At 41.3% G+C, this 144,179-nt stretch overlaps 3 protein-coding genes, 1 long non-coding RNA gene and 4 pseudogenes across 4 annotated transcripts; 5 read left to right on the top strand and 3 right to left on the bottom strand.

Annotated features, from left to right (window-relative positions):
* Positions 1–23,623: 23,623 nt before the first annotated feature.
* Positions 23,624–25,540, bottom strand: ETDA (embryonic testis differentiation homolog A). Its single transcript, XM_054545120.1, has 2 exons — positions 25,110–25,540; positions 23,624–23,994 (listed from the first exon to the last, which is right to left on the bottom strand). The coding sequence occupies exons 1-2, from the start codon at positions 25,232–25,234 to the stop codon at positions 23,766–23,768; spliced, it is 354 nt and encodes a 117-aa protein (XP_054401095.1). The 5' UTR covers positions 25,235–25,540; the 3' UTR covers positions 23,624–23,765.
* On the top strand, positions 23,868–28,266 carry LOC129053070 (uncharacterized). Its single transcript, XR_008518191.1, has 2 exons — positions 23,868–25,342; positions 27,909–28,266. It is a non-coding gene; the product is annotated as an uncharacterized LOC129053070 (long non-coding RNA).
* A 37,721-nt stretch (positions 28,267–65,987) lies between these two features.
* On the bottom strand, positions 65,988–85,606 carry LOC100456705 (cancer/testis antigen 55-like; annotated as a pseudogene).
* LOC112131244 (small nucleolar RNA U3) lies at positions 69,036–69,131 on the bottom strand (annotated as a pseudogene).
* A 1,303-nt stretch (positions 85,607–86,909) lies between the features above and the next one.
* Positions 86,910–88,772, top strand: LOC100453686 (cancer/testis antigen 55). Its single transcript, XM_054544196.1, has 2 exons — positions 86,910–87,168; positions 88,444–88,772. Exons 1-2 carry the CDS (start codon positions 86,910–86,912, stop codon positions 88,641–88,643), a joined length of 459 nt encoding a protein of 152 aa, XP_054400171.1. The 3' UTR covers positions 88,644–88,772.
* Positions 88,773–98,202: 9,430 nt separating this feature from the next.
* LOC112131240 (small nucleolar RNA U3) lies at positions 98,203–98,283 on the top strand (annotated as a pseudogene).
* Positions 98,284–110,671: 12,388 nt separating this feature from the next.
* On the top strand, positions 110,672–126,014 carry CT55 (cancer/testis antigen 55). The gene is made up of 6 exons (XM_002832141.3): positions 110,672–110,995; positions 112,341–112,525; positions 121,600–121,744; positions 124,232–124,344; positions 125,040–125,227; positions 125,515–126,014. The coding sequence occupies exons 1-6, from the start codon at positions 110,902–110,904 to the stop codon at positions 125,582–125,584; spliced, it is 795 nt and encodes a 264-aa protein (XP_002832187.1). The 5' UTR covers positions 110,672–110,901; the 3' UTR covers positions 125,585–126,014.
* Positions 122,063–122,157, top strand: LOC112131243 (small nucleolar RNA U3; annotated as a pseudogene).
* Positions 126,015–144,179: the final 18,165 nt, after the last annotated feature.

The raw sequence follows: 144,179 nt of genomic DNA, 5'->3' as shown, positions 1-144,179 counted from the left end.
AGTATAATTTCAAAAGAAAGAAATATAACTAATCATATGATCCAGCAGTCCCACTACTGGGTATTTGTTCAAAGGAAATGAAATCAATATGTCAAAGAGGTAGCTTTGCTCTTATATTTGCTGCTGCACTATTCTCGATAGCCATGATATGAAATCAACCTAAGCGTTCATGAGTAGATGAATAAAGAAAATGTGGTATATAAAAAAAGTATGATTTTATTTCTGGGCTCTCAATTTTGTTCTATTTGTCTATATGCCTACCCTTATGCCAGTACAACACTGTTTTTAATTATTATAGGTTTGCAGTAATTTCAAAATAAGGAAGTGGGAGTCCTCCAATATTGTTCCTCTTTTTCAAGATTGTTTTGGCTATTGGATGTGTCTTGTAATTCCATTCATTTAACCAATTTGCACACACAGAGAGAGAAGCCAGAGTCTGAATGGTAAGAAATTTTTACCCTTTTGCTGTCTTGCCAGATTTTTGGGTTCCCTCTCCCTGAGCAGCCCTAGTGACCCTGCTTGACTGTATGCAAACCATTGCCATGAATTAGGAGTATTTTCAAATAGCTTACAAATTTTTGAGAAATCAGGCAGAGAGAGAAATATGACTCAAATTCTGTTTACGAAAGTATACTCAACACATTTAAAGTATCAGGAAGCCTAAAATCCCAAAAGTTAGTGTAAGGTTAAAAAGCTGGTGTGTTCTATCAATTCCTGTGGTCCCAGCAAAGTTAGCCTAGGAATTTCAGATAAATGGAACAAAAGATGACTTGCTAGAAATGCATAGGAAACAAAATATCGATTCACAGAACCAAATAAAAGCCTTCCACTAGAAACTAATAAATACATTATATATATATATAAAATATATATATGGTTTTATATGTGCATACACAAGCAACGCCAGAGGAAAATAAACAGCAAATGAATAAAAATTAGAAACAAAAACAAATAAACAGGAAACCAGCCCTAAATTTTTTCTACTCAATCTACCTTGGAGGCTACAGTGTTATGCAGAGCCCCCAAAAAACCACACAATGAATGTTTTATTCCTGATACACAAAATAATAACTTTAAGTTCACCAATATCATCATACATCCTGTGCAATCAAGAGATTTACTCTAGGTGAACAACCAATAAGTACTCCAGTGCCAGCACTATACATGCAAAACAGTAAACATAGTGTGAAGCAATTGAAAGCATGCATGTGATAAATTTGGCTCCACACTAAATCCAGCTTCATGCTTAACTATATTTTAAAAATTTGCCAAACTGCTGATGCCTTTCTTTACAATACTTATTTTGCATTAATCAAGACTAAGAGCTTTAACTATGAAAATGTTAATTCTCCAATTCTCTATCAGGTTTTAAAGAATATTTTATTATCTAAACTTTTTCTACATCTATTTACTGGTTCCTTACTACATTGTTTCATAGATAACCTTTTCAAATCTGTAATTTGAACTAACTTTTAGGTAACTTATGAATTAGACAAAATTACTTTTTTCTCACTACTAGCACAACACTTTCTGGCACATTTTGTATGCAGAATTATGTGTTAACTAGAATTCTTATCCTTGGTAACCTAAAACTGTAGTGAAACCCTAAAAAGCAAGAAACCCTGAACTATCAGATATGGGCATTTATAGATAAGAACAATACATGATTTTAGAAACATATTTCACCATATTACAGCCCTTTCTTTATTAGAAATGACCCAGATATTAAGTGAGCATCAAAAATAATTTTAAGATTTTAATTTACACACGTTTGCCTAAAACATTTATCCCATTCACTGTACACAATTCTTCCACTTTTAACAGTTTATCTAGATTACTTCTGTATACTGAGATATTAGACACTATCTTTTAAAGTGAGCTATTTCCTTGTTAACCATATTTTTAATAAACAGTGAGCATCATTTAGGTGCTCATGTAAACCTAAGTAAGAGCCTCAAAGTTAAATACATGGTATTTTTGCCAATAACTCAGAAGATTTGGCTAACATTAAATTACTCTCATTTTTCATAAAAAAAGGCATGCTAACCAAGAACATTTTGCTTTGGCTGGGTTTATAGTTTTATTACCTTCTATGCCAAACCCTGACACCTCAAAATATCTAGCAGAGACAAATATAAAATCCAGACAAAAATGTATGCTGACAATTCTGAAGACATTTCAATTTTTATTTTACCAATAATTTTAAAACCAGCATGTTTAGTAAAGTTACACTTAAGTCACGTGAACTTGAAAATTGTTTAGATTTAGTTACTTAATTTCTGAGTGCTCTTTTACTTACAAGCCAATTTGGTGGACACAACATATAGCTATAAGTGTACATACAAATAAACATATTGAGACATGCATATACACACACAAAGAAAGATTCAATAGCTTTTACCTTGGAACCCTAGCCGCGAGATAGCAATACAAGCTCACCGGTTTTACTTTGTTTGCCTCAATAGGTAATCCAATGAAGGCTGTGAACCAAAATTTTGGGTAAAGCAGTTTCCATGGCAGTTTGATTTTTAAAGGCCAACCTTCTTCAGACTCCAAAGAACACTGGTGCCAAACAGCACCAAAGGAGAATATCACATCCTAATTAGGCCTGACCCTGTTTAGAAGAGCAGCACCAAAGCCTGGATACATCCAATTCCATTCCATTTTCCCATTCAACAGCAAACTCCAGATTCCAAACAATATGGGGGCCAAACAGTATTGCAACTGCAAGAGAAAATTCTAAGGAGGGCTTAGTACTAGGCCCCAGAGCCTTTGCCCAGGGGATCCCTCTTGGAGAGGCTGAGGTCCAGAAGGTCCCCTGGGGCATTCTTTTTTGGGGTCCACTCTTAGAGTGTCAGACATCTTTGACCTTAGGTGGGCACTGGTGCTGCTTTGCATGTCTTCCCTCCAGAGGCAATGGCCTACTATTAGCTTTCCTTTGGTTCCTGTATGTAATCCCCGACTTTTAGCATCCTTATGATTTGATAAGGCCATGCTTTCCCATGCTTTCTGTTCCACTAGAGTGATAACCATGAACTGTAATAATAGGAACTGGAGGCTGGGTGGGCTTCTTTTGTCCTAAGTCAGTTGAGTAGGATTAGGGAAGAATTTAGCATAAGAAAAGAAGGTTTAGGTTACCTGAAACATGTGTGAGTTCGCCCTGAGCTGCGAGTTTGCCCTGAGCTGTTCCACAATTAGGGATCAGAGACCACAACCAAAAAAGATAGAAAAGAGTCCTTCAGAGTGGCCCCAGCCAGAAACCGGCAGTTGCCTCCATGTTTAGGTGCTGCCCATCAAGGGTCCTGAGTTGGAAAGGAAAAGAGAGAGAGAGGGAGATATTCCCCTGTATGGAGCAGAAAAGAAAAGGTGAAAAATAAATCCCAAACTTTAGGCTTACCTCCTGGCTGGCTCACCAAAATATGTTATAATGGAGGGTGTCCAGGTTCTTGGCATCTTGAACGAAGAATTGGACAGAACACACAAACAAAGCAAGGAAAGAATGAAGCATCAAAAGCAGAGATGTATTGAAAATGAAAGTACACTCCACAGGGTGGGAGTGGGCCTGAGGATAGGGGCTCAAGAGCCAGATTACAACATTTTCTGGGGTTTAAATACCTTCTAGAGGTTTCCATTGGTTACTTGGTATACACCCTATATAAATGAAGAGAATAAAGTAAAGTTACAAAGTCATTTACTAGGTGTACGCCCTATGTAAATGGAGAGGATATTTCCTGTCATAGCTGAAGTGTTTCCATTTGATGTAGTTCTAGGAAGTCAGCGTGAATTGGCCTTATGTTCTCTTCCTCCAGACTCTATTCTCCTGCCTCACTTCTCTAGTGCTTTTACTACCTTTACCTGCAGTTCTTTCCCCAAATTTATTATGTTCTGCACTTTGAATTTTTAAATAAATCTAATTTACACTTGAGGCATTTTCATCCCATAACTGAGATAAGCCTAAAATGCTGTTCTGGGTTACTGTTCAGTCTCTGCTTTGTATATTTGAAAGTAATGAGAACACAACTAATAAAACTCAAATGACTTCAACACACAGTGTTTTCCCCCACTAAAAACATGGTTGCATACAGTTGAAATTATGGTAGCTAAATATTCTTGTCCTTGAAACTCCTCTACTGACTCTGTTAGAGTATGCAGATAGCTGGATATGAGCAGGAGGGGGAGACCCTGAGATAAAAAGGAGATCTGGAAAATCTCACACTCCAGAGACCACCAGAAACTGACATGCTAGATAGGAGCAGAGAAGAGGGGAAATACCTATGCAGGAAGTAATGCCCCTTAAGACACCCAGTAATCACTCACTCTGCAGTTAGCAGGTCAGAATGTAGCTAGTTACATGCTGGTAAGAAGAGAAAGAGGGCAAAGGAGAAATTCTTAATAGATATGCAGGTGCACTAAGTACAGATTTAGTTTTATACAACATTCTGGATGTGGTGGTAATAAGGAATGCAGCCATTCAGCTTGTTCCCATGTCAGCCAGATCAGCTGCACTTCCTCTGGTCCTCAACCAAATGAGATTCAGTTCTCTGCCAGACTGAAGCGATTAAAAACAAAACAACAACAAGCAATGCAGACAGGAGGAATAAGTTCAAGATCTCAATTATTTAACATGGTAACTACAGCTGGTAACTACATTGTATTCTTGAAAATTGCTAGGAGGATAGACTTTAAGTGTTCTCATCACACACAAAAATGATAAGTATGTGATGTAATGAGTATGTTAATTAGCTTGATTTAGCCATTTCACAATGTATACACATTTCAAAACATAATGTTGTATATGATATAGACAATCTTTATTTGTCAGTGAAAAATGAATTAAGATATCAGGCTATTTTCCACCATGTCTGAGAGTCTATGCCCAACTCTCCTTTCTGACTGCCTTACTGCTGTCACCCAAAGCACTGGGATTATAGGCGTGAGCCACCTTGCCTGGCCTTGCCTTACTGCTGTCAATTGCTGAGTGCACCCTCAGGGTCTCAGTGTTCTTCACCATACTTTGCTGGCTCATTCCTCTTCTCAGTTCATTCACTCTCCTTGGCGATTTCGTCTACTGCTGTGTATCGCAAGGCCTGAAATTCCATGTGTTGCCTTGGCATCATTGAGCTCCACAGGGCCTCAAAGGCCTAGCCAGGATTTCCCCTGCTCTCATCAGATATGCTCCTTACACATTGGGAAAGTCTCCTCATTCAGCTTGTTCCCATGTCAGCCAGATCAGCTGCACTTCCTCTGGTCCTCAACCAAATGAGATTCAGTTCTCTGCCAGACTGAAGCGATTAAAAACAAAACAACAACAAAAAACAATCATGTCTTTCCATAGGAACAAGAAGGTAGGCATACCATCACCATGTGAGCAAAAAGTGTACCTCCCATAGGACTTGCTGGTTCACTTTGCTCCTAAGTGCAACCCAGTTGTGGTCTTGTGTGTTGTGCTATGTCCTCCTCCCAGGGTGGTGAGTATATGAGACCAACAAACTGCTGCCAATCTGATCTCTTCAGTGATGGGTAATATGTGTTCAGCCATCTGGAGTTATTTAGAGTATGGAATCCTTCCTTCAACAATGGGGTAAATAGGAGGTGACCAGAACATGCTGTGACTCCCATTTTGTCTTTCGTGCAAGAATGCTGAGATCATTATATCTAGCATTCATCTTTGCGGAGTCACTGGCTTTGCAAGACATTAATAGAAGTCACTTCTGGTTCAGGAGACTAGGAAGAGAGGGCATTGGCTTACTTTCATTCATTTCTAGAAGTCTGCAAATGAGAGGCACTATTTTAATACCTCCTTAATATTTATCAAACACCCATTATGTGTCTAGCATGCATTCATCATGAATGGCTTTTTAAATTTCCCACAAAAGAGTACACATATATTCACGACATAGATTTGCCTTCATCCATGTTAGTCATGCTATGAGAGCCACAATTCTTGCACTTACAAACAAGCTCCCTAATACCGTTGTTTCTTCAAAACATTACTTTTGTCCAGTAACTCTTTTTATGGCAACTGAAGATGGTACATGAGCTCAGGTCTGTGAAATCTACCAGTCTTACCATGACCCAGAAACACCTGGCCTCATACAGTGCTAGAGCGGCCTGGTGAACACTCAGTTGTAGCATTATAGAGGAAACAGAAGCCTGCAAGATTGAAGGGCTGTTCTATAGGATATAACTCAAGTTCTGTACTCACAAGCAACCTATGGTGCCATTCTGCAAAGCCAGGATGGGATAGAGAGTGACCTCTCCCACTCTTATACCCAAAAAATGATTCACAGATTTTCTCTTTTCCTTCTCCCCAAAATAGGAATTGGATTGTTTGGAGATTAAAATATTCGAGACAAGATGCTTCTCCCATGGAACATATTCACGGTTCCATTATCTTGGAAACCGACATTGACTTCTTGTCCCCTGCCCATTTTCAGGTCTTTGGGTAACAAGAGTGGGAGTTGAGAAGGGGTCACTGTCCTGAATGGGTGAGGGATCCAGATGACCATGGGGAGTTTGGCTTGTTGCTTCCTAATGTGGGGAAGAGAACTAGTTCTGGACCTGAGGGGATTCAGTACGGAACCACCTAGCACTCCCATGTCCAGCTGTAATATTCCATGAAAAACTGATGCAATTCCATAATGGTATCACTTCTGAGGATTCATATCTTTCAGCAACAAATTCTTAGGTTATTTCACCAGGTACACATCCACCAACATTTCCAGGTGCTGGCAGAGTATAAGGAAATGGTTTTACAGGGAGGGAGGTAAGATAAATATTTTTTATTTTTATTTTTAATTTTTGTGGGTACATAATATATATGTATATATGTATGTGTAAATATGTATATATGTATATATATATATGAGATATTTTGGTAGAGGCCTGCAATGTATAATAATTACATCATGAACAATTGGGTATCCATCTCCTCAAGAATTTATTATTTGTGTTATAAACAATCCAGTTATACTATTTTAGTTATTTTAAAATGTACAATTAAATTATTATCAACTATGATCCCCTTGTTGTGCTATCAAATACTAGGTCTTATTCATGCTTTCTATTTTTTTTGTACCCATTAACCATCCCCACCTCCCTCACTGCTCCCCCACTGTATTTCCTAGCCTCTGGCAACCATCCTTCTATTCTCTATATCCATGAGTTCAATTGTTTTGATTTTTAGGCCATATACATAAATGAGAACATGTGATGTTCATCTTTTTGTGCCTGGCTTACTTTGCTTAACATAATGACCTCTGCTTTTATCCAGGTTGTTGCAAATGAAAGAATCCCATTCTTTTTATGACTGAATAGTAATCCATTGTGTTTATGTACCACATTTTCTTTATCCATTCTTGTGTTGATGGACACTTAGGTTGCTTCCAAATCTTGGTTATTGTGACCAGTGCTGCAATAAACATGGGAGTGCCAATATCTCTTTGATATACTAATTTTATTTGCTGTATATACTCAGCAGTGGAATTGTTGGATCCTTTGGTAGCTCTATTTTTAGTATTTTGAGTATCCTTCAAACTATGTTCTATGGCAGTCGTAGTAATTTATATTACCACCAAAGACGTGGAAGTGTTCCCTCTTCTCCAGATCTTCACCAGCATTTGTTATTGCCTCACTTTTGGAAAAATAACACGTTAGCTGTGGTGAGATGATATCCAAATGTAGTTTTGATTTGCATTTTACTGATGATCAGTGATGTTGAGGACCTTTTCATATGTCTCTTTGTCATTTGTATGTTTTAAGAAATGTCTGTTCAGATCTTTTGCCCATTATTAACTGGATTATTTGATTTTTTCCTGTAGAGATTTTTGTGCTCCTTATATGTTCTGGTTAATTCATCCTTTGCCAGATGGGTACTTTGCAAAAATTTTGTCCTACTCTGTGAATTGTCTCTTCCCTTTGTTGGTTGTTTCTTTTGCTGTGAAGAAGGTTTTTCACTTGATATGATCCCATTTGTCCGTTTTTGCTTTGGTTGTCTGTGCTTGTGGGGTGTTACTCAAGACATTTTTGCCCAGACCACTGTCCTGGAGATTTCCCCCAATGTTTTCTTGTTTGTAGTTTCAAGTGTGAGGTCTTAAGTTTAAGTCTTTAATTCATTTTTATTTTACTTTTGTATACGGTGAGAGATAGGGAGTCTAGTTTCATTCTTCAGTTTATGGATATCCAGGTTTCTGAGCACCATTTATTGAACAGACTGTCTTTTCCCCAGTGTATGTTCTTGGCACCTTTGTCAAAAATGAGTTCACTGTAGGTGTTGTGGATTTTCTTCTGTGTTCCCTGTTCTGTTACATTGGTCTATGTGTCTGTGTTTATGCCAGTACCATGCTGTTTTGATTCCTATAGCTCTGTAATATAGTCTGAAGTCAGGTAATGTGATTCCTGTAGTTTTCTTCTTTTTGCTCAGGACAGCTTTGGCTCTTCTGGGTCTTTTGTGGTTCCATAAACATTTTAGGATTTTTTTTTCTATTTTTGTGAAGAATGTCATTGGTGTTTTAATAGGGATTGCATTGAATCTGTAGTCTGCCTTGGGTAGTATGGACATTTTAATGATATTATTCTTCTAATCCATGAACATGGAATATCTTTCTATTATTTTGTGTTGTCTTCAATTGCTTTCATCACTGTGTTATACTTTTCATAATAGACATGTTTCACTTATTTGGTTAATTCTTAGGTATTTAATTTTATTTCTGAGTATTGTAAATGGGACTAATTTATTGACTTCTTCATATTGTTCACTGTTGGCATATAGAAAGGCTACTGATTTTTGAATATTGATTTTGTATTCTGCAGCTTTCATAAATTTATCAGTCCTAATACTTATTTGGTGGAGTTTTTAGTTTTTTCCAAATATAAGATCATATTATCTGCAAACAAGTATGATTTGACTTCTTCCCTTGCAATTTTAATGCCCTTTATTTCTTTCTCTTGTCTGACTGCCCTAGGTAAGACTTTCATTATTATGTTGAGTAACAGTGGTGACATTGGGCATCCTTGTCATGTTTCAGATTTTAGAGGAAAGGCTTTCAATTTTTCCCCATTCAGCATACTAGATGTGGGTTTGTCCTACATGGCTTTTATTATGCTGAAGTACGTTCCTTCTATATCCAGCTTTTGAGGATTTTTACCATGAAGAAATATGGACTTTATGAAATGCACTTTCAACATCAATCAAAAGGATCATATGTTTTTGTTCTTCATTCTGTTGATGTGATGTATCATGTTGATTGATTTGTATATGTTGAATCATCCTTGCATCCCTGGGATAAATCCCACTTGTTCATGATGAGTGATCTTTTTAATGTATTGTTGAATTCTGATTGCTAGTAGTTGGTTGAGGATTTCTGCGTTAATACTCATCAGAGATGTTGGTCTGTAGGTTTTTTTTTTTTTTTTGGTGTATCTTTGTCTAGTTTTGGTATCAGGGTAATACTGGCCTTGTAGAATGAGTTTGGATGTGTTCCCTTCTTCACTACTTTTCAGAACAGTTTGAGTAGAAGAGATATTAATTCTTCTTTAAATGTTTGATAGAATTCAGCAGTGAAACACTGTGTCCTGGATTTTTCTTTGCTGGGACACTTTTCCTGACAGCTTTTTGTTCCTTACTTGTTGTTGATCTGCTCAGGTTTTGGATTTCTTCCTTGTTTAATCTTTGTAGGTTGGATATGTCTAGCAATTTATTCATTTCTTCTAGATTTTTCAATGTATTGGCAAATAGTTGTTCATAGTAGCCATTAATGATTTTTTGAATTTCTGTGGTATCAGTTGTAATCTCTCCCTTTTCATCTCTGATTTTATTTATTTGGGTCTTCTCCATTTTTTTCTTAGCCATTCTGGCTAAAGGTTTGCCAATTTTGTTTATCTTTTCAAAAAACTGAGCTTTTGTTTCATTGGTCTTTTGTATTGTTTTCTTTACTTTTCACATTCATTTATTTATGCTCTGCTTTTTATTATTTCTGTTATTATAATTTTGGGTTCAGTTTGCTCTTGCTTTTCTAGTTCTTTAAGATGCATCATTAGGTTACTTATTTGAAGTTTTTCTTCTTTTTTGGTATAGGCACTTATAGCTATAAACTTCCCTCTTGGTACTGATTTTGCTGTATCCCATATGTTTTGGTATGTTGGGCTTCCATTATCATTTTTTCAAGAAATTTTTCAATTTCCTTCTTTATTCTTTCATTGACCCACTGGTCATTCAGGGGTATGCTGTTTAATTTCCATGTGTTGGTATAATTTCAAAAAATCACCTTCTTGTTGATTTCTAGTTTTATTCCATTGTGGTCAGAAAAGATGCTTGATATTTTCTCAATGTTTATGATTGTTTTAAGACTCGTTTTGTGACCTACTCTTGAGAATGATCCATGTGTCGAGGAAAAGACTGTATTATGCAGCCATTGGATGAAATGTTCTGTAAATATCTATTAAGTCCATTTGTTCTATAGTGCAGATTAACTTCAATGTTTCTTTGTTGATTTTCAGTCTGGGAGATCTGTCCAATGCTGAAGTTGGGATGTTGAAGTCTCCAGCTATAATTGTATTGGGGTCTATATATTTTTTTATCTCTAATAATATTTGCCTTACATATCTGGGTGCTCCCGTGTTGGGTGCATATATATTTACAATCCTTATATGTGCTTGCTGAATTGACCCCTTTATCATTACATAAGGACCTTCCTTGTCTCTTTTTATAGGGTTTTCTCTGAAACCTCTTTTGTCCAATACAAGTGTGGCTACTCTTGTTCTTTCTGGGCTTCAATTGGCGTGGAATATCTTTTTACATCTTTTTATTTTCAGTCTGTGTGTATATTTATGAGTGAAGTATGTTTCTTGCAGGCAACAGATGATTGGGTCTTGTTTTTTCATTCATTCAGCTACTCTATGTCTTTTGATTGAAGAGTTTAGCCAATTTACATTCATTGTTATTATTGATAAATAGGAACTTACTTCTGCAATTTTGTTATTTGTTTTCTGGTTGTTTTGTCATCTTCTCTTCCTTCTTTCTTTCCTTCCTGTCTTCCTCTTAGTGAAGGTGATTTTCTCTGGTGTATGTTTTAATTTCTTGCTTTTTATTTTTGTGTATGTGTTATATGTTTTTTGATTTGAGGTTACCATAAGGCTCAAAAATACTACCTTATAACCCATTATTTTGAACTGATGAGAACTTAATACTGATTGCATAAACAAACAAGCAAGCATGCAAAAAGAAAACTAATAATAATTCAACACTTTAACTTCATCCATCTGCTTTTTAAGTTTTTATTGTTTCTTGTTATGTCTTATTCTACTGTCCCTGTCTTGAAAATTTGTTGCAGTTATTATTTTCTTTCATTCATCATTTAGTCTTTCTACTTATGTCAACTGTAGTTTACATACCACAATTATGGTGCTATACTATTCTGTGTTTTTCTGTGAGCTTACTAATACCAGTGAGTTTTGTACCTGCTGATGTTTTCTTCTTGCTCATTACCATCATTTTCTTTCAGATTGAAGAACTCTCTTTAGTATTTCCTGTAGTAGAGGTCTGGTGTTTATGAAGTCTCTCAGCTTTTGTTTGTCTGGGAAGGTCTTTATTTCTTCTTCATGCTTAAAGGACAGTTTTGCCTTATGTGCTTTTATTCTAGGGTAAAACTTTATTTCCTTTACCACTTTAAATATGTCATGCCACTGTCTCCTGGCCTATAAGGTTTCCATCGAAAAGTCTGCTTCCAGATGTATTGGAGCGCCATTGTACGTTATTTGTTTCTTTTCTCTTGCTGTGTATAGGATCCCTTCTTTATCTTTGACCTCTGAGAGTTTGATTATTAAATGCTTTGAGGTAGTCTTCTTTAGGTTAAACCTTCTTGGTGTTCTATAGCCTTCTTGTACTTGGATGTCGACATTCTTCTCTACCTTTGAGAAATTATCTGATATTACCCCCTTGAATAAACTTTTTACCTCTGTCTCTCTTTCTACATCCTCTTTAAGGCCAATAACTCTTTTTTTTTTGAGACAGAGTTTCACTCTTGTTGCCCATTCTAGAGTGTAATGGCGCGATCTCAGTTCACTGCAACCTCTGCCTCCCAGGTTCAAGCGATTCCTCTGCCTCAGCCTCCCGAGTAGCTAGGACTACAGGCACATGCCACCACACCTGGCTAATTTTTGTATTTTTAGTAGAGATGAGGTTTCACCATTTTCACCAGGCTGGTCTCGAACTTCTGACCCCATGATCTGCCCGCCTTGGCCTCCCAAAGTGCTGGGATTACAGGCGTGAAACACTGCTCCCAGCCTAGGGCCAATAACTCTTAGATTTGTTCTTTTGAGGTTATTTTCTAGATCCTGTAGGCATCCTTCACTGTTTTTTATTATTTTTTCTTTTGTCTCCTCTGATTATGTATTTTCAAACATCCTGTCTTTAGGTTCACTAATTATTTCTTCTGCTTGATAAATTCTGCTATTAAGAGACTGATGCATTCTTCATGATGTCATTTGCATTTTTCAACTCTAGAATTTCTGCTTCATTCTTTTTTAATTATTTCAATCTTTTGTGAAATTTATCTGCCTAAATTCTGAATTCCTTCTCTGTGTTATCTTGAATTTCTTTTTCTCAAAACAGCTAATGTTTAATTCTTTGTCTGAAATGCCACATGTCTCTGTTTCTCATGAATTGGTCCCTGCTGCCTTATTTAGTTCATTTGTTTAGGTCTTGTTTTTCTGGATGGTGTTGATGCTTGTAGATGTTCATCTGTGTCTAGGCATTGCAAAGTCAGGTATTCATTGTAGTCTATGCAGACTGGGCTTGTTTGTGCTTGTCCTTCTGGGGAAGGCATTTATTATGGTTTGGCTCTGTGGCCCCACTCACATGTCATGTTGAATTGTAATAGCCACATGTTAAAGGAGGGGCCTTGTGGGAGGTGATTGGATCAGGGGGCCGGATTTTGCCCCTGCTCTTCTCGTGATAGTGAGTTCTCATGAGATCTGATGGTTTAAATATGTGTGGCACTCCCTCCTTCGCTGTCTGTCTCTCCTGCTCCACCATGTGATTGCTTCCCCTTCCGCTATGAGTGTAAGTTTCCTGAGGCCTCGAAGTCACGTTTGCAGTTAAGTCTGAAGAACTGTGAGTCAATTAATCCTCTTTTCTTCATAAATTGCCCAGTCTCAGGTAGCTCTTTATAGCTGTGTGAAAATGAACTAACACACCATTCTAAGGAACTTGAAGGGATGAAGACTCATAGAGGCACCACCTTGGTGGTCTTAGATAAGATCTCTGAGGGGGCGTTCCAAGATGGCCAAATAGGAACAGCTTGGGTCTGCAGCTCCCAGCGTGATCGACTCAGAAGAGGCGTGATTTCTACATTTCCAACTGAGGTACCTGTTTTATCTCACTGGGACTGGTTGGACAGTGGGTACAGCCCACAGAGGGCGAGCTGAAGCAGAGTGGGGTGTCGCCTCACCCAGGAAGCACAAGGGGTCAGGGGATTTCCTTTTCCTAGCCAAGGGAAGCTGTGACAGACTACCTGGAAAAACGGGACACTCCCTGCCCAAATACTGTACTTTTCCCAAGGTCTTAGCAACTGGCAGACAAGGTGATTCTCTCCCGTGCCTGGCTTGGCAGGTCCCACACCCACGGAGCCTTGCTCACTGCTAGCCCAGCAGTCTGAGTTTGATCTGCGAAACAGCAACCTGGCTAGGGGAAGGGCGTCCGCCATTGCTGAGGCTTGAGTAGGTAAACAAAGTGGCAGGGGCAGCTCAAACTGGGAGGAGCTCACTGCAGCTCAACAAGGCCTACTACCTCTAGACTCCACCTCTGTGGGCAGGGCTTAGCTGAACAAAAGCAGCAGACAACTTCTGCAGACTTAAACATCCCTGTCTGACAGCTCTGAGGAGAGCAGTGGTTCTCCCAGCACAATGTTTGAGCTCTGAGAATGGACAGACTACATCCTCAAGTGGGTCCCTGACCCCCGTGTAGCCCAACTGGGAGACACCTCCCAGTAGGGGCTGACAGACACCTCGTGTAGGCATCTACCCGTCTGGGATGAAGCTTCCAAAGGAAGGATCAGGCAGCAATATTTGCCGTTCTGAAATATTTGCTGTTCTGCAGCCTCTGCTGGTGATACCCAGGCAAACAGCGTCTGGAGTGGAACTCCAGCAAACTCCAACAGACCTGCAGCTGAGGGACCTGACTGTTAGAAGGAAAACTAACAAACAGAAAGGAAAAGCAACAACATTAACAAAAAGGTCATCTACACCAAAATCCCATCAGTAGGTCACCAACATCAAAGACCAAATGTAGATAAAACCACAAAGATGGGGAGAAAGCAGAGCAGAAAAGTTGAAAATTCTAAAAATCAGAGCACCTCTTCTCCTCCAAAGGATCGCAGCTCCTCACCAACAACAGAACAAAGCTGGATGGAGAATGATTTGATGAGTTGACAAAGGTAGGCTTCAGAAGGTCAGTAATAACAAACTTCTCCAAGCTAAAGGAGGATGTTTGAGTCCATCTCAAGGAAGCTAAAAACGTTGAAAAAAGATTAGATGAATGGATAACTAGAATAAACAGTGTAGAGAAGAGCTTAAACGACCTGATGGAGCTGAAAACCATGGCATGAGAACTTCGTGATGTATGCACAAGCTTCAATACCAGTTCGATCAAGTGGAAGAAAGGGTATCAGTGATTGAAGAAGAAATTAATGAAATAAAGCAAGAAGACAAGGTTAGAGAAAAAAGAGTAAAAAGAAATGAACAAATCCTCCAAGAAATATGGGACTATGTGAAAAGACCAAATCTACGTTTGATTGGTGTACCTGAAAGTGATGGGGAGAATGGAACCAAGTTGGAAAACACTCTTCAGGATATTATCAAGGAGAACTTCCTCAACCCAGCAAGGCAGGCCAACATTCAAATTCAGGAAATACAGAGAACACCACAAGATACTCCAGGAGAAGAGCAACCCGAAGACACATAATTGTCAGATTAACCAAGGTTGAAATGAAGGAGAAAATGTTAAGGGCGCCAGAGAGAAAGGTCAAGTTACCCACAAAGGGAAGCCCTTCAGACTAACAGCAGATCTCTCGGAAGAAACCCTACAAGCCAGAAGAGAGTGGGGGCCAACATTCGACATTCCTAAAGAAAAGAATTTTCAATCCAGAATATCATATCCAGCCAAACTAAGCTTCATAAGTGAAGGAGAAATAAAATCCTTTCCAGACAAGCAAATACTGAGAGATTTTGTCACCACCAGGCCTGCCTTACAAGACCTCCTGAAGGAAGCACTATACATGAAAACAAACAACCAGTACCAGACACTGCAAAAACATGCCAAATTGTAAAGACCATCAATGTTATGAAGAAACTGCATCAATTAATGGGCAAAATAACCAGCGAGCATCATAATGACAGGATCAAATTCACACTTAACAATATGAACCTTAAATGTAAATAAGCTAAATGCCCCAATTAAAAGACACAGACTGGTAAACAGGATAAAGAGTCAAGACCCATCAGTGTGCTGTATTCAGGAGACCCATCTCACATGCAGAGACGCACATAGGCTCAAACTAAAGGGATGGAGAAAGATCTACCAAGCAAATGGAAAAGAAAAAAAAGCAGGGGTTGCAACCCTAGTCTCTGATAAAACAGACTATAAACCAACAAAGACCAAAAGAGACAAAAAAGGCCATTACATAATGGTAAAGGGATCAATTCAACAAGAAGAGCTAACTATCCTAAATATGTATGAACCCAATACTGGAGCACCCAGATTCATCAAGCAAGTCCTTAGAGACCTGCAAAGAGACTTAGCTCCCACACGATAATAATGGGAGACTTTAACACCTCACTGTCAATATTAGACAGATCAACAAGACAGAAGGTTAACGAGGATATCTAGGACCTGAACTCAGCTCTGCAACAAGCAAACCTGATAGACACCTACAGAACTCTCCACCCTAAATCAACAGAATATACATTCTTCTCAGCACCACATCACACTTATTCTAAAATTGACCACATAATTGGAAGTAAAGCACTCCTCAGCAAATATAAAAGAACAGAAATCACAACAAACTGTCTCTCAGACCACAGTGCAATCAAATTAGAACTCAGAATTAAGAAACTCACTCAAAACCACACAACTACATGGAAACTGAACAACTTGCTCCTGAATGACTACTGAGTAAATAACGAAGTGAAGGCAGAAATAAAGATGTTCTTTGAATCCAATGAGAACAAAGACACACCATACCAGAATCTCTGGGACACATTTAAAGCAGTACATAGAGGGAAATTTATAGCACTAAATGCCCACAAGAGAAAGCAGAAAAGATAAAATTGACACCCTAACATCACAATTAAAAGAACTAGAGAAGCAACAGCAAACAAATTCAAATGCTAGCAGAAGGCAAGAAATAACTAAGATCAGAGCAGAACTGAAGGAGATAGAGACACAAAAAAACCCTTCAAAAAAATCATTGAATCCAGGAGCTGGTTTTTTGAAAAGATCAACAAAATTGATAGACTGCTAGCAAGACTAATAAAGAAGAAAAGAGAGAAGAATCAAATAGACACAATAAAATATAATGATAAAAGGGATATCACCACCGATCCCACAGAAATACAAACTACTATCAGAGAATACTGTAAACAGCTCTATGCAAATAAACTAGAAAATCTGGAAGACATGGATATATTCCTGGACACATACACCCTCCCAAGACCAAACCAGGAAGAAGTTGAGTCTCTGAATAGACCAATAACAGGCTCTGAAATTGAGACAATAATTAATAGCCTACCAACCAAAAAAAGGCCAGGACCAGACGGATTCACAGCCGAATTCTACCAGAAGTACAAAGAGGAGCTGGTACCATTCCTTCTGAAACTATTCCAATCAATAGAAAAAGAGGAAATCCTCCCTCATTCATTTTATGAGGCCAACATCACCCTGATACCAAAGCCTGGCAGAGAGACAACAAAAAAAGAAAATTTTAGACCAATATCCCTGATGAACATCTATGTGAGAATCCTCAATAAAATACTGGCAAACCGAATCCAGCAGCACATCAAAAAGCTTATCCGTCATGATCAAGTCGGCTTCATCCCTGGGATGCAAGGCTGATTCAACATACACAAATCAATAAATGTAATCCATCACATAAACTGAACCAACAACAAAAAGCACATGATTATCTCAATAGATGCAGAAAAGGCCTTTGACAAAATTCAATAGCCCTTCATGCTAAAAACTCTCAATAAACTAGGTATTGATGGAACATATCTCAAAATAATAAGAGCTATTTATGACAAACCCACAGTCAATATCATACTGAATGGGCAAAAACTGGAAGCATTCCCTTTGAAAACCGGCACAAGACAAGTCACCACTCCTATTCAACGTAGTGTTGGAAGTTCTGGCCGGGACAATCAGGCAAGAGAAAGAAATAAAGGGTATTCAATTAGGAAAAGAGGAAGTCAAATTCTCCCTGTTTGCAGATGACATGATTGTATATTTAGAAAACCCCATTATCTCAGCCCAAAATCTCCTTAAGCTGATAAGCAACTTCAGCAAAATCTTAGGATACAAAATCAATGTGCAAAACTCACAAGCATTCCTATACACCATTAACAGACAAACAGAGAGCCAAATCATGAGTGAACCCCCATTCACAATTGCTACAAAGAGAATAAAATGCCTAGAAATACAACTTACAAGGGATGTGAAGGACCTCTTCAAGGAGAACTAGAAACCACTGGTCAAGGAAATAAAAGAGGACACAAACAAATGGAAGAATATTCCATGCTCATGGATAGGAAGAATCAATATCGTGAAAATGGTCATACTGCCCAAAGTAATTTATAGATTCGATGCCATCCCCATCAAGCTACCAGTGACTTTCTTCACAGAATTGGAAAAAACTACTTTAAAGTTCATATGGAAGCAAAAAAGAGCCTGCATTGCCGAGACAATCCTAAGCAAAAAGAACAAAGTTGGAGGCATCACACTACCTGACTTCAAAGTGTACTACAGGGCTACAGTACCCAAAACAGCATGGTACTGGTACAAAAACAGAGATACAGACCAATGGAACAGAACAGAGCCCTCAGAAATAACACCACACATCTACAGCCATCTGATCTTTGACAAACCCGACAAGGAGAAGAAATGGGGAAAGGATTCCCTATTTCATAAATGGTGCTGGGAAAACTGGCTAGCCATATGTAGAAAGCTGAAACTGGATCCCTTCCTTACACCTTATACAAAAATTATTTCAAGATGGGTTAAAGCCTTAAATATTAGACCTAAAACCGTAAAAACCCTTGAAGGAAACCTAGGCGATACCATTCAGGACATAGGCATGGGCAAGGACTTCATGACTAAAACACCAAAAGCAATGGCAACAAAAGCCAAAATAGACAAATGGGATTTAATTAAACTAAAAAGCTTCTGCACAGCAAAGAAACTGCCATCAGCGTGAACAGGCAACCTACAGAATGGGAGAAAAATTTTGCAAACTACTCATCTGACAAAGGGCTAATATCCAGAATCTACAAAGAACTCAAGGAAATTTCAAGAAAAAAACAAACAACCCCATCAAAAAGTGGGCAAAGGATATGAATAGACACTTCTCAAAAGAAGACATCTATGCAGCCAACAGAGACATGAAAAAAAGCTCATCATCATTGGTCATCAGAGAAATGCAAATCAAAACCACCATGAGATACCATCTCATGACAGTTAGAATGGCGATCATTAAAAAGTCAGGAAACAACAGATGCTGGAGAGGATGTGGAGAAATAGGAACACTTTTACATGTTGATGGGAGTGTAAATTGGTTCAACCACTGTGGAAGACAGTGTGGCGATTCCTCAAGGATCTAGAACTAGAATTACCATTTGACCCAGCAATCACATTACTGGGTATATACCCAAAGGATTATAAATCATGCTGCTATAAAGACACATGCACACGTATGTTTATTGCAGCACTATTCACAATAGCAAAGACTTGGAACCAATCCAAATGTCCATCAATGATAGACTGGATTATACACCATGGAATACTATGCAGTCATAAAAAAGGATGAGTTCACGTCCTTTGCAGGGACATGGATGAAGCTGGAAACCATCATTCTCAGCAAAATATCACAAGGACAGAAAACCAAACACTGCACATTCTCACTCATAGGTGGTAATTGAACAATGAGATCACTTGGACACAGGGCAGGGAACATCACACACCAGGGCCTGTTGGGTGGTGGGGGGCGCGGGGAGGACTAGCATTAGGAGAAATACCTAATGTGAATGATGAGTTGATGGGTGCAGCAAACTAACATGGCACATGTATACCTATGTATCAAACCTGCATGTTGTGCACATGTATTCTAGAATTTAAAGTATAATAATAATAATGATAATAATAATAATAATCATAAAAGATCTCTAAGAATTCCTTGGATTGCCATGCGGAGACCTCCCCTCCTCCAGAAACAGATGCCATGCAAATGGAGTATGGTGCTCTGTGCTGAACACCTGGCACTGGCTTGTGGTGATGCAAGTCCTCTATGGCTACCACCACTGGGACTGTACTGGGCCTGACCTGAAGCCATCACAGCAGTGGGCCTTGCCCAAGGTCATTCCCTTCAAGGCAGGGAGTTCCCCCAGGTCCTGGGTGTGTCCAGAGATGCAGTCTGGGAGCCAGGGATTAGAGTAAAATACCTTCGCAATTTACCTTTTGTTTTGTTCGACTGCAGCTAAGCTGGCACTCCAACTACAATATAGTTTTCCCACTCTTCCCTCCCCTTTGCACAAGCATGGGAGTCTCTCCCTGTGGCCACCATCACCACTGGTCCATGGGGAGTTCTGTCAGGCCATCACTGATGTTCACTTAAAGCTCAAGGGCTCTTCCATCAGCCTGTAGTGAATGCTGCCAGGTCTGGGGCTCACTCTGCAGGGCAGTGGGCTCCCATATGGCCCAGAGCAAGTCCAGAAATGCTGTCTAAGAGCTGAGGCCTGGACTCGAGGACCCCAACGGCCTGCTTGTTGCTCTACTGCACTGGCTGAGCTGGTACTTAGGGTCTAATACAAAGTCCCCTTTACTTTTCTCTGTTCTTGTTTCAAATGGAAGGAGGCCTTCACCATAGCTGGGAGGATGCTGGGTCGTCCCTGAAGTCAGCACGCCTCAGAGCCCAAGGCCCATGGCTTACTCCCTGCATCTCGCTGGGAGTTATTCAGTGCCCAAGGGCTCTTTAGTCAGCAGGCGATAGGTCCTGCCAGGACTGGGTCCTTTCCTTCAAGGCAATGGGCTCCCTTCTGGCCTAGTGTGCATCTAGAAATGTCGCCCAGGAGCTAGGGCCTGGAAAAGGAGCCTTACAACTCTGCCCAGTGCCCTATTCTACTGTGATTCAGCTGGTATCAAAGATGCAACATAATGTCCCCTTTAATGTGTTAGTCCATTTTTATACTGCTATAAAGGACTACCTTTATTCACTCTCCTCTCCTTAAGCAGAAGTAAGGGGACGTTTTAATTGCTGTGAGTTGCACTACCAGGGGTTGGAGGAGGGATGGCACAAGGGCTCCGCTAGTCATGTCAGCTGCTGTCTCCCTAGGTCACATGCCACCTGAGTTCACTGGTTGTAAGCCCAGCCCAGCACTAGGAGTTCCTTAGAAACTGCGGTCCTTGTGTCCTAGAGTGCCTTTCAAGTTACATAGGACTCTAGAGCGCTTTTGCCCACAGTGGCGAGGCTTGAGAAGAAGCTCAAGTTTCAACTGATGGGAAGGGTGATTCTCCTGGCGAGGGCTGGTCCAAATGCACCCCCCCCACACACCTGTGTGTGGGCACTGGCTGCACCCTGCATGGATTTGTTTTCAGCTGTGATAGGGCAGCATTGAGTTCAAGGTAAAGTCCCCCACTTGCTGCACTTTCCCTCCCCAAAGTGCACAGACTCCACGCTGGTGGATGGAGGAGGGGTAGCACTGGTGGTTCCAGACTACCTCTCTTGCCCTGTGCAATGCCTCTTTCAGTGATATGAAGTTAAAACCAGGTGATGTGATTGCTCACCTAATTCTTGGTTCTTGTGGCAGTGTTTTTTGTGTGCAGATAGTTGTTAAAATCTGGTGTTCCAGTGAAGGGAGATGGGATGAGTGGTGTAGGTTTCTATTCTGTCATCTTCATCTATCCCCTGCCAAGGTGACTTTCCCTTCACCCAGTCAATGTGAATGTGTAGGAAACCTTCTTGTAACCCTTAAAGTTACAACTTAGGTTCCACATGGTATTATAATTAAATTGACCTCATCTGTTATGATAAGATGGCTCACAACACTGTGTACGCTACCATGTGTTGGGCAAGGGTTTTATTCCTCTGATTAAAGCAACAGTGGTGGAACAGTAACGGAAGTAGAAAAAAGTGGTGAATTGATTTGATTCTTCTCCGTTTGTCCAACTAGATATATGCTTCTCTGCAGGGCTGTGTGTTCCAGAAGGCTGATACCATGGACGACATCACCTTGGCTTCCTGGCTGTCTGGTTAGTGATTTGAGCAATGAGAGGCAGCAGCTAGAAATGAAAGAGTAGAAGAAGAGAGTGTCTCCTGACACTGTGTGCGCGGTCTCCACTCAGCCTCTGATTCCTGTGAGTCAGCTGCATCCAGATTCCCACCCCCTTCCCCGTCCTGAGAAGGTTACATTTGGCCGCCACTAAGATCTTCTGAGAAAAATCTCTTCAGACGAATTTTGGCCAAATCTCCTCTCCCTCTCCTACAGCCACGTTCCTCCTGAATTTCTTACTTATGAGTGTCACTTCTGGAAACAAAAGTCAAGTTCTCTAGGTGAACACTGAGCAGCCCCAACCTTCCAGTAAATTTGAAGTGTAGGAAGTTTCCCTCGTTTAAACTCAGTACAGCCTCCAATCCCTGGGAAGCATGCCTCTCTGGTCTCCAACCCACCCAGACTTCCAGTGTGAGTAGACACCTGCAGGTGGGTGAGTGGTCAGAGGTCACATGATTGTGATTGCCTTCTTTACCAGGCCTCCATTGTTAGGCAACTCCTTGCAAGATGGGAAATAGTTGGTACCAATTGTTTTGGGGCACTAGTCAAGTCGGAAAGTGAACAGAGTTCCACTTGAATGTGCTGCTGCTCTAATTTGGATAACTTTACTGTCTATGTATATATCCAAGTACTGCTTGGCACAGTTGAGTTTCTCTTTGGTACATAATTCTATGCTACTTGTTTTCTCACTCAGTATGATGGTGAGATTTATCCACACAAAACTCTGTACCCTAAATTCTGTCTCTTCTGTTGTGTGGCCATGGAGTGTAGGAGGTTGGCTGTTATCGGCCTCTGCTCTTGTGGGTTTGGCTCCTTCTTGCCCTACTTGCTGCCCTTTCAGCCTCCATTCCCCACCTATTCTCCACCTCACAGCCACTGTTTGATGCTGGACTGCAGGTAAATAGTCACCGACATAGCAGTGTCCAGGCAGCGTTCCTCCCAACAGTGCACCCAGGAGGCCCCTCTACCTGGCAGCCTCTAGCCCCTCCTCTCCATCCTACAGCCAGCTGCATCCTCTGAGGAGAGGCTGATGGCTCTTTTTTGGCAATGCTGCATCAGTGCAAGGACAGAGAAGGGGACAGGGACAAAGAGGACGGTGAAAAGGACATAGAGCAGTTTAACTTTGTACCACATAAAAAATCTGGAAGAGACCTGGCTAAGGGGAGAGAGTAACAGCCCCTTAGATGTAGGTGGGGGAGGGGACACAGGAAGGGGCCTTGGGGAATGCTGGACGGGTTGTGAGAACACAGGGTATTGGGGAGGAGAGGAAGAGGGGACAGAGGACTGCTTGCAGGCTTATTTTGCAGCTCACGTGAAAGGACAAGAGAAATGCTTGGAATTTGTGATGGCTTTAATGGTTCACCTTACGTAAATTTCATCTTACTCCTCACTTAGGCTTGCCCATGTTTGCCACGGCTCTGGCCTCTTTGCTCTCCCTGTCCCCTCTTCAGCTTTAACTCTCACTTGTCAGTGACCAATTGCCCACATAGTTCCCATTTCAGGTTTCTCAGAATGAGTATCTGACTTGCTCAGCACATTCCTTGGGGACAGAGCTTCTTCAATGGGAGCCATCTCATGTGTGTTGTTGTCCTATCAGGGGGCTTCACTTCAGTCAAATGAATTATCTTTGGCTGTGGCCTGAGCAGGTTTGTTTGACATGACACAAAAAAGTGACCAGAGCATTCTATACTTTCCTGGGGACAAAGGGCAGAGCGGTTGCCTCTGGAAGGCTCTGTGGATATGACATTGGCAGCATTAAAACATATCCCAAACCCCCAGGCCAACTGTTGGTCTGCTCTTAAACAATGTCTTTTCACTAGGACAAGCACTGGGCTTTAGAGGGGAACACCAGGGCAGTCTCTTCAAAATGGCTAGGGAGAAGAGTCTTTGGTCCTTGAATGCCAAGTACTACATCACTTTGACTTTGCAGTGTTTTTCAGATTGATGGTGGGAGAGATCTGGTGTGCAGCATGATCTCACCCTCTCCCCTGGGTCTAAGCACCCCTGCCCAGCGTGTTAGGATGAACAGAAGCCCCTTCCAGTGTAACCCAAGAACACCCTGTCAGCAAACACACATCCAACCTAAAGGAGTAAAATGACAGACTGTTTTAATGACTCAAGCATGGGAGGAGTTTATTGTTCTAATTATGTTTAATTTCTCAAAAATCTGGGTAGGCTTCAGCATGTAAGCCACATGACTTTTTGTCCAAGGCCATGTCCACCCTGGAGTTGCTTTATGACAGCATCCATATCCATCTTGACAGGTCGATGTCACTTCTGTGCCTGCCCAGTTGTCTGTTGATTAAAAAGATCAGCACATTTTCGGTGGGCTTCTTGCGTTTGAAAGATTTGTCTGACTTCTTGATGTTCAGTGCGGGCTCCCTGGGACTGCCTTTAGGGAGTTCTTTATCCATGACGTGTTGACTCCACCCAACCTCAGTAAAACAGCACGACTGAGGAAGCCTGAAAAAGATGATGTATTCTAGGTAACCAAGTGTACCCAGCATCCTCTTCCTCACTGGCACAAAACCACACACACACACACACACACACACACACACACTGCTACCAGCAGTGGTCACAGAAGGTTGCTTTGGGTCATCATCTGATTTGAAGCACCAACCATATTGTTTCTTCTATCTGTCTTACACATGGGGCTGTGCAGCAGCCTGATGGGACCCGGCACATTAAGGACACACTATTGCATCACTCTAATCATTACCTGACACACACAGGCTTGTTAGATTGTACTCAAAACACTACCTCATAGCTCAAGTGTCATTGTAATTCTTATATCCACACTAATTTTAACTCAGTTCTATGTTGCTCTTTTTCAGAGCTGCCTTCTTCTCACCTCTGAGTTTTCCCTGTACCTGGGATATGGGCTTCCTTCTGAACTCCATTATTCATGTTATGCAGAGTAATTTTCTTTGGTAAATCTATCCATAACAAAGTTCAGTACTTTACATTTGCATTTCTTCATTCTACAACTTACAGGCTGCTATAATTTGTTTCCTCATTCCAAATCTCTTTATGTGACTTTAGCTTCAAATAGGATTTGCCTCCTTTGAAAATCACTGGTGAAGCAGGTATGAATCTTACTCCAAACCCCTGTGTAAGAAATAACTGGACATTCTCAAGTACTACCTAGTTTCTGTTTCTAAGGTCCATCCTGCTGATTTTCCATCCTGGGAACGTAATCACAGTGGCTTAAAGATTGTACTCACCTCTGATGCCTGGCCCTGCCTCATCCCCAAAAACCCAGTTCTGCATTTCATTTGAATCCAGCACAGTGCCAAGGCTAGGGGTGGATGCCCACTGTGTTCTCTATTTTGACCTCCCAAGAGAGACTAAAAGACTTGCCCAAGTAACAGGGAGGTGAGATTGGAACTGAGAAAGCCTGTATCTGAAGCTCCTGCTTTTACCCACTGCTCTATAGTGTCTCTGTATCAATTTGAACAAATGACTCTCTGATAACCTCCCCCCACTACCAAACAGGGTTGGAGTTTATCAGGTAGGTTAGTTAGTTAATGGCGCAAAAGGATGCTCTACGATCTTGGTATATCAGGATATTTTACCTGTGAGACCACTCAGGTTTCTTCTGAAGAAAGATCTGGACCAGAGGGTAAACAGTAACAGCTTGGCACTCCCTCTCTTTCCTTGAGTCCCAGGGCCTGATTGGCTCAGCACCAAGTGAAGTCATAATTACTATGGTGACTCACAATTGTCCTCAGAACCTAGTGCCAACAGTCTGCAAGATTCAAACACTGGCCACCATCCCTGGCTTCCTTCTGGTTCAAGCCTGAATAAGGTGAGTGGAAGTTGCTGGGAGAGGAGGTGGGTATATCCTGTGGCTGGGTGCCATCTGCGTGTCTCCTTCCTAGACAGAACCCTCAACTACCGTGGCCTCAGAGCTTGTTCCTGGCTCGTATAAAATCCATTAAAATTTCTCCTTTGTGTAAATAAACAGCACCCATTGCATCTTGCCTTGTCCCCTGGGTAGTGATGAGCAAGTTTGTCCGCTATGTTCCAATCCAGTAGTTAGTTCCAGGTCGAACTTTCTACTTGCTTCTCAATCTTGCATCCATCTTTGGTCATGACTCTGCAAGTACTCCTTCTATAATACACAATTCATGTAAATGGAGTGTTTAGTTGCAGAAATTGAACACTGCAATTAAACATTGCTGTGTCTCCCACACTTATCTAAACCCTCCCAAAGCTCAGTGCAGTGGAGCCCCTCCCAAAGCTCAATGCAGTGCAGCTTCACACCTTTATTCTGTGGACCTGGGATGCAGGTGGGCTTTTAATGCTTTGGAAAATCTTGTGCTAAAACTGGACCAGTTCCTTGAGACATACTCATATGTCTCAAGCCATATTCCCTTCCAAGTCTCTGATATGGAATAACTACATTGTTGCCATTAAAGTGTGACCCATGTGGGTATTGTCTAGATGCTGGACATGGATTTTCCAGGCTGTCAGAGGGATAACGGTGAGGACAGCGCTTTGTGTTTTTTGTAGTGTGGTTCTCATGAGGAACTAAAATGACTATTATGAGATGTGGCTTGCCTCCACACTGGCTGCCCACTCAGTCTTATGTAAGAACTGAGGAAATTGACGTTAGTATAAAGTGACCCAGGTCGCACACTCCCTTTCTTGAGTGGCAGGGAAGAAAGGCTCACTCCTCCAGGTTTTCTCCTAGCCCCCGTAGAACCATATAAAGACCCTGAGGCCATGTTCAGTGTTCTAAACAATTTGGAGAGGGAAGAGAACAACATATTGATGTATTTTATTAACAAAGAAAGTGGAAAACTGTCTTTCTTTTAAGGAATTGACATCCTAGAAATCCAAGTCAGTCACCTAGGAAATAGACCAGGAGAGGCTGATTGAGAGAAGTTAAATGCATAAAAACTTTGCATACTAGGTCAGGCACAGTGGCTCTCACCTATAATCCCAGCACTTTGGAAGGCTGAGGGGAGTGGATCCCTTGAGCCCAGGAGTTCAAGACCTCCAGTTGGCCTTGGGTCATATCCAGCATGCTCCAACTGTAAGACAAAAAGCCCCTAAGGCAGAGAGTCATGGTGATTGCCATAAGCAGCCCTGTAGATGCAAAGATGAGATGTAGCTCTGCAGGGCCAGAGTCTAAATACATAAGTCAGTGTCAGAATCTTTTTGGCACTGTCTGTTCCTTAAATAGGTCAGTACTCACCGTTTGTGAAAATTTTCATTGAACTGGAGCTACGTTTCCTTTCTATAGATAGCATGTTTTAATTTTTTTTTAAAGTGACCCAGGTCACACACTCCCTTTCTTGAGTGGCAGGGAAGGAAGGCTCAGTCCTCCAGGTTTTCTCCTGGCCACATAGAACCGTGTAAAGACCCTGAGGCCATATTCATTGTCCTAAATAATTTGGAGAGGGAAGATAACTTATTGGTGTATTTTATTAACAAAGAAAGTGGAAAACTATCTTTCTCTTAAGGAACTGACATCCTAGAAATCCAAGGCAATCACCTAGGAAACAGGTCAGGAGAGGCTGATTGATAGAAGTTAAATGCGTAAAAACTTTGCATACTAGGTGAGGCACAGTGGCTCTCGCCTATAATCCCAGCACTTTGGAAGGCTGAGGAGGGTGGAGCGCTTGAGCCCAGGAGTTCAAGACCAGCCTGGGCAACATAAGGAGACCCCCATCTCTACAATAAAAATAAATGAATACATAAATAAATTAAAAATTTGCACAGTCTTCCAATAAATAGGGAATATCATAGATTTAAGCTATCCTATTTACATCGGTTGCAAACGTTATGAAACACCTAGAAAAATAATGAAGATAAAAATAAGGAAAACACACATGCCACTTTTTATGAGCCTTCAGTTTGAATAGTCACATAATATTTTAAAATACTACATTTTTCTTAAGAGGAAGATCAATTTTTGCAATGGCATCAATTCGCTTCTAAATAAATCAGTATATCTAGTACAATCCTAATCATCATTTCCAGCAGAATTTTGAGTGTGTGGGTAACTGCAAGATCAGATGAAATTATATTCCAAAAAAATGTGAAAGATTATGCAAGAGGGGTAGCTTGTCATTCTGGACTCAAAACTTACTCTGTAGTATTGGTGAATGAGACAAGAATTGATAGACATGTCCATGGACCAACGAAGAGATTCTAGAAATGTACTCATGCATATGTGGAACTCAAAGAAATTTAAAAATCACAAGTTGCCACAAAGCTGACTTTTATGATCGTGTGTGTGTGTGTGTGTGTGTGTGTGCGTGCACATGCACGCATGTGTGTTAGGGAGGAGAAGTGCAGGGAGGCTTCCGGGGCTACTTGATGCTTCTCCTTCAGGTAATTCTAGATTCCATCAACTTTCACAGATCTCTTTTCTGTGCTGTCTTCCTGAAGCCATCTGTGGAGTCAAGCAGTCATGGCTCAGGGACACTCTGAAGTAGGTCCCAGCACATCTGCACGGAACATCAGAAGGAAGGTGGATGAATACTTAAGACCCAGCCTGGCCTCTAAATCCGTGCTGAGCGTTTTACTCAGTAGACAGCTTGGGAATCATAGAAATGATGCGGATCTGACAGAGTGGCTGTGGACACTGACGCAAGCCATACCAGGGTGGACCTGGCCTTTGCCAACACGCCACACAATCAACCCACCTCTGCTCCCTGGGGAGCATGGAAAATCCAAGAAAATGGTGTGGATCAATAAATCCTTCCCCTGATGCAACCATTACAAGTGGAAGCTGTGTTCTCACTGCTTTTGGCTGGACATGGTCTTTGATCACCTGGTTTCTTGACTTCTGACCCGTCTCTGTGTAACCCGAGGCCACAGCAGATGAACTTTACCTACTCCCCCCCGAGAAGGTGTTTACTAACGTTGTAGAGTCTGGGGATGTTGGAGACACGAGGGGCCCTGTTTAGAGAAGCTGGAAGGGCAGCTGAGTGGACACGTGGAGAGGCCCTGCAACCCTAAATTTCTAGGGGGAGGGGCCTATAAGGAGCCCACTTAGAGGTCTTGATTTGCCTCCCTTGAAGTTTGGGGGAGAGCATGGGTAGAAATTGAAATCAAATAAATTTAAAATGAGAGTGGCTTGCAGAGTGGGGAGGGAATTCTCGCAAGAGATATACTTCTTCAATTGAGAAAAAAAGAAAGGGAGCTAAAGAGGTAACCAGAAATGCCCAGGAAATAAAGAATGGTCTTTCAAGTGTTGGTGCAAAATAACTTTGAGCCTACAATTCTACTTCTAGCCAGACATTCAAGTTCGAGGATAAATTAGCATACAAGGTGTTCAAGTGTGGATTCCCTGGAAATAGACCCTGAGGCACACTTGTGAGTAGAAAACACTTACTTGGCAGGGAGTCCCAGATAGCACAGGTAAGGGTGTGGGGAGGTGAGACATACAAGGGATGCAGCCAATTTAAGTGGGAGGAATAAGCTAGCAGGTTTCCACTGTGGGCGATTGGAGCTAATTCCCAGGGGGACCCTATGGGAGACTTTGTAGAACACTCACCTCACATTCATCCCAGGTGCAGAATGAGATGGCTTGGGGGTATTTAGCCACCAAATACCCAACCATTCTTGTTAAAGTACTTCCCCCATGGGAGATATAAATCCCTGTCACCTTCAGTTGGCCTTGGGTCATATCCAGCATGCTCTAAGGGTGAGACAAAAAGCCCCCAACGCAGAGCGTCATGGCGATTGCCATAAGCAGCCCTACAGATGGAAAGGTGAGACCTAGCTCTGTAGGGCCAGTGTCTAGATATATAAGTCAGTGTCAGAATCTTTTTGGCACTGTCTGTTCCTTAAATAGTTCAATACTCACCGTTTGTGAAAATTTTCATTGAACTGGAGCTACATTTCCTGTCTATAGACAGCATGTTTTAAGTGTTTTGCCAATTATCAATTTTAATTGGAAACTGATTGCAGGACCTCTGTCCCAGAGAATTGTGAGATACATGTTTAGCCATCGAAGGAGCATTATAGACATCAAAATCTTCCCCTTGGGGAAAAGAAAGCAGGATTTTTGTAGTGTGTCCTGCCTGCAGATGTGCCATGCCGGGTGTTAGGCACAGATCTCTGCCTGGGATTTCATGGAGATCTTGGGCTGCATTTGTCAGAAACTCTATTCTTGCCATTCAGCCTAGTGGAATCCAAGCTGCAGCGTCTCACCTCTTACTGAGGGGTTCCTCAGCACGTGGAATTCCAAGAGCCTCCTCCTCTCCAGGTCTCCCATAGCAGCTGGAAATTTATTCATGTCCCTATCATTACTTTCTCTATGGAACGGGATGAGTTGCTGGTTAGGTTGCCCCCACCCACCTATGCCTATCCAGGCCCACGCTCAGTACACTGTCCCCATAGTGGGTGCCCCTATCCCCAGGGATTCTTGGAAATGCTGTTCTGGGTGGTGACTCCATTTCAGCACTGACATAGCCACTGGCAGCAACAGATGGCCTTCTCAAGCTTGTGTTGGGAGTCTAGTAATGAATCCTTTTTGTCGCAGTTCAGATGGGACTCGCAATGCCCAGCTCCACTGGTGTTGCTTTTCACCTTTCTTCTGTCTCCAGTCTTACGAGTCATTGATTATTGAAGAAATGCCAAGAAGCTGCAACAACTTCCAGCTGCCCTCTCTGAGCACAGTGTTAGGTGACTGGGGTCTCCTGTTCAGTTGAAGGGCTCCAGTTGAATGTCTTCTGGATTAGCTTTAAAAGAGTCGAATTAGACCAGGCATAGTCCCCATTAACAGCAATGCAAGCTATGGCAGCTTGGAAAGAGGCTATACTTAAGCGGGATCCAATTCGCAGAGAGAAAACCAAGAGGGAGATTCAGAGCATGACCAGGGCAGTGTCAGTCAAAGCAAATTTGAGAAGGGAAAGGATCTTTGGAGTCTCACTGCCCATCCTTTATGTCAAATACCCCTTTTCACCACATTACATTATTCAATTATATTTCTGAAACTGTTTCATGGAATACTAGATCTATGAGATGTTGATAACTGTCCTGTAAACAATGTACTCTCTTGGCCAGTATGTTTGGGCAACTGTTCTGTGCTATATCTCCCAATGGGTGCTATACGAAGTCCATCAGTGTTGAAGACTCCAAGAAGCCCTCGTGCACTCCTTTATCACTCCTCCTACTCTTCCCCTTACTCTGTCTATTCATCTTCCTCTCCTCCTTCCCCAGCCTCTCTTCCTCTCCCTCCTCTTTTGTCTCTTCTTCTTCCTCAGGAGGCTATCTGGATACAGAGAGAGCTTAAATAAGATGACTGCACAAGAAGGATGGACCTGCCTCTTGACTCTCTCATTTCCCTTGACCTTTGGATGTTGGCCATTGTCTGCCCTACACCTGTGGTGGATATAATTGATTCTGCCTGGCCCTAGGCATACACTGGCGTCTGAGGCTGGTGTCTGCCGTTGCTGTTGTGGCTTGCAATTAGGAGAGTTGCACGCTTTGGGTCTTCCTCTTTTCTGTCCCTGGCCTCATTTTGTTGATCTGTTCTCTCAACTCTTCTGTGGAGTCTCTTTCTGGACCTGCAGCTATAACTCATCTATGCTACAAACGACTCATGGGGGACCCCAGGGCACCATGTCAGAACCTTGCTTTCCTAAGTGCCAGGATGTCATTTCTGAGCTCCTGTTGCCTCCTCCTGTTGGAGTGGAGTGCTGAGAGCAGGTCTCCTTCCCAGGATGTGGGGCCAGGTGCTTTTCTGCTCTGGGTTTCCCCTGTCTTGAATCTCAGTTCACGTTTCCTGTTCCAATATGCTTCCCTTTCTTTGCAAGCCTCTCAATACTTCACCATTTCCTTCCAGTGTCACTGCGTACAGTTATGCATACAGATGTGTGTGTGTGTTGCATACAGGGGTGTGTGTGTGTGTGTGTGTGTGTGTGTGTGTGTGTCTGTGTGTGTCTGGGTAGAAACTTCTGTAAGAGCCCAGTGGTTGAGTTGAGACGGTTATGGGAGCTACAGACACCAGGTGCTCTGGGGCTGGCCAGGGGCTTGGGTGGGGAAGTGCAGTGATGGGAGTGGGGCTGGGGTCAAGCAGGTGTAAAACCCTGCGAAGCCCCTCTTGGTGAGTCTGTCAGGGGAAGAGGACAGGCATCCAGTGGGAAGGAGTGGGACAGGAGTAAGGGCAGCATCTACAGTGCTGAGCTTTCCAGGAAGAAAGAAGCAAATTCTCTAAGCATGCAAAATATTTCAAAATTTAAAAGTTGAAGGGTAAGTTAAAAATAAAAATAAAAGTCAGGGATTAGGCCAACGTCAAAACATTGCACTGAGGTTCATAAGTTCTCCTGGGGGTGTATAGAAGAACATTTCTAAGATTGCTTGAATGGGTACTGGGTTAGACAAATAAGTTAATGGATGTGTGATGGTAGAAGCCAGATTTCTCACTCTTGGTGAGGAAAGTTAGTGAAGCAAATGGGACAGCTACAATGACTCATGTGATAAGGGATTAGAGTTGGAGAGATTGGTATGAATTCATGCTTATGTTAATATAGATAAAGAAGGGTAGATGTAGAAACATTTATAGGTATGTGTGTACACAAGATGTATTAGTGTCCTATTGCTGCTGTAACAAATTTCCACAAGTGTAGCGGCTTTAAACAAACAAAAATTTACCTTAGAGTCTGGAGTTCAGAGGTCTAACATCAGGTTGCTGGTTAGGGCTATGCTCTTTCTGGAGACTTTAGGGCAGAGTTCAATTCCTTGCTTTTTTCAGCTTCTAGGATCGGCCTGGCTTCCTTGTTTCATTATTCCTTGCTGGCATCACTCCAACTTCTTTCCATAGTAGTATCTCCTACTATGCACTCTGATCCCTCTGCCTCCCTCTTAAAAGTCTCTGTGGTTCATGTATTTGGGGATTAAAGAAGGAAGAGAAGGGACTGTGAAAGACAGTCACACAGAAGCTATACTGGGACCGTGCTTGGACAGGGTTGTATGAGAGGCAAAGTCTCTGCAAGACACCTTCCAGAGACAGCAGCGTGGGGCCACCACCCAGAAGGGGATGAGGGTAAGGGGATTTCTGAGAAAGAGGAGGAAACCAGAGAGGGGGCTTACATGAGTAGGTGATGTCATCAGCAGCAAGGTGGGGAGTTCTCTGGGTCACAGAGCTTTGAAGGGCAGCAGTGGTTGGGGGGTCTTTTATAGCTATTGTGTTTGTCTTTTCTATGGTTAGTGGATATTGGGAGCAGTTTTGTGAGAGATGGAAAATAGGTACGTTCTAAAGGACTTAAAACTACGTTTTCAGATAAAGAGACTGAATATATGAGAATGTGAGTTTGGCACCAGTGGGCTTTGAGGCAATAGTCCTAGCCTGCTGTGAAGAAGTAAACTACATGGGGATCATTTTAGGCCGATAGACAGGGTGCATTTCTGGCTCATTTATAGAACATGATGCTTGTGATTATATGAGGCCCACTCCCATAATCTGGGATAATCTCCTCGTGTCACGATCTTTAACTTAATCATATTTGAAACGTTCTTTTTTCGTGTAAGGTAACATATTCACAGGTTATGGGGATTGTGAAGTAGACATCACTGGGGGATCACTACTTACCTACCACACATGAGTCAGCTGGCACACGCATGATTTCTTGCTCTGTCAGCTGAGAGAGCCAAGAGGCAATGACACCCAAGTAGTAATGAGCACACCTAGAGCCCAAACCTTGGTTTCTAATGTCATCCAACAATAAAAGGAACCAGGGCTCTTTGGCTAAATGACTGATTCCAAGGCTGAGCCTGGGATGGTACAATATGAGCCTGGAGAATCTTGTAATACCAGTAAGCACACACACAAACACACACACAATGATGGGAGTATGGCAAAGAGACACAGGAGCCTGCTGAAAGTGCTCCCAATGGCTAAAGCTGGAGCAAGCTGAGCAACAGAACAGATACAGTGCTTTTGGATTATAACTTAAAATACAAAATAAATATTCTTGGGTCTATACTGATATAAATAAATAGGGTGAAGAGACAAATCTCCTTTGCAGAATAATTCCAATTTTTCGCAGATATTTTACCCGAGATGAGGTAGAAAAGAACTCTCCCCTCCTTCAGCATATGCCGTGCATAGTAACCTCCTTCCAAAGAGTAGAATATGGAAAGGCAGAAAAACATACCTTTACTGCTGAGAAACCTGAGACACACGACCTCAGCCAGGTGACCAAGGTTGAACTTAACTGTCATGTCGTGTGGATTGTATGCTCTCTTGACAGGGGGTGATGAGAATGACACTTACTTTCTTGGTCTTCCTCTCGAAAACCTGTAACCCCAGTGTCATCATGAGAAAATCACCTGGCAAATCCCGGTTGAAAGACATTCTACAAAATACCTGGCCAGTAGTCATCAAAGCTGTCAAGAGTCATCAGAAACAAGGGAAGTCTGAGAAACTATCACAACCAAGAGCACCCTAAGACGGCATGATTATGAAATATAATGTAGCATCCTGTATGTGAGGCTGAAACAGAAAAAGGACATTTGATTAAAATGGAGGAAATCTGAATAAAGTGAGGGCTTTGGGTCATAATAGTGTATTAGGATCGGTTCACTAACCGTAAGAAATGCTAATGACACTTTAGTGCAAGATGCATAGGGGAAACTGGGTGAGGGATATGAGGGACCTCTCTGTACTATCTTCACAACTTTTACATAAATATAAATCTCTTTTAAGGTAAAATGTCTAGATAAAACAAGCAACAACAAGAAGGCCACTGCCAAATCTAGTCTGAAGACAACAAAACCAGAACATTGCCCAAGTCACAAAAGGCGCCAAACACCTGCCATCCTGGCTGATGCGAGTACTACTTCTGTGCCAACAATAGCTTTTTTCAAATCTTCGTTCCTCTAGGATAAGCTTTACAAATATACCCAGTCACAAAATTACCCCCCACTTCCTGACAGCATCCAATCCAGAGCCAAACCCTGCTTCAGGAAACCTTCCTCTAAGTCACCTAGCTGAAGCCCAGATCTTATTTCTTTCTAACACTCTCTTCCTGAGAGTCTCCATGGTTCCCTCATGCCTTGCAGTCTCCTTTTGTTCTTTGAGTAATGAACTCAACTTGTTCATCAAGCAATAAACTGTACTCAGAAAGTTGAGCTTGTTTAACTACTGGTGTATTCCTGGTGGTCTTTGACTGCAGAGTGGTGACAAGGTTAAGAAAGTGCCTCTAGCTTCTTGAAAAACCATTTTACCTCCCTGGAGACATCTTTACCTTTCAAAGTTTCCCCATACTCATGTGGCCTGTTCAACCCTAGTTTTGGACCTTTCCCCCGGCTGCCTTTATTCCTTTGGCATCAACCTTGCTCTCATCTTTAACTTTGCGTTTTTGAAAAACTCTCTTCAAAAATTGTCCAGCATCTGATCCAACCACACATGTTCTGCTCCACTAAATGGCTCTCTGCTGTCCTTGGCTGTACATGCTCACAGGAACCTAGGAGGATTTCCTATGCATGGGCAGTCTCCACTGGGAAAACAGTTGACCAAGCCAGTGGTTGGAGAAGGCATAGCGGTGTTGACTCACCACTGTGGGCATGTAATTACATGGCTGTATTTCCACCTGCCTGCCATCTTCCTGGATCATTTACCTTCAGGCCACACTGGGCAATTACTTATAAAATATGAACACCTTAAATGTCTATCAGGAGGTGCCTGTCTGAATAGATTTTGGTGAATCCATTCAGTGGATTACCTTGTAGCCATTAAAAAACATGTGGTGGATTTCTGTATGGTAATGCATAAAGATGGCCACACACATCATTACAAGAAGAAAGCAAGCAAGTTGGAAGTGCATACACTGCACACCCTGTGACCCCAGTTCTACAAACAATGGTAAGCTTTTTTAGTGTTTAAATATTTGGATGGATACATAATAAATAACATGCGGCCACAATGGAGTGTAACTGGAGAGAGAGACAATGTGATTTTTCCTCTGGGGGCTGTACATTTGATTGGTTTTCTATGAGCACTGAAATGCTTCCTGTCACATTACATATAATCGATGCATAGAATCCAGGGTAAAATTATATGGAACAACAGAAAATATGACCAGCTAAGTGTTAGAGGGGGCCTTTGATCTTTTTCCTCATAACTGGTATAAACAAAAATTGTTAAAATCCCACCCACCAAGTGAGATATCTATCTGTATTCCCACTTTGAACTTTCCATTTGTAAGGGGGTTATCCATCAAGATGCTTGCCCTGTTTGCTTTCCCCAAGTAAACATATATCCAGACTGTGTTCGACAATGGATCCATGGCCGTGTGAGGTAGCAATTTTGTACTCAGATCCTTGTCATTGCCTTGCCACATTCACCCACCTGTCCCCCTTGCCAGGGTGTTATCAGTTGGGATCAACTCACATGTCTATCATCAGGGGCCTGTCTGAATGAACTCTGGTGAATCCGTTCTGTGGATGACACAATATTCATTGAAAGCAATGTGATGGATTTTTGTGTGCTAATGTGCAATGAAGCCCATGTACATTCTAAAATGAAAAAAGCAAGTTTACAGGACAATGTATGTAATATGAAATTATTTTTGAAATGCCAGAGAAAACTTCTATAGCAAAATATCTGAAAGGAATCACGGAAATATCGTGACTGCCTCTAGACTTTAGAACTGGACAAGAGAGAAGTTATGCTTTTCACTCGGTGTCCTGTATTTTGATATTTTTCAGTGAGCATTTAAACATGTTTTGTCCCCACAAATATATTCTGTAAATGTATATTTTCAGCATGAAGCAATATGGTAAAACAGAAAATGTAGCAAATTTAATGTGAAAGGGGGCCTTTTATGTTCCTCCATAACATGTACAGCTAGAAAGTGTTAAAATCTCACGCTGTGAGGTGTTTGTTTCACTCAAGTACAGAGGATTCAGAAAGTGATTTTTAAAAGCAGATTGTGATCATAGAGAAACAAATCTGTGAGGTTTTCCAACTGGGACGTGTTAATGACACAAGGCAAATGAGGAATCTTTAGCCAATATGGAAGTAAACACAGCACAGAACTCTCTTCAAAGGAAGCATAAACACACACATGCATACACAGGGCAAGCTTCAAACTAACACAGACACAGACCTTTAACTGGTGCTCAACGTCTGTCCCCTTTATCCCTAGAGAACAAAATGGAAGCAGCGCTGTCTTCTAGGACCTCGCCTCAGAATCCACACAGCTTCACTTGTGCTGTACTCTGTTAAAGCTGGCTCAACCTGTCAAGATTCAAGGACAGGGGGCATAGACCCCCGTCTTGATGATAGGTATAGGAGCTTCCTACTGCTGTGTAACAAATGACCACAAATTTAGTGGCTTAAAACAGCACAAATTTATTTTAGTACAGTCCTGGAAGACAGAAGTCTAAAATCAAGGTGCCAGCTGAGCCGAGTTCCTTCTGGAGGCTTTTCTGGACAAACTATTTCCTCGCCTTTTTCAGCTTCCAGAGGACACCTGCGTTGCTTGGCTCAGGGTCCCTTCCCGGCATCACTCCAAACTTTAGCTCCTGTCCGCATATGTCCTAGTACTCACTCTGACCCTCCTGCCTCCCTCTTGCAAGGTCTCTTGTAATTACATTGGATTGACCTGGATAATACTGCATAATGTCCCTAACTGAAGCCCCTTGACATGATCACATATGCACACTTCCTTTTGTGATGGAAGGTACCATATTAATCTGTTCTGGGGAACAGGTCTTGGACATCTTGAAGGGCATTTTTTCTGCCTGCCATAGATTGTTAGGACATCATTTACAGCCATCTTTAGCACAACCACAACAAAGAAAGTAACAAAGACCTGGAGACTTGTCAAGGCGCTTCAGTTGGTAAACATTTGGGAGATTTCTCATTGCTAATTATGTCATCTCTCATAATGAAGGGGAAGAATTGTAGCAAGAACCACAGATGTCCTTCACCCTTCTTTCCTGCCTTGGTGTGTTGGAGGGCTCTTTAGCATGCGGGAAATTGCCCTGAGAGTAACATCTTAGGAGGAGGAACTTCACCCTGCCCAGGATAGACCGAAGAGGGTCAGCAGGTGGAGCAGTGGAGGTCTTGCCTCTCATACTGCAGACTAGGATGAGAGGCCTCCTGTCTTTCACTGCCTGCCTTTCATACTCTCTCCTTCTTAGTGAGGGAATCTAGTTGGGAAGAGATGTCTGAAGAAGAATTTTTGTAAAATGTAATGCTGATAAGACTCAAGAGACCACTCTCAGACCTGATGATACCATCTGACTCTTTTTAAAAGGCCTCACATTTTAGTTCTTGAAGTCATCTTCAATAATTTATACATTCCTATTCTTGTGTTCAGTATTAGAGATGCCAATTGAAAATAATTGTCTAAAATATATCGATATGTTTGTAACATTTTAATACTCAAGATCCTTAACAATGTGAAACCAACCCTTGCTAGACCTCCAAGAAGTCCTGTCTGAACATGCAAACTGTAAACAACTGGATGGGAGAAAGGAACCCACCAACATCCCCAAACCCAACTGTTAACAACCAAGAAGTGGGGGCTGAGTGAGCTTAATATAAATGCAAAAGAGAGCCAGAGGGATGAGCTCTGGATGCATTCTACTTCACATCTGTTACAGAGGACTGGAGGACAAGAAGTAGAGGGCTGGCCCGGGTTTAAGGGTGAGCTTTGTTTATATATGGCAGTTTTCAGCCCATATCACCGGGCTAGAAATGAGAAAGTGTTGCAAGAAGAAAGCCCGTGCAGTTTCCTGGAGGTGCCCATGACTGTTTCTGCTCGGGACAGCCTGTGTGCTGCAGGGGCAAGTGGACAAAGTGTAATGTCTCTCCTCCCTTACCTGATGCTGAGCCACCTGGGGGCTGATTCTCCTGTGTATTCCTTACTTTCCTGGATTTTAGCCTAGACAACATACTTGGCATACTATGAAACCATCCCTGCTGACTCCGGGGCGGGGGGTGGGGGGAAGGGGGGAGGTCAAGTTTGCAAAAACTTTAGAGGGACCCCTACAGGTTCTCTCTATGTTCAGGAGGGAAGACAAGTAAGGGATTCTGGAGGAGACTGTTGTCAGCCTGATTTAGAGAGGCTTGGTCTTTCCTAGGTTTTCAATTTAACCTCCCTTTTCTATTGCTACCTTCATACCTAGGCAACTGTTAAGCACTACTCCGTAACAGAGAACTTCTCTATAGCAAAATCGCTCTATGACAAAAGTTTACAAATTGCTCTATAACAGCAAATTCTTAAGAAGGAATGGAGAGTACAAAAATGCAGGCATTCAGAATGGGGAGCAAGGCCATCTACTCTGTGTCCTGATGAAATGAAAGCAACTGTGAGTCCCTAGACTGCATGCTACAAGTGCACTCTAAAAATCAAATCCTTATTTTCTTATGGTCTTTAGGATATAAGCCTTCAAGAACATCTAAATAAACTTCAAAGGAGAAATGGAAATAATCCCAAATATTATTATTATTATTATTATTAATTTTTTTATTATTATGCTTTAAGTTTTAGGGTACATGTGCACAATGTGCAGGTTAGTTACATATGTATACATGTGCCATGCTGGTGTGCTGCACCCATTAACTCATCATTTAGCATTAGGTGTATCTCCTAAAGCTATCCCTCCCCCTCCCCCCACCAGAACCCCAATTATTAATCAAAGTGCAATATAACAAAAAATTGACTGGTACATGTCCACATTGTCCAGTTCTTGAGGCAAGGAGGAAATGAAATAGAAACTGAAAAAAGAAACGTGCAAAATCAGAAGTAAGAACATTGTCTATAACTTATGGAATGTGACCAAAGCTAGACTTAAAGTACAAGTCACAGCCTTAAATGCATTTATCATTTCAAACAACATAGAAGGAAAGTGCAATAGGCTGATATTTTTGGAAAGCTCACTGTGAATAGTGCCTGCACACCAATATTTCATCTTCCTGGTATGTATGTGTTGGCCAGTGTTTACTGTCCCTCGTAGTGCTTATGAGTTGCCATTATTTCTTCGAAATAGTCTGTACTTCAAAGGTGGACTGTGTTGAAGGCTCAAAGGATGCACAAACAGAACACTGTGGTTGTACCGAAGAAAGTGATCCTGGCACGTGCTGGGGGCAGGGGTCAAGAGAGATACTTTTCGCCACCGTTCAGGGAAGCATCTCCAAGAAGCATCTCCAACCTCAATTGCTCAGACAATGTGGTAATGAGACTGAAATAGGAAGAGCATATGCCTGTCCACTTGATTAAAATATTGCATAGATAAAGATCAGTCGGGCACCTCATGCTTCCTGCTGTATGGTCCTGAGTTCTGAAAGGAATGCCACTGCTTACATACTCCTTACCCCTATGATGTGGTTGGCATGGGACAAAGACATTTTTATCGAAATGATGAAGCAAGATCTGCCTAGGCAGCAAAATATGCAATGTAGGGCAGTGGCAAGGGTAGGTGAACATTTAATAGCAAAATGCAAAGCTATTCTCTTAAATGAGGTCGATGAAAGCTCTACTTCCAAGACAGCCTACTGCAAGCAAAGGCCTTTATGAGTAACTGTTCATTTCTGTAGGACCTGTTTCCCTCAAGATATTCTTAGAGAACTCTCAAAAGTGTGCAGCTTGATGCGTCATACGGTCTGCTCTCTTTATGAAGCTTTTAGAGCAACGCCTACATTTGTATGGTTTCTCCCATGTATAGATTCTTTTTTTTTTTTTCTTTTTTCCTTTTATTATTATTATTATTATTATTATTATTATTATACTTTAGGTTTTATGGTACATGTGCGCAATGTGCAGGTAAGTTACATATGTATACATGTGCCGTGCTGGTGCGCTGCACCCACCAACTCGTCATCTAGCATTAGGTATATCTCTCAGTGCTATCCCTCCCCCCTCCCCCCACCCCACAACAGTCCCCGAAGTGTGATATTCCCCTTCCTGTGTCCATGTGTTCTCATTGTTCAATTCCCACCTATGAGTGAGAATATGCGGTGTTTGGTTTTTTGTTCTTGTGATAGTTTACTGAGAATGATGATTTCCAATTTCATCCATGTCCCTACAAAGGACATGAACTCATCATTTTTTATGGCTGCATAGTATTCCATGGTGTATATGTGCCACATTTTCTTAATCCAGTCTATCATTGTTGGACATTTGGGTTGGTTCCAAGTCTTTGCTATTGTGAATAATGCTGCAATAAACATACGTGTGCATGTGTCTTTATAGCAGCATGATTTATAGTCCTTTGGGTATATACCCAGTAATGGGATGGCTGGGTCAAATGGAATTTCTAGTTCTAGATCCCTGAGGAATCGCCACACTGACTTCCACAAGGGTTGAACTAGTTTACAATCCCACCAACAGTCTAAAAGTGTTCCTATTTCTCCACATCCTCTCCAGCACCTGTTGTTTCCTGACTTTTTAATGATTGCCATTCTAACTGGTGTGAGATGGTATCTCATTGTGGTTTTGATTTGCATTTCTCTGATGGCCAGTGATGGTGAGCATTTTTTCATGTGTTTTTTGGCTGCATAAATGTCTTCTTTTGAGAAGCATCTGTTCATGTCCTTCGCCCACTTTTTGATGGGGTTGTTTGTTTTTTTCTTGTAAATTTGTTGGAGTTCATTGTAGATTCTGGATATTAGCCCTTTGTCAGATGAGTAGGTTGCGAAAATTTTCTCCCATTTTGTAGGTTGCCTGTTCACTCTGATGGTAGTTTCTTTTGCTGTGCAGAAGCTCTTGAGTTTAATTAGATCCCATTTGTCAATTTTGGCTTTTGTTGCCATTGCTTTTGGTGTTTTAGACATGAAGTCCTTGCCCATGCCTATGTCCTGAATGGTAATGCCTAGGTTTTCTTCTAGGGTTTTTATGGTTTTAGGTCTAACATTTAAGTCTTTAATCCATCTTGAATTGATTTTTGTATAAGGTGTAAGGAAGGGATCCAGTTTCAACTTTCTACATATGGCTAGCCAGTTTTCCCAGCACCATTTATTAAATAGGGAATCCTTTCCCCATTTCTTGTTTTTGTCAGGTTTGTCAAAGATCAGATACTTGTAGATATGTGGCATTATTTCTGACGGCTCTGTTCTGTTCCATTGATCTATATCTCTGTTTTGGTACCAGTACCATGCTGTTTTGGTTACTGTAGCCTTGTAGTATAGTTTGAAGTCAGGTAGTGTGATGCCTCCAGCTTTGTTCTTTTGGCTTAGGATTGACTTGGCGGTGCGGGCTCTTTTTTGGTTCCATATGAACTTTAAAGTAGTTTTTTCCAATTCTGTGAAGAAAGTCACTGGTAGCTTGATGGGGATGGCATTGAATCTGTAAATTACCTTGGGAAGGATGGCCATTTTCATGATATTGATTCTTCCTACCCATGAGCATGGAATGTTCTTCCATTTGTTTGTATCCTCTTTTATTTCCTTGAGCAGTGGTTTGTAGTTCTCCTTGAAGAGGTCTTTCACATCCCTTGTAAGTTGGATTCCTAGGTATTTTATTCTCTTTGAAGCAATTGTGAATGGGAGTTCACTCATGATTTGGCTCTCTGTCTGTCTGTTATTGATGTATAAGAATGCTTGTGATTTTTGCACATTGATTTTGTATCCTGAGACTTTGCTGAAGTTGCTTATCAGCTTAAGGAGATTTTGGGCTGAGACAATGAGGTTTTCTAGATATACTATCATGTCATCTGCAAACAGGGACAATTTGACTTCCTCTTTTCCTAATTGAATACCCTTGATTTCCTTCTCCTGCCTAATTGCCCTGGCCAGAACTTCCAACACTACGTTGAATAGAAGTGGTGAGAGAGGGCATCCCTGTCTTGTGCCAGTTTTCAAAGGGAATGCTTCCAGTTTTTGCCCATTCAGTATGATATTGGCTGTGGGTTTGTCATAAATAGCTCTTATTATTTTGAGATACGTCCCATCAATTCCTAATTTATTGAGAGTTTTTAGCATGAAGGGTTGTTGAATTTTGTCAAAGGCCTTTTCTGCATCTATTGAGATAATCATGTGTTTTTTGTCTTTGGTTCTGTTTATATGCTGGATTACATTTATTGATTTGGGTATATTGAACCAGCCTTACATCCCAGGGATGAAGCCCACTTGATCATGGTGGATAAGCTTTTTGATGTGCTGCTGGATTCTGTTTGCCAGTATTTTATTGAGGATTTTTGCATCAATGTTCATCAAGGATACTGGTCTAAAATTCTCTTTTTTTGTTGTGTCTCTGCCAGGCTTTGGTATCAGGATGATGCTGGCCTCATAAAATGAGTTAGGGAGGATTCCCTCTTTTTCTATTGATTGGAATAGTTTCAGAAGGAATGGTACCAGCTCCTCCTTGTACCTCTGGTAGAATTCGGCTGTGAACCCATCTGGTCCTGGACTTTTTTTGGTTGGTAAGCTATTGATTATTGCCACAATTTCAGCTCCTGTTATTGGTCTATTCAGAGATTCAACTTCTTCCTGGTTTAGTCTTGGGAGGGTGTATGTGTTGAGGAATTTATCCATTTCTTCTAGATTTTCTAGTTTATTTGCATAGAGGTGTTTGTAATATTCTCTGATGGTAGTTTGTATTTCTGTGGGATCGGTGGTGATATCCCCTTTATCATTTTTTATTGCATCTATTTGATTCTTCTCTCTTTTTTTCTTTATTAATCTTGCTAGCGGTCTATCAATTTTGTTGATCCTTTCAAAAAACCAGCTCCTGGATTCATTGATTTTTTGAACGGTTTTTTGTGTCTCTATTTCCTTCAGTTCTGCTCTGATTTTAGTTATTTCTTGCCTTCTGCTAGCTTTTGAATGTGTTTGCTCTTGCTTTTCTAGTTCTTTTAATTGTGATGTTAGGGTGTCAATTTTGGATCTTTCCTGCTTTCTCTTGTGGGCATTTAGTGCTATAAATTTCCCTCTACACACTGCTTTGAATGCATCCCAGAGATTCTGGTATGTTGTGTCTTGGTTCTCGTTGGTTTCAAAGAACATCTTTATTTCTGTCTTCATTTCGTTATGTACCCAGTAGTCATTCAGGAGCAGGTTGTTCAGTTTCCACGTAGTTGAGCAGTTTTGAGTGAGATTCTTAATCCTGAGTTCTAGCTTGATTGCACTGTGATCTGAGAGACAGTTTGTTACAATTTCTGTTCTTTTACATTTATTGAGGAGAGCTTTACTTCCAAGTATATGGTCAATTTTGGAATAGGTGTGGTGTGGTGCTGAAAAAAAGGTATATTCTGTTGATTTGGGGTGGAGAGTTCTGTAGATGTCTATTAGGTCCGCTTGGTGCAGAGCTGAGTTCAATTCCTGGGTATCCTTGTTGACTTTCTGTCTCGTTGATCTGTCTAATGTTGACAGTGGGGTGTTAAAGTCTCCCATTATTAATGTGTGGGAGTCTAAGTCTCTTTGTAGGTCACTCAGGACTTGCTTTATGAATCTGGGTGCTCCTGTATTGGGTGCATATATATTTAGGATAGTTAGCTCTTCTTGTTGAATTAATCCCTTTACCATTATGTAATGGCCTTCTTTGTCTCTTTTGATCTTTGTTGGTTTAAAGTCTGTTTTATCAGAGACTAGGATTGCAACCCCTTCCTTTTTTTGTTTTCCATTTGCTTGGTAGATCTTCCTCCATCCTTTTATTTTGAGCCTATGTGTGTCTCTGCACGTGAGATGGGTTTCCTGAATACAGCACACTGATGGGTCTTGAGTCTTTATCCAATTTGCCAGTCTGTGTCTTTTAATTGGAGCATTTAGTCCATTTACATTTAAAGTTAATATTGTTATGTGTGAATTTGATCCTGTCATTATGATGTTAGCTGGATATTTTGCTCGTTAGTTGATGCAGTCTCTTCCTAGTCTCGATGGTCTTTACATTTCGGTATGATCCCATGTATAGATTCTTAAGCGAATAACAAGACTTGATCTCCGTCTGTAGCTTGTCCCGCAAGTATCACATACAAATGGTATCCCCTCAGCATGTGTTCTCGGGTGCAAAAAAGAGCTGTCGACTGACTAAAGCTTTCCCCGCAACTGTGACAACCTTGAGGTTTTTCACCTGGGAAAGCATTCGGGTGTCCTGTCAGACTTGATCTAGGAGAAACACTTTTCCTGCACTCAAGGCACTCATACGTTTCCTTATCACAACGTCTTCACAGGTGCTGTGAGGTGCGACTTATTATTCCCTTGTTATGCACTGTGCATTCACAGGGGTCTCCCACACGTGAACTGGCTGGTGCCGATAACGGTTGGACCTATGAGGGAATCCTTTCCCGCATTCAGGGCACTTGTGAGGCAGCTCTCGTGAATGAATGTTGAGGTGCCTAGAAAGTAGCTTCTCTCAAGCAAAACATTGTCTGCACTGAGAACTGCAGGATTCAAAGGGCGTGATTCAGTTACCTGACCCCAAGAGAGGTGGGCAAGTGTTCACTGAACGCCCGGGTAGAAAAAAAAAGAAAAATGCAGCCTTAATCACGGTAAAGAGGTTTAGGATGTCACTTGGGAGCTTCTACCTTTCCACTAGGCATCGAGGATGGCTCTTCTTCTTCCCCATCTGTCTGTTCTCCTTGGAGCAGGGTGACATCTGCAATTCCTACCTCTTCTCTCGGGTTTGATATTGGCAAAGAAAATGAAGAAAAAATGTCAGAGCAGAAAAAAAAAAACCGGAGAGCGTGTGTTCATTTTTTGTTTCTTTAGACAGGAATGCACTTCATGGTCGCAATTTACAAAAAGACTGTGAATGGCCCGGGCATCACCCCGCGCCCCCCAAGCCCCAAACAGCAGCTACTGGGTGACGCGACGTCTGTGGACTGTCAGAGTCCCTGTCTAGCAGAGACAGCGGACAGCTCAAACCCAGAGGTGCCTCCCAAGCCCAGAACCCACAAGCAAGAGTCCCGCAGAGAAACCTCCTCGTTGTTCTCAGAGTTCAATTGTTTTAATTTTTAGCCCCCACAAATGAGTAAGGAGATGCAAAATGTGTCAAAATGTGTCTTCCTGTGCCAAGCTTATTTCCCTTAACATAATGTCCTCCAGTTTCTATTTATTCCTGATTCTCTGTTGGTAGCTTATACGTATCTAGGAATTTTCCCATTATTTCTAGGTCTTCCAATTCGTTGGCATATAATTTTTGATAGTAATCTTTTATGATCCTTTGTATTTCTGTGGTACCAATTGTAATGTCTCCTCTTTTATTTCTGGTTTTCTTTATGTTGCCTTCTTTCTGTTTTTCTTAGTCTAGCTAACAAAGACGAATTTGTTTATCTTTTAAAAAATCCAACTCTTGATTTCACTGCATTTTTTCTACTGCTTTTATAGTCTCTTTTTCATTTATTTTTGCTCTGATTTTTGTCATGTTCTCCCTTGTGCTAATTTGTTCTTAGTGTGTTTGTCTTTCTCTAGTTCCTTGAGGTGTAATGTTAGCTTTTTTATTTAAGATATTTTTGCTCTCTTGATACAGGCATTTGCTGCTATGAATTTCTCACTTGGAAAGGCTTTTACTTCATCCCATACGTTTTGGTATGTTGTATTACCATTTTTGTTTGTGTCAAGGTATTTTTTATCTCACTTTTGAGTTCCTCTTTGGCCCATTTGTTGTTCGGTGGCTCGTGCATCAATTTCCACATATTTATGAATTTCCTGATTGCCCCAATTATTGGTTTCTAGATTCATGTCATTGTGATCAGAAAAGATACTTGATATGATTTCAGTCCTCACAATCAATTGTTTTGACGTGTCTTGTGGCCAAACATAGGACCAACCTATCCTGGAGAACGTTCTGTGTGCACTGGAGAAAAACGTGTATTTCTGTTACTCTCTGATGGAATGTTCTGTAGAAGTCTGTTAGGTCCATTTGGTCTAAAGTGTAGTTTAAGTTCAATGTTCCTTTTGTCTGGATGATCTTTCCATCATTGAAAGTGGGTATTAAACTCCCCTACTATTATTGTATTGTGGTTCATCTTTCCCTTCAGATCTACTAATATTTCCTTTATGCATGTTGGTGGTCTCATATTGGGTGTACTTATACTTACAATTGTTAAATTATCTTGAGTAATGGATGTCTTTATTATTATAGAATGACTTTCTTTGTCTCCTTTGCTCTCTTTTGACTTACAGTTATTTCATCTGATATGGGTAAAGATACCCTTGCTCTCTTTTTGGTTTCTGTTTTCATAGAATATATTTTTCAATCCCTTCACTTTCAGTCTATGTGCTTCTTTAATGTGACGTGAGTCTCTTGTAGGAGCATAGAGTTTGGTAAGACTGAAAGCTTTTCCCCTGAGATCAGGAACAAGATAAGGATGCCAGCTTTACCACGTCTATTCAGTATTGCACTGGACGTTCGAGCCAAATCAATACAGAAAAAAAGAAAAGAAAGAAGGAGTTTTTGAAGTGGAAGGTTAAAAGCCATCTCTATTAAAAAATGACATGATATTAAATATGCAAAATATAGAGAGAATGTCATGAGAGGTAATAAAGTTTTGGTCTCTGTGGGGCCTTGTAGGGCCCTGAAAGTGTTTTGGACATTAGTGTACATGATATTTGAAATCCCTGAAAGGTTTGGAGCTTTCTAGTGATCCCTCGGGCTGTGTGGTTATGAACAGGCTGGAAGGAGCCAAAACATGAAGTAGGGTGACCAGTTAGGATGGGTCTTCTGTAATTCCTTGGCACTGTGACTGTAATCTGTTTGTCTTTCCTCTCCTGTAGAGAAAACAGGCATGATCACTGCAAAAGATGATCACACTGAGGGAGGGGGAAAGTGAGGGTCTTAAGAACCAGGTGGAAGCAGTGCTGGGGCATCAAGAGAGGTCTACAGGGTGGAGGACAGGAGTCCCCAGTGCAGCGGGCTGGAAGGGTTCACTGAACGTGGAGGAATGCTGAGAGTCATGGGAATGAATTGGGGTGGTAATAGGTCATGAAAGGAGCATAGTGTGCGTGGCCTGTCTTTTCATCAAGTCTCAGCATGAAAAACATAAGAGAGGGGAAGGAAGATGAATGCGGGCTCCTTCTCTATGGGACTTGTAATTGCAGAGACTTATAGAGTATGTAATCTATGCTGGACACAGTCTTGTGCCCATTATGTGTGACAACTAACTTAATCCTCAAAGCTCTGCAAGGCAGGGATTATTATCATAGCTTTTTTTTGTAGATGAGGAACCGAATGCCTAAGGAAGTTGAACAACTTGCCTAAAGGCCCCAAGCCTGGGAGAATTGGGATTTGGGTCCAAGCAGCCTGGCTCTGTCATCGGTGCCCATAAGCACAGTGTTTGACTCAGCAGCCTGAGGCCAGTTACCTGCTGAGTGCAGACACCCATCCTTCTGCTTCCTTCTTCCTCCCTTCATTCAAGAAATACTCCCCAGGGAGAGGTAAAGACCCTAGAGAGAGGGGGTGGTTGACAGATCAGGACAAGGCTTGACATGTATCTGTGGCCATTTAGAGTCATGGTGGAGGGATTGGATTCACACAGAAGGAGGTGATAGGGATCCATCACGGGAGCTCCATGACTGCACTTCTGGGGGTCTCTGAATTGTACCAGACAGGTTGTGGTTCAGGAGGTTTTAGGAAGGAACAGGTCCACTTTAGCCTCAGGTTTTCCAAGGCATAGAAAGCCCACCTGTATCCCATGTCCCCAAAATAAAAATGTGAGGCTCTACTGCTCTGAGTTAAAGAATGCAGTTAGACAAGCGTGTGGGAAGCAGCAGGGACCCCACAGCATCCACCGAGTAAGAGCGTGATGGGACCCAGGACATTATGGATACATTGTTAGATAAATCCGTACATCACCTGACACACATAGACTTGTTAGATTGTAATAGCAGTGCTAGATTATTTCTCAATTGTTCACTTAATCTACATACTCAAGATTTTTAGGCTAATAGACTATTTTTGTTTTAAAGAAAAATTGAGTGGAAAGTACTGACAGTTCACATATGCCCACCACCACCGTCTCCTCTATGATTCACATCTTGCACTAGTATGGGACGTTTGTTACCACCGAAGAGCCAGTATTGATACATTATTATTAACTAAAGCTGGTAATTTATATGGGGCTCACTCATTGTGTTGCATAGTCTATGGGCTTTGAGAAATGTAATCAGTCACACTTGGTCATGGCGCATATTTCTTTGTATACATTATTGGATTCAATTTGATAATGTATTATTGGGAATATTTACACTGGTGTTCATGACAGATATTAGCCTATAGTTTTCCTTCCTTATAACATCTTTGTCTGATTTTGGTATTAAGGTAATACCAGCCTCAAGGAATGAGTTAGGAAGAATTCTCTTTGATTCAAACGTTTGAAGAGATTGTAGACAATTCGTGTAGTTTAAAACTTAAATGTTTGGTAGAATTTCCCAGTAAACACAGCCGGGTTTCCTGATTTCCGTTTTAGAAGGTATTAATTATTGATTCAATTTCCTTAATAGACATAGGCCTATTCCAAGTATCTGCTTCTTCTTCTGTGTGTTTTGATAGATTGTGCCTTTTCAGAATTGTTTTATTACCTCTAGGTTATGGAATCTGTGGGCGTTAAGTTGTTTATTATTCATTTAATGTACATGGGATCATTGGTGGTGGCCCCTGTTTCACTTCTGATATCAGTATTTGTGTTCTCTCTCTCTCTCTCTTTTTTCTTTACTTAGCCTAGCTAGAGGTTCAAAATTGTTTTGATCTTGTCAAAGAACCACCTTTTAAAAATTCTTTCCAACTTTTATTTTAGGTTCAGGGGGTACATGTACAAGTTTGTTATATGGAAAATTGCATGTCATGGGGGCTTCGTATACAAATTAGTTCATCGCACAGAAAATAAACATAGTACGCATCAGGTAGTTTTTCTATCCTCGTCCTCCTCTCACCCCCCACCGTCACATAGGCCCAGGTGTCTATTTGTCTATTGTTTGTTTCCACGTATACTCAAGGTTTGGCTCACACTTGTAAGCGAGAACACGTACTACTAGGTTTCCTGTTCCTGCATTTATTCATTTAGGATAATGGCCTCCAGCCCCACCCTTTGCTGCAAAGGACACAATCTCATTCTTTTTGATGACTGTATAGTACTCCATGGTATAGATACACCAGATATTCTTTATTCAGTCTACCATTGATGGCCACTTACGTCGATTCCATGTATTTGCTATTGTGAATAGTGCTGCAGTGAACATATGTGTGCATCTGTCTGTATGGTACAGTGATTTATATAATTAGTTAGGTATATACCCAGTAATGGGATTGGTGGGTCGAATGGTAGTTCTGTGTAAGTTCTTTGAGAAATCTCCAAACTGCTTTCCACAGTGGCTGAACTAATTTACATTCCCACCAGCAGTGTATGAGCATTCCCTCTTCTCCACAGTCATGCCAGCTTCTGTTATTTTCTGACTTTTTAATGATAGCCATTCTGACTGACTGGTGTGACGTGGTCTCACACTGAGGTTTTAATTTGCATTTATCTGATGATTAGTGATGTTGAGCATTTTTTCATATGCTTCTTGGGGCACACGTATATCTTCTTTTGAGAAGTGTCTGTTCGTGTCCTTTGCTCATTTTTAACGGGGCTGTTTGTTTCATGCTTGTTAATTTCTTTAAGCTGCTTATGGAATTTGGATATTAGACCTTTTTCAGATGCAGAATTTGCAAATTTTACTCCCATTATAGAGGTTGTCAGTTTACTTTGTTGATAGCTTCTTTTGCTGTGCAGAAGCTCTTTGGTTCAATTAGGTCCCATTTCTCAATTTTTGTTTTTGTCATAATTGTCTTTGGTGTTTTCATCATTAAATCTTTGCCAGGGCCTATGTCTAGAATGGCATTTCTTAGGTTATCTTCTAGGTTTTTTTTTGTTGTTGTGTTTTTTTTTTTTAATAGTTATCTGTTTACAAGTAAATCTTTAATCCATCTTGAGTTGGTTTTTGTAATGGTGAAAGGGAGTGGTCCAGTTTCACTCTTTAGCATATGGGTAGCCAGCATAGGGAGGTATCAATTAACTGCTACATTTCTTACCTCAAGAACCGGGAGATCATCCCTCCTGATCTGGAAACCTCTACACCACTGCCACCAATCTCCTCACCTCCGTGCACAAGATTATAAAGGTCAGAGCTCCGTGCTGGTACATGTGAGGATGCATGTGGCAGCTCCACAAGTTTCCTCGATCACACTTGTGCTGTTGGCTACTAACAGCAATCCATGAGTGGGAACTCTACAACAAATTTTTATCAGAAGACTATAACCATTCTACAAAATCTGAGAAACAGAAGCAACTAATAAGCTTGATAAAAACAAGAATGCAGGTAGCTCAGGAGAACTCAACAGTGGATCTTCTAAATCACATTTTCTGTAAAGAAATGGTATCATCAGACTGAGCAGGAAAATACTCAGTCATATAGTCTAGTCCAGAGCTCCAAAACTGGCAGGACAAAACCATGATCGACTCCACCAGGATGAGGTGAAAAGTATGAAACCAAGTAACTACAGTCAGGGGACTCAGTCAATAGCAAACACAAGGGTGTGTATGCAGTGGGCAGTTCTCAGAGAAATGACACCAGCTGGATGGACCAATCAGCGTGAGACCCCTGCTTTTACCCTGAAGGATACAAATACAATACATGGACATTTTGACATGTCCAGTAAGTAAAACTCAAAAATTAGTTCTTTAAGTAAAAATGCACATATAACACACAATGGAGACAACCGAAAGACAAAGACACACCCAAACTCACAGCATCCCTTCAGGTAAACCCTGTCAAAACCATGAAGAGCTAATGTCATGGGACCATGCTTTGACTCAGAGTCCTTCAGGTGAATTTCCCCACTGCTGTAGGACTGCTATAATGTGTTGAGACTCAGAAAACTATGGGCTAATGTTTCCATGTTACACCGCCATTGCAAAATATTACATGCGATTTTAAGAATCAAGGAAAAGCAATTACAGGCATACCTCTGACCTATTGCATTTTTGGGTCTTCATCACTGCAATAAAGTGAGCCACACTAATATTTTGATTTACCAGTGCATATAAAAGTTTCATGTACCGTATAAAGAAATATATTTAGTGAGCGATAGCATTATGTCTACAGAACAATATACATACTTTAATTAAGAAATACTTGATTGCTAAAAAAGACTAACGATGGTCACAGCCCCCAGCAAGTCATCATCTTCTTGCTGGTGGAGGGTCTGGTTTTGATGTTGATAGCTGCTGGCTGACCAGCGTGGTGGTTGCCGGAGGGTGGAGTGGCTTTGGAAATTCCTTAAGAGAAGACAACGATGAAGTCGGTCACATTCATTGACTCTTCCTTTCATGAAAGATTTCTCTGTGGCATGCAATGCTGTTTGATAGCATTTTACCCAGAGTAAAACTTGCTTTAATATTGCACCCAATCCGCTCAACAATCTCCCCCCCCCACACACACCCCTGCTTTGTCAACTGCATTAATGTAATATTTTAAATCCTATGTTGTCATTTTAACAACGTTCACATCTTCTGCACTGGGAGTCGATTCCATCTGAAGAGAACACTTTCTTTACTCATCCATAAGAAGCAACTCATCCATCTGAGTTTTATCAATTCACTCAAATCTTCAGGCTCCACTTCCAATTCCAATTCTCTTTTTATTTCCAATACATCTGCAGTAACTTCTTCCAATCAAGTCTTTAACCATCAGTGTCAGCCAGAGGTTTGTAATCAACATCTTCCACACTCTGGTTGACATTCATATTTTGACCTCCTCCCGCGAATCATGAATGTTTCTAATGGAATCTAGAATGGTGAATCATTTCCAGAAGGCTTTCCATTTACTTTGTCCAGCTCCATCAGAGGAGGTTTTCCATTTACTTTGTCCAGCTCCCTATGGCAGCTGTAGCCTTATCAAATGTATTTCTTAAATAGACTTGGCAGTCAGTCAAAATTACTGCCTGATCTATGGGCTGCAGAATGGATGTTGTGTTAGCAGGCATGGAAACGACATTCATCTTCTTGTACATTTCCATCAGGGCTCCTGGGTGACCATTGCATTGTCAATGAGCAATAATATTTTGAGAGGAATCTTTCTTTTTTTTTTCTTCCTGAGCAGTAGGTCTCAACAGTGGGCTTAAAATACTCAGCAAACCATGTTGTAAGCAGGTGTGCTGTCATCCAGGCTTTGTTGTTCCATTTATGGAGCATGGGTAGAGCTGATTTAGCATAGTGCTTCAGGGCCCTAGCATATTTGGAATGATAAACGAGCATTGGCTTCAACTGAAAATCTTTAGGTGAATTAGCCCTTAACATGAGAGTCAGCCTGTCCTTTGAAGGTTTGAAGGCAGGGATTGACTTCCCCTTCCTAGCTATGAAAATCCTACATAACATCTTCCAATAGAAGACAGTCTAATTCAGACTGAAAATCTGTTGTTCAGTGTAGCCACCCTCATCATCTTTTTTTTTTTTTCATTGTACCATCTGTTTAATTGTTTATTTTTACAAATACAAAGATTTCCCATGTCATGTTTTTAGATATCTTGGGGGAAGAAATTTCTTTTCATTTATTTAATTATTTATTATTTTATTATTATTATACTTTAAGTTTCAGGGTACATGTGCACAATGTGCAGGTTTGTGACATATGTATACATGTGCGATGTTGGTGTGCTGCACCCATTAACTCGTCGTTTAGCATTAGGTATATCTCCTAATGCTGTCCCTCCCCACTCCCCCCACCCCACAACAGTCCCCAGTGTGTGATGTTCCCCTTCCTGTGTCCATGTGTTCTCATTGTTCAATTCCCACCTGTGAGTGAGAACATGCGGTGTTTGGTTTTTTTGTCCTTGCGATAGTTTGCTGAGAATGATGGTTTCCAGCTTCATCCATGTCCCTACAAAGGACATGAACTCATCATTTTTTATGGCTGCATAGTATTCCATGGTGTATGTGTGCCACATTTTCTTAATCCAGTCTATCATTGTTGGACATTTGGGTTGGTTCCAAGTCTTTGCTATTGTGAATAGTGCCACAATAAACATACGTGTGCGTGTGTCTTTATAGCAGCATGATTTGTAATTCTTTGGGTATATACCCAGTAATGGGATGGCTGGGTCAAATGGTATTTCTAGTTCTAGATCCTTGAGGAATCGCCACACTGACCTCCACAGTGGTTGAAGTAGTTTACAGTCCCACCAACAGTGTAAAAGTGTTCCTATTTCTCCACATCCTCTCCAGCACCTGTTGTTTCCTGACTTTTTAATGATCGCCATTCTAACTGGTGTGAGATGGTATCTCATTGTGGTTTTGATTTGCATTTCTCTGATGGCCAGTGATGATGAGCATTTTTTCATGTGTCTGTTGGCTGCATAAATGTCTTCTTTTGAGAAGCATCTGTTCATGTCCTTCGCCCACTTTTTGATGGGGTTGTTTGTTTTTTCTTGTAAATTTGTTTGAGTTCATTGTAGATTCTGGATATTAGTCCTTTGTCAGATGAGTAGGTTGCGAAAATTTTCTCCCATTCTGTAGGTTGCCTGTTCACTCTGATGGTAGTTTCTTTTGCTGTGCAGAAGCTCTTTAGTTTAATTAGATCCCATTTGTCAATTTTGGCTTTTGTTGCCATTGCTTTTGGTGTTTTAGACATGAAGTCCTTGCCCATGCCTATGTCCTGAATGGTATCGTCTAGGTTTTCTTCTAGGGTTTTTATGGTTTTAGGTCTAACATGTAAGTCTTTAATCCATCTTGAATTAATTTTTGTATAAGGTGTAAGGAAGGGATCCAGTTTCAGCTTTCTCCATTTGGCTAGCCAGTTTTCCCAGCACCATTTATTAAATAGGGAATCCTTTCCGCATTTCTTCTCCTTGTCAGGTTTGTCAAAGATCAGATAGTTGTACATGAGTGAACTCCCATTCACAATTGCTTCAAAGAGAATAAAATACCTGGGAATCCAACTTACAAGGGGTGTGAAGGACCTTTTCAAGGAGAACTACAAACCACTGCTCAATGAAATAAAAGAGGATACAAACAAATGGAAGAACATTCCATGCTCATGGGTAGGGAGAATCAATATCATGAAAATGGCCATACTGCCCAAGGTAATTTATAGATTCAATGCCATCCCCATCAAGCTACCAATGACTTTCTTCACAGAATTGGAAAAAACTACTTTAAAGTTCATATGGAACCAAAAAAGAGCCCGCATTGCCAAGTCAATCCTAAGCCAAAAGAACAAAGCTGGAGGCATCATGCTACCTGACTTCAAACTGTACTACAAGGCTACAGTAACCAAAACAGCATGGTTCTGGTACCAAAACAGAGATTCTGGATAACTTGCTGCAGCCTCAACTTCTGCATTTAATGCTTCATCTTGCACTTTGAAAATATTTTCTTTTCAAGTTTTTAGAGGCAGCATCTTGCTCTTTTACCCAGGCCAGAGTAAAGTGGCATGATCACAGTTCACTGCAGTTCAAGGAACTCCTGGGCTCAAGTGATCCCCCACCCACCATAGCCTCCTGAGTAGCTGAGACTACAGGTGTGTGCCACCACCCTTGGCTCATTTTAATTTTTTTTTTTTGTAGAGGCAGGGTCTCACTAAGTTGCCCAGGCTGGTCTCAAACTCCCGGCCTCATGCAATCTTCCCAACTCAGCCTCCCAAACTGTTGGGATTACAGGCATGAGCCACCCTGCCTGGGTGCATATTGCACTTTTATGTTATGGAATCGGTTTAATCTGCTAGCTTACTTCTGCAGTTTCATTACCTCTTGCAGCCTTCATAGAACTGAAGAGAGTTAGGCCTTGTTCTGGATTAGGCTTTGGCTCAAGGGAATGTTGCGGCTGGATTGACCTTCTATCCGGACCACTAAAACTCTTCACACCGCTATCAGACTGTTTCTCGCTTTCTTATCATTGGTGTGCTCACTGCAGTAGCACTTTTGATTTCCCTCAAGAACTTTTCCCCTTTGCATTCACAACTTGGGTGACTGGTGCAAGAGACCTAGCTTTCAGCCTGTCTTGGCTTTTGACATGCCTTCTTCACAAAGCTTAATCATTTCTAGTTTTTGATTTAAAGTGAGAGACTTGTGAGTCTTCCTGTCACTTGAACACTTAGAGGCTATTTTGGGGTTATTGCTTGGCCTAATTTCCATATTGTTGTGCCTCAGGGAATAAGATATCCTGAGGAGAAGGAGAGAGATGGGGAACAGCTTGTCGGTGGAGTCATCAGAACACACACAACATTCGTTTAGTTCGCTGCTGTCTGATATGGGTGTGGTTCGTGGTGCCCCAACAGAATGACAATAGTAACATCAAAGATCACTGATCACGGATTACCATAACAGATATCACAGGAATGAAAAAGTTGGAAATAAGAGTTACCGAAATGTGACACAGGAACACAAAGTGAGCACATGCTGTTGGATAAATGGCAGCGATAGACTTGCTCGACATAGGGTTTCCACAAACCTTCAGTTTCGAAGAAACACAATAGCCGCAAAGTGCAATGAAGAGAAGTGCAGTAAGATGAGGTATGCCAGAATGTAGAAGCCATAAATGGCACCTCTGTTAATTTTCCCTGTTAGGAGAATTCTCCCCATTGGGTCTAAAATCTGAAAACGTTGAGGGAAGGGGCACACATCTGTAATCATGACAGATTCTACGCTCATGTCTAAGTACAAGTTCCCAGAGCAGCGTTTTCTGGGCTGTGGAGGAGAGGTCAAGATGTCTCACTTCTGGCATAAAGTGCATTCCATGTGTGTTGGCTCAGCACTCTAACAGAAAAACTTGTAGTCACCAAGTTGATACTAGAATGGAGTCTACAACAGACCTTTCCAGAATTCTGTAGGACAGGCTGTGTCTGACTGATGCGGAGACTGAGAAAGTCGTAGCAATTCAGTAGACACAGCCCACTGCTGTTCTTGGCCAAGTGGATCAGAAGCAGTACAGCAGGTCTGCATACAAATAAGAAGAGGTGAGGGGAGCTCAGAACACCAACCCAAATCCACAACATTAGGAGGCCAGCTAGGATGGCAGTCAGTCTTCCTTATTTTGGGATATCATAGTAAGCACCATGGGCTGAGAGGGCAAATGCCAACGCATAGGAACATAGGCGAGATTACCAAAATTGCACATGTGTATGTGTGTGTGTGTGTGTGTTTATTCTCTGGACACATTTTGAGAGTCTTGCCTATTCAAATAACTCCAACACAGAATCTGGTCCTTACCTGGCGCCAACTATTCTTTCAGCTTCTGTGTATCAAAAGTACTAAAGATCAGGCATAACTCCCTGTGAAGACACAGTTTTGAATAAAGCATAAGAAGGGGAGAGGTGTGAGCAAATTACTCGTCATTCCTGCTTGTGCCTTCAGGTCCCATTTGCACAAGATCCACCTGATGGAGTTGTCTGAAAATGTGTCGCTTTGCCCAGATTCGGGAGTATACAGTTGTGGGTGGCAATTGGTGACATGACATCGTGGTGAGATGTTCCCAACGATTCTGTGCTCACCTCCAAACTCAAGTTCCAAGACCAGTTCCAAGTTTTCTGGACTACGCAGAAGTACAGATGTTTACTTTCTGGCGTCAATCTAAGTGGAGTTAATGAAAAGGAGAAGGGAGCATGGTCTCTCTCTAGAACACCACTGTGCATTGGCAAGAACCTCCTCTTGTGGCTTGTTGTGATCTACATAACATGTCTTGATATGCTGCACAAACACCCTCGTGCACTGCCCCTTACTGCCTGCTATGGTTGCTTGCATCCCAGCCTGAATCCCCTGGAGAGATTTCTTCCCCTGTGGGACCGAATACCTGTTTTAATATAGGATATTTAAGGTAAAGAGCACCCCTCCAATGATTAGAAGAGACACAGATGGAAATAGGCGTTTTATCACTTGCTGATCCTGGAGGGTACATGGCACACCTGGAGGGCACACATGTGTGGCAGGGAGCCCAGGCAGGGAGAGAGAAAGGGACCCGTGGGCCAACAACCTTATGCCTGTCCCAGGGGTTATCCAAACGGGTTTCCCCGTGGGGAGTTTTAATTGGTGGGCTTAAAGCAGGCAGACACATGTTTCAGGAGGTCACACTATGACTGAGCAGTGGTCATTGTGGCCTATCTGTGCAGACTGTGCAGGGTATCAGGGTCAGTGGGGCTGGCCAAGTAGGCTGTATGTACATCTTCATATGTACAGACCTGAAACATCTCATGATGTTTCTTAAAAAGAGGAGGTGACTTACATGGAATACAACTGATTATAGGTTGATAATGAAGACACATAATACGCATGTATGTGTGTGTGTATATATGCATGTATGTACATATTAACATATATATTATCTTACACACACACAGAGAGAAATAAATTCTCCTGCTTCATTTATGTTTCCAGCATAAACTCTTAGGAGTGGAATTTCCTGTTCAAAGGTTTCTGATGAAGATTCAATCTATTGAGTTTTAAATCACTTTTCATGTTTCTCATTTGAATAGCCTAGTTCATAGCCGATACCACTTCACAATTAGTGTCTTTACAACCGTCCATACCAATGTCATGGTATTTCCCCTGTATTTGCTTTCACTGAGGTCTTGTGCACCAAGGTCTTGTGTCTCTCTATACCGCTACTTGTGTCACTCTCCTAGTGGATGACCCATAAGACACCCCGGCCTCTCTGCTCCCCGACTCCACTCGTCCTCACAGTCAAACCTCAGGCTTCCCCTCAAGTTTCATTTCTCATCCCCAACCCTCCCTTCTCTGCTTTATCTCCTTTGCGAACACCATCAGCTGTCAAACTTCATTCACTTTGTCATTCTCCGCTGGCAAAACTAGAGTCTAGTAAGGCCCAGCTATCCAACTATTCTCCACCTGCACCCAAGTAACAGAACTCTGCTGCATAAATTGTAACACCAAATGTAGCTATATAGACCCATACCAAAATAGGGACACACATTTCACAGGGGCCACTCAATACTACCCAATAATCCTACTCTATTACCCCCAGTAAGTATGATTTTCCACAATCTGAGGTTATCTATGCTTCTAAATGTAACACAGCTGTGTTAATTTCCTAGGGAGGCCAAAACACGTTACCACAACTGGGTGGCTTAAGACACCAGAAATTTATTCTCTGGCAGTTCTGCAGGCTACCAGTCTGAAATCAAGGTGTCAGTGAGGTTGGTTCCTTCTGGCGAGCTCTGATGGAGAGTGTATTACAAGTTTCTGGAGGTTGCCAGTAGTCATTGGTGGCTTTTCTTGGGTTGTAGATGCATCACTCCAATCACTTCCTCCTTCATCTGATGGTGCTCTTATCTGTGTGTCTGTGTGTCCAATATCCCTCTTCTTATAATGCCACCACTCACTAGATTAGTGGTGTATGACTAATCCTAACGCTGTGGGACCTCATCTTAATTTGATTTTTTGTTTTTTATTTTTATTTTTTGCAAAGACCCTATTTCCAAATAAAGTCACATTCACAGGTATTGGGACTCAGAACTTGAGCATATCTCCTTAGGGGCGAAACTGATCCCACAACAACTGTTCTTGTACATTTTGATTACTCCAATATTCTATGATTGTCAATGAAAAATTAGGACACACAGATAAGCAGACATTTCCTCTTATTTCTCTGAGAAAACGAAGGCCATAGCCGGGCGCCGTGGCTCACGCCTGTAATCCCAGCACTTTGGGTGGCTGAGACAGGTGGATCACCTGAGGTCAGGAGTTGGAGACCAGTCTGACCAACATGGTGAAACCCCGTCCCTACTAAAAATACAAAAATTTAGCTGGGCACCGTGTGTGCCTATAATTCCAGCTACTCAGGAGGCTGAGACAGGAGAATCGCTAGAACCCAGGAGGCAGAGGTTGCAGTGAGCCGAGATCACGCCATTGCACTCCAGCCTGGGGAACAGAGTGAGACTCCAATTCAAAAAATAATAATAATTTTTTTTTTAAAGAAAACAAAGGCCGTGAGACAGGAGCTCCTCTGGGAACCTCCTGACACCCATCCTGGCTTTCTCTTCCTTCTCTCTTGTAACAGTGAAAGGACATATCAGCCCCTTCCCAGGGCTGACCCTCCACTGAGCACATGGAACCATTCTCTTGACACATTTTCTCTGAGGATGTTGCTTCTATTGCAATTGTCTCTCTTCGTCCTGCGTCAACAATCATTCTTTTTAAATCTTTGCTTCTAATGGAATAACATACAAACATACACAAGAATCACCCATCTTAAAAGTGTCACAGACAAGTAACTCCCATCTTTAAAAATGTACATAGATAAATAAGCTTCCTTGGCCTCATTTCCCCTTCAGTCCCATTCCTCTGCATCCTGTCCCCCACAGCAAATGCTATTTCAAGAATCACCTCTGCTCACTTCCTGAGCTCCCATTCCCTCCTTATTCCTCTGGCATTAGGCTTTTACCCACATCATGCCCCTAATTTGCTCTTAAGATGGCAGGAAACCTCCAGGTCTCCAAATCCAGTGGTCAAAATGGTAAGCTCTCATCACTCAACCTCTTAGTGTTTGACGCAGTTGAGGACTCCCCATTTCTTGAAATAAGTTCTTCGGTCTTCTGTGTGACCACCCTCTCCTAGAAAGGCTCCTTCTCGGCTTCTTTTGCGAGATCTTCCTCCTATCAGGATCCCATGAGAGTGCTCCAGGGCCCAGGCCCTGAATGGCTTCTCTATCCACACGCCAGCCCCATGGCATCTAAATGCAGGTAACTCCCAATCCCATATATATACTGAGTCACACACATGCTTGTCCCATAGACATCTCAAGGGTAAGGTGTCCAAAATTTCATGTGTCCTGAGCTTCCTTCAACCCCTGCACCTCCTTAAATCTTCTCCGTCTCAGACGATGTCAGCTCAGTTCACACAGTGGGTTAACATCGTATCCCTGCCATAACCCTTAGTTTTCTCCATTTTCTTTACACACTCCATGCCATCCATCAGCAAAAACTATCAATCCTTTGAAAACATACCTGTAGTCTCACCAACTCTAAAGAATGATTGAAAAAAACATCACTGGGTCAAATTTTTTAGTTTCCATCATGGCACAGAAGAAAGCAGAAAGAACCAAAGAGACAGCAGCCACTCAGACATATGAAAACATGCCCAAAACCCTTCCATGTGTCCCTGCTGGCACAAATAGAGCTAATAACGGATGCTGCAGCAAGAGATTGGTGCTAAGAAATAGCCTTAGAAAGAGGTAAGAAATAGCCTTCTCTGGCAAACTTCACTAAGTCAGACTCAGCCTCCTCTGCAGGGGTCAAACTCTGTTGGCAGAGAAGCTACAGGTAGATTCCAGCACCAGGAAGACAGGTCCCTGCTGAGAGAATACTGCAGAACAAAGAAGGGGCTCTTCTATACCTACCTGCTGAAAACACTGTGAATGATCTTTGTGGTGGGAGGTGCCTCCAGAGGCCCGGAACACATCAGATAAGAAATGGCTGCTGGACCTGAATGCCAGGGAATGAATTCCACTGGGCCACAGAGCAGCTGTGCGCCCTCTCTTTTCTGTTTGTGTCCCTGACTTGGCTGTAGAATGGACACGACGCTACTGGGACTTCTTTCATAGGATTCTTTGCGAGCATTAAATGATGTGTGTGCCCCAAGGCCCTTAGCCCAGTGCTTGGCATATACAAGGGCTGGACACAAAGTAGATTAACAGCAATTCTGAACAGGGATGGCATGCGCCCCATTAAACCTTCTCACGTTTTAACTGTCTCCCATGAACAAAATGCACACTTTCACAAGTATCCATGCAGCAGTTCATTCAGTGCCAGATTCCAGCAAAGATATAACCATGTGATTCGCCTTCTTGGCTTCTAATGACCTGCATGTTTCACTCTCAAATCAGGGAGACTGACTCCGACTGAAAATATTGAAAACCATCTGTCCGTGGTCACTGCCCTCAAAAACCTCTTATCACAAACACCTGCTTACTTTTCTTTCTATCACTAACTGCTAGACGGAAATTCTTACTTATTCATATGCTTATCAGAGTATTTATTGTCTGTCTCTTCCCACTTGTATGTCAGCTTCATGACTGCAGAGCTTTTGTTCGTGGTTGCTTTTTCCATCTGCTGGGCCTTCAGCATCTAGAACAGTGCTGGGCACATGGTAGGTTCTCAATAAATACCACAGCAATTAGTTGAATCAGAAAAGGGTAACATCCTGAACCATTCCAGGCAACCTGAGAAAGGATTTGGTTTTAAGGCAATTCACACCAAACCTGACTACTTTGCTTTGCTTTGTGCATCTACCTAAATGGTATTGGGCGTCATTCAGAATAATGTTGCAGCTGACTGTAAATGTAAGAGCCGTAGTTTTGAAAACACTAGATCCCGGCTCAACTCAACTTTTTCCTGGCTTTGCAACCTGTCCCCAGGAGTGTGACCACAGCAGGAACTTATAACGATTATAGGCCAATAAGTTGGGTTCTCTTGCATGTCAGTGACTCAGCCTCCCTTGTGTACATGAGTTGCACCATGGAGTAAAATGTTACTCCTTCCATTACAAAAGCTACACTGGAAATAAGTGTAAATAAACACTGGACTAGTGTTTAGACAAACATTTCTATAAGAATAGAGTGACAAGGTTTAGATGACATGTATCAATACATGTATTATTCACTATGATTTAATGGATGGGGACAATTGCCATCCATGGGAATTTTGGGATCCTCATGTGATGGGAGTTGTCCCGATCCATATCTTTGTTTTTGAAACCACAATGGGTGTATGGATTGCTTTTATTTGTTACAGAATGTCAATGTTAGCTCTCTGTTGTCTTAGCTTGGTCTGCTATAACACGATACCACGGAAATTTATATTGCACAGTTCTGGAGGCTGGCAGGTCCAAGAATAAGGTGCTGACTGATTCGGTTCGGGGCAAGGGCCCTCTTTCTGGATTGAAGATTGTCAACTTCTGGCTGTTTCCTCCTATGGAGGAGTGGGAGCAGATGCTGGCTTCTTTTCCTCTTCTTCTAAGGATACAAATCCCATTATGGGGCTCTAGTCTCATCACCCCATCTAAGCCTAATATCCTCCCAAATGCCCCACCTCCATATACGATCACATTGGGGATTACGGCTTCAACAAAGGAATTTTTGGGGAACACAGACGTTCAGTCCCCCTAACCACTGTGAAGTATGTTCTTTATGCTGTCAAAATAGCTTGTACCTTTCCTTTTGTTTCCTTTCCTTTTCTATCTTTTTTTTTTTTTTCAAGATGGAGTCTCCCTATGTCGCCCAAGCTGCAGTGCAGTGGCACGATCTTGGCTCACTGCAACCTCGGGCTCCTGGGTTCAAAGGATTCTCCTGCCTCAGCCACCCCAAGTAGGTGGGACTACAGGTGTGCACCACCATGACCCCCTAAATTTTTTGGCATTTTTAGTAGAGATGAGGTTTCACCATGTTGGCCAGGCTGGTCTCAAACTCTTGACCTCAGTTGATCCACCCAACTCGGTCTCCCAAAATGCTGGGATTACAGGTGTGAGCCATGCACCTGGCCACCTTCTGTTTTCTTTCAATGGAACTTCAACAAGAAGGTTATGCTTTTCACCCTTTGTATATACAGTAGGCCTTTAACTATGCAGACGATTTGGGGAATGAAGTTTCTAATTCACCTCATTTAGGGTTAACTGGGGCAATGCTCTTAGGAAGTGAAACCACTGTAGGATGACGTTGCCCCAGCAGGGTGAACTCTCTTCCTCCCCCTTATGAGACCAACAAGACTGCTAACTAATCTGAGTCCTCAGTTGTGGATGTTTAGACCGATAGCCCTTAACCAACCCCAAGACTTCACTCTTCTGGCCAGGCCAGCAGCTCTGGAAAGAAACTCATGAAGCACTTAACCCAGGCTGTCCTAGGTGACTATTACAATGAAATGGTGACTAAAAACCAGTTCTGTGAGGAGTTCCAAAGGCAACAGAGAGCCCTTTTCTCTAGCCCTCCCATCCCTGCAGAGCAGGGCACCCAAGTTTAGGAAGGCAGGCATGGAGCCTGCCAAAAAATGGTTCCAAGGAGGTCTCCTGCAAGCCAGGGTCCACGAGAAGAGGGAGTTAGAGAACAGATGGAAGGCTGTCCACAGTAGGAGAGCATATACGGCAGGATTGTGCAAAGAAGTAAATACACAGAGGATAATGGAAGGTAGGGTTCTCCAAAGCTGAGAAGGAAACAATACACATGGAAAGGTGGAAAGAGAGGAAAACATGGAATAAACTCTGTATTCCTGGGCTAGTACTGGAGGTGTACGTGCAACCTCAAGTTTGCCAATAGAAATGAGCTTCAATTCAAAACACCGTATTCTCGAACACCAAGGGAACAGGGATCCTTGTAAGTAGGGCTGATTAAGTAGAATTTGAAATTTTGACAAAACAGAGAACTACACACTAAGCATAACAAAGAGGAGTTGTTTATATTCACAGAGGATATCCCTTTGGCAGATGTACAGTTAAAGATTTATGCATCTCACAAGAGGAGTGAAATGACAAACCAGAACCTCTGAAAGCTACAATGGTTAGAGGATGAAACCATGATCACGATGAGAGACTTCAAGGTACCCCTCTGATTAACAGTATGCATTATCATGACAGCGAGAACACTAGGTTCAATCTATTGGGCCATGATTAGGCTCCGGGTGCCTAAATAGAACTTTATGTTTTAGAATCATTGCAGGCATCAGGCCAGAATTGGAAGAAGGGCCATAGTTTGCCAAACCCGGCTAAAGATCATTATCTTGTTTCATTTTCTTCATTGCGTGTATCGCTAAATGAGCTGAGAGGCATCTGATATCAGCACATCTGCAATGTCTTCACGGCGTGCCAGCTGGAAGCTCCGTGGCAGAACACTGGAGCCCCAGAAACTCGAGGTGACAGGTCCCTGTATTTTCAATCCAATTCTTTTGTACGTGGTGAAAGCACGTTTCTGACAGTCTACTATTTCCTAGTCCCTGAGTCCTTCTGTCCTTGTGCCGTGAGGTCATCTATTTAGGGACACAGGTGTGATGAAGGTGAGATGATCAAGGACCATTCATTCTCAATTGTGGGAAAGAGCCTTGGCGCTAACACATCCCTGAGGCAAAATACTCAAAATGAACCGCAGCTTGGTCTGCCTTATGAAAGCAAAGTGGTTCTGGGCTTTGCCATTTGAAAGAAGATAGAGGAAGTGTATCCAATTCCTGCCCCCCTGCCCAGCTGAACTGCTGTCTCCCAGGTGATCCTCAGTCCGTTGAGGAAGTTTGTGAAACAGCGGCTGTGAGTGAATCATCAGCTGATTGGGCTTATCATAATGCATTATAACTCCCAAAGAACATTCTTCCACATCAAACAAACTGCAGAATTAAATGGGGAGGTAGTGAAAGTCATGGCCCTTGCATCTCTCAAGTCCAGCGTGGACTGCTCTGTAATTCCACAGGGTGTGGGGCTGCTTTTGAATGACAACATTCACAGGGACCTGGTGTTGCCACAGCTCCCACTTGCCCCTTTCAATCACAGGAGCTACTGCTGCATGGGTCAGGAAGCTGAGGACGGTGGGGGCGCCGGGGGGTGGGGTTGGGGCATTGAAAGAACACAATTCCATTAGGGCCTGGAATTTTGTCCTTTTGGTTAAGGGTATAACTCTAGAGCCTCAACAGTGCCTGGCACATGAAAGAGAATCAGTAGGATTTTGTGGAGTGAACCAATGAGTGAAAATGGGAACTTTACAAGACCTTCACTGTTTCTATCAAGTGGGAAACAAATCCCTGGATGACTGGGAGGTCTCACTGGATCTGTAGTGGAAAGTCAAAACACAACTCTGTTTATTCAAGGACCGGTGGTAATGGTGGAATTATGAATCACAGGACTCAGGGTAAGTTCACAACGACACTCAAGCTACGCCCAAAGGTCTGAATATATCCCTTCCCCTTGGTCACACCTACCTGGTTAAATATTCTATTAGAAGGAAGCATGAAGTTTCCTGGAGTTTACTTGTGGGATTTTAGTATAACCTTTCCCAGTGGGTAAGCAGCTTGTCCTTCCCTCAAGGGGCTCTGTGTTTGTACGTTTCTTCGTGACTTCACATGAGCTGCACCCCTGCAACAAAGTGGCTCACAGAGGCTCGTGTACAGCAGGGTCGGCTTTCTATGGTTGTTGGTGTTGTTTAAAAATCAACAGAGAGGTCTTAGTGCATTGCTCAACAATTTTATTCTTAAGGAACCAGTGATGAATGAACCACAGGTAAATATCATTGCTGGCCCAGTCATTCAGTCATTGAACTTAATAACATTTTATCTGCTCACTGCTCATTGAGTCTGCCAGGCACTCTTCTAAGTGCTTGGAGATGCTTTAATGACAACAGAAAAAAAAGAAAAAAGAAAAAAGAAAAAAAAAAACAGGTCAGAAGACATCCTGCCATTGTGGAGTTTACATTCTAGCATGGGGAAGAAGGAACATATTGAAACAATAAACATCGCAAGTTATGTGGGTGACAGAAGATGAAAGAGGCTATGGAACAATACAGATTGTACAGACATCATAAAGGGGGCTCAAAACTGAAGTCAAATTGTAACTTTAAATCATCCCTTTAACGTGCTGTCCCTGATGCCTTTTCAGTTAAATGCTTTGGCTCCGACGTTCCCTTTTGGGCCGTCCCAGGCCTCCGTCATCCTGGAATCTGCTGCTGCTAATGGGAAATATGGAATTCAAATTTAATGGCAGTGTTCATTTTAATTAAGAACTCCTTTCCTCCAGTGACTAGCGAGTCATTTTAGCGTGGTTTTTAATTGATAAGGCACTTCCCTAAGCTGGGTTCATGGTCCAATTGAACTAGCCAGTACCTCAATTAGATTTGCCAGAAAAGTCATATGTAGAATACTATTTAGGCTTACTAAGCTAACCTTTTAAGTTAAACCAGCCCCTTTACTGCTCATAAAAGGAAAGATAAACAGAATGAAAATGCTTTGTCATTACGATTCTTGCGCTGGGGTGATAGAAACCGCTCTCCAAATACAGCAGAACTGAATGCTCTCCACCATGACCACATTGACGATATCATCTACTTGAGGTACGTATCCATCAGGAAGTTTCACAGAATCCAAGGTGAAAAAGATAGTATAATCTATCACCCCATTTCTTCCACGTACGCTAGTAATGCAGACCTGTGAGTATAAATAATGGAAGTGCTTATGAAAAAGCCCAATAATCACTGTAACCGGCTGTGCACCTCCTCACCCTGGGTCCTGCATGAGTGCAGGTCACTTCGATGCAAATCATTGATTTCCAAGCTGGTTGGCCCGTTGCTAACACCAGGGGTGCTTTGTAAGATTACCCATGTCCACGCTCCACCTCAGACCAATTAAATCAGACTCTCTGGGAATGAGGCCTGGGTCTCTGATGAGAAATCCTGCTCTAAATTTACCAAAATATGTCCATTACCCTCTGTTGCCTTGAATTGCCTGCGCATATCCAGGCTTTAATAACCAAATCATTCTCAGCATTTACTGGTAAGCTCAAGTCCCACAACACACTCCGTTCATTCTTTCCCTACAGTTTTCTGGCACAAAGATTGTTTTTCTTCTTCCTGTTGTTGGAAGATTCTAATAACATTTGAGTATCGAGTAAAATGCACAATTTAGAACTTACTCATGTGGTTGTTCCTCATAATTTTCTAATTATTTCCTTTGGGAAATCCTGCCTTGTTGGCAAAGAATGTATGTCTTCATATTTTCTGGAATTCCCATTACACCCAACACAATCCTGGGCATGAAAATTACCACGAAAGGAAGGGTTCGCAGAAACTTATGATGGGAGCAACAGGAAAGAAATTACCACTTGCACATGAATGCAATGGGTGGGCTTCACAGAGCTTGCCTTGAAGTTTGAGAAGCCTTGTTCAGTGGAATATTCAATTTTTAACCAGTCACCTTTATAAGGCACAAAATCTAAAACAGCCATGGAGAAATGTGAGTGTCATGATCTCTTAACTAGGTCAGGTTTAATTTCACATGTTATTTGATAGTGTACTACTTTAAAGTCAGTTCTGCTAAATCTAAAGTCCATTTTGTGCATATTTAAACAGACACACTGTAAATCTCTAAGTTCAAAAAGAAGTTTATAATCCTCAGGCATTGATTCTCCTCTACTGATTTAACAAATTTAAATGGAGCAAAGTGTGAACCGTGCATCACAGCCAATCTGAGGGAGCAGCACAGGATTTACTAAACAACTGTTTGTGTACACAACTCCTTAGTGAGACGCAGTCAAACGTGTAGGTAAGAGCACAAGTTTGAACCTGGCCATGCGCGTTCGAATCTTGACACCGCCACTCACTCAGTTGGCAATCTTAGCCAAGGTGCTTAACTTCTCTGTGCCTCGTTTTCTTCATCTATAAAATGAGAAGCACGATAAGTAGCCTTCATGATACACAGCTGCTGTGAGAATTAATTGATATGTGCGATACACACAGAATCATCGCTGGTGCATAGTAACCACCAAATAACTGTTGATTGGTAGTAGTGGTAGCAGTACCACTAGGAAATGTTGTTACTTTCAGAATGAATCAATTTCCCCTGGTGTTGTGTTCTGCTGATGAACTCTTAAGTATGTGCCTTACAGGTTACAGTTAAGACCACTGAGTTTCAAACAGAAGTTTACAGTAAGTTAAAAGTGAGTCACAGGATAACAAAGGTACATGAAAGAATGTAGAGCAAATGGAAATCCCAACTGCAACTGAGACAGTACATTGCCACAGTGACTCCAGAAAACTAGCAATGTCAACAAAGTGAAACATTTCTTCACCTTAGGACCCAGCATTGTAGAATGATACAAGACACAGTGTTAGACCTCTTCTCTCTTTCTCTCTCTCTCTGTCTCTGTCTCTGTTAATTTACATACATTTCTTTTGTGCGGGTTTACTGTACATCTATGGGCCAATAACTCCAAAATGTATATACCTCCAGCTCTAACCAACCTCAAGGTCAATTATCCATATGCTTACACCAATCTAACCTGTGTAAAGCTGAGTTGTTGGTATTCTCCATATTCACCAACTTTTGTTTGCCTCAGTCGTCTATATCACAAACTGGCAACTCCACCCTCACCACTGCTCAAACCAAAAACTTTGGAGGTACCTTGGACTCATCTTTCCTCCACAACAAAGATCTAATCCATTACCTCCTGGGTTCTTCTCTAACTTCAAAATATATCCGGAGTCAACTCAATCCTCAGGTTCTCCACTTCTCCATTTTAATTCACATCTCCATTATCTCTCACCAGGAATATTACAATGTTTTCCTGACTGATTTCCTGACTCCACCCTTCCTCTCATAGTCTCTTCTCGACAAAGCAGACAGAGTCAACATCTTAAAACAAAATTCAGGTCAGAGTCCTGCTTTTGCACCCAAGAAAACAAACTAGCAAGCTGCCTGGGGAAACGGAGCTAATCTCCCCTTTTTTACCCAAGCTATATGGCTGCTGCAATAGACAAAAATAACACAAAAAAGTGTATCTTTGGGTATAAGCTAAATATTAGATCACATCTGCTGATTACAAAGAGAATTCAACAACACACACACACACACACACACACACACACACACACACACACACACAGAGCCAAAAGGCGCTATCTCCAATCCTACATGTGAAGCATTTGAAGTGTGTTCTTTTAAAATTAGGTACAGATCTCTAATAACCGACTACAGACAAGAAACTTCTCTAGTAACCAACTACAGAAATGATCCCTGCAAGTATAGTCTTTGAAGGGTATTAAAAATAGTGTCTCTATGTACTTGTAGGATTGTTTTCTTGATTAGAAATTAATTTATTATGTGAATGAAAAATATATCCAGGCATTACTGAGGGCGTTGAACAAATGAACACACAATAGACGACAACAGACATTTTATAATACTGCCTATTTGCCCCATATTGTACATATTTTCAACTGGAAAGGTCTGCCTCTAACATTGAAGAGCCATTGACTGAAGCCACATACACTGTAAGAGTTGTTCTAGGATTAAACTCCTCTCAAAAAATTAAGAACTACATCATATATCTCAAAATGTAAATCCTACCTTCAGAAACAATGTCTATGGAGAAATAAATGCTGTTACTAATATAAATAATGTCTGCACATACAGAAGTAACACATCCAATTAAAACTCTGGTTCCTGAGTCTGAGGGTCCAGCACCATAAAGATGGCGAGGCACAACATCCACCTGTAAGATTTAGGAAAGAGTTACTTCAAAAACAATACAAATTTAAACACGAGAACTTACATGATGAAAACACTTGTATTCGAAAATATTTTCAACAGCCATCCTAAACACTGGAGAATGTAGTTCACTTGGTAAATGGACCATTGACTTGAGATGACAGTAAAAGTCATGTGCGTGCTTCAAGAATTGTGAAATGTATCCCAAAACATTAATTGCATACCCAAGTTTAATGTCCTCATACCATTAGATTCCAAGATTAAAAAAATCCTTCCTTCGCCTGCAGAAATTCACAGTGAAATGACAGTAAGGTGGAAAGATATGTAGTCATAAGCAGATTGTGATGAAAGATATAAAAGTAGTTCAAAGATGGTTTCTATGAATCATCTAAATGGAGAACATTTCAGACAGGGAGAAAATAGGAGCATTGCTTGGGGGAAGTCAGACTAGTGCTGGGTTGTGAAAGAAGATAGAGGTGTAACCTTGTAAACAGGGGTAGAGGAGCAGGGAGAAAGACAGGAAATACAACAGAATTTAGGAGCCTAGGGAGCAAAATCCTAACATCCGAGATCCAGGCCTAGGAGAGAGGAGCACGAGATAAAGTTGGAACAATAACTTCAACCGGGGGAGTTTCAACAACCAAGTCAAATTAGGGCTTTACTTTATCTACAATAGAGAGGCATACAAACCTTTTTCCTTATTGGAAGTGTAATAGTCCTTCTTTTATAATCCTTAAAACTTACAATAATAATGCAAGTTCATTGTATTAAAAGTAAGGGAAAAACAGATAAGCAGACAGCAAAAGGCAATTACCCCATAATCCATATTCCATTACTAAGAGATCACCAGGGACTACATTTTGGCAGTAACGTTGATTCCTATGTTTTTGTCTGTGCCATATATATATATATATGTATATATATATATATATGTATGTATATATATGCCTGTTCTAAGAGTAAATTAGCATTGTATTAGTATTAAAATATCACATTAAATGAACTCAAAAGTTTTTAAACAACAAGAGAGGATGGAAAGAGTCATAGGGAATCCCAATTAATGGATGTGCTGTAATTTACTAACCCAATTTCACATAATTAGACATTTCACCTGTGTCATAGCATTTGGACTACTTGCCTGACTTAACTATAGGATAAACTCCTAGGGTTGGAATTTGCTGATCAGAGACTTCTGATGGAGAGTTGAGCCACTGAGTTGTAAATAATTTTTCATGGTTTTAAAAATAGCCTAGTTTTCTGCTATTCCCATTTCTCAACTGGTGTCTTTCCAACTGTCAATACCAATCTGATGTTTATTTTCCCCTCACTGTCATAAAGGAATGAGGCACCAGCCTCCCATCCACGTATCTATCACCACTTCCGTCAGTATCCCAGTGGATGATCCACAGCACCCTTGGACCTCTCTGATCCTTGACTCCACACCAACTCACAGACATACTGCAGACTAAAACCCTGCCCATGTTTCATGGCTCCCAACTCTGTTTCTTATGCCTTGAAAATACCACCAACACAATAGCAGGTACAGACAGATTGAAATGTTTGCAATAATGTGTTGTATGACAGAAGTGACATTTCAACAAAATGGGGGCAAAGTGGATTATCCAGTTAATGTTCAGGGCAACTAAATAGCCAGTAGTGAAACAAGACACCCATCCTTCTCTCAGTCGTACACACGGAAAGCAAACCCAGGCTGACTGTATCTTTAGATGTAAATAAATGAAAGACTTTCAGAAGAAAAGCTAAGTGAATACTAGTGTAAATTGTGTGTTAGAATTAGCCTAAGGAAACTTCCTGAACCCAGAAGTCACATGGACAAGATAGACATATTTATAGCACGTAAAAATTAAACAGATGGAGGAGGAGGGGAGCAAGATGGAGAAATGGGACTCTCCAGTGATTGTCCTCCTGCAGAAACATCAATGTGAAAAACTATCCTTCTATGAAAATACCATCACTTGAGAGAAGGAAACCAGGTGAGAGACCACGGTACCCAGTTATAGCATGAAAAAGAAAAGATGCATTGAAGAGGGTAGTAAAGACAGTTTCACATTACCCACATCACCACTTCCCCAACCTTCAACAGCACAGCATAGAGAGAGATACCATCCACCCAGAGGAGAGAGAGAGTAGCAAGCATAGGACATTACCTGGGAACCTAATATCAGGCCTGTCACACATATACGCCATCACTTGACAGACGCCCATGGCCACTGACTCCAAAATGGTACTTGTGGACAGAGTCTCTAGTCTCATCCTGGCACCTGACAGGAAGCCACAGCCATAGCAAAACAAACTCAATATCTGGCCCAAATCTCTGCTGAGTTATTCCAGTGACCTTATGCTCAGAATAATCTACAGCAACAGCGAGTCCTCAGTGAATGAGTGGAGCCTTGGATTCCAGTCTCGCAAGCCACTAGCCTCAATAGCTAAGGGAATGCATGCCATTGCGCCATCTGTTGCTGTGTCCCTGTGATTAGGAAGCTCCCTAGTGCTTCAATAGCTGTAGTGTTCACAAGCATAAGGACCAAAAGAGACCTATATAGAGTTTCTGGACAGGCTTAGTGCCAAAGGATGTCCCCCAAAAGCTAGACTGTAAAGACTAAAATGAATACCTACTTCATCAATACCCAGATATAAACACATGATCACAAAGATCAAGAACAATAAGGAAAACATGACATCACCAAACTGACAAAACAAGATGCCAGTAATTGACCCTAGAGAGATAGGAATGTATGAGTTGTTTAATAAATAATTCAAAATATCTATTTTCAGCATGCTCTGTGAACCTTGAAAACAATTACAGAGAAATGATTCAGAATTTAACAGACTAATTTGAGAGAAAGATTGAAGGAATTTAAAAACCCAAACAAATCCTGAAATCAAAAACACAATGAAGGAAGTACACAATAGAGAACATCCAGAGGACAATTGATCGAGCAAAAGAAAGAATCTGTAAACTTGGAGACAGCTTCATTGAAAATATACAGTCAGAGGAGACAAAAGAAAAAGGAAGGATACGAAATGAATATAAAAACTTACTGAATTTCTGGGACAATTATCAGCAGAGCAATAGTATGAATCTCTCACATTCAAGAGGGAGGAGAGATTGAAACAGTGGTAGAAAGATTATTTAAAAAATAATAATGGAGAGCCAACTAAACCCACAGAAAGTTACAAACATCTAGGTACTGGACGACCAAAGTTCTGCATTCAGATACAATCCAAATAAGATTACCCCACGACATATTAAAATCAAACTGTCAAAGTTGAAAGATAATGAGAGGATCCGGAAAGCAGCAAGAGGAAAGAAGCGAATCGTATACAAGGCACTTCCAATATGCCTACCACAAGACTTCTCAGCAGAAGCATAATAGGCCAGCAGAGAGTAGTATAGTATACTTTAGGAACACAAGGAAAAAAATCTCTAACCAAGAATAATGTACCTAGCAGTGAAGGGGAGATAAAGACTTTAACAGAGAAATCACAGCTGAGAAACTTCCTCACCACCACAACTGTCTTACAAGAAATGCTAAGGAGAGTTCTTCCAACTGACATAAGGAACGCTAATGAGTAACGCAAAAACATCTGAAGGTACAAAACTCACCAGTAAACGTAACTACACAAATTCAGAATACTCTAATAAGGTAATGGTGGTTTCCAGATCACTTATATCTTTCATGTAATGGATAGAGACCTGAACTAGTAAAAATAAAATAATTGCAATAATTTGTTAAAGGATATAAAATGTAAAAAGTTGTAAAGTGTAAAATAGAGAACTCAAAATCCGGGGGTGGAGTTAAATGGTACAGTGTTTGTATTTTGTGATCAAAGTTATGTTATCAGTAAAATAAACTGCCGTGATTATGTTTTTGTAAGCCTCACGCTATCCACAAAGAAAAAATCCTGTAATAGACACATTAAAACAAATAAAGAAAACAAAACATACTAATAGAGAAAAATCTCTTATCCATCAAGGAAAACAGTAAAAGAGAAGGAAAGGAAGAAATTACCTACAAAATAGATAGAAAAATGTTATCTAAATGACAACAGTAAATCCTTACCTATCAATAATTAACTTGATAGAAATGGATGACATTCTTCAACTAAAATACACAGAGTAGCTGAATGGATTTAAACAACAACAACAACCAAACCTATGAGAGACCCACTTCTCCTTTAAGGACATTCGTAAACTGAAAGTGAAGACATGAAAAAAGATATTCTTCCATGTAAAGGGAAACCAAAAGAGAACAGGAGCAGCTAAACTGATTTCAAATAAAATAGGGTTTAAATCACAAACTGTAAAAAGAGACCAAGAAGGTCATTATATAATGGTGAAGGGGTCAATTCATGAAGAGGCTATAATGATTTCCAAAAATATGCACCCAACATAGCAGCACCTAAATATATGAAGCCAATATCAAGGTCTAAATGGTGAGATAGAGTGCAATGCAATAATATTAGGGGACTTCAACACCCAACTTGCAGCAATGAACAGATTGTCCTGACAGAACACTGACCCCCAAAAAAGTCGGATTTATCTGCACTCCAGACCAAATGGACCTAATAGTCATTACAGTATATTCCGTCCAAATTCTGCAAAACATGTATTCTTTCCAACTGCATGTGGAACATACTGGAGGATAGATTATGGGGAAGGTCATTGTAGGGTCCAGCTCCACAGGGTCGGTGAGTCTCTCCCCGTGTGTGGAGAAGAGAGAATGTAGAAATAAAGACACAAGACAAAGATAAAAGAAAAGGCAGCTGGGCCCAGGGGACCTCTACCACCAAGTCACGGAAACCAGTAGTGGCCCCAAATGCCAGGCTGCACTGATATTTCTTGGATACAAGACAAAGGGGCAGGATAAGGAGAATGAGTCATCTCCAATCATAGGTATGGCCACGTGGGTCACATGTCCACTGGACAGGGGGCCCTTCCCTGCCTGGCAGCCAAGGCAGAGAGAGAGAGAGGAGACAAAGAGAGAAACAACTTACACCATTATTTCTGCTTATTAGAGACTTTTAGTACTTTCACTAATTTTGCTACTGCTATCTAGAAGGCAGAGCCAGGTGTACAGGATGGAACATGAAGGCAGACTAGGAGCATGACCACTGAAGCACAGCATCACGGGGAGACGGTTAGGCCTCCGGATAACTGCAGGTGAGCCCGACTAATGTCAGGCCCTCCACAAGAGGTGGAGGAGTAGAGTCTTCTCTAAACTCCCCGGGGGAATGGGAGACTCCCTTTCCTGGTCCGCTAAGTAGCCGGTGTTTTTTCTTGACACTGAGGCTACCGCTAGACCACGGTCTGCCTGGCAACGGGCGTCTTCCCAGAGGCTGGCGTCACCGCTAGACCAAGGAGCCCTCTGGTGGCCCTGTCTGGGCATAACAGAAGGCTCGCACTCTTGTCTTCTGGTCACTCCTCACTATGTCCCCTCAGCTCCTATCTCTGGATGGCCTGGTTTTTCCTAGGTTATGGTTATAGAGCGAGGATTATTATAATATTGGAATAAAGAGTAATTGCTACAAACTAATGATTAATGATATTCATATATAATCATATCTAAGATCTATATCTTGCATAACTATTCTTGTTTTATATTTTATTATACTGGAACAGCTCGTGTCCTCAGTCTCTTGCCTCAGCACCTGGGTGGCTTGCTGCCCACAGGTCATAAAAAAGGTCTTAGGAAATTAAAGGAGTTTGAAACAATATCAAATCACTTCTCTAACCACAATGGTAAAATACTAGAAGTGAATAAAATTAGGAACTTTGGAAACTTTAGAAGTGGATGGAAATTAAACAACATGCTCCTAAATAACTAATGGGTCAATGAGGAAATTAAAAGTGAAGGGTTAACATTTCTTGAGATAAAGGAAACTGAAGGCACAACATAAAAAAAACCCATGAAATACAGCAAAAGCAATTCTAAAAGTGAAGTTTACATCAATAAAGCCTACCTCAAAAGAAAAGATACATCTTAAATAAACAACCTCACACTCCACCTTGAATAACTAGAAAAAAAAAAGAAAAAAAATGCAATCCAAAGTAGGAGGACAGAAATCATAAAGGTAAGAGCAGAAATAAATCAAATAGACATGAGGAGAACAATACAAATATCAGTGAAACAATCAGTTGTTTTCTTGAAGAGGTAAACCAAATCAACAAAATTTTAGCTAGACTAAAGGAAAAAAGGGAGAATATTCAAATAAATAAAATCAAAGATGAAAAAGGAGATAGTACAACTGACATCACCAAAATAAAACGGATCATAAGGACTATTGTAACAATCATCTGCCTACAAATAGGACAAGCTAGAAGAAATGGATACATTCCTGTACACATACAGCCTACCGAGATGTAATAGTGAAGAAATGGAAAATCTGTTCAGACAATTAACGAGTAAGGAAAGTGATTCAGTAATAAAAAAATCCCCCATCAATGAAAAGTCTAAGACAGAATGGCTTCCCTTCCTAATACTACCAAAATTTCTGTATAAAGAAGAAGAATTAATAGCTATACTTTTAAAACTATTTCAAAAAAACCGACAAGAAAGGAACACATCCAAATGCATTCTATCACATAATATTACCCTGCTAGAAAACCCAGACAAAGAAACACAAAGAAGAGAAAACTGAAAAAACAACGTGCCAAAATTCCTGATGAACACAGTTGCAAAAATCTTTAAGAAAGTATTAGTAAACCAAATTCAACAGCACATTAAAAACATCATTCACCATGATCTAGAGGGATCCATCCGTGGGATGTGAGGAAGTTTCAACATACACAAATAAATAAATGTGACATATCGCATGAACAGAATAAAGCACAAAAGCCATAGGATCATTCCAATTTAAGCAGGAAAAGCATTTAACCAAATTCCACATCCCTACGTGATAAAAGCTCCACAAATTAGGTATAGGAGGAGTGCACCTCAACACAATAAAGGTCGTATATGATAAACCCACAGGTAACGTCATACTGAATGGGGAAATGTTGCAGGCTTTTCCTGTAGACCTAGAACAAGACAGAAAGCCCACTTTTGCCCATTCTATCGCACATAGTCCTGGAAGTACTAGCCAGAGAAATTAGACAAGAAGAAACAAAAGGCATCTAAATTCAAAAGGAAGAATTTAGATTGGCCCTTTTTGCAGACTGGAAGTTCTTACATATAAATAACCCTGAAGACACCACCAAAAAGCTACTAGGTCTAATAAACAAATTCAGGAAAGTGGCATGATACACAACCAACATACAAGAATCAGTAGCATTTCTATACACCAATAATGAACTATCTGAGAAAGATATCAAGAAACAATCCCATTTACAAAAAATTCAAAAAATAGAATAGGAATAAATTTAACCAAGAAGGTGAAGGATTGCAACACTGAAAACAGTAAACCATTGACAAAGGAAATTGAATGAGGCAGGAATGAATGGAAATATATCATGTGTTCATGGACAGGAAGAATAAATATTGTTAAAGTGTCCATAACCTAAAGCAATCTACAGATCCAATACAACTGCTATAAAAATACCAATGACATTCTTCTTGGAAATAGATGAAACACTACTAAAATCTGTATGGAACCATGAAAGATTCCAGATAGCTGAAGCAGTCTGGAATACAAAGAACAAAGCTGGAGGCATCACACTACTTGATGTCAAAACATATGACAAAGCTACAGTAAGCATAACAGCTTGGTACCAGTATAAAAACAGATACTTCAACCAATGGAGCAGAATACACAGACCAGAAAGAAATCCATGCTTTTACAGTCAACTGATTTTCGACAAAAGGCCCAAGAACACACAATGTTGAGAAAGTACAGTCTCTTCAATAAATGATGTTGAAAATAACTGGATACTCACCTGAGAAAAATGAATTTCCACCCTTATCTCTCAGCACATATGTAAATCAACTCAAAATGATTTAAAGCTTTAAAATGAAGACCCAAAGCTATGAAACTACTAGAAGGAGACATAGGGAGAAAAGCTCCATGACATTGTTCTGGGCAACAATTTTTAAAAATAGGACCTCCAAAGTAAAGACAACAAAAGGAAAAACACACAAATGGGATTACATTGAACTAAAAAGGTTCTGCACCACAAAAGAAATGATCAAAGAGTGGAGAGACAATCTATAGGATAGGAAAAACATTGACAATCTATACATCTAGTAAGGGGTCAGTTTCCAAAATGTATGAGTAACTCCAACTCAATAGCAAGAAAAAAAATCCTATTAAAAATGAGCAAAAGACCTGAATAGACATTTCTCAAAATGAGACATACAAACGGACAATGAACATAAAAAAATCCTCACCTTCTCTAATCATCAGGGCAATGCAAATCAAAACCACAGAGATACTGCCTAACACATGTAAGAGTGGCTAACATTAAAAAGACAAGAGATAACAAGTGTTGGCAAGGATGTGGAGAAATTGGAAACTTTATGCACGGTTGGTGGGATGTAAATTGTTACAGCCATTATGGAACACAGTATGGAGGGTCGCCAAAATTTTAACAATGGAACTATCACATGAATCCATGAATCCCTCTACTGAGCATGTATCCAAAGAGAGTGTCATCAGTGTGTCAAAGAGATGTCAGCACTTCCATGTTTATTGTAGCCCTATTCACAATAGCCAAGAAACAAAAGCAATCTAAGTGTCCATCTATGGATGAGTGGATAAAGGAAATGTGGTATAAATACACAATGGAATACTATTCAGCCATAAAACAGAACAAAATCTTGCCATTTGGGATAACATGGATGAACCTGAAGAACGATATGTAAGTGAAATAAGCCAGTCACACAAATACAAATAACTACATGGTCTCATTCACGTGCAGAATATAAAAATTTGACCTCATAGAAGTGTAGAGTAGAATGGTGGTTGCCAGATGCTTGGGTTGTTAGGGTGGATGGAGGAATGAGGAGATGTTGGTGAAAGGACATATCATTACAGTTATATAGAAGGAACCTTTTTTAACTGTCCAGAATGGGCAAATATATACAAACAGAAAATGGATAAGTGATTTCCAGGGGCTGGATGTTGTAGGGGGAGGGGACAGTTGGGGGATCGGGGAGAAAGGGGAAGACTATGAATGGTTATGGAGCTTCCTTTTACAGTGACGAAAATGTTCTAAAGTTGTTTGTGGTGATGGTTGCCTAACTCTGCGAACAATCTAAAAACCACTGGCTTGTACCCTGTAGATGGGTGAATCGCAAGGTGAATCACGTGACTTATGTCTCAATAAGGCTGTAAAAGAATGAAAGACATAAAGCAAAGAAAAAAGATGGTATTAGAGGAAATACTACAAGGACGTCATATACAAACTTTCCTATTACAAATCTAATTTTCCTACCATAGAGATAGCGGTAAATTTTCCTAACATATAAGTAGGTCTAAGAAAGGAAACTTGCTGTAATCTCTTTAAGATCCTTAATAATTCCAAATGAACGATGAGACTGCTTTCCCCTTCTCATATTTGCAAAGATTTCAGATTGATAATATTGTTGTCCTTGCCTATATGGGCAGATGGGCAGTCTCACCGCCTATTGCTGAGAGAATCAATTAGTACAGTAGAGCTAAAGAATAATTTCATAGTAGCCACTGAATGGGTAAACATCTGGACTCAGGTGATGTTCTCAGGACTCTATAAATCTGCCAAATGTTATTGAATTGTACCCTTAAGAGAGTTCTGTGGTTTGTGAACTGTACCTCCATGAAGCTCTTTTTAAAATGTTTACAAGGCACATGGTTTCACATAGCAATTCTACTGCTATGAATGCACACTATAGAAAACGTTTTTTTACCTGATAAAGGAAGTTTCAGGATTATCTAGAGTCCAATAATTAATATTGTTACCCATATTGTTCAAAGATTAGAAGAATAGATAAGTAATTTTTATGTTTTAAAGCAGAAATCACTACAAATATTAGAACAGAAGAACCTACAGCTCCAGAGGGGTGGGGCTTCAAATTGCAGTCTACATCCACTCTACGGATCACAGTAGAGGCGTTGGATTAATACAAAAAAAGAAAGATGGAGAAAGAAAGCCCACTGGGATAAGACACAACTCCCAAACTCATGCACATCTCACCTTGATTGCTCTCAATCCATAAAGTATTCTATCTTCTTCCACAACCACATTAATTTTTGTCCAACTTTTAGAGGCACTTTGGCAGTCACAACATCACTACTGAAGTAGATCGACTCATCAGTCATGCCATAATCACCACAGAAATGTGATTTTCCCACGTGGGAGAGAATTGGCTTGAATATACAGGGACCTGTCACCACGAGTTTCTGGGGCTCCAGTGTTCTGCCATGGAGCTTCCAACTGGCACACCGTGAAAGTGTTGCAGATGTGCTGATATCAGATGCTTCTCAGCTCATTTAGGGATACATGCAATGAAGAAAATGAAATAAGATAATGATCTTTAGCTGGATCTGGCAAACTATGACCCTTCTGCCAATTCTGGCCTGATGCCTGCAATGATTCTCAAAACATAAAGTTCTGTTTAGGTAACTGGAGCCTAATCAGGGACCAATAGATTGTACCTAGTGTTCTTCTCATCATGATTATGCATACTGTTAATCAAAATGGCACCTTGAAGTCTCTCATCATGATTTTGGTTTCATCCTCTAACCACCTGTAGCTTTTAGAGGTTCTGGTTCATCATTTCACTCCTCTTGTGAGATGCATAAAACTTTAATTATACATCTACCAAGGGGATATGTTCTATGAATGTAAACAACTCCTCTTTGTTATGCTTAGTGTGTAGTTGTCTGTTTTGTCAAAATTTCAAATTCTACTTAATCAGCCCTATTTACAAGGATCCCTGTTCCCTTGGTGTTGGAGAATACAATGTTTCAAATTGAAGCTCTTATATCTATTGGCAAACCTGAGGTTGCACGTACGCCTCCATTACCAGCCCAGGAATATGGAGTTTATTCTATATTTTCCTCTTTCCACCTTTCCACATGTATTGTTTCCTTCTCAGCTTTGGAGAAACTGACCTTCCATTATCCTTCATGTATTTACTTATTTGCACAATCCTGCTGTATATGCTCTCCTACTGTGGACAGCCTTCCATCTGTTCTCTAATTCCCTCTTCTCATGGACCCTGGCTTACAGGAGGCCTCCTTGGAACCATTTTTGGCAGGCTCCATGCCTACCTTCCTAAACTTGGGTGCCCTGCTCTACAGGGAAGGGAGGGCTAGAAAAAAGGCTCTCTGTTGCCTGTGGAACTCCACACAGAACTGACTTTTAGTCACCACTTCATTGTAATAGTCACCCAGAACAGCCTGGGTTAAGTGCTTCATGAGATTCTTTCCAGAGCTGCTGGCCTGGCCAGAAGAGTGAAGTCTTGGGGTTGGTTAAGGCCTATCGGTCTAAACATCCACAAGTGAGGACTCAGATGAGTTAGCACTTGTTTTCGTCTCATAAGAGGGGCAAGGGAGTGCACCTTGCTGGGACAACCTCATCCTACAGCAATTTCACTTCCTCAGAGCATTGCTCCAGTTAACCCTAAATATGTGGATTAGAAACTTCATTCACTAATCTTCTGTATAGTTGAAGGGCTACTGTATATACAAAGGGTGAAAAGCATATTATTTTTGAAGTTCCATTGAAAGGAAACAAAAAATGACCGAGCACATTGGCTCACGCCTGTAATCTCAGCACTTTCGGAGGCTGAGGCAGGCAGATCACCTGAGGTCAAGTGTTTGAGACCAGCCTGGCCAAAGTGGTGAAACTTCGTCTAAAAAATACACACAAAAAAATTAGCTTGGCGTGGTTGCATGCACCTTAGTCCCAGCTACTCGGGAAGGCTGAGGCAGAAGAATCTCTTGAACCCAGGAGGCGGAGGTCGCAGTGAGCCAAGAACGTGCCACTGCACTCCAGCCTGGGCAACAAAGGGAGACTCCATATCAAAAAAAAAAAAAAAAAAAAAAAAAAAAGAAAGAAAGAAAGAAAAGGAAATAAAAGGTACAGGTTATTCTGACAGCATAAAGAACATCCCTCACAGTGGCTGGGGGACTGAAAATCTGTGTTCCCCTAAAATTTCTTCGTTGAAGCCGTAATTCCCGATGTAATCATATATGGAGGTGGGGCCTTTGGGAGGCTATTAGGCTTAGATGGGGTCATGAGACTAGAGTCCCATAATGGGATTTGTATCCTTAGAAGTAGAGGAAGAGAAGCCAGCATTTTCTCCCTCTCCTCCATGGAAGGAAATAGCCAGAAGGTGACCATCTTCAAGCCAGAAGGAGGGCCCTCACCAGGAACCGAATCAGTCAGCACCTTATTCTTGGACCTTCTAGCCTTCAAAACTGTGCGATATAAATGTCCGTGGTATTGTCTTATAGCAGACCAAGCTAAGACAACACAGAGCTGACATTGACATTCTGTGACAAATAGAAGCAATCCATACACTCATTGAGTTTTGAAAAACAAAGATATGGATTGGGAAAACTCCTATCCCATGAGGATCCCAAACTTCCCATGGATGGAAATTTTCTCCATCTATTAAATCATAATGAATAACATACTTATTGGTACATGTCATCTAAAGCCTTGTCACTCTATTCTTACAGAAATGTTTGTCTAAACACTAGTCCAACACTTATTTCCAGTGTAGCTTTTGTAATGGAAGGAGTAACATTTTATTCCATGGTGCAATGCATGTACATAAGTGAGGCTGAGTCACTGATATGCAAGAGAACCCAATTTATTAGACGATTTTTGTAATAAGTTGCTCCTGTGGTCAGACTCCTGGGGACAGTTTGCAAAGCCAGGAAACAGCTGAGTTGAGCTGGGATCTAATGTCTTCTGAACTGCAGCTCTTATGTTTACAGCCAACTGTAACATTATCCTGAATGAGGCCAAATCCTGTTTAGATAGATGCATGTAGGAAAGCAAAGTATTCAGATTTGGTGTGAATTGCCTTAAAACCAGATCCTTTCTCAGGTTGCCTGGAATGGTTCAGGATGTTACCCTTTTCTGATTCAATTAATTGCTGTGGTATTTATTGAGAACCTACCATATGCCCAGCACTGTTCTAGATGCTGAAGGCCCAGCAGATGGAAAAAGGAAACACGTACAAAAGCTCTGCAGTCATGAAGCTGACATACAAGCGGGAAGAGACAGACAATAAATACTCTGATAAGCATATGGATAAGTAAGAATTTCTGTATAGCAGTTAGTGACAGAAAGAAAAGTAAGCAAGTGTTTGTGATAGGAGGTTTTTGATGGCAGTGACCACGGACAGATGGTTTTCAATATTTTCAGTCGGAGTCAGTCTCCCTGATTTGAGGGTGAAACATGCAGGTCATTAGAAGCCAAGAAGGTGAATCACATGGTTATATCTGTGCTGGAATCTGGCACTGAATGGTTGCTGCATGGATACTTGTGAAGGTGTGCATTTTGTTCATGGGAGACAGTTAAAACACGAGAAGGTTTAATGGGGTGCATGGCATCCCTGTTCAGAATTACTGTTAATCTACTTTGTGTCCAGCACTTGTATATGCCAAGCACTGGGCAAAGGGCCTTGGGACACACACGTCATTTAATGCTCACAAAGAATCCTATGAAAGAAGTCCCGTAGCGTCGTGTCCATTCTACAGCCAAGTCAGGGACACAAACAGGAAAGAGGGGGCACACAGCTACTCTGTGTCCCAGCGGAATTCATCCCATGACATTCAGGCCCAGCAGCCATTTCTTATCTGATGTGTTCCCAGACTCTGAAGGCACCTCCTGCCACAAAAGATCATTCACAAAGTTTCAAGGGGGTTGTATAGAAGAGCCCCTTCTTTGTTCTGCAGTATTCTCTCAACAGGGACCTGTCTTCCTGGTGCTGGAATCTACCTGTAGCTTCTCTGCCAGAGAAGATAGATTCCTACCTGAAGCTTCTGTTTGCAGAGAAGGCGATTTCTTAGCTCTTTCTAAGGCTATTCCTTAGCAGCACTCTCTCACTGCAGCGTCCGTTATTAGCTCTGTTTCTGCCAGCAGGGACACATGGAAGGGTTTTGGGCATATTTTTAAGTGTCTGAGTGGCTGCTGTCTCTTTTGTTCTTTCTGCTTTCTTCTCTGCCATGATGGAAACTAAAAAACTTGACCCAGTGAAGTTTTTTTTAATCATTTGTTTTAGGTGCTGAGACTACAGGTATGTTTTCAAGGGATTGATAGTTTTTGCTGATGGATGGCATGGAGTGTGTAAAGAAAATGGAGAAAACTAAGGGTTATGGCAGGGATATGATGTTACCCACTGTGTGAACTGAGCTGACATCGTCTGAGATGGAGCAGATTAAGGGAGGTTCAGGGGTTGGGAGAAGTTCCGGACATGTGAAATTTTGGACACCTTACCCTTGAGATGTCTACAGGACAAATATGTGTGTGACTCAGTATATATATGGGACTGGGAGTTACCTGCATTTAGATGCCATGGGGCTGACGTGTGGATAGAGAAGCCATTCAGGGCCTGGGCCCTGGAGCACTCTTGTGGGATTGTGATAGAGGAAAGAGCTCACAAAAGAGGCTGAGAAGGAGCCTTTCTGGGAGAGGGTTGTCACACAGAAGACCGAAGAACTTATTTCAAGAAATGGGGAGTCTACAACTGGGTCAAACACTAAGAAGTTGAGTGATGCGAGCCTAGTATATTGACCACTGGATTTGGTGACCTGGAAGTTTCCTGTATCTTAAGAGCAAATTAGGGACATGAGGTGGGTTAAAGCCTGTTGCCAGAGGAATAAAGAGGGAATGGGAGCTCAGGAAGTGAGCAGAGGTGATTCTTGAAATAGCATTTGCTGTGGGGGACAGGATACAGAGGAATGGGACTGAAGGGGAAATGAGGCCAAGGAAGCTTATTTATTTATGTACATTTTTAAGATGGGAGTTATTTGTCTGTGAAGTTTTTAAGATGGGTGATTCTTGTGTATGTTTGCATGTTACTCCATTAGAGCCAAAGATAAAAAATTATTGTTGACGCAGGAGGAAGAGAGGCAATAGCAATAGAAGCAACATCCTCAGAGAAAATGTGTCAAGAGAATGGTTCCATGTGCTCAGTGAAGGGTCAGCCCTGGGTAGGGGCTGAGATATCCTTCCATTGTTACAAGAGAGAAGGGAGAGGAAGCCAGGAAGTTCACAGAGGAGCTCCTGTCTCACGGACTTTGTTTTCCCAGGAAATAAGAGGAAATGTCTGCCTATCTGTGTGTCCTAATTTTTTATTGACAATCGTAGAATATTGGAGTAATCAAAATGTACAAGAGCAGTTGTTGTGGGTTGAATTTTGCCCCGAAAGAGATATGCTCTAGGTCTGAGTACCAGTATCTGTGAATGTGACCTTATTTGGAAATAAAGTCTTTGAAAAAAAAAAATCAAGTTAAGATGTGGTCCTACAGCATTAGGATTAATCATACACCCCTAATCCAGTGAGTGGTGTCCTTATACGAAGAGGGATATTAGTCACATAGACACACGGAGAAGAGCACCATGGGATGAAGGAGGAAGAGGTACGACTGATGCATCTACAACCCAAGGAAAGCCGACCAATGACTACTGGCAACCTACGGAATCTTGAAATAGACTCTCCCTCAGAGCTTGCCAGAAGGAACCAGCCTCACTGACACCTGGATTTCAGACACGTAGCCTGCAGAACTGCCAGAGAATAAATTTCTGTCGTTTTAAGCCACCCAGTTGTAGCAATGTGTTGTGGCCTTCTTAGTAAATTAACACAGCTGTGTTATATTTTGAGCCATAGATATCCTTCAACTGATCCCTTCATCCAGATGATCATCTTTGGCAAAGATTTTGCCTGTGCTCACTGCAGGATAGGAAAGATAGGGTTTCACCCACAGTGCCCATGGATTGCATCAGAATCATCCAAACTGTTCTTCTTGTTTCATGCCCTGACCTCTTCCATCCTGTTCACAGCCAAGCACCTGGAGTGATCCCTGGAAGGCTCCAAACCCTTCAGGGATTTTACACATCATGGACAATAAAAGCCAGAGATATTCCAGTGCCCCAAAAGGCCACACGCAGCCTGAACATCTATTACCTGTCCGTCCATAATTCCTACTCTTCTAACTCTCACTGCCTCTGCTCCAACCACTTGGGTTTTCCTTGAACACATCAGGCACAGTCTTGCTGTACGGCCTTTGCACAAACTAAGCCCTCCATCTGAATGACTCTCTCCAAAATAGCTGCCTGGCTAACTCCAACATCTTTCCCAACTATTGGTTTCCAATGAGGGCTACTCTGACCATGCTATTGTAAAGTGCAATCCAACCCACCATGCCCAGCACTGTGGATCCCTCTTGTCTTGCTATATTTTTCCATAGCATTTGTTGCCTTCCAACGTATCATATATTTTATTATGTGATGTTTGGTGTCGCCCTTTTGTCATCCTGTGAAAATACTACCCTCACAGGGCCAAGATTCTTGACTCTTTCATTCAGTAACAAATTTTAAGAACACATGACAGTGTCTGGCTCACAGTTAGTGCTCTGTAAATTTTTGCTGAATGAATGAATAAGGGTAATGTGTATAGCAGAATAATGTAGGTGTAACTAGGTAAGTGATAAGTACATGGTAGCAATTATTATAAAAGGATTCTACTACAAATTATCACTGGACTCAAAATGGGAGTCCTAGTACAAAAGACATGTACTTGACATCACTAAAACATTGCATACCCACATGATGCCCTCTCTCCACAAAATTGATCCCTGCTGAGCAGTAACTATTAACCACCGAGTGGTAAGTCCTTATGCTAAGCACCATGAATACAAGGGCAAGAGCAGGATTTTTGGTTGCACAGCTGGTGTTTCAGGCACCCATCCTCCCAGGGAACCCCACAGAAGTGCCCCGTGTCACCTGAGTACGCAGAACCCAAGCCCCCAAGCTATTCTCCCCATGCCAACCTAATGGCGCCCTCAGCCTTGATGGGAGGAGCCATGATGTTCCTGCCCACCACCTCTTAGTGGCGACAGGAACCTGCCCGCCCACCCACTGCACGCCCATTGGTTGGACAGCAGTAGAGGCGGGCCCTGACAAGCGCATGCTCAGAGGGAGGAGCCAGAGAGGCACCTGTCAGCTCCTTGGGTGGCTGCCGTGTCCCTGGCTTTCCTGAGGGGGGCTCACTAACGGCTGGGTCCCATCCCACGGAGGCTGAGGAGAAGCAGGAGACGAGTCCCTGAGGAGACGCCGTGACCTGAGGGCTTCCCTTACTGAGGAGGCCTCGTGCTTCATTTGTCACAAGCGGTGCCCAGGCCGGTAGTGACAACAGAGACAATGCTCAGGCTTCTGAGACGTGCTTTGGCCTTCTTCCATAGTACAGCCGACCCCACAGAGCAGCAGCGCCCACAGCAGCAGGGCCCACAGGAGCAGAGCCCACAGCAGCAGGGCCCACAGCAGCAGGACCCACAGCAGCAGGACCCACAGGAGCAGGACCCACAGGAGCAGGGCCCACAGCAGCAGGACCCACAGCAGCAGGACCCACAGGAGCAGGGCCCACAGGAGCAGGGCCCACAGCAGCAGGGGCTCCCAGAAGGTATTCCTCTGTGTGTTCCCTAATAGGGGCTCTCCTCACCCTCGGTATGAGCATCTGGTGGCTCTGGCGGGTACAGCACGTGACGGCGGCTCCATCTTCTGTGCGTGCATGGGTAGGCGTCCTGCGTCCCCAACGAGTCCCTGAGAACCAACTCCCAAACTCTCCTGTCCGTCTAAAGCAAGACGGTGTTGACAGAGACCACCTTGGGGGCTGTACCGCCTGTGGTTTTTCCCAACATGGATGTGCAGCACATGCCTATTTATATTTCCAGTAGGCAAGAAACTCCCTAATTGCGAGTGAATTTAGGCTTGTATCCCAAGCAGAAATTTAATTTGAAGCCAAGTGGATGCCTCATACATATCTGGTCCCGTAGGAGAGCAGAGAACCCGTTGTGCGGGCCAACTGCTGAGGTCAGATCCATAAATATTGCTGGTCAGCTAGGCTTGTGTAGAATAAAAGAGAGAGAGAGAGAGAGAGAAAATGAAAAGGAGAAGGAGACTTTTGGATGCCGTTTTGGGCTGGCCATTAATCTCCAGATATCTTTTAGTGCTTTGTCTGCTGAGATGGCTAAGTATCTATACAAGGTGCTAGTCATTATGTTGGTGATAATGATGGAGGGATATAGTAGGAGCAGAAGCTTAAAGACTCTCATATGTAGAGATGGTGGTAACAGGTAACATTTACACTCTCTTGTGCAAGACACTCCACAGCTCTCAACAGTTGATGTGTGCGCCTCAGTTAATACAAGGCAGGCGCAGTGGCTCATACCTCTAATCCCAGCTCTTTGGGAGTTCCAGGCGGGTGGATCACTTGAGTCCAGGAGTTTGAGATCAGCCTGAGATAACATAGCAAAACTCCATCTCTACTAAAAACACAAAAATTAGCCGGGTGTGGTGGCACGCACCCATCATCCCAGTTACTTGGAAGGCTGAAACATGAGAACCACTTGAACCTGGGAGGTGGAGGTTGCTGAGAGCCGAGATCGTGCCACTGCACTCCAGCCTGGGCGACAGAGCCAGACTCTGCTCAAAAAATTAAAAATTACTTGAAAATTAAAAAATTAAAAATTAAAAAAAATTAAAATTAAAAAAAGAAAACTGCAACAACCCTATTAGGTGAAAATTTGATTGTTGTGGATTGACAGAAGAAAACAAAGTCAGAGACGTTAAAAAACTTCTCTGCCCAAGTTTATGCAGATGGTGAGTGTAAGACATATTTGTAGTAGATGTTTGCATTTGAGGCTAATAATGTGACTTTTGTTTCTTTATCTTGTAGGTGACACCCAGTTGACAACTGTGCTGGGAGTTGTCACAAGTTTCTGTGGTGATTATGGCGTGATTGATGAGTCGATCTATTTCAGTAGCGATGTTGTGACTGGCAACATGCCTCTAAAAGTTGGACAAAAAGTTAATGTGGTTGTGGAAGAAGACAAAATACTTTATGGATTGAGAGCAATCAAGGTGAGATGTGCATGAGTTTGGGAATTGTGTCTTATCCCAATGGGTTTTCTTTCTCCATCTTTCTATTCTTGTATTAATCCAACACCTCTACTGTGATCCGTAGAGTGGATGTAGACTGCACTTTGAAGCCCCACCCCTCTGAAGCTGTAGGTTCTTCTGTTCTAATATTTGTAGTGATTTCTGCTTTAAAACATAAAAATTACTTATTTATTCTTCTAATCTTTAAACAACATGGATAACAATAATAATTATTGAACTCTATACAATCCTTCAACTTCCCTTATCAGGTAAAAAAACATTTTCTGTAGTGTGCATTCATAGCAGTGGAATTGCTATGTGAAACCATGTGCCTTGTAAACATTTTAAAAAGAGCTTCATGGAGGTATAGTTCACAAACCACAGAACTCTCTTAATGGTACAATTCAATAACATTTGGCAGATTTATGGAGTCCTGAGAACATCACCTGAGTCCAGATATTTACCCATTCAGTGGCTACTATGAAATTATTCTTTAGCTCTACTGTACTAATTGATTCTCTCAGCAATAGGCGGTAAGACTGCCCATCTGCCCATATAGGCAAGGACAACAATATTATCAATTTGAAATCTTTGCAAATATGAGAAGGGGAAAGCAGTCTCATCGTTCATTTGGAATTATTAGGGATCTTAATGAGATTACAGCAAGTTTCCTTTCTTGGATTTACTTATACAATAGGGATATTTACGGCTATCTCTATGGTAGGAACATTAGATTTGTAGTAGGAAAGTTTGTATATGACGTCCTTGTAGTATTTCCTCTGATATCATCTTTTTTCTTTGCTTTATGTCTTTCATTCTTTTACAGCCTTATTGAGATATAGGTCACGTGATTCACCATGCAATTCTCCCATCTACAGGGTACAATCCAGTGGTGTTTAGTTTGTTCACCGGGTTAGGCAACCATCACCACAAACAATTTTAGAACATTTTCATCACTCAAAAAAGAAGCTCCATAACCATTCATAGTCTTTTCCCATTTCTCCCTGATCCCCCAACTGTCCCCTCCCCCCACAACATCCAGCCCCAGGAAATCACTTATCCATTTTCTGTTTGTATATATTTGCCCATTCTGGACAGTTAAAGATTCCTTCTATATAACTGTAATGATATGTCCTTTCACCAACATCTCCTCATTCCTCCATCCACTCTAACAACCCAAGCATCTGGCAACCACCATTCTACTCTACACTGTTATGAGGTAAATTTTTTAATATTCTGCATGTGAATGAGACCATGCAGTTATTTGTATTTGTGTGACTGGCTTATTTCACTTACATATCGTTCTTCAGGTTCATCCATGTTGTCCCAAATGGCAAGATTTTGTTCTGTTTTATGGCGGAATAGTATTCCATTGTGTATTCAATACCACGTTTCCTTTATCCACTCATCCATAGATGGACATTTAAATTGCTTTCATTTCTTGGCTATTGTGAATAGGGCTGCAATAAGCATGGAAGTGCTAACATCTCTTTGACACACTGATGACACTCTCTTTGGATACATGCTCAGTAGTTCATGGATTCATGTGATTCATGGATTCATGTTATAGTTCCATTGTTAATATTTTGGAGAACTTCCATACTGTTTTCCATAATGGCTGTAACAACTTACATCCCACCAACCGTGCATAAAGTTTCCAATTTCTCCACATCCTTGCCAATACTTGTTATCTCTTCTCTTTTTAATGTTAGCCATTGTAACATGTGTCAGGCGGTATCTCTGTGGTTTTGATTTGCATTGTCCTGATGATTAGAAAAGGTGAGCGTTTTTTTAATATGCCTGTTGGCCATTTGTATGTCTCCTTTTGAAATATGTCTATTCAGGTCTTTTGCTCGTCTTTAATAGGATTATTTATTTTCTTGCTATGAGTTGTTGGAGTTACTCATACATTTTGGAAACTGACCCCTTACTAGATGTATATAGATTGTCAGTGTTTTCTGCTATCCTATAGATTGTCTCTCCACTTTTTGATCATTTCCTTTGCGGTACAGAAGCTTTTTAGTTTAAAGTAATCCTATTGTCTGTTTTTCCTTTTGTTGCCTTTGCTTTTGAGGTCCTATTTTTAAAATGTCTTTGCCGAAAACAATGTCATGGAGCTTTCCCCCTATATCTCTATCTAGTAGTTTCACAGCTTTGGATCTTCATTTTAAAGCTTTAAATCATTTTGAGTTGATTTATATACATGCTGAGAGATAAGGGTGGAAATTCATTTTACTCAGATGAATATCCAGTTATTTTCAACATCATTTATTGAAGAGAGTGCACTTTCTCAACATTGTGTGTTCTCGGGCCTTTTGTTGAATATCAGTTGACTGTAAATGCACGGATTTAATTCCGGGCTCTGTATTCTGCTCCATTCATGGATGTATCCACTGGTACTATGCTGTTATGCTTACTATAGCTTTGTCATATGCTTTGACATCAAGTAGTGTGATGCCTCCAGCTTTGTTCTTTGTATTCCAGACTGCTTCGACTACCTGGAATCTTTTGCGGTTCCATACAAATTTTAGGAGTGTTTCTTCTATTTCCAAGAAGAATGTCATTGGTATTTTCATAGCAGTTGCATTGAATCTATAGATTGCTTTAGGTTATGGACATTTTAACAATATTTATTCTTCCTGTCCATGAACACATGATATATTTCAATTCGTTCCTGCCTCCTTCAATTTGCTTCGTTAATGGTTTATAGTTTTCGGCGTTGCAATCCTTCACCTCCTTCATTAAATTTATTCCTATTTTATTTTTTGAAGGTGTTTTAAATGGGATTGTTTCTTGATATCTTTTTCAGATAATTCCATATTGGTGTATAGAAATGCTACTGATTCTTGTGTGTTGGTTGTGTATCGTGCCACTTTCCTGAATTTGTTTATTAGACCTTGTAGGTTTTTGGTGGTGTCTTCAGGGTTATTTATATGTAAGAGCTTCCCGTCTGCAAACAGGGCCAATCTAAATTCTTCCTTTTGAATTTAGATGCCTTTTGTTTCTTCTTGCCTAGTTTCTCTGACTAGTACTTCCAGAACTATATGCGATAGAAAGGGCAAAAGTGGGCATTTCTGTCTTGTTTTAGGTCTTCGAGGAAAAGCCTGCAACATTTCCCCATTCAGTGTGATGTTACCTGTGGGTTTATCCTATATGACCTATATTGTGTTGAGGTGCACTCCTCCTATATCTAAATTGTGGAGTTTTTATCACGAAGGGATGTGGAATTCGGTTAAATGCTTTTCCTGCTTAAATTGGAATGATCCTATGGCTTTTGTGCTTCATTCTGTTCATGTGATGTAGCACATTTATTGATTTGTGTATGTTGAAACTTTCTTGTATCCCAGGAATGAATACCTCTAGAACATGATGAATGGTGTTTTTAATGTGCTGTGGAATTTGGTTTACTAACACCTTCTTAAAGATTCTTGCAACTGTGTTCATCAGGAATTTTGGCATGCAGTTTTCTTTGCTTTTTTCTTTTTTGTGTTTCCTTGTCTGGCTTTTCTACCAGGGTAATGCGGGTGTGACAGAATGCATTTGGAAGTGTTCCTTTCTTGTCGTTTTTTTGGAATAGCATTAAAAGTGTAACTATTAATTCTTCTTCGTTATATATAAATTTTGGTAGTATTAGGAAGGGAAGCCATTCTGTCTTAGACTCTTCATCGATGGGGGATTTTTTATTACTGAATCACTTTCCTTACTTGTTAATGGTCTGTTCAGAATTTCCATTTCTTCACCATTACATCTTGGTAGGTTGCATGTGTCCAGGAATGTATCCATTTCTTCTAGCTTGTCCTGTTGTAAGCAGATGATGTTCATAATAGTTCTTATGATGCGTTTTATTTTGGTGATGTCAGTTTTGGTGTCTCCTTTTTCATCTTTGCTTTTATTTATTTGAATCTTCTCCCTTTTTTCCTTTAGTCTAGCTAAGGTTTTGTTGATTTGGCTTACCTCTTCAAGAAACCAACTGATTGTTTCATTAATATTTGTATTGTTCTTCCCATGTCTATTTGATATATTTCTGCTCTGCCCTTTATGATTTCTGTCCTCCTACTTTTGGATTGCATTTTTTTTCTTCTTTTTTTCTAGTTCCTCAAGGTGCAGTGTGGGGTTGTTTATTTAAGATGTATCTTTTCTTTTGAGGTAGGCTTTACTGATGTAAACTTCACTTTTAGAATTGCTTTTACTGTATTTCATGGGTTTTCATATGTTGTGCCTTCATTTTGCTTTATCCCAAGAAATATTTACACTTTGCTTTTAATTTCTTCATTGACCCATTCGTTATTTAGGAGCACGTTGTTTAATTTCCATCCACTTCTGAAATTTCCAACTTTTATTCATTTCTAGTAATTTATCATTGTGGTTAGAGAAGTGATTTGATATTATTTCAAACTCCTTTAATTTGCTAAGAACTGTTTTGTGGCCTGTCCCATAATCTATCCTCGAGAATGTTCCACATGCAGTTGGAAACAATATGTGTTTTGGAGTATTTGGATGGAATGTTCTGTAAATGACTGTTAGGTCCATTTGGTCCAGAGTGCAGATAAATCTCACTTTTTGTGGGGTCAGCGTTTTCTCTGGACAATCTACTCATTGTTGCAAGTTGGGTGTTGAAGTCCCCTGCAGTTATTGCATTGCAATCTGTCTCACCATTTAGACCTTAATATTTGCTTCATATATTTAGGTGCTGCTATGTTGGGTGCATATTTTTGGAAATCATTTTATCCTCTTGATTAATTGACCCCTTCATCGTTATATAATGATCTTCTTGTTCTTTTTACCGTTTGTGATTTAAAGCCTATTTTATTTGAAATTAGTTTAGCGGCTCCCCCTCTCTTTTGGTTTCCCTTTACATGGAAGAATATCTTTTTTCATGCCTTCACTTTCAGTTTACGAATGTCCATTAAGGAGAAGTGGATCTCTCATAGGTTTGGTTGTTGTTGTTGTTGTTGTTGTTTAAATCCATTCAGCTACTCTGTGTATTTTAGTTGAAGAATGTCATCCATTTCTATCAAGTTAATTATTGATAGGCAAGGATTTACTGTTGTCATTTAGATAATTTTTTCTATGTATTTTGTAGGTAATTTCTTCCTTTCTCATTTACTGTCTTTCTTGATGAATAGCAGATTTTTCTCTATTAGTATGTTTTGTTTCCTTGATATTTTAAAATGTGTCTATTACATGATTTTTTTCTTTGTGGTTAGCATGAGGCGTACAAAAACATAATCACAACAGTTTATTTATTGATAATATAACTTTGATCACAAAATACAAACACTCTACCATTTAACTCCACCCCCAGATTTTGAGTTCTGTATTTTACACTTTACAACTTTTTATATTTTATATCCGTTAATGAATTATTGTACTTATTTTATTTTTACTAGTTCCGTTTTTAACTGTTACATGAAAGATATACATGATCTGGACACCACTGTTACCTTAATAGAGTATTGTGAATGTGTGTGGTTACTTTTACTAGTGAGTTTTATACCTTTAGATATTTTTGCATTACTCATTAGCATCCCTTATGTCAGTTGGAAGAACTCTCCATAGGATTTCTTGTAAGACGGTTGTGGTGGTGAGGAAGTTTCTCAGCTGTGATTTCTCTGTAAAAGTCTTTTTCTGCCCTTCACTTCTTGGTACATTATTCTTGGTTAGTCATTTCTTCCTTGATCTCCTTGAATATATCATCACACTCTCTCCTGGCCTGTTATGCTTCTGCTGAGAAGTCTTCTGGTAGGCATATTGGAACTGCGTTATATGTGATTTGCTTCTTTCCTCTTGCTGCTCTCAGGATTTTTTCTTTATTTTTCATCTTTCACAGTTTGATTTTAATATGTCATGGGGTAATCTTATTTGGATTGTATCTGAATGCAGAACTTTGGTCGTCCAGTACCTAGACGTTTATAACTTTCTCTGGGTTTGGATGGCTCCCCATTATTATTTTTTAAATAATCTTTCTACCTCTTTTCACTCCTCCCTCTTCAATACGAATGACTCATACTATTGCTCTGCTGATAATTGTCCCAGAAATTCAGTAAGTTTTTTTTCATCCCGTGTCCTTCCTTTTAATTTTGTCTCCTGTGACTGTATATTTTTAATGAAGCTGTCTCCAAGTTTATAGATTCTTCATTTTGCTCCACAATTTTCCTGTGGATGTTCTCTATTGTATACTTCCTTCATTGTATTTTTTGACTTTTGTATTTGTTTGATTTTTTAAAATTCTTTCAATCTTTCTTTCAAATTACTCTGATAAATCCTGAATCATTTCTCTGTAATTGCTTTCAAGGTTCACAAAGCATGTGGAAAATAGATATTTTGAATTATTTATTAAACAACTCATACATTCCTATCTCTCTAGGGTCAATTACTGGCATCTTGTTTTGTCAGTTTGGTGATGTCGTGTTTTCCTTATTGTTCTTGATCTTTGTGGTCATGTGTTTATATCTGCATATTGAAGAAGTAGGTATTCATTTCAGTCTTTGCAGTCTAGCTTTTAGGGGACATCCTTTAGCAGTAAGCCTGTCCAGAAACTCTATATAGGTCTCTTTTGGTACTTACGCTTGTGAACACTACAGCTATTGAAGCACTAGGGGGCTTCCTAATCCCAGGGACACAGCGACAGATGCTGCAATGGCATGCATTCCCTTAGCTGTTGAGACTGGTGCCTTGCAAGACTGGAATCCAAGGCTCCACTCATTCACAGAGGACTCCCTGTTGCTGTAGAATATTCTGAGCATAAGGCCACTGGAATCACTCGGCAGAGATGTGGGCCAGGTATTGAGTTTGTTTTGCTGTGGCTGTGCCTTCTTGTCTGTTGCCAGGGTGGGTCTAGAGACTCGGTCCACAAGTACCATCTCAGAGTCTGGGACCATGGGCCATGGACGTTTGTCAAGTGGTGGCATATAGTGTGGAAGGCCTGATATTGGGCTCCCAGGCAATGTCCTATGCTTGCTACTCTCTCTCTCCTCTGGGTGGATGGTATCTCTCTCCATGCTGTGCTGTTGAAGGTTGGGGAAGGGGTGATGTGGGTAATGTAAAACTGTCTTTACTACCCTCTTCAATGCATCTTTTCTTATTTTCATTCTATAACTGGGTACCGTGGTCTCTCACCTGGTTTCCTTCTGTCAAGTGATGGTATTTTCATAGAAGGATAGTTTTTCACATTGATGTTTCTGCAGGAGGACAATCACTGGAGAGTCCCATTTCTCCATCTTGCTCCCCTCCTCCTCCATCTGTTTAATTTTTACGTGCTATAAATATGTCTATCTTGTCCATGTGACTTCTGGGTTCAGGAAGTTTCCTTAGGCTAATTCTAACACATAATTTACACGAGTATTCACTTAGTTTTTCTTCTGAAAGTCTTTCATTTATTTGTACCTAAACGTACAGTCAGGCTGTGTTTGCTTTCCGTGTATACGACTGAGGGTAGGATCCACGTCTTGTTTCACTACTGGCTATTCAGTTGCCCTAAAGGTTAATTGGATAATCCACTTTGCCCCTATCATATTGAAGTGCACTTCTGTCATACAACGTATTATTGCAAACATTTCAATCTGTCTGTACCTGCTGTTGTGTTGGTGGTATTTTCAAAGCATAAGAAACAGAGTTGGGAGCCATGAAACATGGGCAAAGCTTTAGTCTGCAGTATGTCTGTGAGTTGGTGTGGAGTCAAGGAACAGAGAGGTCCGAGGGTGCTGTGGATAATCCACTGGGATACTGCTGAAAGTGGTGGTAGATACATGGATGGGAGGCTAATGCCTCATTCCTTCATGACAGCAAGTGAGGGGAAAATAAACATCAGATTGGTATTGACAGCCGGAAAGACACCAGTTAAGAAATGAGAATTGCAGCAAACTAGGCCATTTTTAAAACCATGAAAAATTATTTACAACTCAGTGGCTCAAGTTTCCATCAGAAGTCTTTGATCTGCAAATTCCAAACCTAGGAGTTTATCCTATAGTTAAGTCAAGCAAGTAGTCCAAATTTTAGGACACAAGTGAAATGTCTAATTACGTGGAATTGGGTTAGTAAATTATGGCACATCCATTAACTGGGATTCTCTATGACTGTTTCTGTCCTCTCTTGTTATTTGAAAACCTTTGTGTTCATTTAATGTGATACTTTACTACTGAATACCATGCTAATTTGCTTTTAAAATGAGTATTTACATATGTATATATATTTGTGCACAGACAAAAACATCAGGATGAGTGTTACTGAGAAAACGTAGTCCCTGGTGGTCTCTTGGTAATGGAATATGGATTATGGGGTAACTGCCTTTTGCTGTCTGCATATCTGTTTTTTTTTCCTACTTTTAGTACAATGAACTTGCATTATTTCTGAAAGTTTTAAGGATTATAAAATAAGGACTATTACACTTCCAATAAGGAAAAAGGTTTGTATGCCTCTCTATTGTAGATAAAGTAAAGCCCTAATTTGACTTGGTTTATTGAACCTCCCCCAGTTGAGGTTATTGTTCCAACTTTATCTTGAACTTCTGTCTCCTAGACCTGGATCTGGAATGTTAGGGTTTTGCTCCCTAGGCTCCTAAATTGTGTTGTTTTTCCTCTCTGCCTTCCTGCTCCTCTACTCGTGTTTACAAGTTTACACCTCTGCCTTCTTTCATAACCCAGCACAAATCTGACTTCCCCCAAGCAATGCCGCTATTTTCTCCCTGTCTGAAATGTTCTCCGTTCAGGTAAGTCACAGAAACTATCTTTAAAGTAGTCTTATGTCATTCATCACAACCTGCTTATGACTACATATCTTTCCACTTTACCGTCATTTCACTGTGAATTCCTTTAGGTGAATGACGGTATTTTTTAAATCTGGGAATCTAATGGTACAAGGGCATTAAACTTGGGTATGCAATTAATGTTTTGGGATACATTTCACAATTCATGAAGCACACACATGATTTCTACCATCATCTCAAGTCTATGGTCCGTTTAGCACGTGAACTATATTCACCAGTGTTTAGGATGGTTGTTGAAAATATTTTGGAATACCAGTGTTTTAACCATTTAAGTTCCTGTGTTTAAATTTGTATTATTTTTGAAGTAACTCTTTCCTAAATCTTACAGGTGGACGTTGTGCCTCACCCTCTTAACGGTGATGGAGACTCAGACTCAAAAATCAGAGTTTTAAATGGATGTGTTACTTCTATAAGTGAAGATACTATTTATATTAGTAACATCATTTATTTCCCTATGGACATTGTTTCTGAAGGTATGATTTACATTTTGTGATATATGATGTAATTCTTAATTTTTTTGAGTGGATTTTAGTCCTAGAACAAATTTTACTGTGTACTTGGCTTCAGTCAATGGCTCTTCAATATTAGAGGTAGACCTTTCCAATTGAAATTATGTACAATATAGGGGCAAATAGGCAGTATTTTAAAATGTCTGCTGTCGTCTATTGTGTGTTCATTTGTTCAATGCCCTCAGTAATGCCTGGATATATTTTTCATTCACGTAAAAATTTAATTTCTAATCATGGAAACAATCCTACAAGTACACAGAGACACTATTTTTAATACCCTTCAAAGACTATACTTGCAGGGATCATTTCTGTAGTTGGTTATTAGAGAACTTTCTGTGACAGGGCAGAGTACCAAATTTTAAAAGAATACACTTCAAATGCTTCAAAGTTAGGATTGGAGATAGTGCTTTGTGGCTGTGTGTGTGTGTGTGTGTGTGTGTGTGTGTGTGTGTGTGTTGTGGAATTCTGTTTGTAATCAGCCGATATGTTCTAATATTTCGCTTATAACCAAAGATACACTTTTTTTTTTTTTGCTATTTTTGTCCATTGCAACAGTCATATACCTTGGGTATAAAAGGGGAGATTAGCTCCGCTTCCCCAGGCAGCTTGCTACTTTGTTTCCTTGGATGCAAAAACAGGACTCTGACCTGAATTTTGTTTTGAGATGTTGACTCTGTCTGCTTTGTTGAGAAGAGACTATGAGGGAAGGGTGTAGTCAGGAAATCGGTCAGGAAACCATTGTAATATTCCTGGTGAGAGATGATGGAGATGTGAATGAAAGTGGAGAAGTGGAGGAACTGAGGATTGAGTTGACTCTAGATTCATTTTGAAGTTAGAGAAGAACCTAGGAGGTAATGGATTAGATCTTTGATGTGGAGGAAAGATGAGTCCAAGGTACCTCCAAAGTTTTTGGTTTGAGCAGTGGTGAGGGTGGAGTGGCCAGTTTGTGATGTAGACGACTGAGGCAAACAAAAGTTGGTGAATATGAAGAATACAAACTACTCAGCTTTACACACGTTAGATTGGTGTAAGCATATGGATAATTGACTCTGAGGTTGGTTAGAGCTGGAGGCATATACATTTTGGAGTTATTGGCCCATAGATATACAATACACCCACACAAAAGAAATGTATGCAAATTAACAGAGACAGACAGAGAGACAGAAGTCTAACACTGTGTCTTGTATCATTCTACAATGCTGGGTCCTAAGGTGAAGAAATGTTTCACTTTGTTGATATTGCTAGTTTTCTGGAGTCATTGTGGCAATTTACTGTCTCAGTTGCAGCTGGGATTTCCGTTTGCTCCAGATTCTTTCATGTACCTTTGTTATCCTGTGAGTCACTTTTAACTTATTGTAAACTTCTGTTTGAAACTCAGTGGTCTTAACCGTAACCCTTAAGGCACAGACTTAAGACACTGCATGTTCTCACTCATAGGTGGGAATTGAACAACGAGAACACTTGGACACAGGAAGGGGAACATCACACACCGGGGCCTGTTGTGGGGTGGGGGGAGTGGGGAGGGAAAGTGTTATGAGATATACCCAATGTAAATGACGAGTTAATGGGTGCAGCACACCAACATGGCACATGTACACATATGTAACAAACCTGCACGTTGTGCACATGTACCCTAGAACTTAAAGTATAATAATAATAATAATAATAAAAAGAGTTCATCAGTGGAACACAACACTAGGGGAAATTGATTCATTCTGAAAGTAACAACATTTCCTAGTGGTACTGCTACCACTGCTACCAATCAACAGTTATTTGGTGGTTACTATGCACCAACGATGATTCTGTGTGTATCAACGATATCTATTAAGTGTCACAGCAGCTCAGTATCTTGAAGGCTACTTATCGTGCTTCTCATTTTATAAATGAAGAAAATGAGGCACAGAGAGATTAAACATCTTGGCTAAGGTTGCAAACTGAGTAAGTGGCAGTGTCAAGATTCAAACGCACATGGCCAGGTTCAAACTTGTGCTCTTATCTACATGTTTTACTGCCTCTCACTAAGGAGTTGTGAATACGAACAGTTGTTTAGTAAATCCTGTGCTGCTCCCTCAGATTGGCTGTGATGCACAGTTCACACTTTGCTCCATTTGACTTTGTTAAATCAGTAGAGGAGAGTCAATGCCTAAGGATTATAAACTTCTTTTTGAACTTAGCGATTTACAGTGTGTCTGTTTAAATATGTGCAAAATGACTTTAGGTGTTGCAGAACTGACTTTATTTTTCTTTAATTAATTAATTTATTTATTTATTATTATTATACTTTAGGTTTTAGGGTACATGTGTGCAATGTGCAGGTTAGTTACATATGTATACATGTGCCATGCTGGTGCGCTGCACCCACTAACTCGTCATCTAGCATTACGTATATCTCCCAATGCTATCCCTCCCCCCTCCCCCCACCCCACAACAGTCCCCAGAGTGTGATGTTCCCCTTCCTGTGTCCATGTGTTCTCATTATTCAATTCCCACCTATGAGTGAGAATATGCGGTGTTTGGTTTTTTGTTCTTGCGATAGTTTACTGAGAATGATGATTTCCTGGTATATACCCAAAGGGCTATAAATCATGCTGCTATAAAGACACATGCACATGTATGTTTATTGCAGCATTATTCACAATAGCAAAGACTTGGAACCAACCCAAATGTCCAACAATGGTAGACTGGATTAAGAAAATGTGGCACATATACACCATGGAATACTATGCAGCCATAAAAAATGATGAGTTCCTGTCCTTTGTAGGGACATGGATGAAATTGGAAATCATCATTCTCAGAACTGACTTTAAAGTAGTACACTATCAAATAACGTGTGAAATTCAAGATGACCTAGTTAAGAGATCATGACACTCACATTTTTCCATGGCTGTTTTAGATTTTGTGCCTTATAAGGGTGACTGGTTAAAAGTTGAATATTCCACTGAACCAGGCTTCTCAAACTTCAAGGCAAGCTCTGTGAAGCCCACCCGTTGTATTCATGCGGAAGAGGTAATTTCTTTCCTGTTGCTCCCATAATCGGTTTATGTGAACCCTTCCTTTTGTGATAATTTTCGTGCCCAGGATTCTGTTGGGTGTAATGGGAATTCCAGAAAATATGAAGAAATACATTCTTTGCCAACAAAGGAGCCACTTTTTTATTGAAAAGGCAGGACTTCCCAAAGGGATTAATTAGAAAATTATGTAGAACAAGCATATTAATCAATTAAGTTCTAAATTGTGCATTTTACTCAATACTCAAATGTTATTAGAATCTTCCAACAACAGGAGGAAGAAAAACAATGTTTGTGTCAGAAAATTGTAGGGAAAGAATGAACGGAGTGTGTTGTGGGACTTGAGCTTAACAGTAAATGTTGAGAATGATTTGGGTATTGGAGCCTGAATATGACCAGCAAATTCAGGGCAATAGAGGGTAATGGACATATTTTGGTAATATTTAGAGCTGGATTTCTCATCAAAGACCCAGGCCTCATCCCTGGAGAGCCTGTTTTAATTGGTCTGTGGTGGAGCATGGACATGGGTATTCTTACAAAGCACCCCTGGTGTTAGCAACCGGTCAACCAGGTTGGGAATTATTGATTTGCATTGAAGTGACCTGCAGTCATGCAGGACCCAGAGTGAGGAGGTGCACAGCTTGTTACAGTGATTATTGGGCTTTCTTATAATCATTTCCATTATTTATACTCACAGGTCCGCATTACTCACATACGTGGAAGAAGTGGGGTGATAAAGAATACTATCTTTTTCACCTTGGATTCTGTGAAACTTCCTGATGGATACGTACCTCAAGTAGATGATATCGTCAATGTGGTCATGGTGGAGAGCACTCAGTTCTGCTTTAAGTGGAGAGCGGTTTCTATCACCCCAGTACAAAAATCATAATGACAAAACATTTTTATTCTGTTTATATTTCCTTTTAAGAGCAGTAAAGGGACTGGTTTAACTGAAAAGTTTAGCTTAGTAAGCCTAAATAGTATTTTACATATGAATTTTCTGGCAAATCTAATTGAGATACTGGCTAGTTCAATTGGACCATGAACCCAGCTTAGGGAAGTGCCTTATCAATTAAAAGCATGCTAAATTAGCTTGCTAGTCACTGGAAGAAAGGAGTTCTTAATTAAAATGAACAGTGCCATTAAATTTGAATTCCATATTTCCTATTAGCAGCAGCAGATTCCAGGATGACGGAGGCCTGGGACGGCCCTAAAGGGAACATCAGAACCAAAGCATTTAACTGAAAAGGCATCAGGGACAGCATGTTAAAGGCATGATTTAAAGTTACAATTTGACTTCAGTTTTGAGTCCCCCTTATGCTGTCTGTACAACCTGTATTGTTCCATAGCCTCTTTCATCTTCTGTCAGTCACATAATTTGCAATGTTTATTATTTCTTTATGTTCCTTCTTCTCCATGCTAGAATGTAAACTCCACAATGGCAGGATGTCTTTTGGTCTGTTTTGTTTTTCTTTCTTTTTTTTTTTTCTTTCATTAGAGCATCACCAGCACTTAGAGGAAGGTGTGACAGACTCACTGAGCAGATAAAATGTTATTAAGTTCAATGACTGAATGATTGGGCCAGCAATGATATTTAGCTGTGGTTCATTCATCACTGGTTCCTTAGGAATAAAATCGTTGATCAATGCATTAAGACCTCTGTTGATTTTTTTAACAACACCAACAACCATAGAAAGCAGACTCTGCTGTAAATGAGCCTCCATGGCCACTTTGTTGTGGGGGTGCAGCTCATGTGCAGTCATGAAGAAACATACAAACACAGAGCTTTTGAAGGAAGGACAAGCTGCTTACCCGCTGGGAAGGGTTATAATAAAATCCAACAAGTACATCCCATGAAATTTCATGCTTTTGTCTAATAGAACATATAACCATGTAGCTGTGACCTAGGGGAAGGGATGTATTCAAACCTATGGGCGTAGCTTGAATGTGGTTGGGAACTTACCCTGACTCCTCTGATTCATAATTCCACCATTACCCCCGGTCCTTGAATAAACAGGGTTGTGTTTTGACTTTCCACTACAGATCCAGTGAGACCTCCCAATCATCCAGGGATTTGTTTCCCGCTTGATAGAAACAGTGAAGGTATTATAGAGTTCCCATTTTCACTCATTGGTTCACCCTACAAAATCCTACTGACTCTCTTTGATGTGCCAGGCACTGTTGAGCCTCTAGAATTATACCCTTAACCAAAAGGACAAAATTCCAGGCCCTAATGGAGCTTGTGTTCTTTCAATGTCTCCACCCCCCAACCATCCTCGGCTTCCTGACCCATGCAGCAGTAGCTCCTATGATTGAAAGGGGCAAGTGGGAGCTGTGGCAATACCAGGTCCCTGTGAATGTCGTCATTCAAAAGCAACCCCACACCCTGTGGAATTACAGAGCAGTCCATGTTGGACTTGAGAGATGCAAGGGCCATGACTTTCACTACCTCCCCATTTAATTCTCCAGTTTGGTTGATGTAGAAGAATGTTCTTTGGGAGTTATAATGCATTATGATAAGCCCAATCAGCTGGTGATTCAGTCACAGCCTCTGTTTCACAAACTTCCTCACCGGACTGAGGATCACCTGGGAGGCAGCAGTTCAGCTGGGCAGGGGGGCAGGGATTGGATACACTTCTTCTGTCTTCTTTCAAATGGCAAAGCCCAGAACTACTTTGCTTTCATAAGGCAGACCAAGCTGCGGTTCATTTTGAGTATTTTGCCTCAGGGATGTGTTAGCGCCAAGGCTCTTTCCCACAATTGAGAATGAATGGTCCTTGATCCTCTCACCTTCATCACACCTGTGTCCCTAAATGGATGACCTCACGGCACAAGGACAGAAGGACTCAGGGACTAGGAAATAGTGGACTGTGTCAGAAATGTGCTTTTCCCACGTGGGAAAGAATTGGCTTGAAAATGCAGGGACCTGTCACCTCGAGTTTCTGGGGCTCCAGTGTTCTGCCATGGAGCTTCCAACTGGCACGCCATGAAGGCGCTGCAGATGTGCTGATATCAGATGCTTCTCAGCTAATTTAGGGATACATGCAATGAAGAAAATGAAATAAGGTAATGATCTTTAGCCGGGTTTGGCAAACTATGGCCCTTCTGCCAATTCTGGCCTGATGCCTGCAATGGTTCTCAAAACATAAAGTTATATTTAGGTACCCGGAGCCTAATCATGGCCCAATAGATTGAACCTAGTGTTCTTGCTGTCATGATTATACATACTGTTAATCAGAGGGGTACCTTGAAGTCTCTCATCGTGATCACGGTTTCATCCTCTAACCATTGTAGCTTTCAGAGGTTCTGGTTTGTCATTTCACTCCTCTTGTGAGATGCATAAATCTCTAACTGTACATCTGCCAAAGGGATATCCTTTGTGAATATAAACAACTCCTCTTTGTTATGCTTAGTGTGTAGTTCTCTGTTTTGTCAAAATTTCAAATTCTACTTAATCAGCCCTACTTACAAGGATCCCTGTTCCCTTGGTGTTCGAGAATACGGTGTTTTGAATTGAAGCTCTTATTTCTATTGGCAAACTTGAGGTTGCACGTACACCTCCAGTACTAGCCCAGGAATACAGAGTTTATTCCATGTTTTCCTCTCTTTCCACCTTTCCATGTGTATTGTTTCCTTCTCAGCTTTGGAGAACCCTACCTTCCATTATCCTCTGTGTATTTACTTCTTTGCACAATCCTGCCGTATATGCTCTCCTACTGTGGACAGCCTTCCATCTGTTCTCTAACTCCCTCTTCTCGTGGACCCTGGCTTGCAGGAGACCTCCTTGGAACCATTTTTTGGCAGGCTCCATGCCTGCCTTCCTAAACTTGGGTGCCCTGCTCTACAGGGATGGGAGGGCTAGAGAAAAGGGCTCTCTGTTGCCTTTGGAACTCCTCACAGAACTGGCTTTTAGTCACCATTTCATTGTAAGGGTCACCCAGGACAGCCTGGGTTAAGTGCTTCGTGAGTTTCTTTCCAGAGCTGCTGGCCTGGCCAGAAGAGTGAAGTCTTGGGGTTGGTTAAGGGCTGTCGGTCTAAACATCCACAACTGAGGACTCAGATTAGTTAGCAGTCTTGTTGGTCTCATAAGGGGGAGGAAGAGAGTTCACCCTACTGGGGCAATGTCATCCTACAGTGGTTTCACTTCCTAAGAGCATTGCCCCAATTGACCCTAAATGATGTGGATTAGAAACTTCATTCCCCAAATCCTATGTATAGTTGAAGGCCTATTGTATATACCAAAGATGAAAAGCATAACCTTATTATTGAAGTTCCATTGAAAGGAAACAAAAGGTGGTTGTGCGCGGTGGCTCACGCCTGTTATCTCAGCATTTTGGGATGCCGAGGCAGGCAGATCACCTGAGATCAGGAGTTTGAGACCAGCCTGGCCAACATGATGAAACCTCGTCTCTACTAAAAATGCAAAAAAATTTAGGTGGTCGTGGTGTCGGGTGCCTGTAGTCACAGCTACTCGGGGTGTCTGAGGCAGGAGATTCCTTTGAACCCAGGAGGCTGAGGTTGCAGTGAGCCAGGATCACGCCAATGCAGGCAAGCCTGGGCGACAGAGGGAGACTCCATCAAAAAAATAAATAAATAAAATAAAGAAAAAAAAGAAAAAGAAAAAGAAAGGAAACAAAAGGTACAAGTTATTTTGATAGTATAAAGAGCATACCTCACAGTGGTTAGGGGCACTGAACATCTGTGTTCCCCTAAAATTCCTTTGCTGAAGCTGTAATCCGCAATGTGATCTATATGGAGATGGGGCCTTTGGGATGCTATTAGGCTTAGATGGGGTCATGAGAGTAGAGCTCCATAATGGAATTAGTATCCTTAGAAGAAGAGGAAGAGAAGCCAGTATTTGCTCCCACTCCTCCATGGGAGGAATCAGCCGGAATTTGACAATCTTTGAGCCAAAAAGAGGGCCCTTGCCCCAAACCGAATCAGTCAGCACCTTATTCTTGGACCTGCCAGCCTCCAGAACTGTGCAATAAAAGTGTCTGTGGTATATTGTTATAGCCGACAAAGCTAAGACAATGGAGAGCTGACGTTGACATTCTGTAACAAATAAAAGCAATTCAAACACTTATTGTGTTTTGAAAATCAAAGACATGGATTGGAAAAACTCCCATCACATGAAGATTCCAAAATTCCCATCGATCGGAATTGTCCCCGTCCGTTAATTCATAATAAATAATATACTTTTAAAGCGTTGTCACTCTATTCTTATAGAAATATTTGCCTAAACACTAGTCCAATACTTATTTCCAGTGTAGCTTTTGTAATGAAAGGAGTAACATTTTACTCCATGGTGCAACTCATGTGCACAAGGGAGGCTGAATCACTGGTCTGCAAGAAAACTCAATTTATTGGCCGATTTTACTTACAAGTTGCTGTGGTGGTCAGACCCTGAGGACAGGTTGCAAAGCCAGGAAACAGCTGAGTTGAGCTGGGATCTAATGTCTTCCGAACCACAGTTCTTACGTTTACAGCCAGCTGTAACATTATTCTGAATGAGGCCCAATACTGTCTAGATAGATGCACAAAGGAAAGCAAAGTATTCAGATTTGGTGTGAATTGCCTTAGAACCAGATCCTTTCTCAGGTTGCCTGGAATGGTTCAGGATGTTACCCTTTTCTGATTCAACTAATTGCTGTGGTATTTATTGAGAACCTACCATGTGCCCAGCACTGTTCTAGATGCTGAAGGCCCAGCAGATGGAAAAAGCAACCACGAACAAAAGCTCTGCAGTCATGAAGCTGACATACAAGTGGGAAGAGACAGACAATAAATACTCTGATAAGCACATGAATAAGTAAGAATTTCCGTCTAGCAGTTAGTGACAGGAAGAAAAGTAAGCAGGTGTTTGTGATAAGAGGTTTTTGAGGGCAGTGACCATGGACAGATGGTTTTCAATATTTTCAGTCGGAGTCAGTCTCCCTGATTTGAGGGTGAAACATGCAGGTCATTAGAAGCCAAGAAGGTGAATCACATGATTATATCTTTGCTGGAATCTGGCACTGAATGACTGCTGCATGGATACTTGTGAAGGTGTGCATTTTGTTCATGGGAGACAGTTAAAATGTGAGAAGGTTTAATGGGGTGCATGGCATCCCTGTTCAGAATTGCTGTTAATCTACTTTGTGTCCAGCCCTTGTATATGCCAAGCACTGGGCTAAGGGCCTTGGGACACGCACGTCATTTAATGCTCACAAAGAATCCTATGAAAGAAGTCCCAGTAGCGTCATGTCCATTCTACAGCCAAGTCAGGGACGCAAACAGGAAAGGGAGGGCGCACAGCTGCTCTGTGGCCCAGTGGAATTCATCCCCTGGCATTCAGGTCCAGCAGCCATTTCTTATCTGATGTGTTCCGGGCCTCTAGAGGCACCTCCCACCACAAAGATCATTCACAATGTTTCCAGCAGGGTGGTATAGAAGAGCCCCTTCTTTGTTCTGCAGTATTCTCTCAGCAGGGACCTGTCTTCCTGGTGCTAGAATCTACCTGTAGCTTCTCTGCCAGCAGAGTTCGACCCCTGCAGAGGAGGCTGAGTCTGACTTAGTGAAGTTTGCCAGAGAAGGCTATTTCTTACCTCTTTCTAAGGCTATTTCTTAGCACCAATCTCTTGCTGCAGCATCCGTTATTAGCTCTATTTGTGCCAGCAGGGACACATGGAAGGGTTTTGGGCATGTTTTCATGTCTGAATGGCTGCTGTCTCTTTGGTTCTTTCTGCTTTCTTCTGTGCCATGACTGAAACTAACAGATTTAACCCACTGATTTTTTTTCAATCATTCTTTAGAGTTGGTGAGACTACAGGTATGTTTTCAAAGGATTGATGGTTTTTGCTGATGGATGGCATGGAGTGTGTAAAGAAAATGGAGAAAACTAAGGGTTATGGCAGGGATATGATGTTAACCCACTGCGTGAACTGAGCTGACATCGTGTGAGATGGAGAAGATTTATGGAGGTGAAGGGGTTGAAGGAAGCTCAGGACATGCGAAATTTTGGACGCCTTACCCTTGAGATGTCTATGGGATAACCACGTGTGTAACTCAGTATATATATGGGATTGGGAGTACCTGCATTTAAATGCCATGGGGCTGGTGTGCGGATAGAGAGGCCATTCAGGGCCTGAGTCCTGGAGCACTCTTGTGCAATCCTGATAGGAGGAACTTCTCACAAAAGACGCTGAGAAGGAGTCTTTCTAGGAGAGGGGTGTCACACAGAAGACCAAAGAACTTATTTCAAGAAATGGGGAGTCCTCACCTGCGTCAAACACTAAAAGGTTGAGTGATGAGAGCTTAGCATATTGACCACTGGATTTGGAGACCTGGAGGTTTCCTGTCATCTTAAGAGCAAATTAGGGACATGATGTGGGTAAAAGCCTAATGCCAGAGGAATAAGGAGGGAATGGGAGCTCAGGAAGTGAGCAGAGGTGATTCTTGAAATAGCATTTGCTGTGGGGGACAGGATGCAGAGGAATGGGACTGAAGGGGAAATGAGGCCAAGGAAGCTTATTTATCTATATACATTTTTAAGATGGGAGTTATTTGTGAAGTTTTTAAGATGGGTGATTCTTGTGTATGTTTGTATGTTATTCCTTTACAGGCAAAGATTTAAAAAAAAAAAAAGATTGTTGATGCAGGATGAAGAGAGGCAATAGCAATAGAAGCAACATCTTCAGGGAAAATGTGCCAAGAGAATGGTTCCATGTGCTCAGTGGAGTGTCAGCTCTGGCCAGGGGCTGCGATATCCTTCCATTGTTACAAGAGAGAAGGAAGAGAAAGCCAGGATGGGTGCCAGGAGTTTGACGGAGGGACTCCTGTTTCATGACCTGTGTTTTCTCAGAGAAATAAGAGGAAATGTGTGCTTACCTGTGTGTCCTAATTTTTCATTGATAATCATAGAATATTGGAGCAATCAAAATGTACAAGAGCAGTTGTTGTGGGTTGAATTTTGCCCTGAAAGAGATATGCTCAGGTTCTGAGCTCCAGTACCTGTGAATGTGACTTCATTTGGAAATAGGGTCTTTGCAAAAAAAAAAAAAAAAAATCAAGTTAAGATGAGGTCCTTCAGGATCGGGATTAGTCATATACCCTGAATCCAATGAGTTATGTCCTTATAAGAAGAGGTGTATTGGACACACAGGCAGATGGAGAAGAGCACCATGATATGAAGGAGGAAGAGATTGGAGTGATGCATCTACAACCGAAGGAAAGCCAACCAATGACTACTGGCAACCTACAGAATCTTGGAATAAACTCTCCCTCAGAGCTTGCCAGAAAGAACCAACCTCACCGAAACCTTGATTTCAGACTCATAGCCTGCAGAACTGCAGAAGAATAAATTTCTGCTGTTTAAAGCCACGCAGTTGTAGTAATGTGTTGTGGCCTCCCTAGGAAATTAACGCAGTTGTGTTACATTTTGAGACATAGATAACCCTCAACCGATCCTGTTAACCAGATGATAATCTTTGGCAATGCTCTTACCTGTTCTCACAGTAGGAGAGGAAAGACAAACAGGTTTCATCCACAGTGCCCATGGATTGCATCAGAATCATCCAAACTGTTCTCCTTGCTTCCTCCTCTGACCTCTTCCAGCCTGTTCACAATCAAGCACCTGGAGTGATCCCTGGAGGCTCTAAATCCTTCAGGGACTCTACGTGTCATGGACAACAAAAGCCAAAGGACTTCCAGTGCCCCACTATCCCACATGCAGCCTGAACCTCTATTATCTCTCTTACCATACTTCCTACTCTTCTAGCTACTCACTGCCTCTGCTCTAATCACTTTGCTTTTCCTTGAATACATCAGGCACAGTCTTGTTGTATGGTCTTTGCACAAACTGTGCCCTCTGTCTGAACGGCTCCCCCAAAAATAGCTACCTGGCTAACTCCAACATCTTTCTCAACTATTGCTTTCCAATGAGGGCTACTCTGACCATGCTATTGTAAAGTACAATCCAACACCCCATGCCCAGCACTGTGGATCTCCCTTGTCCTGCTATATTTTTCCACGGCATTTATCGCCTTCTAACATAACCGTATATTTTATTATGTGATGTTTAGTGTCACCCTTTTGTCATCCTGTGAAAAATCTACCCTCACAGGGTGAAGATTCTTGACTCTTTCATTCATTAACAAATTTTAAGAACACAGAACAGTGTCTGGCTCACAGTTAGTGCCCTACAAGTTTTGCTGAATGAATGAATAAGGGTAATGTGTATAGCAGAGTAATGTAAGTATAACCAGGTAAGCGATGAGTACATGGTAGCAATGATCATAAAAGGATTCTATTATAAATTATCACTGGACTCAAAATAGGAGTCCTGGTACACAAGACACGTACTTGCCATCACTAAAACATTGCCTACCCACATGATGCCCTCTCTCCACAAAATTGATCCCTGGTGAGGAGTGACTATTGACCGCCCACTGAGTGGTGACTCCTTATGCTAAGCACCACGAATACAAGGGCAGGAGCAGGATTTTTGGTTGCACAGCCGGTGTTTCAGGCACCCATCCTCCCAGGGAACCCAAGAGAAGAGCCCTGTATCTCCTTAGTAAATGCAGAACCCAAGCTCCCAAGCCATTTTCCCCAGGCCATCCTAATGGCTCCCTCAGCCTTGATGGGAGAAGCCACGATGTTCCCACCCATCACCTTTTAGTAGCCACAGGAACCTGCCCGCCCACCCACTGCACGCCCATTGGTTGGACAGCGGTAGAGGCGAGCCCTGACGAGCGCATGCCCAGAGGGAGAAGTCAGAGGAGAACCTGGGAGCTCCTTTGGAGGCTGCGGTGTCCCTGACTCTCCTGAGGGGGGCTCACTAACGGCTGGGTCCCATGCCACAGTGGCTGAGGAGGAGAAGCAGGAGGTGAGTCCCTGAGGAGACGCCGTGACCTGAGGGCTTCCCTTACTGAGGAGGCCTCGTGCTTCATCTGTCACAAGCGGTGCCCAGGCCGGTGGTGACAACTGGGACGATGCTCAGGCTTCTGAGACTTGCTTTGGCCTTCTACGGGAGGACGGCCGACGCTGCAGAGCGACAGGGCCCACAGCAGCAGGACCTCCCACAAGGTATTCCTCTGTGTGTCCCCTTGTCCCCCACCCCAGAAGCCTCCCAATAGGGGTTCTCCTCACCCCTGGAATGAGGCTGTGGTAACTTGGGTGGGTACAGCACGTGACGGTGGCTCCATCTTGTGCGTGCATGGGGCGGCAACCCGAGTCCTAAACAATTCCCTGAGAACCAACCTCCAAACTCTCCTGTCCATCTAAAGCGGGAAGGTGTTGACAGAGAAGACCTTGCGTTCTGTACCGCCTCTGCTTTTCCCCCACGTGGTCGCGCAGCACATGCTTATTTATATTTCCAGTAGGCGAGAAACTCCCTAATTTGCGAGTTAATTTAGGCTTGTATCCCAAAGGGAATGTAATTTGAAGCCAAGTTGATGCCTCATACTTATCTGATCCCAAAGGAAGGCAGAGAACCCCTGCGGGCGACTGCTGAGGTTTGATCCCTAAGTATTGCTGATCAGCTAGGCTTGAGAAGAAGAAGAAGAAGAAGAAGAAGAAGAAGAAGAAGAAGAAGGAGGGGGAGGGGGAGGGGGAGGGGGAGGGGGAGGGGGAGGGGGAGGGGGAAGAAATAAAACCATTCAGATGCCGTTTTGGGCTAGCCTTCAATCTCCAGATATCTTTTAGTACTTTGTCTGCTGAGATGGTTAAGTATCTATAGAAGGTGCTACTCATCATGTTGGTGATAATGATGAAGGAATATAATAGGAGCAGAAGCTTAAAGACTCTCATATGTAGAAATGCTAACAGGTAACATTTACACACTCTTGTGCAAGGCACTCAGAGCTCTCGACAGTTGATGTGCATGTGTCAGTTAATATTCATAAGCTGGGTGCGGTGGCTCACACCTGTAATCCCAGCTCTTTGGGAGTTCCAGGTAGGTGGATCACTTGAGGCCAGGAGCTGGAGACCAACCTGGGCAACATGGCAAAATCCCGTCTCTATTAACAATTCAAAAATTAGCTGGGTGTGATGGTACACACCTGTAGTGCCAGCTACCGGGGAGGCTGAGACATGAGAACTGCCTGAACCCAGGAGGCGGAGGTTGCCGCTAGCCCAGATTGCGCCACTGCACTCCAGCCCGGGTGACAGAGCCAGACTCTGCTCAAAAAATTAAAAAATAATTAAAAATTAAAAATTTTAAATTTTAATAAATTTTAAAAAATATTTTAAAAACCTACAACAACCCTATTAGGCAAAATTGTGATTATTGTGGATTGACAGATGAAAACAAGGTCAGAGACGTTATAAAACTTCTCTGCCCAGGGTTATGCAGATGGTGACTGTAAGACTTACTTACAGTAGGTGTTTGCATTTGAGGCTAATAATGTGGCCTTGTTTCTTTATCTTGTAGGTGACACCCAGTTGAAAACTGTGCAGGGAGTTGTCACAAGTTTCTGTGGTGATTATGGCAGGATTGATGAGTCAATCTACTTCAGTAGTGATGTTGTGACTGGCAACGTGCCTCTAAAAGTTGGACAAAAAGTTAATGTGGTTGTGGAAGAAGACAAATCACTTTATGGATTGAGAGCAATCAAGGTGAGATGTGCATGAGTTTGGGAATTGTGTCTTATCCCAGTGGGCTTTCTTTCTCCATCTTTCTTGAATTAATCGAACATCTCTACTGTGATCCGTAGAGTGGATGTAGACTGCAATTTGAAGCCCCCCTCCTCTGAAGCTGTAGCTTCTTCTGTTGTAATATTTGTAGTAATTTGTGCTGTAAAACATAAAAATTTACTTATCTATTATTCTAGTCTTTAAACAATATGAGTAACAATAATAATTATTGAACTCTTTATAATCTTGCAACTTCCCTTATCAGGTAATAAAACATTTTCTGTAGTGTGCATTCATAACAGTGGAATTTCTGTGTCAAACCTTGTGCATTGTAAATATTTTAAAAAGAGCTTCATGGAATTATAATTCACCAACCACAAAACTCTCTTGAGGGTACAATTCAATAACATTTGCAGATTTATGGAGTCCTGGCAACATCACCTGAGTCCAGATATTTACCCATTCAGTGGCTATTATGAAATTATTCTTTAGCTCTATTGTACTAATTGAATCTCTCAGCAATAGGAGGTGAGACTGCCCATCTGCCCATATAGGCAAGGACAACAATACTATCGATCTGAAATCTTTGCAAATATGAGAAAGGAAAAGCAGTCTCATCATTCATTTTGAATTATTAAGGGTCTTCATGAGATTACAGTAAGTTTCCTTTCTTAGATCTACTGATACAATAGGGATATTTATGGCTATCTCTATGGTAGGAAAATTAGATTTGTAATAGGAAAGTTTGTATATGAAGCCCTTGTAGTATTTCGTCTGATACCATCTTTTTCCTTTGCTTTATGTCTCATTCTTTTACAGCATTATTGAGATATAAGTCACGTGACCATACAATTCGCCACTTAGAGGGAACAATCTAGTGGTTTTTAATTTGTTCACAGAGTTATGCAATCATCACCACAATCAATTTTAGAACATTTTCATCCCTCAAAAGGAAACTCTTCGTGCTCCCCCAACTGTCCCCTCCCCGAAAAACATCCAGCTCCAGGAAATCACTTATCCACTTTCTGTTTGTATATATTCTGGACAGTTAAAAAAGTTTCCTTCTATACAACTGTAATTATGTGTTCTTTCACCAACATCTCCTCATTCCTCCATCCACCCTAACAACACAAGCGTCTGGTAACCACCATTCTACTCTACACTGCTATGAGATCAACTTTTTTATCTTCTGCATGTGAATGTGACTGTGCAGTATTTGTCTTTGTGTGACTGGCTTATCTCACTTACGTGTCATTCTCCAGGTTCATCCATGTTATTTCAAATGGCAATATTCTGTTCTGTTTTATGGCTGAATAGCATTCCATTGTGTATTTATACCATGTTTCCTTTATCCACTCATCCGTAGATGGACACTTAGATTGCTTTCGTTTCTTGGCTATTGTGAATAGGGCTGCAACAAACATGGAAGTGCTGACATCTCTTTGATGCACTGATGACACTCTCTTTGGATACATGCTCAGTAGTGGGATTCATGGATAGTGTGATAGTTCCGTTGTTAAAAGATTGGGGAACGTCCATACTGTTTTCCATGGTGGCTGTAACAATTTACATCCCACCAATCGTGCATAAAGGTTCCAATTTCTCCACATCCTTGCCAACACTTGTTATATCTTGTCTTTTTAATGTTAGCCATTCTAACATGCGTGACTCGGTATCTCTGTGGTTCTGATATGCATTACCCTGATGATTAGAGAAGGTGAGTGTTTTCTCATATGCCTGTTGGCCATTTGTATGTCTCCTTTTGAGAAATGTCTATTCAGGTCTTTTGCTCATTTTTAATGGGATTATTTGTTTTCTTGCTATTGAGTTGTTGGAGTTACATTTTGGAAACTGACCCCTTACTAGATACATAGATTGTCAGTGTTTTCTCCTATCACATAGATTGTCTCTCCACTCTTTGATTGTTTCCTCTGTGGTGCAGAAGCTTTTTAGTTCAATGTAATCCCATTTGTGTGTTTTTCCTTTTGTTGCCTTTGCTTTTGAGGTCCTGTTTTTAAAATATCGCTGCCCAGAACAATGTCGTGGAGCTTTCCCCCTATGTCTCCTTCTAGCAGTTTCATAGCTTTGGGTCTTCATTTTAAAGCTTTAAATCATTTTGTGTTGATTTATATACATGCTGAGAGATAAGGGTGGAAATTCATTTTTCTCAGATGAGTATCCAGTTATTTTCAACATCATTTATTGAAGAGAATGTACTTTCTTAACATTGTGTGTTCTCGGGCCTTTTGTTGCAAATTAGTTGACTGTAAATGCACAGATTTAATTCCGGGCTCTGTATTCTGCTCCATTGGTTGATGTGTCCGTTTTTATACTGGTACTATGCTGTTATGCTTACTATAGCTTTGTCATATGTTTTGACATCAAGTAGTGTGATGCCTCCAGCTTTGTTCCTTGTATTCCAGACTGCTTCAGCTATCTAGAATCTTTCATGGTTCCATACAAATTTCAGGAGTGTTTCTTCTATTTCCAAGAAGAATGTCATTGGTATTTTCATAGCAGTTGCATTGAATCTATAGATTGCTTTAGGTTATGGACATTTTAACAATATTTATTCTTCTTGTTCATGAACACATGATATATTTCCGTTCATTCCTGCCTCCTTCAATTTCCTTTGTCAACGCTTTACTGTTTTCAGTGTTGCAATCCTTCACCTCCTTGGTTAAATTTGTTCCTATTTTAATTTTTTTGAAGGTGTTGTAAATGGGATTGTTTCTTGATAACTTTTTCAGATAGTTCCTTATTGGTGTATAGAGATACTACTGATTCTTGTATGTTGGTTGCGTCTCATGCCACTTTCCTGAATTTGTTGATTAGACCTAGTAGCGTTTTGATGGTGTCTTCAGGGTTATTTGTATGTAAGAGCTTCCCGTCTGCAAACAGGGCCAATCTAAATTCTTCCTTTTGAATTTAGATGCCTTTTGTTTCTTCTTGCCTAATTTCTCTGGCTAGCACTTCCAGAACTATGTGCGATAGAAAGGGCAAAAGTGGGCATTTCTGTCCTGTTCCAGGTCTTAGAGGAAAAGCCTGCAACATTTCCCCATTCAGTATGATATTATCTGTGGGTTTATCATGTATGACCTTTATTGTGTTGAGGTGCACTCCTCTTATACCTAATTTGTGGAGTTTTTAGTCACGAAGGGGTGTGGAATTCGATCAAATGCTTTTCCTGCTGAACTTGGAATGATCCTATGGCTTTTTTCCTTCATTCTTTTCATGTGATATAGCACATTTATTGATTTGTGTATGTTGAAACTTCCTTGCATCCCAGGGATGAATCCCTCTGGAAAATGGTGAATGACTTTTTTAATGTGCTGTGGAATTTGCTGTACCAATACTTTGTTAAAGATTTTGCAACTGTGTTGATTAGGAATTTTGGCATGTAGTTTTTTTCGGTTTTCTCTTCTTTCTGTTTCCTCATCTGGGTTTTCTATCAGGGTAATGCGTCGTGACAGAAGGAGTTTGGAAGTGTTCCTCTCTTGTCCGTTTTTTTTTTTTTTTTTTTTTGGGAATAGGTTTAAAAGTATAGCTGTTAATTATTCTTTTTATGTAAATTTAGTAGTATTAGGAAGGGAAGTCATTCTGTCTTAGACTCTTCACTGGGGGGATTTTTTTATTACGGAATCACTTTGCTTACTCATTAATGGCCTGTTCAGATTTTCCATTTCTTCACCATTACATCTCGGTAGGTTGTATGTGTCCAGGAACGTATCCATTTCTTCTAGCTTGTCCTATTTATAGGCAGATGATTGTTCATAATCTTCCTTATGGTACGTTTTGTTTTGGTGATGTCATTTGTGCTGTCTCCTTTTTCATCTTTGATTTTAGTTATATGAATCTTCTCTCTTTTTTCCTTAGTCTAGCTAAAGTTTTGTTGATTTGCTTTACCTCTTCAAGAAACCAAGTCATTGTTTCATTGATATTTGTATTGTTCTTCTCATTTCTATTTCATTTATTTCTGCTCTGACCTTTATGATTTCTGTCCTAATTTTGCATTGCATTTTTGTCTTCTTTTTCTAGTTCCCTAAGGTGCGGTGTGAGGTTGTTTATTTCAGATGTATCTTTTCTTTTGAGGTAGGTTTTATTGATGTAAACTTCACTTTTAGAATTGCTTTTGCTGTATTTCATGGGTTTTCGTACATTGTGCCTTCATTTTGCTTCAACTCAAGAAATGTTTACACTTGGCTTCTAATTTCTTCATTGACCCATTGGTTATTTAGGAGCATGTTGTTTAATTTCCATCCACTTCTAAAGTTTCCAAAGTTCCTACTTTTGTTGATTTCTAATACTTTATCATTGTGGTTAGAGAACTGATTTGATGTTATTTCAAACTCCTTTAATTTGCTAGTACCTGTTTTATGGCCTGCCCCATAATCTATCCTCAAGAATGTTCCACATGCAGTTGGAAAGAATATGTGTTTTGGAGTGTTTGGATGGAATGTTCTGTAAATGACTGTCAGGTCCATTTGGTCCGGAGTGCAGATAAATCCCACTTTTTGTGGGGTCAATGTTCTGTCGGGACAATCTGTTCATTGCTGCAAGTTGGGTGTTGAAGTCCCCTACTATTACTGCATTGCACTCTATATCACCATTTATACCTTAATATCTGCTTCATATATTTAGGTGCTGCTATGTTGGGTGCATATTTTTGGAAATCATTATATCCTCTTGATGAATTGACCCCTTCATCATTATGTAATGATCTTGGTCTCTTTTTACAGTTTGTGATTTAAACCCTATTTTATTTGAAATCAGTTTAGCAGCTCCTGCTCTCTTTTGGTTTCCCTTTACATGGAAGAATATATTTTTTCATGCCTTCACTTTCAGTTTACGAATGTCCTTTAAGGAGAAGTGGGTCTCTCATAAGTTTGATTGTTTTTGTTGTTGCTTTTTAAATGTATTCAGCTACTCTGTGCATTTTAATTGGGGGATGTCATCCATTCCTATCAAGGTAATTATTGATAGGTAAGGATTTATTGTTGTCATTTAGATAATTTTTTTCTACCTATTTTGTAGGTAATTTCTTCCTTTCTTTCTCTTTTACTGTTTTCCTGGACGGATAAGAGATTTTTCTCTATTAGTATGTTTTTTGTTTTGTTTTGTTTTGTTTTTGTTTTAGTGTGTCTATTACAGGATTTTTTTCTTTGTGGATAGCGTGAGGCTTACAGAAACATAATCACGGCAGTTTATTTTACTGATAACATAATTTTGATCACAAAATACAAACACTCTACTATTTAACTCCACCCTGGGATTTTGAGTTTTCTATTTCACACTTTACAATTTTTTATATTTTATATCCCTTAACAAATTATTGTACTTATTTTATTTTTACTAGTTCAGTTCTTTAACCTTTACATGAAAGATATAAGTGATCTGGAAACCACCATTACCTTATTAGTATTCTGAATTTGTGTAGTTACGTTTACTGGTGAGTTCTATACCTTCAGATGTTTTTGCATTACTCATTAGCGTCCCTTACGTCAGTTGGAAGAACTCTCCCTAGCATTTCTTGTAAGACAGTTGTGGTGGTGAGGAATTTTCTCAGCTGTGATTTCTCTGTAAAAGTCTTTATCTCCCCTTCACTGCTGGGTACATTATTCTTGGTTAGAGATTTTTTTTCCTTGTGTTCCTAAAGTATACTATACTACTCTCTCCTGGCCTATTATGCTTCTGCTGAGAAGTCTTCTGGTAGGCATATTGGAACTGCCTTATATGTGATTTGCTTCTTTCCTCTTACTGCTCTCAGGATTCTTTCTTTATTTTTCATCTTTGACAGTTTTATTTTAATATGTCATGGGGTAATCTTATTTGGATTGTATCTGAATGCAGAACTTTGGTCTTCCGGTACCTAGACGTTTGTAACTTTCTCTGGGTTTGGATGGCTCTCCATTATTATTTTTTAAATAATCTTTCTACCTCTTTTTCACTCCTCCCTCCTGAATGTGAATGACTCATGCTATTGCTCTTCTGATATTGTCCCAGAAATCTAGTAAGTTTTTTTTTCATTCCGTGTCCTTCCTTTTAATTTTGTCTCCTCTGACTGTATATTGTCAATGAACCTGTCTCCAAGTTTACAGATTCTTTCTTTTGCTCCATCAATTCTTCTTTGGATGTTCTCTATTGTGTACTTCCTTCACTGTATTTTTCAACTTCTGGATTTGCTTGGTTTTTAAAAATTCTTTCAATCTTTCTTGCAAATTACTCTGATAAATCCTGAATCATTTCTCTGTAATTGTTTTCAAGGTTCACAGAGCATGTGGAAAACAGATATTTTGAATTATTTGTTAAACAACTCATATATTCCTATCTCTCTAGGGTCAATTACTGGCACCTTGTTTTGTCAGTTTGGTGATGTCATGTTTTCCTTATTGTGTTTGATCTTTGTGGTCATGTGTTTATATCTGCGTATTGAAGAAGTAGGTATTCATTTCAGTCTTTGCAGTCTAGCTTTTAGGGGACATCCTTTAGCAGTAAGCCTCTCCAGAAACTCTATATAGGTTTCTTTTGGTCCTTATGCTTGTGAACACTACAGCTATTGAAGCACTAGGGGGATGCCTATTCCCAGGGACACAACGGCAGATGCTAGAATAGCTGGGATTCCCTTAGCTATTGAGGCTGGTCCCTTGTGAGACTGGAATCCAAGCCTCCATTCACTGAGAACTCCCTGTTGCTGTAGATTATTCTGAGCATAAGGCCACTGGAATCACTAGGCAGAGATGTGGGCCAGATATTGAGTTTGTTTTGCTGTGGCTGTGGCTTCCTGTCTGGTGCCAGGGTGGGTCTGGAGACTCTGTCCACGAGTACCATCGGAGAGTCAGGGGCCATGGGCATCTGTCAAGTGGTGGCCTGATATTGGGTTCCCAGGCAATGTCCTATGCTTGCTACTGTCTCTGTCCTCTGGGTGGATGGTATCTGTATTTATGCTGTGCTTTTGAAGGTCGGGGAAGGGGTGATATGGGTAATGTAAGACTGTCCTTACTACCCTCTTCAGTGCATCTTTTCTTATTTTCATGCTATAACCGGGTACCAAGGTCTCTCACCTGGTTTCCTTATGTCAAGTGACAGTATTTTCATACAAGGATACTTTTTCACATTGATGTTTCTGCAGGAGGACAATCACTGGAGAGCCCCATTTCTCCATCTTGCTCCCCTCCTCCTCTATCTGTTTAATTTTTACATACTATAAATATGTCCATCTTGTCCATGTGGCTTTTGGGTTCAGGAAGTATCCTTAGGCTAATTCTAAGACATAATTTACACTAGTATTCACTTAGCTTTTCTTCTGAAAGTTATTCATTTATTTATATCTAAACATACAGCCAGCCTGGGTTTGCTTTTCATGTGCAGGACTGAGAGAAGTATCCGCATCTTGTTTCACTACTGGCTACTCAGTTGTCCCTCAACATTAATTGTATAATCCACATTGCCCCTTTTTATTGAAATCCCACTTGTGTCATACAACACATTATCACAAACATTTGAATCTATTTGTACCTGCTGTTGTGTTGGTCGTATTTGCAAGGCATAAGAAACAGAGTTGGGAGCCATGAGACATGGGAAAAGCTTTAGTCTGCAGTATGTCTGTGAGTTGGCATGGAGTCAAGGATCAGAGAGGTCCAAGGGTGCTGTGGATCATCCACTTGGGTACTGCCAAAAGTGGTGATAGATACGTGGACAGGAGACTGGTGCCTCATTCCTTCGTGACAGTAAGTGAGGGGAAAATAAACATCAGATTGGTATTGACAGCTGGAAAGACACCAGTTAAGAAATGGGAATAGCAGCAAACTAGGCTATTTTTAAAACCATGAAAAATTATTTACAACTCAGTGGCTCAACTTTCCATCAGAAGTCTCTGATCAGCAAATTCCAACCCTAGGAGTTTATCCTATAGTTAAGTCAGGCAAGTAGTCCAAATGCTATGACACAAGTGAAATGTCTAATTATGTGAAATTGGGTTAGTAAATTACAGCACATCCATTAATTGGGATTCCCTATGACTCTTTCCGTCCTCTTTTGTTATTTAAAAACTTTTGTGTTCATTTAATGTGATACTTTAATACTGAATACCATGCTAATTTGCTTTTAAAACAGGCATTTACATATGCATCTATATTTGTGCACAGACAGAAACATCAGGATGAGTGTTACTACCAAAAATGTAGTCCCTGGTTGTCTCTTGGTAATGAAATATGGATTATGGGTAACTGCTTTTTGCTGTCTGCTTATCTGTTTTCTTTCCTACTTTTAGTATAACGAGCTTACACTATTTTTGTAAGTTTTAAGGATTATAAAATAAGGACTGTTACACTTCCAATAAGGAAAAAGGTTTGTATGCCTCTCTATCGTAGGTAAAGTAAAGCCCTAATTTGACTTGGTTTTTCGAACCTCCCCCAGTTGAGGTTATTGCTCCAACTTTATCTCATGCTTCTCTCTCCTAGGCCTGGATCTCGGATGTTAGGGTTTTGCTCCCTAGGCTCCTAACTTCTGTTGTTTTTTCTCTCCGCCTCCCTGCTCCTCTACCCCTGTCTTCTTTCCCAACCCAGCACAAATCTGACTTCCCCTAAACAATGCTTCTATTTTCACCCTGTCTGAAATGTTCTCCCTCTAGATAATTCACAGAAACCATCTTTGAACTAGTTTTATATCCTTCATCGCAACCTGCTTATGACTATATAGCTTTCCACTTTACCGTCATTTCACTGTGAATTTCTGCAGGCGAAGGATGGTATTATTTTAATCTTGGAAACTAATGGTACAAGGGCATTAAACTTGGGTATGCAATTAATGTTTTGGGATACATTTCACAATTCTTGAAGCATGTACATGACTTTTACTGGATACATTTCACAATTCTTGAAGCATGTACATGACTTTTACTGTCATCTCAAGTCAATGGTCCATTTACCAAGTGAACTATATTCTCCAGTGTTTAGGATGGTTGTTGAAAATATTTTCGAATACAAGTGTTTTAATCATGTAAGTTCCATGTTTAAATTTGTATTGTTTTTGAAGTAACTCTCTCCTAAATCTTACAGGTGGACGTTGTGCCTTGCCGTCTTTATGGTGCTGGACCCTCAGACTCAGGAACCAGAGTTTTAATTGGATGTGTTACTTCTATAAATGAAGATAATATTTATATTAGTAACAGCGTTTATTTTTCCATAGACATTGTTTCTGAAGGTATGATTTACATTTTGAAATATATGATGTAATTCTTAATTTTTTGAGAAGATTTTAGTCCTGGAACAACTTTGACAGTGTACTTGGCTTCAGTCAATGGCTCTTCAATGTTAGAGGTAGACTGTTCCAATTGAAATTAAGTACAATATAGGGGCAAATAGACAGTATTATAAATTGTGTGCTGTTGGTTATTGTGTGTTCATTTGTTCAATGCCCTCAGTAATGCCTGGATATGTTATTCATTCACATGAGAATTTAATTTCTAATCAAGGAAACAATCCTACAAGTGCATAGAGACACTATTTTTAATACCCTTCAAAGACTATACTTACAGGCATCATTTCTGTAGTTGGTTACTAGAGAAGTTTCTGTGACAGGGTAGACTACCAAATTTTAGAAGAATACACTTCAAATGCTTCAAGCTTAGGATTGGAGATAGTGCCTTGTGGCTGTGTGTGTGTGTGTGTGTGTGTGTGTGTGTGTGTTGTTGAATTCTCTTTGTAATCAGCAGATATATTCTAATATTTAGCTTCTACCCAACGATATTTTTTTGTCTGTCGTATAGCTTGGGTATAAATGGAAAGATTAGCTCCGCTTCCCCAGGCAGCTTGCTAGTTTGTTTTCTTGGGTGCAAAAGCAGGACTCTGACCTGAATTTTGTTTTAAGATGCTGACTCTGTATGCTTTGTCGAGAAGAGACTATGAGGGGAAGGGTGGAGTCAGGAAGTCAGTCAGGAAAACGTTGTAATATTCCAGGTGAGAGATGATGGAGATGTGAATGAAAATGGAGAAGTGGAGAACCTGAGGATTGAGTTGGCTCTGGATATATTTTGAAGTTAGAGAAGAACCCAGGAGGTAATGGATTAGATCTTTGTTGTGGAGGGAAAATGAGTCTAAGGTACCTCCAAAGTTTTTGGTTTGAGCAGTGGTGAGAGTGGAGTTGCCAGTTTGTGATGTAGACGACTGAGGCAAACAAAAGTTGGTGAATACGGAGAATACCAACAACTCAGCTTTACACACGTTAGATTGGTGTAAGCATATGGATAATTGACCCTGAGGTTGGTTAGAGCTGGAGGCATATACATTTTGGAGTTATAAGCATATAGATACATGTTAAATCCACACAAAAGAAATGTATGTAAATTACCAGAGAGAGAGAGAGAGAGAGAAGAGGTTTAACACAGTGTCTTATGTCATTCTACAGTGTTGGGTCCTAAGGCGAAGAAATGTTTAACTTTGTTGATATCGCTAGTTTTCATTGTGGCAATTTACTGTCTCAGTTGCAGTTGGGATTTCCATTTGCTCCAGATTCTTTCACGTAACTTTGTTATCCTGTGACTCACTTTTTTTTTTTTCATTTATCAGATATTTATTGTTTGCCTATATGTGACACAGATATGGGAAAAGTGGATGATTCACTCATGCTGAGTACAAAGGTGAATATAATGCATTGTTAGATTTCTTTTTTTATTATTATTATCCTTTAGGTTTTATGGTACATGTGCGCAATGTGCAGGTTAGTTACATATGTATACATGTGCCATGCTGGTGTGCTGCACCCACTAACTTGTCATCTAGCATTAGGTATATCTCCCAATGCTATCCCTCCCCCCTCCCCCCACCCCACAACAGTCCCCGAAGTGTGATGTTCCCCTTCCTGTGTCCATGTGTTCTCATTGCTCAATTCCCACCTATGAGTGAGAATATGCGGTGTTTGGTTTTTTGTTCTTGCGATAGTTTACTGAGAATGACTCACTTTTAACTTATTGCAAACTTCTGTTTGAAACTCAATGGTCTTAACTGTAACCTGTAAGGCACATACTTAAGAGTTCATTAGCCGAACACAACACCAGGGGAAATTGATTCATTCTGAAAGTAACAACATTTCCTAGTGGTACTGCTACCACTACTACCAATCAACAGTTATTTGGTGGTTACTATGTGCCAGCGATGATTCTGGATGATTCTGTGCGTATCGCACATATCAACTAATTCTCACAGCAGCTGTGTATCATGAAGGCTACTTACTGTGCTTCTCATTTTATAGATGAAGACAACGAGGCACAGACAGATTAACCACCTTGGCTAAGGTTGCCAGCTGAGTGAGCGGCAGTGTCAAGATTCGAAACCACGTAGCCAGGTTCAAACTTGTGCTCTTACCTATATGTTTGACTGCCTCTCACTAAGCAATTGTGAACACTAACAGTTGTTAAGTAAATCCTGTGCTGCTCCCTCAGATTGGCTGTGATGCATGGTTCACACCTTCCTCCATTTAAATTTGTTAAATCAGTAGAGGAGAATCAATGCCTAAGGATTATAAACTTCTTTTTGGACTTAGAGATTTGTAGTGTCTGTTTAAATATGCACAAAATGGAATTTAGATTTAGCAGAACTGACTTTAAAGTAGTACACTATCAAATAATGTGTGAAATTAAAAGTGACCTAGTTAAGAGATCATGACACTCACATTTCTCCACGGCTGTTTTAGATTTTGTGCCTTATAAGGGTGACTTGTTAGAAGTTGAATACTCCACTGAGCCAGGCATCTCAAACATCAAGGCAACTGCTGTGAAGCACACCCGTTGTATTCATGCGGAAGAGGTAATTTCTTTCCTGTTGCTCCCATCAGCAGTTTCTGCTAACTCTTCCTTTGGTGATAATTTACCTGACCAGGATTCTGTTGGGTGTAATGGGAATTCCAGAAAATATGAAGAAATACATTCTTTGCCAACAAAGGAGCCACTTTTCTTATTGAAAAGGCAGGACTTCCCAAAGGAAATAATTAGAAAATTATATGGAACAAGCACATGATTAAGTTCTAAATTGTGCATTTTACTCGATACCCAAATGTTATTAGAATTTTCCAAGGACAGGAGGAAGAAAAACAATCTTTGTGCCAGAAAACTGTAGGGAAAGAATGAACGGAGTGTGTTGTGGGACTTGAGCTTACCAGTAAATGCTAAGAATGATTTGGTTATTAAAGCCTGGATATGCGCAGGCAATTCAAGGCAACAGAGGGTAATGGACATATTTTGGTAACATTTAGAGCAGGATTTCTCATCAGATACCCAGGCCTCATTCCCAGAGAGTCTGATTTAATTGGTCTGAGGTGGAACGTGGACATGGGTATTCTTACAAAGCACCCCTGGTGTTAGCAATGGGCCAACCAGGTTGGAAATCAATGATTTGCATCGAAGTGACCTGCACTCATGCAGGACCCAGGGTGAGGAGGTGCACAGCCGGTTGCAGTGATTATTGGGCTTTTTCATAATCATTTCCATTATTTATACTCACAGGTCTGCATTACTAGCGTACATGGAAGAAATGGGGTGATAGATTATACTATCTTTTTCACCTTGGATTCTGTGAAACTTCCTGATGGATACGTACCTCAAGTAGATGATATCGTCAATGTGGTCATGGTGGAGAGCATTCAGTTCTGCTATATTTGGAGAGCGGTTTCTATCACCCCAGCGCGAAAATCGTAATGACAAAGCATTTTCATTCTGTTTATCTTTCCTTTTATGAGCAGTAAAGGGGCTGGTTTAACTTAAAAGGTTAGCTTAGTAAGCCTAGATAGTATTTTACATATGACTTTTCTGGCAAATCTAATTGAGATACTGGCTAGTTCAATTGGACCATGAACCCAGCTTAGGGAAGTGCCTTATCAATTAAAAACCACGCTAAAATGACTCGCTAGTCACTGGAGGAAAGGAGTTCTTAATTAAAATGAACACTGCCATTAAATTTGAATTCCATATTTCCCATTAGCAGCAGCAGATTCCAGGATGACGGAGGCCTGGGACGGCCCAAAAGGGAACGTCGGAGCCAAAGCATTTAACTGAAAAGGCATCAGGGACAGCACGTTAAAGGGATGATTTAAAGTTACAATTTGACTTCAGTTTTGAGCCCCCTTTATGATGTCTGTACAATCTGTATTGTTCCATAGCCTCTTTCATCTTCTGTCACCCACATAACTTGCGATGTTTATTGTTTCAATATGTTCCTTCTTCCCCATGCTAGAATGTAAACTCCACAATGGCAGGATGTCTTCTGACCTGTTTTTTTTTTCTTTTTTCTTTTTTCTTTTTTTTCTGTTGTCATTAAAGCATCTCCAAGCACTTAGAAGAGTGCCTGGCAGACTCAATGAGCAGTGAGCAGATAAAATGTTATTAAGTTCAATGACTGAATGACTGGGCCAGCAATGATATTTACCTGTGGTTCATTCATCACTGGTTCCTTAAGAATAAAATTGTTGAGCAATGCACTAAGACCTCTCTGTTGATTTTTAAACAACACCAACAACCATAGAAAGCCGACCCTGCTGTACACGAGCCTCTGTGAGCCACTTTGTTGCAGGGGTGCAGCTCATGTGAAGTCACGAAGAAACGTACAAACACAGAGCCCCTTGAGGGAAGGACAAGCTGCTTACCCACTGGGAAAGGTTATACTAAAATCCCACAAGTAAACTCCAGGAAACTTCATGCTTCCTTCTAATAGAATATTTAACCAGGTAGGTGTGACCAAGGGGAAGGGATATATTCAGACCTTTGGGCGTAGCTTGAGTGTCGTTGTGAACTTACCCTGAGTCCTGTGATTCATAATTCCACCATTACCACCGGTCCTTGAATAAACAGAGTTGTGTTTTGACTTTCCACTACAGATCCAGTGAGACCTCCCAGTCATCCAGGGATTTGTTTCCCGCTTGATAGAAACAGTGAAGGTCTTGTAAAGTTCCCATTTTCACTCATTGGTTCACTCCACAAAATCCTGCTGATTCTCTTTGATGTGCCAGGCACTGTTGAGGCTCTAGAGTTATACCCTTAACCAAAAGGACAAAATTCCAGGCCCTAATGGAATTGTGTTCTTTCCATGCCCCAACACCACCCCCCGGCGCCCCCACCGTCCTCGGCTTCCTGACCCATGCAGCAGTAGCTCCTGTGATTGAAAGGGGCAAGTGGGAGCTGTGGCAACACCAGGTCCCTGTGAATGTTGTCATTCAAAAGCAGCCCCACACCCTGTGGAATTACAGAGCAGTACACGCTGGACTTGAGAGATGCAAGGGCCATGACTTTCACTACCTCCCCATTTAATTCTGCAGTTTGTTTGATGTGGAAGAATGTTCTTTGGGAGTTATAATGCATTATGATAAGCCCAATCAGCTGATGATTCGGTCACAGCCGCTGTTTCACAAACTTCCTCAACGGACTGAGGATCACCTGGGAGGCAGCAGTTCAGCTGGGCAGGGGGGCAGGAATTGGATACACTTCTTCTGTCTTCTTTCAAATGGCAAAGCCCAGAACCACTTTGCTTTCATAAGGCAGACCAAGCTGCGGTTCATTTTGAGTATTTTGCCTCAGGGATGTGTTAGCGCCAAGGCTCTTTCCCACAATTGAGAATGAATGGTCCTTGATCCTCTCACCTTCATCACACCTGTGTCCCTAAATGGATGACCTCACGGCACAAGGACAGAAGGACTCAGGGACTAGGAAATAGTAGACTCTGTCAGAAACGTGCTTTCCCCACGTACAAAAGAATTGGATTGAAAATACAGGGACCTGTCACCTCGAGTTGCTGGGGCTCCAGTGTTCTGCCACGGAGCTTCCAGCTGGCACGCCGTGAAGACGTTGCAGATGTGCTGATATCAGATGCCTCTCAGCTCATTTAGCGATACATGCAATGAAGAAAATGAAACAAGATAATGATCTTTAGCCGGGTTTGGAAAACTATGGCCCTTCTTCCAATTCTGGCCTGATGCCTGCAATGATTCTAAAACATAAAGTTCTATTTAGGCACCCGGAGCCTAATCATGGCCCAATAGATTGAACCTAGTGTTCTCGCTGTCATGATAATGCATACTGTTAATCAGAGGGGTACCTTGAAGTCTCTCATCGTGATCACGGTTTCATCCTCTAACCATTGTAGCTTTCAGAGGTTCTGGTTTGTCATTTCACTCCTCTTGTGAGATGCATAAATCTCTAACTGTACATCTGCCAAAGGGATATCCTTTGTGAATATAAACAACTCCTCTTTGTTATGCTTAGTGTGTAGTTCTCTGTTTTGTCAAAATTTCAAATTCTACTTAATCAGCCCTACTTACAAGGATCCCTGTTCCCTTGGTGTTCGAGAATACGGTGTTTTGAATTGAAGCTCTTATTTCTATTGGCAAACTTGAGGTTGCACGTACACCTCCAGTACTAGCCCAGGAATACAGAGTTTATTCCATGTTTTCCTCTCTTTCCACCTTTCCATGTGTATTGTTTCCTTCTCAGCTTTGGAGAACCCTACCTTCCATTATCCTCTGTGTATTTACTTCTTTGCACAATCCTGCCGTATATGCTCTCCTACTGTGGACAGCCTTCCATCTGTTCTCTAACTCCCTCTTCTCGTGGACCCTGGCTTGCAGGAGACCTCCTTGGAACCATTTTTTGGCAGGCTCCATGCCTGCCTTCCTAAACTTGGGTGCCCTGCTCTGCAGGGATGGGAGGGCTAGAGAAAAGGGCTCTCTGTTGCCTTTGGAACTCCTCACAGAACTGGTTTTTAGTCACCATTTCATTATAATAGTCACCTAGGACAGCCTGGGTTAAGTGCTTCATGAGTTTCTTTCCAGAGCTGCTGGCCTGGCCAGAAGAGTGAAGTCTTGGGGTTGGTTAAGGGCTATCGGTCTAAACATCCACAACTGAGGACTCAGATTAGTTAGCACTCTTGTTGGTCTCATAAGGGGGAGGAAGAGAGTTCACCCTGCTGGGGCAACGTCATCCTACAGTGGTTTCACTTCCTAAGAGCATTGCCCCAGTTAACCCTAAATGAGGTGAATTAGAAACTTCATTCCCCAAATCCTCTGCATAGTTAAAGGCCTACTGTATATACAAAGGGTGAAAAGCATAACCTTCTTGTTGAAGTTCCATTGAAAGAAAACAGAAGGTGGCCAGGTGCATGGCTCACACCTGTAATCCCAGCATTTTGGGAGACCGAGTTGGGTGGATCAACTGAGGTCAAGAGTTTGAGACCAGCCTGGCCAACATGGTGAAACCTCATCTCTACTAAAAATGCCAAAAAATTTAGGGGGTCATGGTGGTGCGCGCCTGTAGTCCCACCTACTTGGGGTGGCTGAGGCAGGAGAATCCTTTGAACCCAGGAGCCCGAGGTTGCAGTGAGCCAAGATCGTGCCACTGCACTGCAGCCTGGGCGACATAGGGAGACTCCATCTTGGAAAAAAAAAAAAAAAGATAAAAAAGAAAAGGAAAGGAAACAAAAGGAAAGGTACAAGCTATTTTGACAGCATAAAGAACATACTTCACAGTGGTTAGGGGGACTGAACGTCTGTGTTCCCCAAAAATTCCTTTGTTGAAGCCGTAATCCCCAATGTGATCGTATATGGAGGTGGGGCATTTGGGAGGATATTAGGCTTAGATGGGGTGATGAGACTAGAGCCCCATAATGGGATTTGTATCCTTAGAAGAAGAGGAAAAGAAGCCAGCATCTGCTCCCACTCCTCCATAGGAGGAAACAGCCAGAAGTTGACAATCTTCGATCCAGAAAGAGGGCCCTTGCCCCGAACCGAATCAGTCAGCACCTTATTCTTGGACCTGCCAGCCTCCAGAACTGTGCAACATAAATTTCCGTGGTATCGTGTTATAGCAGACCAAGCTAAGACAACAGAGAGCTAACATTGACATTCTGTAACAAATAAAAGCAATCCATACACCCACTGTGGTTTCAAAAACAAAGATATGGATTGGGACAACTCCCATCACATGAGATTCCCAAAATTCCCATGGATGGGAATTGTCCCCATCCATTAAATCATAGTGAATAATACATGTATTGATACATGTCATCTAAACCTTGTCACTCTATTCTTATAGAAATGTTTGTCTAAACACTAGTCCAGTGTTTATTTACACTTATTTCCAGTGTAGCTTTTGTAATGGAAGGAGTAACATTTTACTCCATGGTGCAACTCATGTACACAAGGGAGGCTGAGTCACTGACATGCAAGAGAACCCAACTTATTGGCCTATAATCGTTATAAGTTCCTGCTGTGGTCACACTCCTGGGGACAGGTTGCAAAGCCAGGAAAAAGTTGAGTTGAGCCGGGATCTAGTGTTTTCAAAACTACGGCTCTTACATTTACAGTCAGCTGCAACATTATTCTGAATGACGCCCAATACCATTTAGGTAGATGCACAAAGCAAAGCAAAGTAATCAGGTTTGGTGTGAATTGCCTTAAAACCAGATCCTTTCTCAGGTTGCCTGGAATGCTTCAGGATGTTACCCTTTTCTGATTCAACTAATTGCTGTGGTATTTATTGAGAACCTACCATGTGCCCAGCACTGTTCTAGATGCTGAAGGCCCAGCAGATGGAAAAAGCAACCACGAACAAAAGCTCTGCAGTCATGAAGCTGACATACAAGTGGGAAGAGACAGACAATAAATACTCTGATAAACATATGAATAAGTAAGAATTTCCGTCTAGCAGTTAGTGATAGAAAGAAAAGTAAGCAGGTGTTTGTGATAAGAGGTTTTTGAGGGCAGTGACCATGGACAGATGGTTTTCAATATTTTCAGTCGGAGTCAGTCTCCCTGATTTGAAAGTGAAAGATGCAGGTCATTAGAAGCCAAGAAGGTGAATCACATGGTTATTATATCTTTGCTGGAATCTGGCACTGAATGACTGCTGCATGGATACTTGTGAAGGTGTGCATTTTGTTCACGGGAGACAGTTAAAATGTGAGAAGGTTTAATGGGGCGCATGCCATCCCTGTTCAGAATTGCTGTTAATCTACTTTGTGTCCAGCCCTTGTATATGCCAAGCACTGGGCTAAGGGCCTTGGGGCACACACATCATTTAATGCTCGCAAAGAATCCTATGAAAGAAGTCCCAGTAGCGTCGTGTCCATTCTACAGCCAAGTCAGGGACACAAACAGAAAAGAGAGGGCGCACAGCTGCTCTGTGGCCCAGTGGAATTCATCCCCTGGCATTCAGGTCCAGCAGCCATTTCTTATCTGATGTGTTCCGGGCCTCTGGAGGCACCTCTCACCACAAAGATCATTCACAGTGTTTTCAGCAGGTAGGTATAGAAGAGCCCCTTCTTTGTTCTGCAGTATTCTCTCAGCAGGGACCTGTCTTCCTGGTGCTGGAATCTACCTGTAGCTTCTCTGCCAGCAGAGTTTGACCCCTGCAGAGGAGGCTGAGTCTGACTTAGTGAAGTTTGCCAGAGAAGGCTATTTCTTACCTCTTTCTAAGGCTATTTCTTAGCACCAATCCCTTGCTGCAGCATCCGTTATTAGCTCTATTTGTGCCAGCAGGGACACATGGAAGGGTTTTGGGCATGTTTTCATATGTCTGAGTGGCTGCTGTCTCTTTGGTTCTTTCTGCTTTCTTCTGTGCCATGATGGAAACTAAAAAATTTGACCCAGTGATGTTTTTTTTCAATCATTCTTTAGAGTTGGTGAGACTACAGGTATGTTTTCAAAGGACTGATAGTTTTTGCTGATGGATGGCATGGAGTGTGTAAAGAAAATGGAGAAAACTAAGGGTTATGGCAGGGATACGATGTTAACCCACTGTGTGAACTGAGCTGACATCATCTGAGACGGAGAAGATTTAAGGAGGTGCAGGGGTTGAAGGAAGCTCAGGACACGTGAAATTTTGGACACCTTACCCTTGAGATGTCTATGGGACAAGCATGTGTGTGACTCAGTATATATATGGGATTGGGAGTTACCTGCATTTAGATGCCATGGGGCTGGCGTGTGGATAGAGAAGCCATTCAGGGCCTGGGCCCTGGAGCACTCTCATGGGATCCTGATAGGAGGAAGATCTCGCAAAAGAAGCCGAGAAGGAGCCTTTCTAGGAGAGGGTGGTCACACAGAAGACCGAAGAACTTATTTCAAGAAATGGGGAGTCCTCAACTGCGTCAAACACTAAGAGGTTGAGTGATGAGAGCTTACCATTTTGACCACTGGATTTGGAGACCTGGAGGTTTCCTGCCATCTTAAGAGCAAATTAGGGGCATATGTGGGTAAAAGCCTAATGCCAGAGGAATAAGGAGGGAATGGGAGCTCAGGAAGTGAGCAGAGGTGATTCTTGAAATAGCATTTGCTGTGGGGGACAGGATGCAGAGGAATGGGACTGAAGGGGAAATGAGGCCAAGGAAGCTTATTTATCTACGTACATTTTTAAAGATGGGAGTTACTTGTCTGTGACACTTTTAAGATGGGTGATTCTTGTGTATGTTTGTATGTTATTCCATTAGAAGCAAAGATTTAAAAAGAATGATTGTTGACGCAGGACGAAGAGAGACAATTGCAATAGAAGCAACATCCTCAGAGAAAATGTGTCAAGAGAATGGTTCCATGTGCTCAGTGGAGGGTCAGCCCCGGGAAGGGGCTGATATGTCCTTTCACTGTTACAAGAGAGAAGGAAGAGAAAGCCAGGATGGGTGTCAGGAGGTTCCCAGAGGAGATCCTGTCTCACGGCCTTTGTTTTCTTTAAAAAAAAAAATTATTATTATTTTTTGAATTGGAGTCTCGCTCTGTTCCCCAGGCTGGAGTGCAATGGCGTGATCTCGGCTCACTGCAACCTCTGCCTCCTGGGTTCTAGCGATTCTCCTGTCTCAGCCTCCTGAGTAGCTGGAATTATAGGCACACACGGTGCCCAGCTAAATTTTTGTATTTTTAGTAGGGACGGGGTTTCACCATGTTGGTCAGACTGGTCTCCAACTCCTGACCTCAGGTGATCCACCTGTCTCAGCCACCCAAAGTGCTGGGATTACAGGCGTGAGCCACGGCGCCCGGCTATGGCCTTTGTTTTCTCAGAGAAATAAGAGGAAATGTCTGCTTATCTGTGTGTCCTAATTTTTCATTGACAATCATAGAATATTGGAGTAATCAAAATGTACAAGAACAGTTGTTGTGGGATCAGTTTCGCCCCTAAGGAGATATGCTCAAGTTCGGAGTCCCAATACCTGTGAATGTGACTTTATTTGGAAATAGGGTCTTTGCAAAAAAAATAAAATAAAAAACAAAAAATCAAATTAAGATGAGGTCCCACAGCGTTAGGATTAGTCATACACCAGTAATCTAGTGAGTGGTGGCATTATAAGAAGAGGGATATTGGACACACAGACACACAGATAAGAGCACCATCAGATGAAGGAGGAAGTGATTGGAGTGATGCATCTACAACCCAAGAAAAGCCACCAATGACTACTGGCAACCTCCAGAAACTTGTAATACACTGTCCATCAGAGCTCGCCAGAAGGAACCAACCTCACTGACACCTTGATTTCAGACTGGTAACCTGCAGAACTGCCAGAGAATAAATTTGTGTTGTCTTAAGCCACCCAGTTGTGGTAACGTGTTTTGGCCTCCCTAGGAAATTAACACAGCTGTGTTACATTTAGAAGCATAGATAACCTCAGATTGTGGAAACTCATACTTACGGGGGGTAATAGAGTAGGATTATTGGGTAGTATTGAGTGGCCCCTGTGAAATGTGTGTCCCTATTTTGGTATGGGTCTATATAGCTACATTTGGTGTTACAATTTATGCAGCAGAGTTCTGTTACTTGGGTGCAGGTGGAGAATAGTTGGATAGCTGGGCCTTACTAGACTCTAGTTTTGCCAGCGGAGAATGACAAAGTGAATGAAGTTTGACAGGTGATGGTGTTTGCAAGGGAGATAAAGCAGAGAAGGGAGGGTTGGGGATGAGAAATGAAACTTGAGGGGAAGCCTGAGGTTTGACTGTGAGGACGAGTGGAGTCGGGGAGCAGAGAGGCCGGGGTGTCTTATGGGTCATCCACTAGGAGAGTGACACAAGTAGCGGTATAGAGAGACACAAGACCTTGGTGCACAAGACCTCAGTGAAAGCAAATACAGGGGAAATACCATGACATTGGTATGGACGGTTGTAAAGACACTAATTGTGAAGTGGTATGGGCTATGAACTAGGCTATTCAAATGAGAAACATGAAAAGTGATTTAAAACTCAATAGATTGAATCTTCATCAGAAACCTTTGAACAGGAAATTCCACTCCTAAGAGTTTATGCTGGAAACATAAATGAAGCAGGAGAATTTATTTCTCTGTGTGTGTGTGTAAGATAATATATATGTTAATATGTACATACATGCATATATACACACACATACATACATGCGTATTATGTGTCTTCATTATCAACCTATAATCAGTTGTATTCCATGTAAGTCACCTCCTCTTTTTAAGAAACATCATGAGATGTTTCAGGTCTGTACATATGAAGATGTACATACAGCCTACTTGGCCAGCCCCACTGACCCTGATACCCTGCACAGTCTGCACAGATAGGCCACAATGACCACTGCTCAGTCATAGTGTGACCTCCTGAAACATGTGTCTGCCTGCTTTAAGCCCACCAATTAAAACTCCCCACGGGGAAACCCGTTTGGATAACCCCTGGGACAGGCATAAGGTTGTTGGCCCACGGGTCCCTTTCTCTCTCCCTGCCTGGGCTCCCTGCCACACATGTGTGCCCTCCAGGTGTGCCATGTACCCTCCAGGATCGGCAAGTGATAAAACGCCTATTTCCATCTGTGTCTCTTCTAATCATTGGAGGGGTGCTCTTTACCTTAAATATCCTATATTAAAACAGGTATTCGGTCCCACAGGGGAAGAAATCTCTCCAGGGGATTCAGGCTGGGATGCAAGCAACCATAGCAGGCAGTAAGGGGCAGTGCACGAGGGTGTTTGTGCAGCATATCAAGACATGTTATGTAGATCACGACAAGCCACAAGAGGAGGTTCTTGCCAATGCACAGTGGTGTTCTAGAGAGAGACCATGCTCCCTTCTCCTTTTCATTAACTCCACTTAGATTGACGCCAGAAAGTAAACATCTGTACTTCTGCATAGTCCAGAAAAGACTGGTCTTGGAACTTGAGTTTGGAGGTGAGCACAGAATCGTTGGGAACATCTCACCATGATGTCATGTCACCAATTGCCACCCACAACTGTATACTCCCGAATCTGGGCAAAGCGACACATTTTCAGACAACTCCATCAGGTGGATCTTGTGCAAATGGGACCTGAAGGCACAAGCAGGAATGACGAGTAATTTGCTCACACCTCTCCCCTTCTTATGCTTTATTCAAAACTGTGTCTTCACAGGGAGTTATGCCTGATCTTTAGTACTTTTGATACACAGAAGCTGAAAGAATAGTTGGCGCCAGGTAAGGACCAGATTCTGTGTTGGAGTTATTTGAATAGGCAAGACTCTAAAAATGTGTCCAGAGAATAAACACACACACACACACACATACACATGTGCAATTTTGGTAATCTCGCCTATGTTCCTATGCGTTGGCATTTGCCCTCTCAGCCCATTGTGCTTACTATGATATCCCAAAATAAGGAAGACTGACTGCCATCCTAGCTGGCCTCCTAATGTTGTGGATTTGGGTTGGTGTTCTGAGCTCCCCTCACCTCTTCTTATTTGTATGCAGACCTGCTGTACTGCTTCTGATCCACTTGGCCAAGAACAGCAGTGGGCTGTGTCTACTGAATTGCTATGACTTTCTCAGTCTCCGCATCAGTCAGACACAGCCTGTCCTACAGAATTCTGGAAAGGTCTGTTGTAGACTCCATTCTAGTATCAACTTGGTGACTACAAGTTTTTCTGTTAGAGTGCTGAGCCAACACACATGGAATGCACTTTATGCCAGAAGTGAGACATCTTGACCTCTCCTCCACAGCCCAGAAAACGCTGCTCTGGGAACTTGTACTTAGACATGAGCGTGGAATCTGTCATGATTACAGATGTGTGCCCCTTCCCTCAACGTTTTCAGATTTTAGACCCAATGGGGAGAATTCTCCTAACAGGGAAAATTAACAAAGGTGCCATTTATGGCTTCTACATTCTGGCATACCTCATCTTACTGCACTTCTCTTCGTTGCACTTTGCGGCTATTGTGTTTCTTCGAAACTGAAGGTTTGTGGAAACCCTATGTCGAGCAAGTCTATTGCTGCCATTTATCCAACAGCATGTGCTCACTTTGTGTTCCTGTGTCACATTTCGGTAACTCTTATTTCCAACTTTTTCATTCCTGTGATATCTGTTATGGTAATCCGTGATCAGTGATCTTTGATGTTACTATTGTCATTCTGTTGGGGCACCACGAACCACACCCATATCAGACAGCAGCGAACTAAACGAATGTTGTGTGTGTTCTGATGACTCCACCGACAAGCTGTTCCCCATCTCTCTCCTTCTCCTCAGGATATCTTATTCCCTGAGGCACAACAATATGGAAATTAGGCCAAGCAATAACCCCAAAATAGCCTCTAAGTGTTCAAGTGACAGGAAGACTCACAAGTCTCTCACTTTAAATCAAAAACTAGAAATGATTAAGCTTTGTGAAGAAGGCATGTCAAAAGCCAAGACAGGCTGAAAGCTAGGTCTCTTGCACCAGTCACCCAAGTTGTGAATGCAAAGGGGAAAAGTTCTTGAGGGAAATCAAAAGTGCTACTGCAGTGAGCACACCAATGATAAGAAAGCGAGAAACAGTCTGATAGCGGTGTGAAGAGTTTTAGTGGTCCGGATAGAAGGTCAATCCAGCCGCAACATTCCCTTGAGCCAAAGCCTAATCCAGAACAAGGCCTAACTCTCTTCAGTTCTATGAAGGCTGCAAGAGGTAATGAAACTGCAGAAGTAAGCTAGCAGATTAAACTGATTCCATAACATAAAAGTGCAATATGCACCCAGGCAGGGTGGCTGATGCCTGTAATCCCAACAGTTTGGGAGGCTGAGTTGGGAAGATTGCATGAGGCCGGGAGTTTGAGACCAGCCTGGGCAACTTAGTGAGACCCTGCCTCTACAAAAAAAAAATTAAAATGAGCCAAGGGTGGTGGCACACACCTGTAGTCTCAGCTACTCAGGAGGCTATGGTGGGTGGGGGATCACTTGAGCCCAGGAGTTCCTTGAACTGCAGTGAGCTGTGATCATGCCACTTTACTCTGGCCTGGGTAAAAGAGCAAGATGCTGCCTCTAAAAACTTGAAAAGAAAATATTTTCAAAGTGCAAGATGAAGCATTAAATGCAGAAGTTGAGGCTGCAGCAAGATATCCAGAATCTCTGTTTTGGTACCAGAACCATGCTGTTTTGGTTACTGTAGCCTTGTAGTACAGTTTGAAGTCAGGTAGCATGATGCCTCCAGCTTTATTCTTTTGGCTTAGGATTGACTTGGCAATGCGGGCTTTTTTTTGGTTCCATATGAACTTTAAAGTAGTTTTTTCCAATTCTGTGAAGAAAGTCATTGGTAGCTTGATGGGGATGGCATTGAATCTATAAATTACCTTGGGCAGTATGGCCATTTTCACGATATTGATTCTTCCTACCCATGAGCATGGAATGTTCTTCCATTTGTTTGTATCCTCTTTTATTTCATTGAGCAGTGGTTTGTAGTTCTCCTTGAAAAGGTCCTTCACACCTCTTGTAAGTTGGATTCCCAGGTATTTTATTCTCTTTGAAGCAATTGTGAATGGGAGTTCACTCATGTACAACTATCTGATCTTTGACAAACCTGACAAGGAGAAGAAATGGGGAAAGGATTCCCTATTTAATAAATGGTGCTGGGAAAACTGGCTAGCCAAATGGAGAAAGCTGAAACTGGATCCCTTCCTTACACCTTATACAAAAATTAATTCAAGATGGATTAAAGACTTACATGTTAGACCTAAAACCATAAAAACCCTAGAAGAAAACCTAGACGATACCATTCAGGACATAGGCATGGGCAAGGACTTCATGTCTAAAACACCAAAAGCAATGGCAACAAAAGCCAAAATTGACAAATGGGATCTAATTAAACTAAAGAGCTTCTGCACAGCAAAAGAAACTACCATCAGAGTGAACAGGCAACCTACAGAATGGGAGAAAATTTTTGCAACCTACTCATCTGACAAAGGACTAATATCCAGAATCTACAATGAACTCAAACAAATTTACAGGAAAAAAACAAACAACCCCATCAAAAAGTGGGTGAAGGACATGAACAGATGCTTCTCAAAAGAAGACATTTATGCAGCCAACAGACACATGAAAAAATGCTCATCATCACTGGCCATCAGAGAAATGCAAATCAAAACCACAATGAGATACCATCTCACACCACTTAGAATGGCGATCATTAAAAAGTCAGGAAACAACAGGTGCTGGAGAGGATGTGGAGAAATAGGAACACTTTTACACTGTTGGTGGGACTGTAAACTACTTCAACCATTGTGGAGGTCAGTGTAGCGATTCCTCAGGGATCTAGAACTAGAAATACCATTTGACCCAGCCATCCCATTACTGGGTATATACCCAAAGAATTACAAATCATGCTGCTATAAAGACACACACACACGTATGTTTATTGCGGCACTATTCACAATAGCAAAGACTTGGAACCAACACAAATGTCCAACAATGATAGACTGGATTAAGAAAATGTGGCACACATACACCATGGAATACTATGCAGCCATAAAAAATGATGAGTTCATGTCCTTTGTAGGGACATGGATGAAGCTGGAAACCATCATTCTCAGCAAACTATCGCAAGGACAAAAAAACCAAACACCGCATGTTCTCACTCACAGGTGGGAATTGAACAATGAGAACACATGGACACAGGAAGGGGAACATCACACACCGGGGACTGTTGTGGGGTGGGGGGAGTGGGAAGGGACAGCATTAGGAGATATACCTAATGCTAAACGACGAGTTAATGGGTGCAGCACACCAACATCGCACATGTATACATATGTAACAAACCTGCACGTTGTGCACATGTACCCTGAAACTTAAAGTATAATGATAATAAAATAATAAATAAATAAATAAATGAAAAGAAATTTCTTCCCCCAAGATATCTAAAAACATGACATGGGAAATCTTTGTATTTGTAAAAATAAACAATTAAACAGATGGTACAATGAAAAAAAAAAAAGATGATGAGGGTGGCTACACTGAACAACAGATTTTCAGTCTGAATTAGACTGTCTTCTATTGGAAGATGTTATGTAGGATTTTCATAGCTAGGAAGGGGAAGTCAATCCCTGCCTTCAAACCTTCAAAGGACAGGCTGACTCTCATGTTAAGGGCTAATTCACCTAAAGATTTTCAGTTGAAGCCAATGCTCGTTTATCATTCCAAATATGCTAGGGCCCTGAAGCACTATGCTAAATCAGCTCTACCCATGCTCCATAAATGGAACAACAAAGCCTGGATGACAGCACACCTGCTTACAACATGGTTTGCTGAGTATTTTAAGCCCACTGTTGAGACCTACTGCTCAGGAAGAAAAAAAAAAGAAAGATTCCTCTCAAAATATTATTGCTCATTGACAATGCAGTGGTCACCCAGGAGCCCTGATGGAAATGTACAAGAAGATGAATGTCGTTTCCATGCCTGCTAACACAACATCCATTCTGCAGCCCATAGATCAGGCAGTAATTTTGACTGACTGCCAAGTCTATTTAAGAAATACATTTGATAAGGCTACAGCTGCCATAGGGAGCTGGACAAAGTAAATGGAAAACCTCCTCTGATGGAGCTGGACAAAGTAAATGGAAAGCCTTCTGGAAATGATTCACCATTCTAGATTCCATTAGAAACATTCATGATTCGCGGGAGGAGGTCAAAATATGAATGTCAACCAGAGTGTGGAAGATGTTGATTACAAACCTCTGGCTGACACTGATGGTTAAAGACTTGATTGGAAGAAGTTACTGCAGATGTATTGGAAATAAAAAGAGAATTGGAATTGGAAGTGGAGCCTGAAGATTTGAGTGAATTGATAAAACTCAGATGGATGAGTTGCTTCTTATGGATGAGTAAAGAAAGTGTTCTCTTCAGATGGAATCGACTCCCAGTGCAGAAGATGTGAACGTTGTTAAAATGACAACATAGGATTTAAAATATTACATTAATGCAGTTGACAAAGCAGGGGTGTGTGTGTGGGGGGGAGATTGTTGAGCGGATTGGGTGCAATATTAAAGCAAGTTTTACTCTGGGTAAAATGCTATCAAACAGCATTGCATGCCACAGAGAAATCTTTCATGAAAGGAAGAGTCAATGAATGTGACCGACTTCATCGTTGTCTTCTCTTAAGGAATTTCCAAAGCCACTCCACCCTCCGGCAACCACCACGCTGGTCAGCCAGCAGCTATCAACATCAAAACCAGACCCTCCACCAGCAAGAAGATGATGACTTGCTGGGGGCTGTGACCATCGTTAGTCTTTTTTAGCAATCAAGTATTTCTTAATTAAAGTATGTATATTGTTCTGTAGACATAATGCTATCGCTCACTAAATATATTTCTTTATACGGTACATGAAACTTTTATATGCACTGGTAAATCAAAATATTAGTGTGGCTCACTTTATTGCAGTGATGAAGACCCAAAAATGCAATAGGTCAGAGGTATGCCTGTAATTGCTTTTCCTTGATTCTTAAAATCGCATGTAATATTTTGCAATGGCGGTGTAACATGGAAACATTAGCCCATAGTTTTCTGAGTCTCAACACATTATAGCAGTCCTACAGCAGTGGGGAAATTCACCTGAAGGACTCTGAGTCAAAGCATGGTCCCATGACATTAGCTCTTCATGGTTTTGACAGGGTTTACCTGAAGGGATGCTGTGAGTTTGGGTGTGTCTTTGTCTTTCGGTTGTCTCCATTGTGTGTTATATGTGCATTTTTACTTAAAGAACTAATTTTTGAGTTTTACTTACTGGACATGTCAAAATGTCCACGTATTGTATTTGTATCCTTCAGGGTAAAAGCAGGGGTCTCACTCTGATTGGTCCATCCAGCTGGTGTCATTTCTCTGAGAACTGCCCACTGCATACACACCCTTGTGTTTGCTATTGACTGAGTCCCCTGACTGTAGTTACTTGGTTTCATACTTTTCACCTCAACCTGGTGGAGTCGATCATGGTTTTGTCCTGCCAGTTTTGGAGCTCTGGACTGGACTATATGACTGAGTATTTTCCTGCTCAGTCTGATGATACCATTTCTTTACAGAAAATGTGATTTAGAAGATCCACTGTTGAGTTCTCCTGAGCTACCTGCATTCTTGTTTTTATCAAGCTTATTAGTTGCTTCTGTTTCTCAGATTTTGTAGAATGGTTATAGTCTTCTGATAAAAATTTGTTGTAGAGTTCCCACTCATGGATTGCTGTTAGTAGCCAACAACACAAGTGTGATCGAGGAAACTTGTGGAGCTGCCACATGCATCCTCACATGTACCAGCACGGAGCTCTGACCTTTATAATCTTGTGCACGGAGGTGAGGAGATTGGTGGCAGTGGTGTAGAGGTTTCCAGATCAGGAGGGATGATCTCCCGGTTCTTGAGGTAAGAAATGTAGCAGTTAATTGATACCTCCCTATGCTGTCTACCCATATGCTGAAGAGTGAAACTGGACCACTCCCTTTCACCATTACAAAAACCAACTCAAGATGGATTAAAGATTTACTTGTAAACAGATAACTATTAAAAAAAACAAACAAACAACAACAACAAAAAACCTAGAAGATAACCTAAGAAATGCCATTCTAGACATAGGCCCTGGCAAAGATTTAATGATGAAAACACCAAAGACAATTATGACAAAAACAAAAATTGAGAAATGGGACCTAATTGAACCAAAGAGCTTCTGCACAGCAAAAGAAGCTATCAACAAAGTAAACTGACAACCTCTATAATGGGAGTAAAATTTGCAAATTCTGCATCTGAAAAAGGTCTAATATCCAAATTCCATAAGCAGCTTAAAGAAATTAACAAGCATGAAACAAACAGCCCCGTTAAAAATGAGCAAAGGACACGAACAGACACTTCTCAAAAGAAGATATACGTGTGCCCCAAGAAGCATATGAAAAAATGCTCAACATCACTAATCATCAGATAAATGCAAATTAAAACCTCAGTGTGAGACCACGTCACACCAGTCAGTCAGAATGGCTATCATTAAAAAGTCAGAAAATAACAGAAGCTGGCATGACTGTGGAGAAGAGGGAATGCTCATACACTGCTGGTGGGAATGTAAATTAGTTCAGCCACTGTGGAAAGCAGTTTGGAGATTTCTCAAAGAACTTACACAGAACTACCATTCGACCCACCAATCCCATTACTGGGTATATACCTAACTAATTATATAAATCACTGTACCATACAGACAGATGCACACATATGTTCACTGCAGCACTATTCACAATAGCAAATACATGGAATCGACGTAAGTGGCCATCAATGGTAGACTGAATAAAGAATATCTGGTGTATCTATACCATGGAGTACTATACAGTCATCAAAAAGAATGAGATTGTGTCCTTTGCAGCAAAGGGTGGGGCTGGAGGCCATTATCCTAAATGAATAAATGCAGGAACAGGAAACCTAGTACTACGTGTTCTCGCTTACAAGTGTGAGCCAAACCTTGAGTATACATGGAAACAAACAATAGACAAATAGACACCTGGGCCTATGTGACGGTGGGGGGTGAGAGGAGGACGAGGATAGAAAAACTACCTGATGCGTACTACGTTTATTTTCTGTGCGATGAACTAATTTGTATACGAAGCCCCCATGACATGCAATTTTCCATATAACAAACTTGTACATGTACCCCCTGAACCTAAAATAAAAGTTGGAAAGAATTTTTAAAAGGTGGTTCTTTGACAAGATCAAAACAATTTTGAACCTCTAGCTAGGCTAAGTAAAGAAAAAAGAGAGAGAGAGAGAGAACACAAATACTGATATCAGAAGTGAAACAGGGGCCACCACCAATGATCCCATGTACATTAAATGAATAATAAACAACTTAACGCCCACAGATTCCATAACCTAGAGGTAATAAAACAATTCTGAAAAGGCACAATCTATCAAAACACACAGAAGAAGAAGCAGATACTTTGAATAGGCCTATGTCTATTAAGGAAATTGAATCAATAATTAATACCTTCCAAAACGGAAATCAGGAAACCCGGCTGTGTTTACTGGGAAATTCTACCAAACATTTAAGTTTTAAACTATACGAATTGTCTACAATCTCTTCAAACGTTTGAATCAAAGAGAATTCTTCCTAACTCATTCCTTGAGGCTGGTATTACCTTAATACCAAAATCAGACAAAGATGTTATAAGGAAGGAAAACTATAGGCTAATATCTCTCATGAACACCAGTGTAAATATTCCCAATAATACATTATCAAATTGAATCCAATAATGTATACAAAGAAATATACGCCATGACCAAGGGTGACTGATTACATTTCTCAAAGCCCATAGACTATGCAACACAATGAGTGAGCCCCATATAAATTACCAGCTTTAGTTAATAATAATGTATCAATACTGGCTCTTCGGTGGTAACAAACGTCCCATACTAGTGCAAGATGTGAATCACAGAGGAGACGGTGGTGGTGGGCATATGTGAACTGTCAGTACTTTCCACTCAATTTTTCTTTAAAACAAAAATAGTCTATTAGCCTAAAAATCTTGAGTATGTAGATTAAGTGAACAATTGAGAAATAATCTAGCACTGCTATTACAATCTAACAAGTCTATGTGTGTCAGGTGATGTACGGATTTGTCTAACAATGTATCCATAATGTCCTGGGTCCCATCACGCTCTTACTCGGTGGATGCTGTGGGGTCCCTGCTGCTTCCCACAGGCTTGTCTAACTGCATTCTTTAACTCAGAGCAGTAGAGCCTCACATTTTTATTTTGGGGACATGGGATACAGGTGGGCTTTCTATGCCTTGGAAAACCTGAGGCTAAAGTGGACCTGTTCCTTCCTAAAACCTCCTGAACCACAACCTGTCTGGTACAATTCAGAGACCCCCAGAAGTGCAGTCATGGAGCTCCCGTGATGGATCCCTATCACCTCCTTCTGTGTGAATCCAATTCCTCCACCATGACTCTAAATGGCCACAGATACATGTCAAGCCTTGTCCTGATCTGTCAACCACCCCCTCTCTCCAGGGTCTTTACCTCTCCCTGGGGAGTATTTCTTGAATGAAGGGAGGAAGAAGGAAGCAGAAGGATGTGTGTCTGCACTCAGCAGGTAACTGGCCTCAGGCTGCTGAGTCAAACACTGTGCTTATGGGCACCGATGACAGAGCCAGGCTGCTTGGACCCAAATCCCAATTCTCCCAGGCTTGGGGCCTTTAGGCAAGTTGTTCAACTTCCTTAGGCATTTGGTTCCTCATCTACAAAAAAAGCTATGATAATAATCCCTGCCTTGCAGAGCTTTGAGGATTAAGTTAGTTGTCACACATAATGGGCACAAGACTGTGTCCAGCATAGATTACATACTCTATAAGTCTCTGCAATTACAAGTCCCATAGAGAAGGAGCCCGCATTCATCTTCCTTCCCCTCTCTTATGTTTTTCATGCTGAGACTTGATGA

This window comes from Pongo abelii, chromosome X (genome assembly GCF_028885655.2).
Source record: "Pongo abelii isolate AG06213 chromosome X, NHGRI_mPonAbe1-v2.0_pri, whole genome shotgun sequence".
NCBI lineage: Eukaryota > Metazoa > Chordata > Mammalia > Primates > Hominidae > Pongo > Pongo abelii.
The sequence above is the reverse complement of the archived record's forward strand: the minus strand, read 5'-3'. Positions and strand labels throughout refer to the sequence as shown.

What these genes read in the sequence shown, in the direction of transcription:
- LOC100453686 (XM_054544196.1), top strand. Translation starts at nt 86,910, where the DNA reads ATGCTCAGGCTTCTGAGACGTGCTTTGGCCTTCTTCCATAGTACAGCC. An exon ending in GCAGCAGGGGCTCCCAGAAG is followed by an intron (nt 87,169 to 88,443) that starts GTATTCCTCTGT and finishes TTTATCTTGTAG; the next exon opens with GTGACACCCAGTTGACAACT.
- CT55 (XM_002832141.3), top strand. Translation starts at nt 110,902, where the DNA reads ATGCTCAGGCTTCTGAGACTTGCTTTGGCCTTCTACGGGAGGACGGCC. An exon ending in ATGGATTGAGAGCAATCAAG is followed by an intron (nt 112,526 to 121,599) that starts GTGAGATGTGCA and finishes TAAATCTTACAG; the next exon opens with GTGGACGTTGTGCCTTGCCG. An exon ending in CATAGACATTGTTTCTGAAG is followed by an intron (nt 121,745 to 124,231) that starts GTATGATTTACA and finishes CGGCTGTTTTAG; the next exon opens with ATTTTGTGCCTTATAAGGGT.
- ETDA (XM_054545120.1), bottom strand. Translation starts at nt 25,234, where the DNA reads ATGACTTCACTTGGTGCTGAGCCAATCAGGCCCTGGGACTCAAGGAAA. An exon ending in AAACCTGAGTGGTCTCACAG is followed by an intron (nt 23,995 to 25,109) that starts GTAAAATATCCT and finishes CATCTTTTTCAG; the next exon opens with GCTTCCTCAGTCGTGCTGTT.